Source organism: Xiphophorus maculatus, chromosome 18 (genome assembly GCF_002775205.1).
Source record: "Xiphophorus maculatus strain JP 163 A chromosome 18, X_maculatus-5.0-male, whole genome shotgun sequence".
Classification (NCBI taxonomy): domain Eukaryota; kingdom Metazoa; phylum Chordata; class Actinopteri; order Cyprinodontiformes; family Poeciliidae; genus Xiphophorus; species Xiphophorus maculatus.
The window spans coordinates 30,360,103-30,479,136 of NC_036460.1; the positions used below are offsets into that span (position 1 = coordinate 30,360,103).

Sequence of the window (119,034 nt, forward strand, 5' to 3'; positions counted from 1 at the left end):
TTGCTAAACTGCAAAGCTAGCTAACACTGAATGAGTGGACCTTTAACCCTTCAACATTCCTCAGAGGGGTTGAGTGGTGGACCCGCACGAGCTTATTACCCTGTGCGCACGTGGGGTCGCACTAACCAGTTTTCTTTCTGAAAACGTTGGTCCAAAAGAGTAAAAACTAAGCAAATATTGTTGCATCATCTTCTCAGACACACCAACTGACCCACACGGTAGGCTCTGCTGTCCAGTCTTTGTTATATATACAAATTCAGTATATTTGTTACTGAATAACACGGTATAGCTACACGGTTTAGGTTTGCGCTGGTTTTGTTCAACGCACACAATGCGCGTTGAAGTTGTGACTGTTATTGAGGTCAGGTGCAGAAATATTAATATCACCCTCCATTAATATCCTACAGGCGGCCCTGGTGAGGGAGACGGTGGGACGTTGTTGGTCAGATTTACCCGACACCCAAAAACATTTATCAACAGTTTTCACTACTTACAGTGTTTCCACACTCGACCGCAGCAGAGGACCGTCTTTGGAAATGGATTCTACTCTAACAAACCCAGCCCAGATTAAGACCTAATTAATTAAATAAGACCTGCAAATATTTTCAAATAATAAAAAAATACATATATTTTAATTTAAATTGAATAGAATAAACAATGTATACATTTGTAATCACAACATGGAAACACACTATAAGGCCACTCACTGCTCCTCCTTTTGTCCATTTCTCTAAATGTGTTTTTCGTGTTTGTATTCGTGTACTTGTTCAAGATTTAAGGTTTTATACGGTGCTACGCGCGGAGCTGCCGCTAGGGGGACGGTGACTCCGACCCCACACGCTCTCCAGCACTGGGTAACAAAAGTTAGCCTGGCTGGTGATACGGCTCACAGAAACCTGGTGGATCTTAAGTTTGTGAGCTAAGTCTTCCTGAACTGGCTCCAATGATAGGAATGTCATATTTAAGAGAGAAAAGAAAATCTCATCAGATCAAGAAACTGCAAGTAAAGAAAACAACAACAACCCTGCTTTAATATGCCCAATATGTGTGATGTTTGCAACTAAAATATGGATACATAAGAAAGAAAAAAAGCTTACTGTTGAAATAACAGATTGAATAGTTTGTGTGTGTGTTACACACAGTGTTGTCTCTGGTTCTAAGGCGCCAAAAGACCATCAGGTGGGCATTGCAAATATGTTAAAGGGGCAGTATTATGTACAATTGACTGTTTTGAGCTTTACATCATGTTATAATGTTATTCTCTCATCAAAAACATACGCAGAGTGTTACTGTGATGCTTTCATGCATGTTTGAGAAATCCTTTAATCTCCCTTGGCAACCATTCGGCTGTGCAAATCGACTGAGAGGGCAAAGCTCCTCCTCTGAGCTGCAGTTTCCATGCTTCCACCTTACAAAGCAACTCCTTCAGACTAGCCAGCAGCAATTAGCAAACACCTGGTGCAGCTGCGCTGCTTCTCAGTGCAACGCTGGTAAAAACACAGTTAAAGAGTTAATAGAGGAGCCATGTTGTGATGACTAATTTCAAAGTGTTGAATTACAAAGTAAAATTTTTAATAAATTTCTACATATACCTAGAACTGAAGGTAACGTAGCTACGTGATTATGCTATAAAATGGCACAAAGTAGCTGGAAAACACATAATACTGCCTCTCAAATAGACCAACATGTTTAGTTCAAATAAAATCACCTATTTATAACAATTGCTTTTTGAATCTGGAAGTGCCAGTAATGCATGCTTAAACAATTTTCATAAAGTCTTCTATTAATAAATCAGAAGTATTGAAGTTTAAAGAAGACAATGTCAGGCACTAGCAGAACCTTTTATTACTAACATTGTAATATGTGTTATGATACAGAAACTACCTGCTTTACAAAAACAAAATGATACAATATCACAGGTATGTACAGTGTAGTAAATATATCATCTCAAATTGTACACAAAATCTTTACAATTATCACACATACTGGATTAAAAACAAAACTCTGACTACTCAGAACATACTCAAGACAGATTTTGCATAACATTAAAAGAACATGCCACATTTGGATTTTTTTTTTTTTCATCTTTACAAAGCCATGACCCATTTAAACTTAGTGCAAGTCATCTGACTGTTTCAGAAGTTCGGCATACATAATCTGTTCTGTACTCAGTCTCACAGAGTTGCCCTCAGATTCTTTTAGGTCAAAGGTGAACATGTTGCATGTTTCAGGAAGAAAGCTGGGCGTGGCGCTTCAAGTGTGTTAGAGCAAAAACTGGGCAGTCGACGATCAGAGCCAGGTGAAGGGTGTTAGCGCTTCCTTTGCTCTCTGCTATGTTACAGCTGTTTCACCACAGCACAGCCTGTCATGAATGCTCAGGCTAGTTAGCATAGCGGATAAACAGCTTTACTGGAACGGTAAGTTGTCCAGTAACTTGTGAACACATTTAGCAGCATGTGCCACAAGGCTGACTGACAGCGCTGAGACCTTTCTGATTGGTTGTTTTTGACTGGGAGCGGTGGATTTCTGCAGATGGCAATAGCAGTTACTGGGAGGGGTGAGGGGTGGGGGGGCTGATCTTTTCACAGATTATGTCTCACAACATGGTGACGGTTTGAACAAATATGTAAAAATAAAAACATTTGGGAAAGTTACATACTGCAGCTTTGACTCGTTAATCTTCATAAAGACACTGCTGTCCTCATAAAGACACTGCTGTCCTCACGGACCCAAAGACTTACATGAACGTGTTTGGGGTTGATGGTTAGAGTTTTAAACAACCCAACATTCACAAACTAAGTCACTCAGTGTTCTTGTGTGAACACTGAGTGACTGTTTCTGTAATTCTGACATCAAACGCTCAGTGATGGGCAAAATGTAACATTATCTGTGGGTCCTAAACTCACATGCACTAATCACTGACAGCTCAGACTAAACCAGATGCACATGTTCCATGTAGAAGTAGCCAAGATCTGTGTAAATGTATAAATGAAAATGGTGGGAACTTGCTTAAACCACAGGTCTCTAATTACACTTGAGTCTCTTAACACGCGTCATGGCAGACTGACTCACACACCTCACAGGGAAACCTTTTCACCTCGTCTTTACAGGAGCTCCCTGCCCGTCTTCATGCTGACAGGGAGCAGTTTTAGAATACCATTTCAATTTTTCCAATCCAAACTCAGCCTTAATGAACATCATACTGTCATGGTGCATTTCTTTAATCTCAACTGCCTCTCTTAACTCAGGCAGGGAAATCTTTTTAGCGTGATGACAGACAGCAGCTACCAGATGCTCGTTAAAACATAAGAACTGAACTAAACCGCAAAACCTGGGTTTCAAACATTTGAGAACACTGAACAATCTGCAGTGGCGTGTTACACTCTCAGTATTATCCTGCCGCAAACCTAACAGCTTTACAGAAAAAGCAGACCAAGCTGAGAGTTTAATGAGACAGTCGTCATATTCCTGGAGACAGTGGAGTGTGAGGGGGAAGTGGTGATGGTAAACGATGGAGCACAAAGCACGGTGAATGTCTTCTATGAGAACATAGAACATGTAGATGTTCTATAAGAACATGTAGATGTTCTCATAGAACATGTAGATGTTCTATAAGAACATGTAGATGTTCTCATAGAACATGTGTGCTGTGCTGTGTTTGCCTGGCCAGTCTCCATGATTATGAATTTGTGAACTTTATTTTGTTTTGGTCATCTTTACGCGTTCTATACACAAGTCAAAAACAAACACAAAGCTGGAAAAAAAAAGAACAAAACAGAACCAACACGGAGATAGATAATAAACAATATCACTATTGTTTACTATCTATAAACAATAGATAATATTGCCTGTCGATGGCACGAAAACAAAAGCAAAGACCAAAAAAAGTTTAGGTGAAAACCAAAACGACTCCCTCCGGGGGTCGGCTGCAGAGGTGTGGGATGCGACGCCCGCAGTTCCCCGGTGAGTCGTTTGGTTTGCTCTGTTGCTAATCGAAGGGGAAAAGCATTTGGAGAGCTACAGATTATTGCCCTTTAAACAAATCTTGAATAACACGTTTTTGCTGCTAAAAATGTATCATTGGAAAAACAGGAAAGCAATGAAACCAAAAATATTTGCAGGTATTTACATGGTTGTATTTTTCATAGTGTTTTGCAATATTAATGGATAAGTGTAAAAAAAAAAAAGAAGATATTTTTGGAAAGTGTTTTGAGAACAGGAAGGTTTGTGTAGCATCATCTACTTCTATAGGAGTAAATAGTGTCAGGCATCGGGGTTAACTGTTGTTTGACCATCATCGCAGGCAGATCATGGCAGCTTGATATGAGTAGCCTGTCTTCATAATTAGTACCTGTTTATTGTGTCCAGCAAGGTTTGACTTTTACTTTACAAAGTGTACATATAGAAAAACACATACAAAGGCACACCATAGAGAAAACAGCAAATTTAGCATAAAGGACTGGATGTACATCATCAGTCTATGTCAAATATGTACAGGATAGAGAGAGCAACTGATATGTCCAAGTGGATCAAGTATGTTGGTCCCATCACACTGCGCTGCTCTCATATTGTGTATCTGACTGACTCAGACCCAGGAACTTCAACCACATGTCCCTCTGTGTCAGTGTCAACGTAACGCTGAAGTGTCCCCGTCGTCACTTCCTGCAGGTAGGAAAAGCTTCCACACAGAACATAGTGCAGATCAGAAGCATCTCTGATACCTTTTGCTGTCAAAGAATAAGAAGAGAAACACCTCCGTTCAGTTCGCACTCCTTTCACTTGTTTTGCCAATGCAGCGAGAATGAAGAACAAGGAGGAACTAGAGTGTAAACAGAGAGCGCAGCGTGAAGGCTGGCGGCTCGGGCTGGAGGGGCACTCAGACTATTTTCTTAATGCTGGGTCTCTTAAAGCTGCCGGCACTGCGCTGCTTCTGGACCTGACTGGCTGACCCGTGGCGAATGCGTCCTCCACTGGACAGAGCAGAGCTGGGGGACAGCTGGACATTCTCCTTATCCACACCTGGAGGAACAAAGAAAGGACAGATGCATTCTACTGAAAACAAAGCGTATGACTCCCACAATGCAAGCTGGATGACCTAAATATAAAACATCAGAGATTAAGTTTATGACAATTCCATCATAAGATCCTTTCATACTGTAAATGTTCAGGGTTACTTAGCCTGGCGCGCGGCTAACTTGACCTTCTGCACATAGTGAGGACAAAACTTCTTAAAATGTCTTCCTCCTGCTTTCTTGGAGTCTAAAGTGCAGCTAAATGTTATCAATTTCGGTTCTGCTGCTGATGAAATATTCCCGCTGTACTTTCACTTTCATCCACTAGAATCTAAAGCAGTGGTCTCTGACCTTAACCCTCTACCCTAACCCTAACCCTAACCCCAGGGAACACTGCCCTGAATGTCTTAGGTGTGTGTCTGTCCCAGAACGCCTGAATCAAATGACTACATGACCTCCTTGATGGACAAAGAAGAAAACATGATGACTTTTATAGTCATGCAAATAGTTTTAAGAATTTATTTTTACAACTTACAAGCTAAATTTTATGGCAAAGTTAAATTCATGAGTAAGCAAGAACTGCAATCACAGCAGCCTTACAACATAAAAGTGAATCCATGAAGCTGAAGGAAAAGGAACAAATCATCTGCTCTGCAGATAATCCCATCATCTCTGCTTTGGCAGATTGTGGAGGCGATCTGTGTTATGTATGCCATCATACCGCGCACCCCTGGAACTTTGACCCCTTTACAGTCGACTTCATAACTACTGTGATGGTTTACCATGTGTATTTGGAGCTCAATAAAACGGAAGATCCAAAAACATTCAGTTGTGAATCCAGTCAGTTGTATATTTTTCTTTATCCAACCAGAAAATAACATTTAAAGGTTAAGGAGGCCTAGACCAAAAAAATATGAAACTCTGAAGCAGGTCTGACTGAGAGTGTGTATTTGTGTTTGGGTCACACCTGGGGAGTGTTGTGATGTGGCCAGTGAGGTCATGGAATTTGACAGGTTCAGATTGGCAGTGATGCTCAGCTGGCTTTGGCTGCTGGGAGGATACGGGGATGTGGGAGTTCGTAGTTGTTCCTCTCCTCTCTCTTCATCGGCTGTGGGCAGGTAGCTGTCGATCAACGCTTCCAAAAACTTGACAATCAGCTCAGCATAGTCTGGGATCTGTGTTTGCTGCAGGGATGGGAAAAAAAAAAGAAAAAGAAGATGAGCGCTTACAATGTGGCCAGTTGGCCCAGTTTAGATTCAGAAAACTATAAAAATATACTTTCTGTTCATCAGAAATGCAGTAAACAATATAACATCAACCAGAAAAAAAAATATGATCCACTTTTAAAGCCAAACAGCACAATGGGATTTGACTCAGTCGTAAAGGAGCAGCCAGCAACAACGTTACTGTTTCTGTAACATTTCAAACCTAAAATTACGTTAGCTCAATTTTTTCTAGATCATGCAATTTATCAACACTTTGTAAGAATACAAATGTTGCTGTGTTGTTCAATCACCAGACCTAATGTTCTATGAAACTTTTGTTTGGTTACAATGATTATGTCTAAAGCTCACAGTTCATTAAAGATGTTATTACAGCCACCAAACTGGCATAAGTTGTAACATAGACGAGGACACAGTAGTCTGATGTTGTAGCTTTGGGGTTGTGGGGTAGCATAGTATCTGCTGAGATCAGCAGATATGTGTGTGTGTGTGTGTGTGTGTGTGTGTGTGTGTGTGTGTGTGTGTGTGTGTGTGTGTGTGTGTGTGTGTGTGTAGAAATGAAATCAAAGTATAGAAATGTAGCTGAACACTGTGCATTTATTACTCACTAAAATCTCCAAAGCAGAAGAGGCGGATTTGTTTTCAGCTTTAGCTGCATGTGAATTTGACAGCGTATGCACTTCCTTCTTTTATCGCTTTACCAACTTAGCCGCACAAGTACTGCATAGCTCTAAGGATGGTCCAGAACAAAACAAAGACATAACAGGAAGAGGAAACATCCATACCTTAGAAAAAGGTCCAGCAAACCTCCACAGCCCATTAAAGCCAAAGCCTGTTAAATGAAAATGAACGAGAGACAGATGACACTGGAGAGCTGACAGTGCAGACGTATCCACTACAGTTCACATGACTATAGAAGACATTCCATCTGTAAACGTGCAAAGACGACAAAATGTCATACTTTGTAAATATGAAGGCTGGTACTGAGGAGGGGATTCCTCGTGGTACACCACGCTCTGTACGATGCCGTGGACGGGGTTCAGGAGGTTGATGTCTTGGCACATGGACAGCACAGTGTTGATCTTGGAGTCCAATAAGTTATAACTGAGGAGTGTACATATAAACATGTGTTACCAATAGAAAGTTGACTATTGAAACGTGGCAAGGTCATAATTAATGCTTAAGAACTTTGTGGTAGAGTAGATGTTAATACATGAGACTGGGAGAGCGGAAAAGATCAGCTTTTTGAAAAGAGAAGTGAAACTATGAGAGGAATAACAATATTATAAATACATAGAACTTGACACAAACTACAGGTCAGACAGTGGGCAGGAACGGACATTTCACTTTGTCCATTAGTGGTTTAAAGTGCATATTGAAGGTTGTTATGAATGGTAGAAAAATATTTTCTGAGGTGAAAGTGTTAATCTGGTTGATGTTCTTCTTCTCTAATTAGCTGGCGAATGTTTCAAAGTGTTGAACCAAAAAGCTCCCTTCTAGAAAAAACCTGCAGCTTGTGTGACGTGACTGGAGGAGAACAGAGCCCAGCAGCGGTGGTCTGACCGCTGAGTTCAAGGAGGTTTTGTTCGTTCAGGTTCGTTTATGTGTGGCTGTTCAGGCCGCAATTGGTCTGGACATGGGGAGGGGAAAAACAAACAAAATTATTTTAGCCTTGGGTGAGATTCATCCAGCTGGGAAGGCAGGATTTCACCACCAACAGTATGTCAACTAACGCGGCGATCTGCAGGGCACACGTCTGCGAGGAGGCTTCCAACGAAAGTGACCTGAATGATTACTAGACGGGATCCAGAAGAATCGACAAAATCAGGCGGAAATTCAGTGCAGTACCCCAATAACCCAGCAGAGGCAGCAAGGGGAAGAAGGACAGCGACGGGGAGCAGAGACAACACAGCCAGAGTCCCAGCTCTGGAAGAAGGGCGGTGGAGAGTTATTACATTTTCCAGAGGCATGAATATTTTTGAGCCTAATTGTATGTATAATTATTATTTATCTATGTTATCTTGTTAGATATATTCTCATGAAAATATCTAAAGATCTGCAGATTTAAAGATAATTTCCAAAATTCTCTTAGCAGTTAGCATTTCCAGGTCTGTTAGCATGTTTTCCATCCCAATATATGCTCTTACGGTAGAAGAGCATATAAGAGCATTTACCTGTTTACCCAGCAACGTAGGCTATTATCATCCAATTAAAATAATGGACTGCTCCTGCAGCCAATAGCAACCCTGAACAGGACATGAGCGGTGGAAAATCGACGGATGGATAAAAACTTGTTTTAATCCATCCAAATTAAATATTTTATGTTTTATCTGCGAGCCAGATGCAATCATCAAAAGAGCCACACCTGGCTCGCGAGCCATATGTTCCCGACCCCTGGTTTAAATGATCTCTGTTCACTATGCTGTCAGTAGTTCTAGGTTCTGGCTCACCTGTGAACCTTCAGTCTTAAACATGTAGCCAGTTTAATGCTCAGGACTGGTCACCACCTCCAGGTCTTATTCAGTGTTTTTAGCCGCACTGTCCGGAACGTTCTCCTCCGTCTACGTCATTAATGGTTGTAGCTAGGGGCGCTATTTTGTAGGCGAAGCAGTAAAGCAGGCTAGATAGAGGCAGCACTAGTACCTCTTATTTTGAAAGGTAAGTTTAGAAAAAAAAGGAAAGAGAGAGAGAAAAAGCAAAAACAGAAAAAAAGACACAATAGTTTTTCTTTTTACTGTATGCAAATGAGGGTGAAAGAAAGTCTAACTTTAATGAGCTTGCACAGCGTGGAATGTGAGAAAGGAACTCAAAAACAAGCATCTCCGGTCAAAGGTCAACTTCATGACAAAGGTCATTTCAAGTGCATGAACTGATCAAGTGAGAAATACAGTATTTTGAACTTACACAACTGGAAAAACTTTAGGAAACACAACACTGGCTTCGGCTAAGTACTCGTACAAAATCCGTTGGTCAAAGTCGTCTGTGGTGTACTTAACCTGGGTTGCCTGAAGAGAAGAAGAAGAACTTGAACAGTAGAGTCACAGTTTGGAGTTGCCACACCATCTCTACAAGGACTGAGCTTGAGAACTCACCAGCACAGTGAGCAGCAGAGCCTGGATTTTCGGGTCAGTCAGCACCTCCTCATCCAGCAGAACATTAGATTCTGATACAGACACCTTTCGCAGGTGAGAATTTCCAATTCTTTGCGTCTCTTTACCAGTAACAAGGAAGATCAGAATTACAAACTGTTTGTTTAGAAAAAAAAAAGAAAACACACCAAAGGGGAATCCACATTGAAAGCAGCGTGATACGTTCTTTTATAATACTGGATGAATTTTGCTAAGACAGAACAGATCACTGCAATTCTGTCAAGTTACAGTATGACCACAAGCATCAGTGTTTGTTTTAAGAAGAGCTTCAAATAACGCTGGGCCTCCTGGGTTGAAGTGCAGGCCCCAAGTGGGTGGGTCAATAGAAAAGAAATGGAATTTTTGTCACACGTCTTACGCTGCCGATGTGTTTGGTGTGGAATTGTGTTCAGTTTATTCGTTTTGTTACCGATCTCGTAGTCGTTTTCTGCTACACGCCTCATCTTCGGGGGGGTCGTCATCCCCGCCTCCATCTCTGGCCTTTTTGGTGCTTTAGAGTCTGATATGAGATGATCAAAGCTCTTCCTAGTACCTGGAATAGACAGTGTATACATTAGACAACCCATCTGAAGAGCCACATGGATTCAATTAGATATAAGTTATATATAATATACATTTACACCAATACACATATGCATACATATGTATTTTGCATGTTTGCCACACTTCAGCGTTTCAGAAAATCAAACCAATTTAAATATTAATGAAATAAGGTAAGGTCATTTTATTTATATAGCACATTTTCAACAACCAGGCAGTTCAAAGTGCTTTACACCAGCTTTACATCGGCATATTCATGTTGGATTGTCTTGGCCCGATTATCGCAGCCTGTGGGTTTTTTTTCCCTGACTGGGAGCGAGAACGCAGCCTGCTGAATGTGACAGGTAGCCAATCAGAAAGCGCGGTGACGTAAGAGCGGAGAGAATCCCAAATAGTTGACATGGCAGCTGAGAGTCCGGTGGACATCGGAGGTGATATGTGGAAATGTTTATTACTATGTGTAAAGGTCATTTTTATATATGTTTATTATATGTGGTTATGTTTATTCAGTTAAAAATGTTAACTACGACAAACCATAACTCACCTCCAAATCATAGTGCAGCAAATAGAGCGGCTGTTCCCGCCGTCTTTTATCAAACGCCTTTTCTTTTTTATCGCTTAAAATGAGCCACAAATGATCACTACTGCTTTTACATCGTCATCCGTGTTTGATTACGGTATATATAATATGGATACTATTATGTGGAAAAGAATAAATACCGAGAAGCTTCTTTGTGTTGGCCTGTGATGGTTGGCCCATGTCCAGGCTCATTGATTTGCGCGTTCGCGGGCTTATCTGGCCCATCGTGGGGTAATGATGAGTAGAAAGGTAGCGCTCTGAAACCTGAGGTGATGTCCATGGCTGAGGCTCTTGCACAGTTCTGAAAATAAAATATTGTGAGCAGACATGCAGCATTTCATTTATTCTGCTTCGGTAGATCAAGGGAGAGAATAGAACAAAGTCCCATTTGTTAACACACCTGCATTTGGGGTTGGTGATGTGACTGGTGTAGGTCTCCATAGGCACAGGGTCCACAGACAGCTCAGAAATAAGCAGTGACTTCCTGTGTTTGAGGCTACATCGACTTCTGACTTCCTCTGACACAGTGAGCAAGGCTGCAGAAAAAGTACATGTAGTAAAAAAGGTCATCTCTGCATGACCAAAATAAGCTGAATATAAAGTGTGGTCATCTTATTTGTGTTTATTCACAGTCTAACAAACCTTATAAGGAAACCACAACAAGGCTTTCAGAACCAAGACAGCAGCAGATGATCTAACCATAGAAAACTGTTGATGCGTACCGAGCAATAACCATTTTGAGCTGCAAGTTCATAGAAGTGCACAACTTAGTGAAACTTTTTCTGTGCTCGGGCCACTTTAGTGTGGGCTTGTCCTCAGTTTTAAAAACAATATCATGTAGCAATGAAGGGGAACATCTGAAGGATGTATTGCATGTTGGTTTTTACCAGCTAAATAAGCCACGCTCTGAGTGTTGACCTCAAACTTGTCACATTTCAAATGTTTGCTTGTTAGAGCCAACAGTGTGTGCAGGATCCGCACTGTCCTCGCCACAGTGGTGGGAGACGGGTGTCTGTAGCCTGCAGGGACAAAAGCAGAACATGACAAATATAGATAACCTGACAGTAGCAAAGAAAACGCCTGTTTGCTCATGAACGACAATTATTCACAAACACTGTGGACGAACTGATCAAAAGTCAAAGCATTTACTCCTAACTTAGGATTTAACTATATTAACGGTTTTTCCAGTGACTGATAAAACGATGAAACATGAGTCAAGAGAGGGAAAATGCAAACGGCCTTACCTTTGAGTAAGTGGCCCACTAATGCAAAGTTGAAGTTAGCACTAAAATTGAGGCCCACAAAATGATCCATCTGCTTACAGTGCCATTCTAAAGGACGCCTAATTTCCATGAAAACTTCCTCTGGACTCTGAAGAAGCAAACAACAGATTTGGTTAAAATCCTCTATATCACCATGTCATCTTTATTAATAGGACTTTTCCATGAATTGTGTACAAGTAGTAAAAATATTGCATTTTAGTATTTCAGTTAATGAAAGGGATTCATGTGAAAATGAAAAAAAACAAAGTTCTGACAAGTAAATCAAAATGCTTTAAGTGTGGGAACATTTCATTTTAATGACTGCAGTAATCTCACAGTCACAACAGAGGAGGAAGAAACATTCTGCTGGCTGAAAACAAGCCAGCAGCTATTTTAAGACAGTCAGTCCTGTTGTTATTTTCATGCATCTATGCATGCAAAAGAAATATAGACAAGTTCTCTGACAATGTTCTCTGTCTTGTGACAAATTTTGACTACGAGGCATCAAAGTATACAGACATTATGACGCCGCTTCTTTCAATCCCTGTGAGCTCTACCTTGTCATTGAAGATCCGCATTGTGTCCAGAGTGTGAAGGTTCTGCTCCAAGAGGGCAGTTCCAGCAGAGTACAAGTTGACCTCATCCAGCTGCAGCACAGCTACTGCCACCCAGAACAGAGCTTTGTGCATCGGAGAGTCCTGCAAACACATCCATTCACACAGGAAGAAAATCATTTGGCAGCAACAATGACAGCACCCCATTACCAACGACTTAAAAAAAATGTCCAAGATTATCATTATCCATAATTCAAACTTCCCAAACTAGGAGGAAATTCTTAGTTTGCAACTGCTCCACTTTTCAATTCAGTTTTCACTATAGTGGAATGAAATATGGGGCAAGGTTTCCGTTGGGTGGTTGGTTCTGAATGAAAGGATATGAGGGTTTATCTTTAACCTGCAAATAGTCACCCTATCAACCTTAATGTTGGTGAGGGCAGCAAAATGTGCAGAGAAACATGGTAGCGCTGATCATTCTGAAAACCATTCGACTGCAAAGCTGTTTTAGTGTCAGCTCATGAACTGATCTTAGTAAAACTGAAGATTTTCTGCTGTGCTACTATCTGGGTGAGGAGATTTATCTGTCAATCTGACTTCTCTGAACAGATGTTGCAGTCAAATAGAACATCTGGCTTTTATACTCTAGGTAAAAATGCTCCTGTGAAACTCTCACCCCAGTGGGGAATATATCTGCCAGCTTATGGGATGGCAAATTTTAACTGTATGTATTGTTTTTGGGATATTCTATTGGTGCGTTCACACCAAAAGCGTCACACGTCAAAAACGCGTCCGACGCTTCAAGTTTGACGCGTGTGCACTTTGAATGCAGACGCTTGACGGTGTGTTAGCACCAGACGCGTTTTGAGCGTCAGGCGCATGTGGTTTACATTCAAAGTCTAAGTGGAGGCGCGTTGAGGTCGCGTCAGTATCACTATAGCCGTTGTTTTCCGTTTCCAGCCTATTTGTTGGACACACTTGATGCATCAACACTTCAAATTGCGCTGCGCTAGTAGCTCGAAACACGCTGTGAGGGGCACTCGACGCACCTCCCCATAGACTGTGAATGTAAACCAGACATGCCTGACATGTTTGGTGTGAATGCACCATAAGTCTTTGTTTAAAATGGGAAGAATATAGTTTAGAGTTCCAATTTAAATTATGACAAAATCTGACCAATGCAAGATCATGAAAACTTGTCATGATGAAATGAAAATAAAGGAAAATTGATGTGGCAGTAGAAATGGCTGAATACAGTGGCAAATGGATCAATTTCATACCTTGCTGAGTAGAGGCTGCAGCTTGGTCAGAGCAATCACAGTGGCCTCAATTAACACTTGGCTGTTGTAATTGTCGGGTCCCTTCAAACAGCTCTCAAGACCCTAAAACAGTCCACAGAAAAGAGGGAGAAACGTCCATGAGACAGAGAACTGACCACACAGGGCAGCACATAAAGTCAGACTCTTTAGGGATGTAGGAGAGACGCCAACAGTCACCATATAAAACGCTTTTAACAACATGTTACATTAAGAGTAAAATATTCTTTCGTCATGAGACTAAAAGTGTTTGGCAATAACAAATACAACATACTGTATAATATAGTATAGTATATAATACTATATATGGTATCTCCCTCACTGATTACATTCAGATATGAATCAAAAACGATAGAAGTAAACCCAGCCACAAATAAGCTTGTTGTCGGTTTTTAAATCTGATGAGGCAGAATTGAGTCATAATAGGAACAAACTGTCACCGGGATCAGAAAACCAATTGTGCAGCTACTCTTTATCTGTTAAAAAACTATCTGGTTGGATTTTCACGACATCACTGACTCTATGCTGCCAACTTGCAATGATTAACAAGCACCGTCTATCAGGTCTATCTGGGCAGCAAAGCAATCAGAAAGAAGACACCGTGACATTCCACTTAATTCTGTCACACTTAGAAAAGAAGAGAAACTAAACATGTCCTCCTCATTGACTTCAGCTCAGTGTTCAATCCAATCGTTACACAGCACCCGGCGAAAAAAATGTCCTGATGTTTTTCACCAGGTGCTGTGTAATGAACATGGTGTTGTCATGTGTTGTCTGGACTGGAGCAGAGTGACTGAGTTGTGTTTTGTAGGTTCAGCATTTCTTTGAGATAGTTGGGGGCATCGGTGTGTGAGGAGGGAAACCTTGAATTCAATCCTGGTGGAACTGGGAGGCCAGTGAAGAGAGAGGAGGATGGAAGTGATATGGTTGTTTGTGCGCTCTCATCAGGATCCTAGTTTTGGATTTACTGGAGCCTCTGCAGGTTCTTTCTAAGAATCCTAGTGAGAAGTGCTTTGCAGGAGTCCAGTAAAACACATTTCAAGGTAGCCTATGGTTTTGGTTGCCTACATTACAAAACCTAGCAAATCATTTGAAGTGGGTAGGAAAATGGACTCATTTAATGATTAAGTCAAAGTTTTAAGGATTGGTTCGTGCTGCAGTATGGTCATAACTTTTGGGTTGCTGCAGCACGGCATGATGATGGATCAGACAGCCGAATGGGACGTTACTGTGACTGATCTTACTCGGTCTATGCTGAGCAAAGGGCTGGCTTTGCTGAGGATCCGGATGATCTGCTTGATCTGGCCATGAGTCACCCTCTTGCTGATGCACCCAAAGACCACCAGGGCTCTGGGCTGAAGGGAGGGGTTGTACTGGAATGCAAATCTACAACCCAAGCACAAAGATTAGATACCTTAACTTAAGCAAAACTATATACATAAGAAAAAAGCTTAAAGAGGTACATACTTTTGAGCAAGCTCTGTCCACTGGTCTAACCACTTACAAGTTGGGATGTCTCTCATACAGGCCTGGAGTCAAAAGAGAGAAACAATGCAATAAGCATACATGTAGCTATGTGCTCTTGAAGAAAAGTTGTAAAGTATATGTAAACAAAACTATTGCTGTGGCAAACAAAAGGATAAAATGAGAATAAAAAGAAATATGGTGGTGAATATTTATTCAAAAAACATTTCCTATGAGAATCAACCACTATGACAAAGAGACAGAGTCCTGCTTAACAGATGCATAATTATCTGTCTGACCTCCATAATCTCCAGTAAGGCCTCAGTTACGGTCTCCAGAGAGGACAGAGCGAAGGTTTCCCTCTCGTAAGAACCTGGTGAGAAGGAGCGGTCCCTGTAGCTGGAGCGGAAGGCGATGACGGCGGCTGATTTGACTTTGCTGATGCCAAACAGCAGATAGAACTTTGGCAACGAAAATTCAGTCAGGCTCAGTCTCAGAACCTGCTTCGTCTCCTCTGCAATTATTTAACACAACAATACAAGTTTCTTACTTATTAGTTTGTGTATTTTGCACATTTTTTAGACTGATTTTTACTTCAGGCCTTGACTTTAGAAAAGCTTTCAATATCTAAAAAACAGCAGACAAAGATGATTGCTGCTTACCACTGAAGCTGAGCTGTGAACAGGTGCACAGGGAGTGGATGATGTTGATGACTAAACCATGGGTAGAGGCTCTAAGGGACAGCGGCCCGGTGGCTACTAGTAGCGTCACTACATGGAACAGGTATGGCAGGTGGGCTGCAACATCCAGAGAGTTGTTAAAGGACAACATGAGCATGTAGCGGGCCAGGATCGCAATGTCATCCCACATGAGGTGCTGCTCCAGCGTAGGAGTTGGTGACAGGCACGTCTTGTCTATGATCTTACACATTCGACCAATAACCTGCCAAAGAAAAGGCCAATAATTAAACCTTCAAAATCATGAACAGGAGCAGACTGCCTCATGTAGTTACTTTGACAGTTGAGAAAAAACCCAGAACCCAGAAACGTCCTGCTGTCAGGCAACTGTGGTACCAACTGTGCAGCCCAGTTAAGAATTCCATTAAATTAAATGGAAAATGCTTAAGAACAGAAACTACATAAAAATGTACATTTTTATCCACTTATAATACGCCACAATATCCTATGATTTTTTTTAAATGTATTTTTAAATGACAATCCCTAACAAAGGCCCAAATCAGCTTATCCTCAAGAAAAAGAAAAAAAAAAGGACCAGGTCTTATTTGTTGGTTGAAAACTGCTGTACAAGTCTGATGTCATTTCATGTCTTTCCATCACTTGTTATATTTGCATGTCGATACTTAGAGAAAGAGGTTATTTACGGGATAACTCAGCTCAACGTTGGGCTATATTGATAATAAATTCTCTGGAAAAAAAGTGTCAGTGAACATTATTTGTTGTATGAAGAGTTTCTTCTGTGAGAAAGAAATTAATTCACAAGTTTGATTTCCCCAATTTAACTAAAGAAACTAATTTTATTAATTACAATAAAAACAAATTATTAATTGTTATTAATGACTACATTAGTCAAATATTTGTGCAAATTTTGATTCTCAACAGTGTAAATGTATGTTCACTTCATATGTGCCATGAAGAAGCCATTTTGTCAGATTAAAAGGACCCTTTTAAAATAACCTTTAAGTAAACATTATAAGACAATCTTTTTTTTTTCAAAAAACAAAAAGGTAGCTCATACATATATAATAAATAAATAAAATACATTACATTTACGTTTAACTAAGTCAACATTCTGGTTTTAAAAATATAGATTTTTTTAATCAGTCTAATGTAATATTCCAATTTTCAATGTCATGTTTTCAAAATCATCAATAAATGATTTGTTATTACACACCTCTGTGTGTAATAATCTGTATGTGTTTCCAGGACCTTCCAGGATAAAGTTTCTGAAATAAATGGGCTTTTCAATAAGATTCTAATTTATTGAATGGGTCTGTGTTGTAAAATACTTTAAAAGAATGTTGAACTAATAAAAACAAATGTGAATACACATTAAAGACGTGCGGTAAATGATGCACATGACAATGCAACAGTTCTTCCATCTGAAGAAGAAAAAAAGAATTGATTCAAATCTTTGGTGACAAAGAGTTCAAGGCCGGCAGACAATGCTCCACTGTGCTCAGCACGTCCTCCTGGCATGACAACAAACAGTAAGCCATTAGATAACACTAGAGTAAAGCCTCATGTACAGCCCAGTGGTTACATACTGTCGGTATTATAGCCGATATATATATATTAATATATATATAGAACTTATATATATATTACTCTCTAATCTAGCTGATAGAACTTATAGTAGAAATGGGAAAATTCCTGAATCTGAAAATACAAATCAATTTAAAACCTGAACTGGGCCCATAAAATACCATTAGAATTCCATGTTTACATAAACAGGCAGTTTTTGGCTTTTTACTGTATTTTACACACACAAAAAATCATCACTATCAACCAGTACATTGACACAAAGCCACTGATCCTTTGTGCACATGCAGCCCAAGAGCTTGTGAAGAAATTTTTCCTCTAAAATATTTTAAAACATTTAATCTATCGATGCTGAAAGCATTAAATCTAATTTAATATCATTATCATTCTCAATAATTAAATGTTCAAATCCTTGATCTATGATCTGTGATCAAATTCAAGCATTTTTTTTAAGATTATAGGTTTGTGTGAGTATTTTCTATAAGGTCTTCCAATATAATTACCTAGTGATATTTTTAATTTCCTCTCACCTTCTATGTTTTTTACAAACACAGTGGGCTGCTGGCTGACTGCCACAGCGCCTCTGCCACCGGATTTAGCAAGTTTTCTTGAGGAAAACTCTGTAGAAGCGTCATAAAAAAGTTTACTTTTAAGCGTCGTCCTAGAGGAAGACGGCGTGCCCTGAAGCCGATTCCACAGCAGAGTAATCTGTTCACCGAAGTTACATCTTGCTGTGGCTTCTGTTTAACTGCGACACCTTCCCTGAGGGGGCTGGGTGGAGGTATTGCTTCCAGTTAATTAAACGTTTTACCCCGTGTTTCTGTGGCTAACCCTGTCTAGAGATGCTCCAATCCGATAATGTTGAAAAAAAGTCTAGAATGGATATTGGTGACAATGTGTCTGACCCATAAGAGCTGATCTATTCAGTCTCATTCTATGCTCTGTGCAATATAAATAAGAAAAATAAAAGCCACACACCTCCAGAATTAAGTTTTTTTCCCTTTATGTTGAAACAATTGCCTTTATTTGAACATAAAAGTTATGGGGTTTTTTTTAAATAGTGCCCCCTTGTTCCCTCTTTGTGTTCTGTTTTTGTTTTGTTATAAATAGAAATTGTAAAGAGAAGGAATTTTATAACTGATCACAGACTGGAACTGTGACCTCGACGTGGAAACAAGCTTTTCTGTAATCTTCTCAAAGTTTCAAAAATAAAGAATATAAACAAAAAGGATTATGTGTTATTGCAAAGGCAATTTCAAGTTAGGTGGTCCAGGTGTGTTTTTTGGACAGGTCAGACAGTCGTTGATCTGTTTTCACGTTGGCCAGGATTCTCTTGTAGAACGGAATCTATTTTGCTGCCTACAGGAAGTCGCATATATCTTAACTGAGCCTTAGAATTAGAGTTAATTCAAACAATTGCTGACTTATTCTAAGACCACCACAAAAAACTTGTCTGAGGAAACTGTCTACATACTGTGTATGTATTTATCGCTGTCCAGGTGGGATGGTATCAGCAACCATTGCAACAGTTTGGTGAAGCCACTTCAAACCCGCAGCAGAGCAGCAGCACAAACCAAACACTGCCTGCCATTTCTTAGGCAACAGTCTTCACAATGACCACTATTCAAAGTAGTACTGATGTGTGCCATAATAGGAGCCAGGCCCAGAATTTTCTATTGTGTCTGCCTGTGTATGTTGTGTTTGTTTATCTGGGCAGCAGGCTGAAATTGACACAAAGCACACAGATGATGGATAGTGAGTGGATGAGTTTTTCTTTTTGCTTTCTGTAAGTCACGAGGAATTGACTGCTTTGGAATTGCACTTCTACCATGTAAGTAACGATTACAATTCATGCAGACTTTTCACAACAAAACTTCCAACATTGTATGTAAGCGCTGTGTTCCGTGACGAGTTCTGTCTCCAGTCTTTTGGGATGAAAATTTTAGTTGTTTTGACATCTTAAAATAACCTTAAGTTAAACTTTGTGTGTGTTTTTAAAAAAAATCAAACTAAACAGTTCATATTATGTATGGCCGCAAAAAAAAAACATTAGCCAAAAGAATTTTTAGATAAGTCTACAAATAAAATAACTAGTAAAATAGATTGTTTCGTTTAGCCACTAAATATCTATGAACAAGACGCCTCCTGGATTTACTGTCACCAAATTAATGTTTAATTTTCTCTGAGCCAGCAGAGCAGGGATGCAAATAAATAAGAAACTAGATTGAAAGTGAAAAACTAATTGTTTCACAAACCATGAGGCTCTCTATAGACAGCACAATTCTTAGTATATTTTAGCAACCATAGAAAAGGCATGGAACATACAATATATATATATAAAAAAAAACATATGTAGGTTTTAGCAATCACCACCCATTGTAGCAATTCTGCTATGGACATTTCACAATGATTCATGAGCGTAACATGATAGTTTGAGACATTGAGAGAAGTTGCACTAAACAGCAGCAGTCTTCTTCCAATGACCTTCCATCTTTCCAGATTCTATATCCTCTGTGGTGAAGAGAGTTGAAAGTCCATCAGAATAAAGTCGAGCATCGTGCGTTTATCCTATTGGCCTAATGTTGGTATACAGAAGCTAATTCTAAAACTACTTCCACCTCTACATGTTTGCAAAAGATAAGCAATCAACTTCCACTGCACAATGTCTATTTCTTAGAAATGAGATATTTTATGACTTAATAAAGTAAACTTCAATTGTCAAACTCGGGTGGGTGAGGGGGAATCAGGGCAGCTTCTATAGAGACTCTAACATCTGATCAGCTGCTTCAAACAGCAGGTCAAGGCAACTTCTTCCAAAATTTCCATGGAAATGTTTAGAACCCCACCTGGTTTGGGGTGGATCAAGGCCTGCTGGGTTTTGTTCCAGGGAGATTTAGGACTGATTAAAACAAAGGTAAAAGAATATCCCCAGAAAATATTCATGCAGGAGGAACCGGATATTTAATTCATCCCATAACCTTCCTGAGTTTCAGTGTATAGAAAAAAAGCAACGAGTGACAAATCCAGCTAGTTTCTCTGGTTTGTTGGATACTTTGGCGATAAAATGGGGAAGCACTGTTCTAGCAAACGGTGAGAGTTGCTGTGAGCATCAGCCGATACTCAAAATCAAAGGACCTGAAAGCAAAGAAAAAACCTGGACAGAACATCCCTATTTTATTGTCATTGCACAAAGACACAAAATTGAAATTGGCAGTGAAATGTCACTGATTGGCTATATATTGTCATTGATTGATCCATAAACATTAACGTTGTTTCCACATATCAACTTGACAGTTCTCCATCTCCGATGTCCACCGGACTCTTGGTTGTACCATGTCAGCGGTTCTTTATTTGGGATTCCCCTCCATGTTTAATTCACCATGCTTTCTGATTGGCTACCTGTCACCGTCATTCACCATGCTTTCTGATTGGCTACCTGTCACCGTCATTCACCATGCTTTCTGATTGGCTACCTGTCACCGTCATTCTCGTTACCAGTTGGGGAACATCACACACTCTGCGATAATCAGCCCGAGAAAATCCCACATGTTGAATATCCCAGATTTTAGATTGGAATGGTCCCGATGTTCTACTGACTGGACCAGATCAGTCTTAACGCACAACACACAGCAGGATGATTGGTTACGATTATCCTAAGCAATAACATTAAACGTTCAAAGATTTAAATCTTTGAAACTTACTGGATGATCATTAAATGATCATTATAAGAAGCATAATTATTAGGATTATGCACACAAACACTGATCTGTGACTGTTCATTGCAAAATGTGCCACATTATTATTACTTTTTTTTAAAGAGTTACTTCTGCATTTAGTGTCAGTGTAATAATGTTACATGATGAAACTATTACAAAATTTGTTCAAGGATTTTTAATAATTGTTATGTAACATTTTCTAATTATTTGGTTAATGTAGTTTAAATTACTTTTTATTACATTTTGGAGGCCAGATTTTTATTACATTATTGAAAAATGCAGCACTACACATGACCAACACTCTTCTGATTTGTGGAGAATCTTACCTTATTGGACACCAGTTTAACATTCCCTGAAGCCAGAGCTACAGCAGTATCAGCCATGACCTCTGCCTTGATGGAGCCCAGGCCTCCTGTGGCACTAGTTTTGATAAAGCTGTCTAACACCACATCAAGCAGATCCGTTATCTAAAAATAAGAGAAATGAGTCCCAAACTGACAGAACCTTGATGGAATGAAAAGAGGTTCTCCATTTCTTGGGTTGAAACTCACTTGGCCCAGGCTGCCCCAGATCTTGGCCTGGATGGAGGGATACATCTGCTTTTCATTTATTGTCATTGTGATAAGTTTGTCCAGGATGGCTGTGACACGCTGACGTTTGGCATCGTCATTATGTTTGCAGAAGCGGACCAAGTTTAGAAGCCAGGGTGTCATGTACTCCAGGCAGAGATGCTTGAGCTCAATACCTGTAAGAAAACATTTTGAACTTCTGCTTAACGTCCACAGAAAACACAAGTATTTACTATGAAATATTAAAACCTTTCTTGACATTTTCCCCTTTTCTTGAGACTTTTGAGCCTTCCTTAAAGTCCTGCTATCCACTGTAACTACAATTGCCTTCCAAATCATATAGTTACTGCATGTAGATTTAGGGCATGTTAAGAGTTGCAAAAACTTTTACATCTAATTTTAAAAAACATAAAAGATAAAGGACACACTTGTGCATTAATTCTATAAAGTGGGGGTCTCCCTGCAAACTATTAGGTATCACTAAAGCACAAAAATGCCATGACAACCACACCACGGTTTAGCACAAACTAAGCTTCAAAGCATTGTAAGAAATACCTCTGCTATCTTTGGATGCCCTGCAGGGAGGTTCTTCATTAATTACTACTCTGATACTTTACACAACATTTACATTTACTGACAATATGGCAAACATAGGCACTTGAAGAATGAAGCAAGTGAAGCAACCAGTTTTATAAGTAGGTGAGAAGCAAATTTATGATTTTGCTTCCCCACTTTTTGACTCCCAAAAATAAGATCCCTTTTCTATCTATCTATCTATCTATCTATCTATCTATCTATCTATCTATCTATCTATCTATCTATCTATCTATCTATCTATCTATCTATCTATCTATCTATCTATCTATCTATCTATCTATTAAAAAAACTAATAAAAATAAATGCTAGAGATATTTGTAAATTTCTACCTATACTTTGAGTGTGTTCAGTCCGACACACTCACTTCAGAAATTCAGAATTTAATCTGAATAGAATTAAAATTCATTGTCAGCTTCAGTAGAACAGAGTCTTTGTGAATCCATTGCCTTGCAGCATTCACTCCTCCTGGACCAGCAAATTGCTTACATTGTGTCAAGTGTCAAATACCTACTTCAGGTAAATGTCATGCTAAGTGTGTAGTGGTCTTACTGGATTTGCTGAAGCCAGAAATGCATTCCTCCAAGAACTCCAGTGTCAGATGCGGCTCATTTGCAGCAAGGGTCTTGCTGATGGAGACAATAAAAAGTGTGTTGTTCGCTGGAATACAGAGACCGGATGTCTCCAACAGCTGTCCCTCTATCTTTAGGTTAAATGTGCAAGTCAAAGCACAGAGGAGATTGTAAGCTGCAGACCTGGATGTGGAAAGGACAATGAGTAATATCTGGTCAGGTCAAGTATTTCTATACAAAGTACAGCTGGTTTTAATTAAATTCAACATTGACTGTCTTTGTCACACAGATCTGTGCCTCCTGGTCTTTGTTCCATTAGGAACACAGTCATACATGGATCAGCCATGCTTTTGGAGCTCAATTAGTTTAATGTTGACAAGCAACTACGGCTGTTGTAAACGACTATTTTAGTAATCGAGTATTCTATCAATTACTCTGATGATTAATCAAATATCAAATAAATTGATCAAATTAAATACTGGTAAATACTACCATAATGGCAGTATTAATATCAGATATCAACATTGGCCCAAATTTTCAGATTTGAGCATCCCTAACAATTACTTTTTTGTAGTTTAGAATATAACTTGTAATAGCTCACTTTTTAAGTTAACCTGGACAAAAATTATACAAAATTCTGAAATTATATTTAATTTAATAATAAAAAGGCAGGCTCACAAAGATAATTCAAAACAAAAAAGTCTATACTCCAGTTGTTAGTTTCTGTTTTCACCTTTAGGCAATTTAATAGGTGAACTCTCACTTTGTCCAACCATTTATAGCTTTTGTGTCCATGTGAACGACTGAACTTGGCTCCTCTGTCACACACAGTAACATATCTATCAGCTATGCACTGCCACGATGCACTCTGCCACCCATTTGTTGCGACCGACATGTGTTTGTAAATTTATTTTATGTTTGTCTGTAAAGCTAATGCTACGTTAAGCATCAACTGCAGCACAGCAGCCCGGAGTGTTGTGTCTATCCGCTCCACCTGTATAAACACACCTGCTGGGTTCATCCTGGACCAGCCACTAGGCAGCAGCTCCAGGAGGAGACAGGCTATAGCATTCCATGCATCGCGCCAGTCATTTGAAGGATGCCTTTTGGCCTCCCAAAAAACGATAAAACCCCGAACATTATCAATAATCAATGAAATCCCCCGGACCGAACTTGAAAATCGGATGTTATGCTGCTAGCACTGAGCATTTGCCAACAACTCAGGCAGAAATAAGAGCGTTGCGCAACACAAATAATTACCCAGCCGAAACAAATAATAAAACGCTTTAAAAGAACTGTTTTTATTATTTATTTAAATAAATAAATAATAAAACATAATTTAAAGACGCTACGAGGCAGATAATTTCCCTTGAGGAATTTTAGTAATCGAAGAACTCGAATGATTCGAGCAATCGTTACAGCCCTACAAGCTACTGCGTTTTATGAGAAAATGATTTTTGGCTTGAAGGCCTTGAGCTACCTACCGGAGACTTGGATCAGAACTCCCCAGGTTGAGCAGAGCAATGTTGAGAAGAGTCCCGGGGACATCTTTTGGACGGATCTTTGTGTGCTGGGGAATTGAGTCAGGCTGAGACAGCTCCCAGCGAGTACGGATATGAATTATGGACTGGACAATGGCATCACACTCTTGGTGCATGAATGTGAGAGGTGTTCCCTGATTGGCCATGGTAAGAGTAAACTGACTCTCATCCACCAGGCAAATTTCCTCAATCTCTGAGGCATAATAAACATCGTTGAGAAAGACGGGCTGGCCAAGCACCCGTGTCCGCTCAGCTGAGGTTACCTGAACTGCTGTGGAACCCACCTGAGGGGTAAAATATATTCATAGTTTTCAGAAATCCTGTCCTTGCTGCGTCCTTAAGAATGACCTAATTCTTGCTAGTTGACATCAACAACATTAGAGGAAATCTAACTTTTCATTGCCACCATACCTTTATTGAAACTTTGGTGTCTTTGTGAGCCAGCTTGAGGGCATTGTGGAACACTTTGAGATCTTCTTCCAATGTCAAAGTGGCTGCTGGGAGTTTCTGTTGGTCTTGTTCAATGTGTTCTGCCAACTTGGCTGGAGAGTCAATAAACTGCAGGCGCTTGCTCCCCTTAAGACCAGTCAGAAGCCTCTCATGATACTTGGTGTACTCCCTCACCCAAGTGTTGCAGTTGTAGACATAAACTGCTGCCACATTCTCATACGCAAAGCCAGGAAAGACCACAAACCACTTGGATAGAAAGTCAGTCTTGAAGCGATTGCTTGGTCCAACATGAGTTAAGTCTACAACTATCTCATAGGGCTTAGCGTAGTAAGGTTTGAGGGTGAGGAGTACATGGTAGATGAGCAGGTCACCATTAATTTGGCCTGTTTTGAACCTGAGGAAAGACAAAAATAGATATGGTAAAATACACACTTGGGTTTTTCTGTAATAAATCATCAGACCTGTACTCTTTAGATAAAACAAACACACAAATATACAGATGACACAAAGCATGCTTTGAAACATCAAGTGTCTAAAAATACTGATGCTTTTGCTTCTTTAAGAACAGCTCTTCAGCCTCTGTAGCTCGGACCTGACACCCTGAAATAAGCTAAGCAGAGAAAAAAGCCAAGTGCAAAGGTCGAGAGGACCATTCACAGCAGTTCTCAAGTCTGCATCAGTTCATTCATCTCTCCGTTTCAACACATAGGTCTCTGGAAACTACCTTATGTAAGTATTGAACTAGAAACAATGCAAAGAATTTAAAGCAATGATAGTTGGTAAGAAGAAAATGTAAAAATGATGCAAAGATAACCAAAACAGGGTTGTAATTTTGTTCTGTATTACAACATTCTTTTTTTCAGAACATGATGAAAACCACCAGAACTCTGTGCCTGTTTCTGCTGTTCCTGCTCCACCCTGCTGAAGCAGACCCAGCTCTTTCAACTACCACCATGGATTTACCCACATCCCAAGACCAAACAGGCAGCCCAACATTTACAGCAGAGTCCCACCTCACAGCAACTTACCATGAAAACCCAGCTGTTGCAGTCAACGCCACTGGTGGCGACTGCTTAATTGACACTGAGATGGGTCTCATTGCCATTGGTTCAGCAGGAGGATTAATCCTCTGCTTACTGGTTACAACATCTGTGCTTGCATGTCAGATCTGTGTCCTTCAGCACCGGGTCTACATCCCCCGAAGTCGCCGATCTAACACGGACATAAGTGGTACTCACTACTGGGAAGCAGATCAAACAGAGATAGAAGGGCTGGTTGGCCCGTGTGATACTACTGTTATGCTAGAGGAGGTGAGAACAGACGGTACGACTGACATACAGGAGGCTAAGAAGGAAGCTTGGGCAGGACTTGATGAAGGGAAAACAACTTCTACTGAACCTGAAGAAAGAGTCTTTCAGATCCAGAGCTCCAGTTCTAAGGATTCCTGTTTGGAGGTCCCCAAGGATTTGGAAGACATGCCTCTTGTTGTATAAAATGGTAACTCACTCCTGTCTAAGCATACCAAATTTGTTATGTTGTCTTTATTCTTATTTTTTTTAGAAACTAAAGTTATTGTAAAACGTAAGGCTACTTAGATATTAAAAAATTGGGATTACCTTTAGAATTTATGATTGATTTAAATTTAAAAAGAAACCAATAAACCAACACTGAGATTATAAATTGTACAGTTTTTGAAAAAGTTTAGCTGTGTCAAAATAGTTTTTTCACTAACAGATTCAAGTTCAAATATGAAAAAAGTGTTTATACACAAAGCAAAGTTTGATGTTTGAGCTGTATGATGCTACAGAACTACTTTTGGTCACTATCAATTAAACAAATAAAGGAAAAAGAAAATACTGAAAACAAAGAAATAAGTATGTGAGATACTCATGTTCATAAAATATGAGAAATCTGAAAGAATATTTTAAGATTTCAGTTAGAACAGAGTTCATCCAGGCCAAATTAGGAAGAATTATTTTGACATCCCAATGTGTGCAATTTTAATCAAAAACTTCATGAGATTGTGGAAGAAAACAACACATTTTTCCTGTGTTCATAACAGAACATCCTGTTTGTAAAGTGACCTTTAACCTCATCTGACAGTCAATAAGTGCTTTAGAGTGTAACTCTTATTCATACTTTTTCAAACACACTTATGCAGTTCCTTGTGGAAGCATTCATGCCACTTCACAATTATGCAGTACTTTGTCTGGTTCTCAAATAAATCCTAATAAAATAAGGTTTGTGACTAAAACGTGACAAAATATCAACAGTTCAGGAGACAATAATATAACATGCATTCTCTTCAGATAGCGCTTTTTTTTTTTTGAAGTCTCCAGGGTAAAAGGGTAACGGTATGGATCAATGGAAAGTTTGGGGATCGGTACCAAATTAGAAAAACTTGAGATATGAAATAATATTGGTGAATGTCACAATAATGATATGATTTGTGATAAATAAATCATTTTTAAAAAAGCCTTGCAATCTTTTTGCTTTGAGTTCATAGCACACATAGACTCTGGATAATGTGTGGTCTTTACATCTTCTGTATGAAAAAAGAAAAACATAGCACATAAATAATTAAGAGTGCACCAATTGTAGTTTCCTGGCCAACAGCCGATTACCTATCTTTAAAAGCCCTGACCTGCCAATTCCAATTTTGGCTCATAGCAATAGTTTTCTCTGAAATGTTGCTAAATATAGCAATTCAGTCGCCGAGTTGGCAACAGTGGGGTGACTATTGTTAACTGCAAACGTCCAGACATGACCTGGTGGGCCAGTCTGTCAGTCATACCTCTAATCGGAGAGCAGAAGAGGAAAGCAGTTGATTTTTAGACATTTGTTGAGGTAGATAAGATCGGTGGATAATATCACTTCCATATTTAAGCATTGGCCAATCACTGATCTCCCAAGATTAAGGAAATCGGTGCCGATAAATAGGTGCCCCCCTATTAATAATCACACAGGTATTGCAGTCTAGCCAAGAATCAAAAAATGTTTTTTGGTCCTTGTGTGTTCACACAAAGAAATTTCAGTTGGTTATTCTCTTCACAAGTGCAGAGAATAATATGTGCCAGTCACATGTAGAACTTAGAAGCACTAATTTGAGGTGGGATGTATAGAAAAGCGCAAGTTATAGTTTTATGTCATCAACCGATGATTGTATTTGTTTCTTTCAGCTGAAATTTTTCCCACACTGGGGCAGAAAAAGTTTCAGTTCTAGGGAAAGAGCTGTCTCAAAGTCTGGTGGTGTGTGTTTTTAAGTTCCTGTACCGCTCTCCAGAAAGAAGCACAATAAACAGTATATTGCCTGGGGATCTCCAGCTATACGTCTGGCCTTCTTCTGGATCTGTTATCAACATGTCCACATGTAGGATTGGACTTACCAGAACATAAGTACTCTCTTACTAAGCTGCAGCTGTGCAACAACAAACAAAAATAAATTTTTAAAAAAATCCTAGAAATCTAATCAAGATGGGACACAGCTGATCTTATGTGCAGTCAAAGCAGTTCTTAAAATGCAGATGATGTGAAACTGATGATCTATAGAGTTATACAGATGTTCAACCAGAACTTCCAAGTAGGTACTTGTGAACAAAAGTTTTGGTACCCCTCTATCAATGACCAAAAAGCCCATAATGTTCACCAAAATAACTTGAAAATGACAAGTTTCAAATAAAAGTGTACTACCATGAAAACCAGACATTGCTTTTGAAATGTGGCTCAGCAGAATCATTAAAAAAATCAACTAATGAAACAGACCTGGACGACAATACTGATGTACATCCTCTAATTAACATTACCTTATACTTCTATAAAGGCTGAAGTCCTTAAACATCTGCAAAAAAAATGCTGCAGATGTTTTATGAGTGTATTGCTTTATTTAACTACTGTAATCAGTTATTTTAACTATTTTAATGGGGAATTCTTACATTAGTTTTGACAGAAAGTAACTGGAATAGTCTTTGACAGGAAACTAAAGAGAAGTTCAATTCTCTTCAGAATTTAGCTTCTAAATTTGAAGTTTTGTCTTAGATGAAATGACACAACTTTTGTCTTACATCAACTTTACATCTATCTAGTGTTTAGCAAAATAGTTGGAGAGCACACATGGTTGTCAGTTTGAAATGTCTCATTTCCTGTCAGTGAGGAAAGCGTTGGTTTCAACATCTCAAAAAGGTGGGGTTATTTTCTGCTCTTAGTTCCTGCTTTTTTCAGTCAACATTATATGTTAAGCCTAACAGGTTAATATTCGAACTATTAATACATCTTGACAACAAACCCGGGTTATCCTTGTAGAGTCACAGGTAAGTAAAAGTTTCTGAACCTAAAGTACTTTTTATTGTCTTAAAAATTAGGTTCATGTTCAATGGCTGTTTCTAGAGAAGATGTTCAAGATGCAATGTGATCTTATGAATACAGTAAAACTCAATTTATATACAGTTAAACCTAATTTTCATCAAGGTGTTTGCATGAGGATCAGTGATGTTTGAGAGAGTATTGATGACCTACGGTTGACTTGCATTTGCTGGAAGCCATCACTGAGGTCAAATATAACTTTAGTTTAAGAAAAAATAAGGTTGCTTTGTATACAGAGTATGATGTGCTCGAGTTCCAAATCTGTCACAATTCACCTTGGATTACTGGACATATGAAATCCAGCAAACATGTCAACGGATTTAACTTTCAAACTTGCTAAATTACAATGTCAACCAAATGATTTTAAAATCTTTAAAACAAAGGCTACAAAGATAAGTACAGCTCACATGCAGTGTGAGCTGCTTCTGTGTTTCTTTTTGTAAAACACGGAAGCAGCTTAAAGAATGTGTTAATTAAATACGTTTCCCTTCTGCTTCCGTATGCTTTGTAATGTTTTTTTGTTTGTTTTTTTTTATTTATGGAGGTTGTCTCATTGAGATCAAAGATCTCAGAAAGACCTGTTAGCACCATGTATTATATATATTAGTATATGGAAAAATGTAATACATTTTTAAAAAATTGTAATTTATCATTCTCCTAGGTAATTACTGTAAGATATGAACCTGGGATCAACAATAAGAAAAAAACTTCTTATTATGTATGAAGCATATCAAGTTACAATTCTTTGTGTTGGTTATTTATGTATGAGAAGTCATTGACAATGAATCTGGGTCTCCGTCTGTTTTAGTGTGAAGCACCAGGGGCGTGTAACAGAAGATCCGAGGCCAAAATGACCAGCTTTACCTTCATTCTTTTTCTGCCAATGGCAGCAATCAGCACAGTAAAATCTGAGCTGCAAATCATCACCACAGATGTGACAACAGGCAAAATGACCCAAAACACCCAGTTGGCAACACGACAGCCATCAACTTTAGAACAGCTGTCAGAAATCCCGTCCGTCAACACTACAACAACTACCAGTGTTGATGGGAAAACACCAGAGGACCCAAGAATCTCTACTCCTTCACTGCACACAAGTCAGATGACGCTTCCAGGAATACTTTCAGTAAATACTGAGAGAGCATCAACTCCCACCAGTTCATCAAATACACCAACTGTTAAGTCTAACGTTCAGAAATCCATAACAACGATTCTGACTAGTCAGACAAGCCAGCGAATCAACAATTCAACAGCACCCCCGATGCTAAGCAACATTACACAAAACCGCGGCACACAGAGAATATCAGCCTCACAGACCAAGTTAAATGAAGTGACCTCCTCATTTATACCTTCATCCACATTGATGGCCATTCATACGAAAACCACATCTATCAAGTCTGAAGAAAGAAAATCTAAAAGTACCAAGCGAGTTCCAGGTGGTGACACATCCCAACCCTCCACCTCAGAGACGTCAATCATTGACAAGGCAGAGAAAAAAGGTTCACAAGACAGCAAAGTTGTGGCAGCAATAATAGGTTCAATGCTGTCACTGATGATTGTGGGATTTCTGCTCATATACATCCGCAAACATAGACTTCAGAAGGAGCAGACGACTACTAGCTGGGCAGGTCCTTCGCCACTACTGGATGGGGAAGCTAACAATGGCAATGTGGTATTGGGATCATCCAACCGAATTTCCCTGACCAGTTTTCTGCCTCAAAGACTTTCAAAGACATTCTCTTTACTTCCAGAAACAAATGAGATGACAGATATTACGTCAAGCGCCACATTAGAAGAAAAACACCAAGGAAGCACCTTTGGTCAAGCTATCGATGGAAATGATGCACAGGAAAAATAGTTTGCAGCTGCTGTTCTAGAAGAGAACACTGGAAGTGAAACTGAAGAGATAGCTGTAATGTCTGCCACAGAGATCTCTTTAGTGAACCAGCAGTTGTCCTCAGACACAGTCGTTCTGGTATTTGGAGTTTTCAGCTTTCGCGGAAAAACAAAAGGTGGCCATACATGGTCATAAGGCCTCTTATTAATCTGAAAGCAGTATGCAGTTAATGTTCTGTCTGAGACTGGATTTTGGGGCACTGTGAAAGTTTGTACCGTGTTCCTTAATCAACATTAATACAGCTATTACCTGGATCATTATGATCACATCAGCACACAGAAACTAAACCTACAAAATCAAAAAATATGGCTATCAGAAATTATCTGAATCTTTTTGTCTTGGGGAATTTATTTGGATAGTACAAAATGCAACTCCGTATGTTTAGATCTATCTTGCACTTTAATGAAAAGCAGAAGGAAGTGTTGTAAGAGGAACACACAGCAAGATACAATGTTGCCGACATGCCACATGCTTGATTTGCTCTCCACACAGTAATACAGAATGCACTGTGAACAAAAGATCTTCAGAACACATTCATGAGACCATATGCAAGGAAATATAAACTCAATAAGCAGGATATCACAAACGAGTTTAGATTTTAGGACCTAGAAAACTAAATATGGAGTTTTTGAATCAGGCATTTCTTCTTTAACCACTTCAAGGTGTTTTATAATAAAGTGCAACACAAATGCTTCTTTGTCAGAGCTCTGTTTAGAGTCCGCTGTGTTTTGAAATGTTGAAATGGTTGTTCAATATGATAGATAGGTGGATGCTTTATTTGTCAATGTGGGAAAATGAATGTCCATCCATCCATTAAATCTGCTCATATACATCCGCAAACATAGACTTCAGAAGGAGCAGACGACTACTAGCTGGGCAGGTCCTTCGCCACTACTGGATGGGGAAGCTAACAATGGCAATGTGGTATTGGGATCATCCAACCGAATTTCCCTGACCAGTTTTCACGCTTAAAAAATTAGTTCAGGCATGTGTTAGTCCACTTGCTTTGATCTATTCAATTCTATGAAAAAGAGAAAGATGGATAATTTATAAGGTGGGTTATCTAGAGCACACAAACTTATTTTTTAAAAAGTGAAACCTGATCAAATTTATGGATTGTATTCAATTCAAAAATGGTCAAATTATGTATGGAGCAAAACAACAGTTGGCAGAAAATAATAACAAAAAACTTCTCCCAAAGAAGAGGCTTAGGGGAGAAGAAAATTTTAGAAAACAAGATTACATTTTGTTTAATTTAATTTTGTTTAAGGAAACAAAGCATGGACAAAAATTATAATAATTTGCAACAGTACTTTACGCTGTGTAAATTTCAATACACTTTTAAAAACGACTAGTGCAAATACATATGAATGAAAGCGTTTTAGGTGCAAAATGGGCTTCCATTGGCATGTTGTTGGGTGATTTTAAATGAGTGCATGTGTTATGTATGTATATCGCATTATAAAGAACAGAAAATAGTTTTTGGTTGTTTTGAAGTTGTACTGCCATCTCACAGGAGTATGTTGATTATGCAGATGCTGTAGACTAGAGTCTAATGAAGTATTTGTGTAAATAATTTCTTTGAAAGTGTAAAGTGAATATTTGTGACATGGAGATCAAATTGCATGAAAACATATTTATAGCTTGGGAAGTATTTGGATCCTTTATTCAAGACTGAAATGGACAAGAAACTGGATGAGTTAGTTGGAGCTAAGATTTAATAAACGTTGGTGTTTTCCTATGCCTTTTCAAACCAAGTGTTAAAGTTTAATTTCTGTATTTGGTTACTATTCCTATTTGTTTGTCATTATTTCTCTAAGTTGACATTTGTTTTTAATGTTGGAAATAAAATGACGTTATCATCGTCATCCTTTTTCTTTCTTCTTACTGTTGGAATTCTGGTCAAGAACGAAACATCGATTTGTTCTTGACCAAATTGTGCCCAAACCACAAAAAACAGCAGTAAATTACTCACTCATCTTAAATCTGCTTCACAGAAAAACAAAGAGAAGAGGACAACATTTTTCTTACTTCATACACTGGAGTTTACGGATATATTTTACCAGTACAAAAGTTATTCATTTGCCAGAAATAATCCCTTTAAGATTTGCATATCAGCACATCTTCTGGCAGCTGGAAATGAGTCTGTCAATCTGAGTGCAATAAGACTATACTGTACTTCTGAGGGGTAATTACTATAGCACATGTTTTCTGTATAATTAAACTCTTTAGTCTGATATTCAATTCACAGTTTATTTCCCTTATGTTGATTAAATTTAAGAAGCTATAAGAATTGAGGGAACATAACGTCTACTATTACAGTGATGTCAGAACTACAATACACAATACCATAATATTTGCCGTGTATTTTCTATTTTTTTTACACTTTGTATATGTACTGAATAGTTATTTTTATACTGCATCAAAAGATGCAGTCAGTCTATCTAAGAGCAACATATCTATAAGCTGTTGTGCCATCATGATCAATGTAGGCTTATGATTGTTTTTTATATTTCATTGGTTTGCAAAACCTCCAGAGAAAAACGCAATTTTAATTGTTCAACCCTAAATTATGCACAGCATAATACTGGTGGGCAACCAGAGGCTGAGCCACTCAGTCAGCAGGAAAGAACAGACAGGAGGAACAATGGGAATACAGTGGGACAAACCACCTGAGATGTAACTTCAAATTCTGGAAAGCAAAAAAGACAAACAAGTCCAGCCCGAGTTCTCTGCTCTAGCATTTACATTTCTTACCTCATTATGCTTGTCCAAATAAAGAGAGATAGATCAGTTTAGGACCATAGCAACAGAAAGGGAAGAACTTTTGACAGAGAAAAAGAATAACAGAAATCCAGCTCAACAGGTCTCTGAAATTAGTTTACAATAAATAAATAAATAAAGATCACCCTAAAGAAAACTGAAAATGCAGCGTTGTGAAAAAAAGGGTTGCTCCTATCGAGCACACAGATTGTGCTTGCCTCATCAAAGGCCGAGTGGACTGGCTCTTTGCTGCATTTCTTCTCCCTCTTTCTTTCTCTCCCTCACCACCACATATTGCACTGCAACCTGGATCTCCCTGCATAACAGTGAGCCGGGCAGAAGCCGGGACTAACACGTAGCATTTACAAAGACACATCACTACATTCACAGGAGCCCAGAAAAAATGCTTGGCTTTGTCATATTAAAATGCACAAAGGAAGACGAGTGGAGCTTGAGGAGTTAATGACCAGAGATGAGGAGAGATGGTGCTAATACTGAAATTACAAGGTGAGTGATCCTGGCATGATACCAGTAACAGACGACTCATTTTATGCATAGGATCGATGGCTCATGTTGTAAATTGCTGAACTCAGGTTAAAAACTGCAAGCAGTTTTTTTTTTAGCAAATGTCTTGATCTTGAGCAGAGAAAATGAGAAAAGTCATTTCCTGCCTGTCAAAAATGAAACTAAGATAGAATCTCTCTCTATATATATGTATATAACTATGTAGGAAGGATATATATAAAAAAATAATGTGTTAGTTTCTGAAATTACTTCTCTAAATATTTTTGTTGCACTGCAGTATTTTTAGTGGCTGAGCCGTTTCCCAGAAGCAGAATTTAAATTGCCACCACATACAAGCGACTTGACTTGTGGTAATTGGCCAAGTCTAACTTTGGTCTTATTGCATATATATAATTATGTCTTAGTTATGAGATGGGGGGAGTGAAATATACTTCCAAAAAGCTGTCAGGCGACAGGATATGATGGCAAAAAGTTATAATGTACGCTCGCTTCGTCCAAGACACTCAGGCATAACTCTCAGTTTCATAATGAAGCAGGAGAGAAGGCCAACTAAACAAATCACAATTCAAACATTTTTCTAAAATATATTGCCCAGCATAAGTATTGACATGAGGAAAATGATGAAAGCCATCAATCGTCTTTCCTCTCCCTTCAAATTATGCACTAGCTTGTGCAGGTACTGTATTTAAATCTCAATGCAATACTTCACAGTTTGTGGGAAATTTATATCCCAAACCAAAACTAAGTGATGTATACTAATAAGTGTTAAGAAAAAGGACACAAAAGAAAAACAAATGGATATGCAAAAGGATAGCCCTTTATTGAAGGACAATTTTGGTTACAGAAACTTCATAATTCATTTTATTGTTGTTGTTTTGATTATTTAATTTGAATATTTAAAATGTTTTCCAGTTCCAGTGTTTAAATGTTCATTAGAATTTAAGGTTAATTGATCTTTGAGAAAACATTCTTGCATTATTTTGCCAATACCATCATATTACTGGAAGATTACATCAAAACAACAATATCATTGTTCATCACCATAACTTCTGGGACATTTTATTATCCAGCAGAATTTGCTACAGTGATCGGCCTATGATTAGCCTCAGCAAAGGTCTGAAAATCAGCCAACTGCCTTTTGCTCTAATGTGAGTGCCAAAAATTTTTTTATATGAAATATGCATTGCTAACTAACTGATTTTTTTTGTTGTTGTTAACTATCTGTAAGCCATAATCACCACAACTATAAGAAATAATTTAGTAATATGAACATCAATGTGTCTGGGCAGAAATCAATTATTCCTTGAAGCTGTAGTTTGTGATAAAGTGTCAGAAAAAACTTTATGATGATACAAAATAAACTGCTCAAACTTTTATTTATTCTTGCAGTTATCTATCTTGTAAATGTCCACACAGACAGGAGGAAACAGTGTCAACACTACATGGCGTCTTGTTTTTATGTGCAAGTCAAACAGCCTTTTGTAGAGATAAAACACACTGAGCCTTTAACAAGGAAGCAGCTGGGCAAAAATAAAAAATAAAAATAAAAGCTAGTTTAATTGTATTTCAAACTTTATGTGAGGCTTTACAATGAGTTTGCAAGAGGAAGTGTAGATGTCTCTATCAACATTTCCTTTGGCTTAGTGCAAGTAAGATATGAGTCATAATAACAGGGAAAAAAAATGTGTTGCTCATTTTAAAGTCAATACTAAACTTAACTGTGACTGCATGGCACATATTTCTACAGTAGTCAGGTTTTAAATGTGAATCCAGCAGCAACTACATGAGGAAATGGATGGATGTACAGTTAAGAATGCTGGAATAAGCAACAAATCTTCTTTTTAAGGAGAAAAAGAACCTTAGTGGTCCAGAGTACTATTTTCAGATTAATATAAGTTCTGCATTTCATTTTGAAATCAGAAAGTGTAGAGACACAGAATCCACACTAGTAGGATATTTTTTACCTATTTGTTTAAATTTCCACTATGTCCTGATTGTAGAATATGAGGCAGATAATCTGCAAAAAGGTGAAGATTGCCAGTGTGCTGCAGTTGTGCTAACGGCAGAGAATCAACCAAACATTATTACAGGAAAACTGTTAATTCCTCAAGTTTTGAGGGGGAGGAATCATGCAGAGATGGTTTACTTCGTACTGCAGCTTTAAGTCCAGTGTAAAGTTCCCACAGTCAGTGATGGTTTGGGGAGCCATGTTGGTTCTGGTCCACTGTGTTTTCTAACATCCAAAGTCAAAGCAGCCATCTACCAGGAATTTCTAGAGCACTACATACTTCCCTCTGCTGACAAGCTGCTGATTTTGTTTCCCAGCAGGACTTGGTACCAGCCCACACTGCCAAAGGTACCAAGAGCTGGTTCAGTGGCCTTGGTGTTCCTGTTTTTGATTGGCCAGCAGACATCCCTGACCTTTAGCACCATAGAGATGCTATGAGGTGTTGTTTAGGAGAAGATGAGATACATTTTACCCAACGATGCAGATGACCTGATGGTTGCTATCAGTGCAACCTGTCCTTTGACCTCAGCAGAACCACAGGTTGATCCACTGCATGGCGGGCAGCATTGTTGCAGGGATTCATGCACAGGGCCCAAAGCAAGTGTACAGGGCATTTAAATGGACATACTTTCAGAACCCTAACCTTTCTGTTTCAAATGTTCTCTTTTATTTACCGTATGTAGTATTTACATTTTTTAGGAGACTAAATCTTGAGTTTTCAATTATCTCTAAGCCATAATCATCACAACTATAAGAAATAATAGCTTGAAATATTTCACTCAATGTGTGCTGAATCTATATGAGTACAGTGGGTACAAAAAGTATTCAGACCCCTTAGCTATTGTTCACTCTGTTTCATTGCCCATGTTTGCTAAAATAAAAATAATTCATATTATGTCTCATGAATGTTCACTCAGCATCCCACCTTGACAGATAAGACAGAAATGAGGAAATTTTTGCAAAATAAAATGTCAAATGAAGCCTTTGCTTACAAATTTGACAACTAAAATTGTAATGCAATTAAACATTTCTACACATAACTGGTTTTAAACCATTTCTTCTAATTCTTCTAAAAACTTGATAAATATGTCTAACTTTTGTTTCTTTAGAGGCCTCACCATGCTGACGTCCTCCCTGTTCCTTGTGCTGCTCTGTGGGCTTTTGGGAGGCTGGGTCTTGTCCGTCTGTCCGTCTATGTGCTCTTGTAGTGGGGGTCACCGTGACGTGGACTGTTCTTTAAAAAGCCTAACCAAGCTGCCACATGGCCTGCAGCACAACATCCGTTTTCTCAACCTCTCGTTTAACAGGTAAGTAGCTGTAATGCTACACTTCACCTCTGACACGTCTTATTTTAGATACTTTACTCAACATCTTGAGCCAGAGGTCAAGAAGCAAACGCAGAACGATTCAAATTGTATTTTTTTCGAGGAGTGCCAAGATTAAGGCTAACATGAGTTGTCAGATGGAAATCAGAGTGATAAAAAACAAGTATTGTCATTCCACAGTATACAAATAACATATTCAGAGATGATAAATTGATCTGTTTCAGTTATTGCTGAACACCTGTAGTGTTTACAAATTAATTTCGACACGAATGCTTTCAAAAGATAGCTGATTGTTTAATTTTATGTACAGGAAACTAGTTGATAAAACTAGTCTTTTCCGACAGCTTGAAGGATCTTGGTGGTCAGCTAAGCCGCTATGATCACCTGCGAACCCTGGATCTCTCCTACAACCACCTGGAAAGCCTGCCGTCTGTCTTGCCACGGTCTCTATGGGACATCAAAGCAGCGTGGAACCGTCTACGTTGGCTCGACAAGAGAGATACAGCTTACCACTGGAACCTTAAACTGCTGGATCTGTCGCATAACGAACTGGAGAGAATAGTTTTCATCAACAACACTCTCCTTAGTGTTACATCTCTCAACCTCAGTCACAACAGATTTTGGACTGTGCCCACAAACATGCCTCATAACTTGGAAATTATTGATTTGTCATTTAACTATTTGGTTCAGATTCTGCCTGGCTCTTTGGATCGGCTTCCAAAGCTGGTTAAATTGTATTTGCATGCTAACCACTTCTCAGTACTGCCTGAAGGAATATTTGATAAACTGAGAGCACTGAAAACAATCACGCTTGGAGATAATCCCTGGGCTTGTGAGAAAGAAGACAACATAACAAGAATCCTTAGATGGGCAGAGCAAACTCATGCGACTGTGCTGGGGTGTCCCTGTTACACAACACCAGTCTGTGGACAAAGCCATTTGGCAACAAAGGAGAGACACCTGGATTCTGCTCCACTCACAGAGTCAACTATGAACAATAGAGGAGAAGAATATGATGACATGTTCACTGCAAGCATTGTCATGGTGACTTCAGCTTCTGAGACAAATCCTTCCCAGCATAAGTCTGGGTTGGGGATGTGGACCTCTACAGGTTTTCACAGCATCTCCAAGCTCACAAGCACAACAGAACACCTGCTGTCTTCCACTGTAAAGCCCAAGATGGCCAACTCCCAGAGCAAAAGTCAAAAGGTATTTGCTCAGATTGAAATGGTGCTTCTAAATATTTTTGTTCTAACAATAGCACTCAGCATGTACTGAACTAAAGGCGCTTGACGCACCAAATTAGACACCACATTACCCTTATGCTTATATGTGGAGTGCCATATGATGCCTACAAATGTTAGTAATTACGTTTGCAATTCAATAGTTAGAACACAAATGCATGATCCTGTCATTCCTTGTGTGGGAAATAAACTAAGTCTATTGAGATCATTCGTTTTTGTAAGATTTCCAACAAGATTAATACAAACTGGAAGCAGAACCACAAGAATTATAGCGATATTACAATGTAACACGAGTTCTTCTTGGATTCCTTTGTCGAGTTTGGTTGCAATCATCGCTATAGTGTAATATTTGATGCATGACTAAAATTAGGGTCTATTGATGAGCCAAAAGACAAAATAAAAACAAAACAACATTTGTTTTTCTTTCATAGTGCTGTGTAAAGTTAGAAACTTTGACAATATTTTCAATGAAAAAGGTTTCAGCAGACTTATGTCTGCAATACATGATAGGATAAACCTATATTATTCCACAAGTGGGAAATTTGCATCGTCACAGCCGAAAGTGGACAATACAAAATAACAGCAGCATAAGTGAAAAGCAGAAGAATAAAAAAAAACATATAGTGTATCTAGAAATACACATAAGCAAATACAAATGCTTTTACAAAAACCTTAGGCATACCAGGTTTCCCCAGAAAACTTGCCAACATCAGTTTTAAGGAGAAAAGGGCAGCCGACCCATCCTGGTAAAATCCAGCCCCTTGTACTCTGCTGTTTGCTACATACAGATGACTTGGGCTCTCTACTACTGAGAAACGATTGTTTCCAGGAGGCGTGCACTCTATTGACCATTGAAATGTTACCCAAACGCCAATGTTGTATGTAACACGCCAGTTGGATGCTATTAAGCTTACTAGAAACTCCCTGTGTTGTAAACAACCATCCTGCACTGCGGAGAGAGAGTCTGAATTATTCTGATTCAAATGTAACAGTAATCAGTTTGGTTTCTGTCAATTTGTCAAGATGCAAGGGAGAGCAAATTAATCTTTTATAATTAAATTTTACATAATTGCTGCTGTAAAAGCCATAGTTTTACCCAACTACTTTACTTTATGAAATATTTCATCCTATTTAATACTTGTGATAAATACTGCCATGTTCTACAAATATTAGTGCAGTGTTTATCATTTATTGAACTATAAGAAATTACAGCGGCTGCAGTGTGCCACAGCAAAGGGAAAATAACACCGAAAACAGGTGAAGAACAATTCAAAACCTTAATGTTCTGCTTTTCCCCACTCTGTCGGCTTTATACTACACTCAGACGCGTTGCCATGGCAACCAACGGACAACATCTGAATGAGTCACTAGAGCAGAAATTACTTTCAAGTGTATCAGGAGGAATCAACACCAAAAACCACGAAAACATTTCCCACACAAAGTAGTAGGTAAAAAGTCCATAACAGAACATTCAGCCCAATGCTTAATCTGACCTCTAAACCTTAAAAAATTTCTTTAAAAGAAAAAATCCAAATGAGCTCAAATTTTCAGGATGCTTTCCTTGAATTATTCTCCACATTTTGTACACTCTATGTATAAACATATATTCATATCCATCACATTTTTTTGCTAGTTTGTCTTTTAACACAAATATCTGTATCTTTCACGATCCTTTGACGATCATAACTAAATTGCCCACAGTTGTATGGAACATATCAGTCCTAGTCATTCTGCAAAGTTTGTTAAGACTCTGTGCTTCTTTGTGTGAAGAACAGCAGATCGGACTTTGACACTGAGTGCTCTCGATGTGTAAAATTGTTTTATGCATTTATACTTCAACAGGACGGCATTAAAAAATTCAGCATAAATGACAAGCAAGTTTGGTTATTTGGTAAAGTTTTCTAATTTTTACTGCAAACTACAACTTTGGAATTTTTGAACATATAAAAATCCATAGAATAAAGGACAATCACATTGCCTAAATAGTGCAGTCATCCTATCTGGCCACATGATGGAGCAAAACTGAAGTAAGTACAGACATGAGACTTCTTAAAATAAAAAATGATTGGGATATAAATGAAACAGGGGTAAGGACTGATGTACGTTTAAGAAACTCAAATTCTAATTACCTTAAAGTATATTCAGATGGTTCTAAGAACACAGAAGGATGTGTGGGAATAGAAATGTTTATTCCAAAGTTTAAAATATAGTTTTCCAAACAATAATCAAACCAAAAATCTGTTTTCACAGCTGAAATGGTGGCTGTCATAATAAGCTTGCAGTTGGTAGAGGAGGTTCAACCAGACAGGATGGTGGTGTCCACACATTCCAAAGCAATAAGAGAGATTATTATGGGAAAAGGAAATGATAGCACAGTAATTCAGCAGAGTTTGTTTCGATTACACAGGGATTGATATTTGGTTTTGTTAGGTACCATCACAAGAAGGAGTAAAAGCCAATGAAAAGGCAGATGAATAAGCTAAAAAGGCTTTAGAGAAGGCAACAACACTTACTATTCCTTTTGAGAAAGGGAAATCAATTATTAAGAGTAAAGAAACAAAAATGTGGCAGAAAAATATGGAATAAAGATAAGAAAGGAAGATGTTTATATAAAATACAATTGTTAGTTGGGAGGAAAAATAGTGAATATAGTGAAGGATGTTGAGAGAAAGAAAATGTAGAATATATATTGATGGATTGTAAAATATATGAGCCTGAAAGGGAGAGACTGAGAAAAATAGTAAAGAAGACAGGGCAGGAATGGAGTCTTAAAGGAATATTGGGAACTGAAGGATACTTAGAGGATATTTATAGGTTAAGGAAAGCTATATTTATTTATCTTCATGATACAAAATAAAAAAAATAGAATTTAACGGATGTAAAGTAATGTTGCTGCACACTCATGTACAGTAGATGGCAGTATGCACCTGAAAGTTGCTTGTGATCTGCCATAATAGAGAAGAAGAACAAGAAAACCTCCACAAGGAAGCTTTTTAAGATGGCCTATGGAGCATGATGCTTTCCTCACAACCAAAACTCAAAAGTCACATTAGGTGCTACAGCACATTTTCAGGACTGTTCTGCATTTAAAACTTGTAGGGACCAAAAACCGTCCTGAAAAACTCCTGACTGTCGACTCGTGCGAGGATCCAAGTCGGGGATCTGTCGGGTCGGGCAAGGAACCCATTATAACTGCTTGCAGTTCTAGGTTAGCCCAACTTTTTCTGGGTCAGAGACTGCAGGCTGATGCTCAAGTGAGACTCTCTGTTTGGTAGTTTAGTTTATTCGTGTATATGTTGATTGCTTTGGATACTAAGAAATGTATGCTAGTTAATATGTTTACATTGAATTGCATTACAAAATTGTCTGTTGTCCTGTGTTTGCATTATTACCGTTAGTGGTCACACACAAATACTACATCACGTTAGTAGCAAGCCTTAAAAAAAAAATGATTTCCTTCTATAAAGACCAACAGTGAATGATCTTACCTGCGAGCCACATAGTAGAACACGGGGTTGCCAGTCTTAGAGGTGCCTGCTTGGTAGAATATGTTAAGTGTCTTTAAGGCTTTAAACTCCTCCTTTTCATGAACCTGGTGCCTGTGAAATAGAAAATATAGGGGTTAGGATTAGTCACTTTCTTTGCAAACTGTAGTTAAGCGTTGCTGGTTAACTGTAGTTAACCAGGCTAAGCGTTGCTTACTTTTATTTTGAAATGATTTGGATTTGAATTTAATTTTTTTTTATTATACACTAGAGACCCCGTACTGCATGTGTCTTTGCTGCACACCGCTGCGCACTTCACTGGCAGAGCAGAAACATTTCTGAAAAACTGGTTCAGAGTTGATGCAGTGAACAGGAAATGGTGGTGTTTGGTTCAGGAGCCATGAATGCTGTTCTCTACAAGAAGTCCTGAGGGAGACTGTCCAGTCAGCCTCCAATAATGTCAGTAACGTGCCACTCTAATCTGGCGCGTTACTGACCAGATAACACACAAAGTTGTTTCAATCCAGTAATCAGATTAAAATTACTTAAGACATTGTACATTAGCTATATTTTATAGCTAGATTGCTTTAGGCACATTTACTTCTCCACCAGTTTGTTCTGTGCTTGGTACATTATTTGTAGGAGTACAGATAATGTATTTAAAGTTTCATCCAATATTAAGACAGATTAGTAGAATTGAGTTTTTCTTTGTTGTTTACTTTCATTAGACCTGGCTAAACACACAGACAGGAGAATCAAACCACAGGCATGTTTTAAACATATAAAGTAATTCCTTGAAAATAGGACATGTACTCAAAGAATATAAATTACTAGAACAGAAATATTAAAAAATGTCTTGTCTCCCTTAAAATTTTATCAAAAATGTGTTGTTAATAAAGTTTTAATCAGAAGTGCCAGAAATGTTAAAGTTGATGTCTGAGACGCAGGCCCAAAACTATAGGACACGTCACCTGCTAAACTAAGGTTATTCAGTAAAACTTGGACCCTGTTCATTTTTCCGTTACAGAGTGACAATATTGCATATAGCTATTTATTTATGTCTTCCCTGTAATTTTGACTTTTCTCTTCATGAAAGTTTCAGTGTCTGTGAAGTACAACACTTCATGAACAAATAAAGATACAGTAAACACTGTAAGTTAATTACTGTACCTGGTCATGAACTCCTCAAATTTGGAGCTGGTCAGGTTGAGACTAGACCAGTGAGTGTCGGCCACAGGCTTGTGCTCCGGGGGTCCAAGGTAGGCAAGGAGGGTGGCCATCTTGTCAAAAGGTCGCCTGCCAACTGCCTTGTGGTCTCTGGAATTATTTCAAAAATGATGTCTCAGGTAAGCATCTTATTAGAACATATTTCTCATTTGAGATTACAAACAATAATGGGCTGACCCTGACCTGTTACTGGAGAGGTACTGCCCAATCCTCTCCTGGTTGTTCCACAGCAAGCGGTGGAGGGCCAACACATTACCATCACTGATGAATGACAAACTGTGGTTGACTGAGTCACTGGGTGGAGAGTCGGAGGCAATGTCCAAGAAAAACCTGCAGCAGACATTACAGCTAATCAGGCACTTTAATTCTTTAACTCAGGTTTGGTGTGTTGATGCTCACTTCAGCATCAAGTCATAATATGTAAATTGACTAATAAGTTCATAAAATCCAAATGTATTTACATCGACATTGTGTTGTTGTAGCTTAAGACTTTTTGTGAGCTTTTGATTCTTGTCATAGTTTAAATCCTTTCACACACCAGAAAGTGTCATGAATTGAAACCTTGTGACTGTAACAATTAGTAAATATAACAACACTGAAAAAAATCTGATTAAAATATCACATCACATAAAATGTTTTTCTCTGTAGCTCAATGCACAACAAATATGTGGGGGAGAACAAGGTAGAGATTTGAGTAGACTGAAGAGAGGGAAAACAAAGATGAGCAGTGATGAAAAATACTGAGTAAATCTTTCTAAAGTGCGGAGAATTTTTTATTCCCACATCAGAATTTCTGTGACTTTGGGTGAAGTTCTGCAGGTTTCTGTGTGTCCTGCAACCCTAACCCTAGAAACATTAGTTTTTGTGATTTTAGTTTAACCCCTTAATTGTTATATAGGCTCAGGTATCTTCATGGACCCATTAACTTGCAATAAGCATTTTGGGGGTGACAGTTGAGAGTTCAAACACAGTCTAATGGACAATGCTTGCTAAGTAATCAATATTTGGGTTCTGTTAGGGTAGGATTAGTAATTCTGTATTAAAAAAAAGATCTTCCAAAAATGTCTTCCTGGTTTGCTCATGCTCTGTTTAAAAGAAAGGTATAATCTCTTACCTTCTTGCTGAATCAAAGTTGCTTTTAACAAAGTCATTAAAAGGCCTCATATGTTCTTCTTTCGTAAACAGGACATGGTTTGCAATACTCTGCAGAATCTAAAAGAAAAACACAAATACATATGGAAGGACTTTAAAATGACTTGCATTATTCTATCTACTTGTACTGATTACACATAAATGCATCATCACACGGGTTGCCTTCATCCAATTCCAATGCACATTCAAAAGACTAGGTTCAAGACATTCAATCACATAGCCAACTCCCTTAAATCTAGCCTTACATTGGGAAAACTTTCAAGTCCATTTTGCCTGGGCTTAAGCAAGACGAGAGGCTGAACTTCAGCCTGAAAAATCAACCTGAAATCAGTTTTTATTCAGATACAGTCGGGGTAAATTCAAAGTTGGTACTTTCATCAGATGTGAGACACGCATCATAATTGTGCATAAGAATAAATCAGAAGCAGTAAATCTGGATGACAACCATGGCTGAAAGCTATAATTATAAAATACTTAAAGGAGTTTGTGTCAATAACGCACATCATATCACAAGTCCACCACTCCTAGTTCTGACTACAGATCCAAACAGACCAGTTGCAGCCTGTGCACCACGAAAGGCTATTGCCATTACCCTTTTTCCTCTTATTATGATCTTGTGACAACACTGTCAGTTCTGAAAGACTTTAAAAATTAATCCATAGACGATGTCATCAGTTATTAGTGCTGTAAAGTGTGTGGTGTTGTATGACGTGTTTGTTGTCCTTTTGCAGCTGTGGGTCATTTTGAGGACACGTCACAAAATGACGTGTTCACACATAAGTCTGATTGCAGTCACATTATTTAGTAGTATGAGTGATCATGTAAAAATTGAGCAGGATTACACCATAGCATAATGTTCTTGCGAATGCAGTGGTAAGACTCTCACTGTATTATTTCATTGCTTTTATGTCAGCCCCTCCAAAGAGACATCTTGCTTTCTTGGCTTACCTTGGACATGAGCTTAAGACCTCGTTCCACTCTGGGCAGCGGCTTTTTATCCAAGATGCCAGCCTCATAGGGAGACACAATAGCCGGGTTGATGAAACGTAGGAACATGGCACTACCCACTGCACCTATGCTGTTCTGTGGGAACCGCTGACTCACAACCTGAATGGATAGGGACGTGTGGAGTGGAAAGGTGAGAGGATGGGAGGAAGACAATAAAGCAGAGAGAAAACAAAGAATGTAGAATAAAGAAGAAAAACAAAAAATTTGAGATAAAGAAAGAAGTGTTAAGGCAAATTTTCAACATACTTTTAAAATGAATGATTCTGAAGAACAAAATGTAAATGTAATAGGTGACATTACAGAGCAAAGTGAGGTTTGACCTGGCTAGTAAAAGTTTAGAAAGAGAAATGGTTGGAAGACAATCGCAGTTCATTTGGGGCTGTTTTTTCTGTGACAGTCTGGATATACGTTTCACAGGGGAGCAGTTTATGCTGCTTTGAACGCACAACCACTGGACCTTGGATTGCCTGCATCATTTGGTAAGTTGTGAAAGTGCATCCGAACTCTCATGCAGACCAAACAACTGGACTTTGGTCTGCCTGAAAATGTGGGTTTTGGTTCGCTTGGAAGTATAGTACACTCAGTAGTGGTTTGCTTCCAGTGATAAAGCAAACTAAAGGGATTTCAAGTTGAAACATCCTCACTCGCAGTCTGCACATACTTTACTTTCTGTACTGCTGCGTTTGGCTCATACAGGACAACATGTCATTGACTCACTACAGATTATATAATGTTTACAAGCCTGGGAGGATCATAGAACCACATAGTCATAAATTAATTGTTCCCAGTGATGATATGCGATCTCAGTTGCTTTATTAACATTATACATACTTATGCAACTTATCAACTTTTTCCTCTGCGGTCACAAAAACTAGACATCATGCAGAGATCCAAAGAAATTCCGGAACAAATAAGAATGAAAGTAATTGAGATCTACAGTCTGGAAAGGGTTAACTACACTACTTCTAAAGATTTGGGACTCCAAAGAGATGTTATCCACACATGGTGAAAACACGGTAGCTTCCCACTAGGTTGGCCGACCAAAATTACCCAACCTCTCTGATAAGGTTGGATAATTATCCGAGAGATCACAAAAAGCTTCTCAACAACATCCAAACAACTGCAGGCCTCACTTGGCTCAGTTAAAGTCAGAGGTCATGCTTCTGCCATAAGAAAGAGACTGGGCAAAAACAGAATGCATGGCAAGAGTTCCTTAACAAAAACCACTGCTGGCCAAAAAGAAGATTAAGGATCATTTCAATTCTTCAAAAACACATTTTGATGATCCTCAAAACCTCTAGAAAAACATTCCGTGGAGTAATGAGACAAAAAGAGGAACTCTTTGGAAGGTCTGTGTCCATTACATCTGCCATAAAAGCAACTCTGCGTTGCATAAAACGAACAACAGACAATATCTAAATTGGTTTTAAAATATGGGGGTGGTGTGATGGTCTAGGGCTGTCCTGCTGCTTCAGGATCAGAAAGATGTACTGTAATAAATGAAACTATGAATCCTGCTGTCGTCCACAAATTCTGAAGAACAGCATTCCTGCAGCTAAAGAAAAGTTCAATTCAAGACTTTCCTTTTTTTTTAATGCCACTTGAAATAAATTTTTAGACTCCCTTCACAATAAATCGATCATGTTTATTTGTATAGCAAATAAACACAAATATAAAACCTCAGTAACAAACAACATTTTGTCGAGTGCCATTATCAAACACACAAATACACATCAAATATGCTGGTCAGCGTTTCAATGATTATGAGCTAATATCTAAATTGGTTTGATGTTCTGAAACTCTGCAGCATGACAAACATGCAAAAAATAGGAAATCAGGAATATGGAAAACTTTTCCACACCACTGTACATAGACATATAAAATAAAATAATGTCTGAAAGATATTTGCTTTCAGAGGAACAATGCAGTTAGACAAGGCTTCATATTTAGAGGGTTACAGTGAACTATTAACTCTTAGCGGGGATACAGAACTATGTTGTACCATGTGGTAGTAAAGTAGCAGTAGTCAGATAGAAAAAAAGTGTCTGGCTCCCTGGGTTGAACACACAAACACGCAATTTGTGTGGCTATCTTTGTGGGGACTTTCCATTGACTTCCATTCATTCCTCCAGCCTAAACCTAACCCTTACCCTTATCCTAACCCTACTCATTACATACCTAACCCGAACCCTAACCAAAACTCAATTCACACCTTAGTCCTAAATCGGACCCCTGACCCAAAAACATAATTTCCTCTTGTGGGGACCAGGCTTCACTCCCCACAAGGAGCAATAGGTCCCCACAATGTAGTAGGTATCAGGAAAATGGTCCCTACAAGGTATTACAAACAACTGCACGCACACACACCCACACCCCGTAGGGCAAAATTAGCAACAATTAAGAAAACAGTTTTTGGACTATGGGAGAAAGCAGGAGCACCCAGAACCCACCCCTGCATGTACAGGGAGAACATGCGAGCTCCATGCAGAAAACCCCTCGACTAGGATCTGAATCCATGACATTTTTGTTGCAACAGTTCAAACAAATGGACGCCAATGCAGCCTTGTAAAGAAATATGGCCTGTAAATGTGCACTTTTTTGAAATTTAGAATTGATGCCAAAAAAAATCAATTATATTCCTTTTTCTATGTGGTTAAATCAGTTTCTTTTGGCAGTACCATGTATGTATGTTAGCAGTTTTTTTTATTTATTTTCATGAAGCATTCAGTGCAGAAGACATATCTGTCATTACTTACAATCAAAGTTTTAACATTTATGCTTTAACAGATTCTTTATGATTATTTTTTCTCAAGAAATAAGTGGACTGATACAGAAGTGATACATTGACAGCAAATACATGGTTAAAGTAGCATATGGAGTTTTTTTTTTTTTTTCAATCAGTTGTATTTGCAGAGTAAAGTGTTACTCAATTGTTCTGTGTAATTTCTTCAAAACAACTGAAGCAATGACTAAATTACTGCAAATGATGCCCGAAATTCATCTATTTCCATCTCAATCCTACCACCATTCATGAACACGGACATTGCAATAATGTTGGGGACGTTTCCCCATAACATTTGAATTATATTCCTTTGGGCCGACACCAGCGTCAAGTGATCATACTCGTAAAAGCAAGACGATACTGCAAACCAAAACCACTTTTCTGCTGGATTTTCCCCTGAGCTGCTCTGCGGTGCAAATCAAAGGCTAAGCCACACTTCATACCAGGTGGTGGCAGTATACACTAATAGGTTATTTGCTGATCTTCCAAAAAATAAAAAGGAGAAGTTAGATGGCTGGAGGGGATGAAAATGTCTGTAGATTTAAGCACTTTAGACTCTTTCAATATCTGGCTTTTTGACTAATGGTGTCAAGAAACATCCTTATCATAATCTATTTTTCCACTATTCTTAAAATTATAATAATGACATGTATTTGCATTTCATTTTCTGTTTAATTAATATTCAACAACCTGAACAGATAATCCACATCATGTCATCATCAAGTTGAATACTTCAAACTTTTTCCTCTGCGGTGACAAAGTTTTGAAAGGCAGCACTTCACCAATCCCAACAATCAGAAGTTGGCAAGATTGTCTGAACGTTACCTGATCCCACAAACACTGTAGTTTAGCAGCGCCAGACGCACTCTTAAGTCTCTTGTCCATAACTCTTCAATGCGCCACAGTCAGCTCTCTAGATCAGAGATGAAACTCGGATGGAAGTTTTTCTTACATTGAGTGATTTAGTGACCTCTGCAAAGTTCTCTGTACATGAAATTGAAACTGTCTGCATGTTTCAACTAAGTGGTCAGGTGTGTGTAATCCATCAAATGTCAAATGGTTGTCAGATTTTTCTGTCACCGTTTAGAAAAAACCATCAACAAGATGGAACATTTTTGGAAACCCTTGTTGTGGAGACATTTCAAGGAAAACACAGAGGATACCAAACAAGCAGACTACGCTTTGTGCTCAGCTAATCTGTCAAGAGGATGTGGTGGAAGCGGGGTACCCAACATGATATTTGAATTAAGCTTTTACTGCTTTCATTTTTAGACCACCAATAAAGTAAGCAGCGCAAATTCTTCTCGTTTTAGCTTTTAGTAGAGCTGTGTTTATTCTTACAATCTAATGAACATCTGCACCTCAGTTTCTTTCCCTCCTCAACGGGCTAAGCTGTCTATTCTATTTAGACTAAATAGATGAACACAATTTTATCATGCACTCTCTTTTGGTTTTCTCTGTTTATTGTAGGCTTAATAATTGTACCACAGAAGCCCGACCTTAACATAAAGCAAATAATCTTGGCCTGAACTGGCAAAAATCTGAAAACAGGATATGACTTGTTTTTGTTTTTTTGGTCATGTCTATCAAAATGACAGACAACGAAAAAGTCCAGTGCAACCGCTGGGTAAGATGCCCTCTCCTTACTGGAGACATGGAACTCTGAAAAAGTTCAAAATCTTTTGCATCGCTTTTTTTATTATTTTTTATTACTGCAACGTATAACATCACAATCTAATGGATTTACACTTTGTGTGGCCTGGTTGATTTGCTTCAAACTACCTAATTGACTTTTTCTCTTCTGCAACATTTTTAAAATTCACATGATAATTGGATGGGAAAATAGCTATAATCTTCTAGGATCTGAGAAACAAACTAATTTTGCATTTTCAAGTATCTTTGTATCTTCAACAAATGACTAACACTAATTATTAGAAAATGAACAGACAACATATTTGTAAAAATCAGTATTTTTTGCAGAAGAATGTAACAATTGGTGCTTTCCAGATGAATTTAAACTTACAAAGCAGCACATACATGTATATTCAGACCCATCCTTCTTCATTCTGAGATTTTTTTAAGTCACATGTTTTCATGCTGCTACCTCAAAAAATAAGCAAAAAAAAATTCACTCACCAATCAGCATAAATGATTTGATCAAACTTGCAGTAAACACTGAAGGATCCAAGTTTTGCAAATAAATGCCCCAATCATTTGTCAGTTTTGTAAACAGTTTCATTACTCATTATTTTAGCAACACCTTAAGTCACTAACTATGTAAAGACTTCCACTAATTTCATTCCACTTCTGGTTGAAGACTGTAACTCTCTACATCCCTGACCAACTGGTCAGACTGACAGACTGGGTCTCTATCAATGCTTGGGACTGATTTCCTCTGTCAAAGTATTCAACAAAACTATTTGTAAAAAAACCCAAAAACTTGCAAATGCTCAGTATTCATCTTATATATGTACTGCATATCCATGCAGAGTTCCTAAAACGAGGAAGTGCACAGCCAGGCACTCCAATGCTGAGAGTCAGGCTGGTGTACTCAGTGGCAAAACACTGGTTTTTGGATAAAACCAAGGTATTATGTACTTACTGCAATGATGAATTATCCTTTCACTGAAGCACAACCAGTTCATAGTTGACATTTCTAATTACATTTGAAACAGTGACTTCTCTTAAACCGTCCTGAATAAAAAACCTGGAAAACTCAGATGTTTGGTTTGAGACAACGGAAAATGTACTTTAACATTTTCAGAACAATATGCATTTTTACATTTCAAGCTTACAAAGTTAACTGTGATTAGTCACAGCCCTACAGTGTGATTAATCCAATTAAATTCTTTAATCGATTGACAGCACTAATATCTGTCAGCAGAGCTTTTCCAACATGGCAGGAACATCTATGAATATGGAGATATATCTATGCATCTACACACATGCATAGTATGGATGGATTTCCTTTAAATGCCGTTTTATAAAGTGGGATTATTGCGCAGGCTTTTTTGTTGTTACTCATCTGGTAGTGACTGAAAAGCTCGCAAAGTTCACTGAAGTAAATTGAAACTGGTAAAAGTAATAAAAATGTACTTAAGATTCACCTGGGAAAATAACACGGAGGGTTAGATTAGCTAAAAGTAAAAGGTTTGTTCAGTAACTAGCAGAATATACCACATTTCATCGTTAAATAAAAGTTGACAGCTAATTCCAAATCAAACTCAAAACTGTGAAAAATATCAAACTAGTTTAACTCTGACAAAAAACAGGCCAAGTTCTATTAAAACAGAAGAGAATCAACTCGTGACACTAAGCAGCAGAACTAAAACACACTGAAATGGGATGAAATAATCACAGTTAGTAACATTTAATCCAAAAGATTTCAAATTCTGCTGGAACCACAGCACCAAGCAACTCCCAGGATTTATCTGACAATCAGGTGTTTGCCAAAATCTTACAAATATGAATGTTTATAGATCTGAGTAAGCAAACGGGGCTTCAGCTCCTACTTGAACAAAAGCACAGAAAACATCACATCAACCAGATATTAACATCATAACAGCAGCAGAAACCCAAAGAGGGCAACAAGGGCATCGCAATAAAAAAAAAGAAATATTAGCCACGTTTATCTAGAGCAGCATTAGCATTATGCTAACCAGAGCACCATAAGTATCAAAGAAATCACAGAAATGTTCATAACTGATAATCAGCAATGAATAAATGACAGCAGCTGATGAACAGAAAAAGTAAACAACAAGAAAGAGCAGAGTGATATGTCAGCTAAAAATAATAAAACACAGAGGAACAGAAGCTGTAACTTACCAGCCGTCTGGAAAATCCTCTGCGCTGTTATGCAATGTGGAGAATTCGGTCTAAGCTTTCCCTCGACTGCCATCATCGCCACTATCAACTTTATTACCATAGTGACTCAAAACTTTCAGCCATCTTCTAACATGCTGGAGGCAAGAGTCTGAGTCCCCAAAGACATTAAATTCAGCTATGCAGAGTGGCTAAATGTTTATTAGTTTTTCCCTAGCAACCACACACGATTGGCCATTTAGCTGCATTTCTAAGGTAATATCAACAGTACCCAAAAAGACAACTGACAAGAACCTGTAGGAATTCATGAGAGCTAGTTGGGGGAAATAATTTATATTCCATTTAGGGACATACTATTAAGACAATCAGGCCAATACAATTTGTTTTTAGACAATTTATAGATTTTTTTCCCCCACCTCCACCTCAGGGAGGGCAGCGCCCCCTATGAACCAGCCACCACTGGTGAATACTTGAGTCAATGTGTTTTCTTGATTTTCTATTTTAAGAGAATTTATAAGACTCTCAAAAAATTTCACATTGTCATCATTTGCATGTAATTAGAGGAAAGAGATTAATATAATATAGTGTTGCCTATATATTATGGAAAAAGACCATAATATAAAATGTGGGATGTGCATTGTTCCGATTCCACATTACAACAAAACACAAAAAACACAGACCAGAGTCATGTTTTCTAACACTGTTAGTGGTTATTGTTCACAATAACCATGTTTCAGTTTGATTTTTTTTTAAATAAAGCCACTCACAAAGTCTTTTTTTTTTTTAAATGCGGTGGTATATATAAATGAAAAATCATCATTGTCTTCATAAATGACTTCAAACAACTAAACCTTTGCAGACTGGAGCACTGAACCATATTAAAGAATCACAAACAACAGAAAGGAAGTTTTTTAAATTTCTTAGCTGATAAGAAATGATGTCTTTAAGAAAAGTTCAGTACTTTCCAGCAGGTTAAGGCATGCAGCTTTGCGAGTGAGGGTAAGATGGATACATAGTTCAGTATTCAGATGAAGCAGCATGAAAGCAATGCAGACAAAATGCATTACAATATTTCCTGGAGCACCAACAGAGACACCAGAGAGGTAACAGTGAATGCAATTTCCCAAGAATTGTTAATAGAAAGTGAACAGAATGTTAAATAAAGATTCTTAGGACAGCATTGCACATAAAGTTAAATATGGAAAAAAATAAGAGAACAAATTACAAAAAAGAAAATTGAAAACAGTATTTTAAGAATGAAGAAAAAAACAGTAAAATGCTAAAATGCTTTTCTTTTCTTTTTTTTTGCTTTAGGGGGGAAAGTGTGTAGAGGAAAGTAGATTCACCAAACTTACTGCTTTTTTGTTTTCCTTTTTTTCTTTTAGTGTTGCCTTATTCAGTAGAGAGTGGCAAGTAGCCTACAGAACAGAGATGAGCACAATCATGGTCACAGCACCAGATACAAACAACAATCTCAACAATCTATAACAAAAGCTACACTCCTTCATTAAAGGACCTAAAGCAGAGTTACATATGCACAAAAATGCTCGTCAGTCAGTTGTAGAGCCTTTTGAAAGCACTGGCATTTATATATATGATCGTCAATTAAAAAAAAAAAAAACTTGAGATATTTTAATGGAAGCTGTCACAAAAGTCCTGGAAGTTAGAAAGATATGCTAATGATAAACAAAGAGACTTGTTTGTATGTTTCGTCATGGTTTTCCTCCCCCGAGGTGAGACTGTGATGGTTGAAGGAGGGATGTATGGCAATTCAAAAGTAACATTATTCAAAGAAAATGGTCATTCTAGAATCAATATAACGTTACAATTATAGTGTATACATTCCACACTGTTTGTAATTACAACACCTAATCTACTGCTAGATTTAAGTAGAGGCATTATGACATGTCTTCTGTTTGTCAGACAACCCCAGAGGAACATAAAAGTAAGATAGCATACATTTACTTTTATATCATAAAAATACATTAATATGGGCACTAGATTAACATGCTTTAGAGACTGGGTTCCTTACGGAGCAGCTGGTCCCCACAATGCTGTATGTGTTAGAAAAATGGTCATTGCAATGTATCAACTATAAGGCCACACACACCCACACACACACACCCTTGTACTCCTACACAAACCGACGACTTTGAATTGACTTTCATTCATCTTAGTGACTGCATTCAGACCTAACCAGGATATTTTCCTGGTTAGGTGCATAGACATGCACCAATCTGAAATTAATATCTATTTTGGTCTGGAATTTGGAAAAAAATCTAGGTTGGGTATCGGTGACGATGTGCCCAATCAATAAGGGCTGATCTATTCAATCTAATTCTATGCTTTGAGCACTAGATTTTAAAAAAAGTCCTAATTTACGTCAATTACGTTTTTTTCATATTAAAACAATTGTTATGGATATATCGTTCTGTGTCTTTCCTCTATTTCTCTATCTGCTCACATGCAGACTGCTGCATGTTTACCTAACCATAACGTACAAGACTGGCGACAGTCACACACAAACAAAAGCTGATTAAGGCAGGACAACACCCCATAGAGAAGGTGCAGAATGAGGAGAAGATAAAACCAGACCTGGCATTACAACCTTTGCTTCACTAGGCGTCATTCCTGAGGTGAGCTGAGAGGAGCCCTCAGCTCACTCATTTGTCATTTGGCCGCTAGACGGTGTTTGTTACGGTGGCCGACAGGTGCAAACATGCAGCAAACTGCAAAACGAGCCGCTAACAGGTGTGTAACGCGAAAACAAACACAAACAAAAACTGCTGCAGTCACAAATAAATGCTGCAAACACAAATAAATGCTGTAATCACAAACAAAATGCTGCAATCACATGAAAAAGGATCAAGGGGGAGAAACTGTGCAAATAGCAAAAACAACAAAAAGGAAGTGCTGCAGACCACTAGAGGGAGAGAGCAGTTCTCATAGCTTCATCTATCCATTTAGTTCATCCAAAATGCGACTTCTTTGAAATGTGCTGAGCTGGCGGTTGGAGAGCGTCTTCCACTCTAACCGCGGCCTGATCTCGACATGTCACTCTGTCGTTTCCCGCTGCCTGTTGTCTGTTCGTAGCGGCTCAAAGTGTGATATGAAGCTTTTCATACGTTTGTAACACAGTTACAAACATATTAATGGCGTTACAAACATTTGATATGTTTGATACAGAACAATTATAATATACATCTCTGGAGATTTCGATACTTCTGAAGTTATTAGAATTTATTGAACCTTCCCACAGTCTTTTCTTCCCTTACAAATTATATTTCTTTCCTTGGACTTTTTTGTATGGAAATTCATAGTAAGAAAAATATTTTAAGATGGTACCCCTTGAAGATCAAACAGAACACTTTCACTTCTGCTTTTGTGTGTGTGCGTGTGTGGGCGTGTGCGTGTGTGGGCGTGTGCGTGTGTGGGCGTGTGCGTGTGTGGGCGTGTGCGTGTGTGGGCGTGTGCATGTGTGATACACATTTCCATGGTTTTTAAGTGCAGAGTGAACTTTTTTAGTTTAGCTCCAGGTTTGGATGCAGCTTCCCAGAATGTCCCAGTGATCCTCTTACTCCTCCTGACCTGCAGCCATTTTGTTTGCATTTGTTTTGTTGATTGAAGGTTTTTGCCTCCATTTCTATTTTTGCAGCATTTTTTTGGTTTGCATCTGTTTTTCTGTTGCATTTCTTTTGTTTTTTACATGTGTTTACAGCTCATGTCCCTTGTTTGCAGCGTGTTTGCCCCTGTCGGCCACTGTAGTTTGTCACTCTGCATCTGTCCATTTGCATGACTTTGAACACTTGATCATTTTCGACATTAAAACCTGGTTTATACTTAACCAAATCTCATTATTTCTCAGCTTAATGACTTGAGGGGGTTTTGATCGGGTCCCAGAACTGGTAAACAGGCCTGGGTTTTGCACAAAAGAGAAAAAGGTGGAGCACAACCTAATGTAAAGAATATAAGATGTACAATACCCTTATTTGCATGCTTATACTAGCCATAATCAGTTTGAAATTAATTTAAATATCATGAAACATTACATTTTACTTCATATTGAAAGACCAAGACAGCCGACATAACACGGCTCCTGCCTGCCCAGCTGTACCGTTTCAAGGGTTGCATGAACAAATATTAATTCTCCTCCACTCATCATCTCCAGAAGGTCCACAGTCATCCCCAGAACAAAACCAGCCTTCTTTCAGGTTGTTTAGTCTTTTTAGGTCCCTGATTCTGATGCCATTTCCCAAACGGATAACGGCAGAAGAGATGACGCTCTCAACAACAGACTGATAGAAGATCTGCAGCATCTTAGCTTCCTCAAGAAGTACAGTCTGCTCTGTCCTTTGCTGCCTCTGCAGCTTCAACAGGACTTTGACTAACAAGATGATCCTTTTGAGAAAACACTCTGCTCGCTGCAAAAACAACCAAGACCAGTGTACAAGAGGGCCGAGACAGGCCAGTGTAAAAAGGCCTCTACACCGTGTTCCAAATTATTATGCAAGTGATATTTTCTCAGATTTTCTTAAATGGTCAATGCAAATGATGGTCAGTATAATTTTCAAGTCATGAACTATTACAGTATAAATCAAATTTTACTGAACAAAGCTCCATATGAGAACAGTATTTTTTTCAAAAATAAAAAACTCAAAATGCAAAATGTTCCAAATTATTATGCACAGCAAATTTTCTAAACATTTTATGGATTATAAAGAACTGCAAACGGTCATTCTTTGAATGTGCAGCATTAAGTGTTCACATGTACTAAAATCAAAAGCTATTTCAATCAAAAACATCTTAACAGACCAAGTTACATGTTAACATTGGACCTTCTTTGATATCACAGCACAATTCTTGATCCATTGAACTTGTGAGTTTGTGGAAAGTTTCTGCTGAATTTCTCTGCAGGATGTCAGAAAACCTTCCCAGAGCTGCTGGTTGGATATGAACTGCATTCAGATCTTCTGCTGGAGGAAACTCCAAAGGTTCTCAATGGGGTTGAGGTCAGAGGTCAGAGGAGGATGGCGACCACACACTGAGTTTCTCCTCTTTTATGCCCATAGCAGCCAATGACACAGTGGTATTCCTTACAGCATGAGATGGTGCATTGTCATGCAGGAAGATGATTTTGCTACAGAAGGTTCGGCTCTTCTTTTTGAACCATGAAAGAAAGTGATCAGTTAGAAAGTCCATATACTTTGCTGAGGACATTTTCACACCTTCAGGGACTATGAAGGGGCCGACCAGCTCTCTCCTCAAAAAATGACTCCACCACCTCCTTGCTGACGTCACAGCTGTGTTGGGACGTGGTGGCCATCCACCACCAATCCACTACTGCGTCCATCTGGACCATCCAGGGTTGCACAGCAGCCATCAGTGAACAAGTCTGTTTGAAAATTAATCTTCATGTATGGCTGGGCCCACTGCGACCGTTCCTGCTTGTGAGCTCTGGTTAGGGCCCCAATAGTAGCTTCATGCACCGCAAGCCTCTGGAGGATCCTCCACCTTGAGGTTCCAGAGGCTCCAGCAGCTTCAAATAACTGTTTGCTGCTTTGTAAGGACATTTTAACAGCTGCTCTCTTAATCCGATGAATTTGTCTAACAGAAACCTTCCTCATTCTGCCTTTATCTGTACAAACCATCTTTGTTCTGAATCTGCCACAAATCTCTTCACAGCATGATGACGCTTCAGTTTTCATTAAATATCTAATGTTTTCATATCTTGTCATACGGCACTACAATATCTGATGATTTTCATCAGCAGAGATCCTTTCTCTTTCCCATATTACTTGAAACCTGTGGCCTGATTAATAATGTGGAACATCCTTCTTTCCTTTAATTGAGCTCACCAGACAAACTAATCAACCCAGTTCTCTGAAATTAATTATAGTGATTCAAAGGGCCCTGACACACAATACTATCTATAAATTTAATAGCACAACAAAAACTTTTAGCTTTATGACACTTAAATCCAATTTGCATAATAATTTGGAACACAATGTAATCAAGCCAAACAAAATGAATTCAGTTGGAGTATCATCTCTGATCTGAATGCTCTCTGAGAGCTGATGGCGGCGCGTTGAAGAGTTATGGACAAGAGACTTTAGAGCGCTTCTAGAGCAGCTGAACTACTGGATAATTCTTCCACTGAATGTTCAGAGAGTCATGGCGACTTCTGATCACTTCAATCGGTGAATGTTACGTTTCAAAACTTTTGTCACTGCTGAAAATTTTTTTTATGTATTCAGCTTGATGATGGCATAATGTGGCTTATCTGTTCAGCTTGTTGAATTTTAAACAGAATGAAAATGAAATGCAATTACATGTGATTTTAAAAATTGATGGGAAATAGCATATTGGTGTATTATCACCACCACCTGGGATGAAGTGTGGTTTAGTCTTTGAGTTGCACCGCAAAGCAGCTCAGAAGAAAAATCCAGCAGAAAAGTGGTTTGAGTTTGGAGTATTGACTTGCTTTTATGAGTATGAGTGCTTGATACTGGTATCGGGATACCACTAAACAGTAAAAATAATAATAATAATAATAATAATAATACATTTAATTTAAATTAGCATAGAGCAGAGTAAGCAGTAGAAACTAAACTGAAGTATTTAACTCTGCAACTCCTCTCATCTTTGTAACATTTTGGAAATAAGGGGTATTACGTACTTGACCCAAACATTGCAAACCAAGGTAAGGCCATAATAATTTATTATTACCTTTTAGACACAACAACACCTCGCAATCTGTTTAAAGTTTAGTAAATCTCATTGCGGTGGAAAGTCGTATTTGTCTATATTAATCCTTCCAATATTTTGCAATTTCTGATGATCAGAATATGTCTTGGATATTCATGAAGGCAGACGTAATAAATGTATTGCTCCAGATTTGCTACGCGATTCTGTGTGCGTGTTGTTTGTAGATCAGGTTTGTGCATGACATCCATTTTGTACCTGTTTTTATATATGTAACCCTTTAGAAGATCAGCCCTAAGTGTGCATAAGCAGACATAGGATGAGACTGAATGATCAGTAATGGGACAATGAGAAGACAAGAGGCAAAAATAAAGGGAATACCTGGTAGAGGCAATGGCAGACACTGCGAAGTTGAGGGGGGAAGTCGCTGGATGAGCCGATTATGGCCTGGAAGAAGCGCTCAGTGATCTGAAGCAGGTTCCTCTGGTTCTCCTCTAGATTTTCACCATGTTCCAATCTGATGAGACAACAACCAACAAGTACCTGTGTGACTCATGGTGCCCTTTAGTTTGAAAATTGTCACTAGTTTGGCTACTTATTAAAGTGTAATTAATCCTTCTGTAAAAGCAAACCCCGCTCCTGGCACATTTGTAAAATTCCAGCAAAGTGGGCGGAGCCAAGAGACACGACTGAGTGTGGGGATAACGGGATTGTTGTCAACATAGTCACTTTGTTGCTGTATTTATGGAGTTTTCAGGCTCCTTTAGTGACTGTTTTAAAACCAGCAACCGGTGATATTTCTAGCGACTCTTTTTCTGTGTTGTTGGAGACTTTTGTGGCGACAACGCTCTGCAGCTCAGCTGGAGCCTGTTTGTTCTGGGTGAGCAGCAAGAGCAGCAATTAGCCTCTCCCACTTCTTAAACACTGCAGTTGGTCTCACATTGACTCCTGATTCACCACCAGGCAGTGGGACTGTGGGGGCTGTGAGGGTCTATGCTTGTACACCTGAACGCCAGGCTGTGACAAAGTTGTACCAAGCTGTATCGCTGCAACCAACAGGGATTTTCCACTTCCTCAGAATCGTTAGATGGAAGGAGGCCATACTGGTAACGGGACACAGTGCATTTAAACTGAACTGGCTCTAATACAAATCTCTTGTTCTTATCCCATTAGCTTATTGTTGTCTTGCTCTAAAAATACAACCATTTGTGATTTTAGAACTCGAGAGCAAGTCTGCTGAAATTAACAACCAAATGTACACAAAGACCAAAATAATGATCTCCTTCAAACTAACATTTCCATATTAAGAAAAAAAAATTCCTCAGGATGGAAATTGAAGCTTTTGTAGTTTCTTTCTGTGATTTGTTTTGAAGCAGTGAAAGGTAAAAGCTTTTGGTTGGTTAGGAAATCTTGTTCAAAACAAATGCCCATGTGCAACATTAAGATGGGTAAGTAAGTAGAATTTAAATAACATGTAATGATATCCAAAGTTAGATGCAACCTAGCTCTATTAGCTGGTTATTGGTAGCAAGATCATAGTTGGTATATCAACATAAATGGAAGATCATATTAAAGTGGCCAACAACTGCCTTCTGAAAAATTTAACTTGACTTGTTTTAAGAAGGTTTTGACCCAAACTGTGTTTTAGTGATACACTGGTGAACTGTGAGAGGTGCAGAAATAAAATGACTTGCCTAGTAGGGTCCACTTCAAAGCTGATGTGTTCAGGGGTTGAAATAACTCCCCTTAACAAGGGCTCCAATAACTTCTGCAAGTATGCTGCTCCATATACCTGTTATAACAACAAAAGGTTAACCTGTCGTGTTTGATCTAAATTAGGTCAACAATATGTTTAATGTGAGTAATGACCTGGAACCAGTTACAATGTAAAGACTCTATATTTGTGGGCTTAAATAGCATTTCACTGACAATGTCTTCATGTTGCATATAATTACCCAGTAATATTTTTACATTTCCTGTGGACTTAGCATCTATGAATACAAAAACACAGTAGACAGCCGGTGGAGAGCCATTGGACAGCCAGTGGACCACCTCAGCGATCCTATCAAAGATTTAAGGACAAAGCTCAAAAAGCAGCCGGCTCTGTTACACCCGTTCTGTCAGTTGGAACAGGCCAAAATTCCTCCCAACTATTGAGAGAAGCTTCTGGAAGGAGATACAAAACGTCTGACCCTAGTCATAATAATGAAGTGTATGTAAGCTTTTGACTTTAAAGAAAGCAACAACAAAATTGCCTTGAAAAAAATCTCTCCCTCAACACTCTGGCATTTAAACATAGAACAAATGTTGGCAATTCTAACTGACCTAAAACAGGAAAAATGTGTGAAAGAAATGCATGTGTGTATTTTTATAATGTGTGCAAACTTCTGGTTTCAACTGTATATGTCTGGCACTAAACTCAATATTTGCCTGTGTCCTCAGATGAAGCACATGTCTAAAGTCTCTCCATAAACCCAGAGTAAAACAATTAGTCAATAATAAACTAATCAACTTAGTTCTCTTAATCATAGAATGACAATGTTCTGATCTTTTACCACATATCAGTGATATCAGTATGTTGTACAGTTCAGTCAGAAATATCAAAGCTTGCCTTGAAATATTTACAGTGACTCTTTCTCAAATTTATGAGTCATGTAAGAGTGAAATTTGAGCATGCGGTGCTAATCCTGATTCTTGTGACCAAAGCATTTTTAGAACCTCTACTTTGCTCTAACTGTGTTGTTTGTTTTCACCTTGAAACAGAAGGTCATTATTTTGCTGGCGAGGCTGTTCCCTCTGAAGAGCGTCTGCATGGAGTCGGCCAGTTCCACCTCTTTAGAGAACATGTTCCACAACAGCTGGTAGAGTAAGTGGCGGGAGTCGAAAAGGGTCACCAGAACTCGAGCTAACTCATCCTGGAAATCAGAGATGAGACGGGTCGTGACCACAAACACACTTTGTGCAAAGGCTGACCGTTCCAGAAACTAATACTCTTAATAAACAATAACCATCAACCAAAATAACTGATATTATTAGTTCTGATCCAGCAAACAACAGAAAGAATTCACAAGGGTAAGTAAACATGACAACTGACATTGTGCTGGGATTTTAAAAAAACATTTGCATTTAGACCTGGTCACATTTATTTCACAAAATCCCACCAACGCAGCACGGAAACATTATTTTATGCAATGTGGTGATGTTAATGAATGTAGCATAAACACACGTTGTTCTTGTGCAAAGGTGACTTAGTGGACATTTAATACTGATTTAAATAATGCATTTATTTAAACCATAATAGCTGAAGTGTGCTTTGATGGAGAATTATTCAGATTTAACTGTAAATAAAAACACCAAGAAACATTCAGAAGTTCAACAATTATAACAGCCTCGCTACAGAACTACATAACTGTGTTGCTTGGAACACATTGGTAATAATACCTTGGTACCAAGCCAAAAGTCAAAAACACAAACGCATCCAAATGCAAATTTCTTCTTCTGAAAAGCTAGTACAGTCTGCAGAATACGAGTATCTATGCAAATATTTTAACTGATCATACAAAAAAGCTGGACTACATACCCACTGAGAGCCAGGAACAACATTAGCCAATGCCATAGCAATGGGCAGCTCTCCTTGGTCTCCCATCATGGTAACGAGCTCCACCAGCCTCTCAAAGCGGTCAGCTAGGACTGTCTCTGCCAACGTGTCGAATTCTGTTCCCTGTTGCAAAATCTTGGTCAGCACCTCCATGAAAGTGGCTCGAGTCTGCAGATCCTTGTGATAGCCTAAGCCTGAAAAAAAAAGATCAAACATGATACACACTGCTTCCACTTGGCAGATCTTAACAAAAAATTTAAAAAACAAAAAGAAAAGTCAAATAAAGTCTCAACATTCTGGCAAAACCCATAGCAGAATACTGACCAATGGAATGCATGAGGCCACTGTCCACATTAGCATTGAGCAGGTTGGACATGGCCAAGATGGTACAATGGCGAAGGGACGCCAGGCGCCGGGACATTCCTCGTTTCCTGCCCCCCACTGTCTGACCCTCATCTTCAACCTCGCTGCAGTCATTCAACAGGTTCATGAACAGGGTGAAATACCTGCACACAGCCACAAAGCACAAGGTCTAACATTTCACCCCCGACTGAACACACCATCATCATATTTTAGATTTTCTTCACCATAAGTTAGATTTAATTTCACCGGACGACATAATGGGGGAGGGTGATACATTATATGTGTATTGTAGACATAGTGACACTTGAAATATGTGACAAACACATTTATGTAGAAGTTACGTACTGCACCTTTAAGTGTTTCAGATATTTTCTTTTCATCTTTTATTTGGAAAACTAATTGTTCAGTGCTTATAAAAGCCTAAAATTATTAAGACATCGTCCCTTAACTATATGAAAAATAATGTCACTAGTAGTGTTCTTTCTGGATTTTGCCTTACTTGAGGAAGAGCTGAGACTTTGCCTCCATCAGTTCGACACCATCACCCTCCTCTGGCTGTAGGGGCAAACCTGCCAAAAGGGAGACAACTGCCTCCATACTAGCCTGGTCCAAGTCTCTGCAGATTACATGCAAGGAAAATGTTGAGAGGGAGGTGTGCGCCGTGTCTGGATTTATTTTGTAAGTAAACAAACTTTAAATAGCACCTTTCACTGGTCAGAAATCACAAAGTGCCTTAAAGCAAAAACTAGCATTGAAAACTAAAAATAGAAAACCATAAAAGAGTCCAAGGAGCTGCACCTTGTCAGACACTTGATGTCATCATCAGCAGCCTGGTTAGAGGTTCCCATTACCCAGTCTGTCAAGTACTCCACCATCTTGTTCCTTTAAAGAGGGAGAGGCAAGAAATGTTCAACACATATAAAAATAATAATGAGTTTATTTTTGCAGAAATCTCAAGTCTAGTCAGCCTAAAACACTGACCTGAACTTCATCTCCTGGCAGAAGGACAGGTCATCCCGTCTCTCCATCATCACCTCAACCAGCTGGCAGAGCTTGGTTTTGACCTGAATTGCATGCACCACATTGGTCAGGCCACGCACATACCTGAAAGACGTAAAACAGATCAGAAGACCTAAAACTGGGGGGGTTTTCTCAATATTTCCTTTCCATATTTTTTAAAATGTGTAACAGCTGGAACACACTGAGAGACATGGATGATGCAAATCAACACTGTCCTGTGTATGCTAGTATAAAAAGTGTTTGTTTTAAAACCATAAAACATAATGCGGTTTCATTGCTGCTTAATGAAACCGTTATTTCTAAATTACAGCATATTATTTGACTCTGACATGCTATTACTATAAGTACTGATTTTTATCACGCTCCAAATCACACTCGGAACTTAACTTACAAACATATGGTTCTTTTTAAGCTTGAGCAATGGTAGAAAGCCATTGAATATCAGTATAGAAAAGAACTCAAAGAACACAACCAAATTCTTTGCAAAAATAATATGTTGATCTTCTTCACTCAGTGCATCAAAAAAAGCAAAGTTTCCATCTGCTTACAGATCGCTCTTACCCTACCAGCAAAGTTGTGGGACCAAGGTGATGGGGGGACATAACCATTACCATACAAAGGCACTTTCCTCTATGCCAAGCCATATGTTCATATGTTCACTCCCCCAACTCAGCTCACAGACTTGTGTTCCTCTTGGCCAAGGATCCCAACTCATCAAGCATAACAACCAAAGGAGAATAACTGCTTACATTGTCTAATCAGCAGCAGGATTGTTTCCAGAGTACCAAGAGTTTCCTTTTTGTACATCTAGACTTACAAGAGCACATGGACACTGACCTCTCTTACATCAGTCACTGCACAGACGCTGCACCACTAACTAATTTGATACGCTTCTTGGCTTACAATTATCAGCTAAAGACCAATTCTCCCTTATTAAAGGTAAACTATGTAGACGGCTTCAACTCCTTCCAAGAAGTTGGATTTCCACAGGAGAAAGACTCTGCTACTAGAGATCCAGTTAAGTTAAATGTACCAAAGCTTGAAATCTGTCTGTACATGTCTACCTTTGATCACTCTAGTCCACCTTTTCTTTAATGGCCTGCTTTAGCATGTTTTAAGCAAGAGGAATTCCATCAGTAGAATAAAGTTCCTGCCAGAGAACTGAACCTCTTTGCTACAACAAGTAAGGAAGGGAAACCAATTACTTTTGGAAGTAATCTGGAATTAATAAGGATCATTAACACGGATCATGTTGTTATAAAAAAATGTTTGCTGCATACAACTAACTCCAGATGTCAGCTCGTTCAAAATGAAAGAAAAATAAAAAATCATTTTGTTTTTGGGCCCTACCTGACCAAGTTGAGCATCATGGTTTCAATGCTGGCCTGTCCCAGGTGTTCAGAGCTGCCCTCTGTGTGGTTATCCAACAGGTTTTTCATGATGGCTATAGTCTGCTCCACAAACTGGGTGTTCGCATCAGTAATGGGTACCTGAAAACAATTTTAGAGGGACTGATTATACATCATCACATCAATCAAAAAACTAAGTAAATCAACTTTGTGCTGTTTTCACTAGTTGGTGAATCCTTCAACCTTAACTCAGACTAATTATAAAAACTAGTTTACAAATGACACACAAGGTAACAGAGTTCAGAGTCAGGTTGGAACCAATTCAATCTTGAATGTTTTGGACCTAAACCACAGAGGACAATCTAATCGAACAATTTAAATAATAACTACAAAGGTCCCTGTTTGTAATAACTACGAACAGAGACTGCTTCCCAGTTTTATTGTGCTTACAGATACTTCGCTACCTTTTTTATGGTTGATATGTAGAATTCCTAATAACAGATAATACAATAGCTAAACATACCTGTCCCTGAGCGTCAGAGAACTTTCCGATGCTGTTTTTCAGTTTGTTGAAGAGCATGGGATAGAGTGCAGGACTCAGTTCCAGTCCCAGTAGGTCCTTGACATTGGTGCGGACATGAAGGCCCACCCTGTCATGGCCACACACCAACAGAGACAGCAGTCGGTCCAGGAAGCGGCTGACGGGCGTCTCGATGGAGGTAGATGAAGGGCAGGAAGAGGGAGCCGAATTGGTCATGTCACCGGGCCCCACTGAGATCATGGAGGGTTTGCGGTCACTCAGTGGGCCCATAGGTGGGCTGTAAGTGGCGAGTCCTGGAGTGTTGCGCTGCTGAAGACATACACCTCCCAGTGCACAGAGGAAGCCTGTCATATTTATCCACTCCTGCTGTGGGGACACAGAGAAATTCTGTGATGATCTATTCAAATCTTCAGTACTAAATAAAGTCTGCTTTGAAGTAATGACTCCACTCCATTTAATTTCTAACCACAGACAGGTGAGACAGAAAACACAGAGCTCAACTGTAACAGACTGTTCACACAGTGACATTCATAAATATTTTTATGGACAGTGACAGAAACTCAATTTTACCATTTCTGATACTCTGGCAACATTTATTGTTCTTTCAGCTAAAGAAAGCTCTAACCAATGGCAGTGTGATAGCATATTTCTGTATTAGGTCTATTTTAGTATGCTTTTTTTTGTTTGTATGTTTTAAAGTTCAGCAGATTAATTTTGTTAAATGCAGTGAATATGTAAATGGAATCACTCTTCAACCAAACCATTTCCCTGAGTCAGAAGCTTCAGTCTGAAGCCAACTTCGTATTAAAATATTTATGAGGTTCCAAGAGGCTTCACCGCCGTTTGGGTACAAGAACAGTAAAAAAAAAAAAAAGGTTACATACAGTTTTAATTTATGCATCTTTTGTTGGAATGTTTTGGTAATTTGATGACTGCATGTCCTAAGTACGGCCAGACGTTCTGAACAGCCACACCGGGCCACATGGTCCTGAACATCCGGCATGGGGTATTCCTGGTTTCTAATGCTGAATTCGCCCCCTGCTGTATGGGGACAGGTACTACCCACACAACACAAATTCTTTTGCTCCACCTTCAGCGTGACAAATGGGCCTTTTCCACCAATGTGGCTTATAAAGCTGGATTTGTGATTCAATTTCAGCAGGTTTGTGTAGTTACATTCACTGACTTGTGTATGTTAAGGAAAAAATATTATAAAAGAAATACATCAGTGTGAAGATGTTAAGCAGGTTCTTGAATAAGTTTTGCTCCAAATGTTCTGAACAGAAAAGTTCAGAATTTTATGACATGTAGCATGAAATCTGTGATTCACACTGAGGAACCTGTCAAGATCTAACAGTAGTTTTGTGTCTGTGAGTAATAAAGAAATATTCACAGTTTAGTTTGTTCCAACAGGTTTTAAATAAAATGTACTATTATTATAATTATTATTAAAACTACTCTACTAAAACCAGGATCTGTTGCCATGGTTATTTGACAGCCTTCTGGGTATCTGTGCTAATTTACATAATGCATTTGTGGGTGGAGACAGGGCAGCACCTGCAGCTGTGCTCGATTCCTCGCAAATTGGGATGTATGAAGGAAAGATGTGCAGCTACATGGGTGCACACAATTTTGTACATCAAAAAAAATTGTGTGCTGCACTGTTCAAAGTTTGTCCCTGCACCAATTTTTATTGTGAAAACTGTGGACTCTTTAATGCATGAGGCCTCTGGTCTGGCATGCTGTTTGGATGTGGTGCCTTCTTGGAGGAGAGCATTGGCTGACATGCTGCTGCCAAAAATTCAACATTGTCCCTCTCCTGTTATTAACTCTTTACTGTTCATTAACATAGAAATTAGTCCTATATCAGTTCATTTGTTTCTTTTTTGTGCAACTGCTCTGGCCACCTGCCGTGACCCCAATCAGTAATGGCAAATGTTTGTGCTGGCTATGTTTATTTGAAAAATTTGATTTGGTATACTGTTACTCTAAGATGGATTGGATTTTAATTCTGTCTCTGCTGAAGAGGTGACCACATGTCTTCTCTCCTCAGAGACAAAACATTAACATCTGTATCGCTGACAGTTGTGAAGATTTACATTTTCAATTATAGATTTTCATAAAGTTTGTATTTAGGTAGTAAAGTTCAATTGCTTTGACAAAATAATCAGGTATAGATTGACTAACAACCTGCTTACCTGTCCATCATCAGCCTTATTTTTAGGAAAGTTGAGTATCTGTTTTGTGCTCTGGTCCCATTTGGCATAGGTGTCCTCCCAAGCCTACATGAAGCAGCATGAGAAAACAAAGTGAGTAATAGTAACAAATCCAAAACAACTGACAGGTAACAGGTACCTAAAGCTTAATATTTAGACAGTAAAGCATATCTGCTCCTCAATGAAGTAAAATGTTGAAAAAAGATAGTTAGCTGCCCCTTGTTCTTTATTTTAAAAAAGCATACACAGAGGGTTTTAAAAGCCTGATAAATACAGTTCATAAAACCTTAAAACTGCAACTAACTTTAAACCAAACTGAAAGCTATTACTAAAAAGCAAACATTCAATGGAAGCATGTGAGAGTGGAACACTAATACCTCAATGTTTCCTGGTGTAGGGTGCTCTATTCTTCTCAATAAGGCCATCACTCTTTTTTGTAAGGTGGAGCGGCCTGTGGGGGGGGAAAAAACATGTTGCTAAGGAACAACTGTGGAAATCTGAAAAAAATTGGTTTATCTTCTGAATGTCACAGGGCTATGATACATTTACAGTGGATGTAAGTTTAAATCCCAGGTTTATGGAATCTGAAAAATTTGCCAATTTAACTCATTTCAAAAACTTTCTACATTTGGTGTGACTCTGTGTTTGATTACAGTACACCCCTGGCTGACCCATGACAGGCTAATTAGACCTAAGTGAGTGTTATACTGGAGACTCCATGACCAGCCCAAACTGTTTCCTTCCTCTTCAGCCACAGTTGCTTCTTAGGGCGGGGACCTTCAAACTGCTTGATGGCTCTCCACTAAGTGTCCCCTGATTCCAACCGGTGCTCTTCCACTAGATCGCCTCCAACAGGTACAGTTCCAGTCCAACCCGGCCAGATTCATTTTAAATTAGCAGATCCAGCGTGGCTCTGCCCGGCTGTGCTCAGATTGTCGTACCTACTAGCTACAACAAGTCAAGTACAGTGCGGAAGCTGTGTGACTGACAGCTGACCCCATTCATTGATTGGCTCGTGATTTATGCCACTGAAAACTCCAAACAATATTTCTCAGTGGTCCGTCAGCTATGAGAGAGCTGCTCAGTATGGAGGAGCATAATCATGTGTTTAATCACGAGCAGCGATAGGGGCACATACATTCGTTAATATTAGGATCAAAATGGCCGCCGCAGTGCTGTAGCAGCTCGTCTCTGAAGAACGGGCAGCGATGAAGAAGAGTGAAGCGGTGCAGCATGTGGTCAGCGTTCTGTCAGGGCTGCAGTTTTGCGCTCAGGGTGTAAAACACCAGAAATAGATCACATTAGTTTGGTGTGATATGAATTTTGTTTTATTAGCGCTGTCAATCATCCTAGGGATCATGCTGCTAAATTCGAGTCCTTTACTCCCTGATTTTATATTGGTTGTTTAACCAGGTAAAAAAAAAAGATTATAGAAGCAGGCAAACATAGGCCTGTCGCAATAAGTCAATTAATTGCATGATAAATTAAAATGAACTCAATAATTTCCATTGGCATAATTTACTGTTTCTCTCTTTCTACCAAAAACTGGATGATAAAGTTTTCAGCTTGCTGCTTTGGTCTCTACTAGCCTTTTTTGAAGGACAGTTTTGTTTCCAGAGACTTTATAATTCATTTCATTTGATGTTTTGCTTTTGTTTTTTTATTTTGTATATTTAAAGAGTCTTAAAGTGTCCGTGTTAAATGTTTATTAAAATTTAAAGTTTATTGATCTTTGAGAATATCTTCTTACATTGTTATTATTATGCCATTACTTTCACATTACTTGAAAATGATCTCAAAACAACAATATTATTGTTTATCGCAATAACTTCTGGGACAATTTATCGTCCAGCAAAGTTTGTTATCGTGACACGCCTATGCAAATACAATGAACTGCTGACAGCAAAGCAACACCATTAATATCAAATAGATGACTCAGTAAACTGATCAATATGGCAAGATAGTGGCATATTGGTCATGTGCCCATATAACCAATATTCTTACAATAATGATAAGGATGTAAATAAGGTGTGATCAAACATGGTTATGCTGTCTAGAAATGTAACAAATTTTTTATTTAATCTGGTCTAAATTATATGATCGGTAAATTTAGATCAACTGATTACTCAGAACAAATTTTTTTTATTTTTTTTTTTTCATGAATCAGCCAATCAAAAAAATCTAATTACCAGGGCAGAGGCTAATTTAATGAAATGCAAACCAAAAGTACAGACCTGTTCCTATCATGGTGCTCACAGAAGCCAGTTCACTGAAAGTGGCATAGTTGGGGAGAATAGTCTGGACGGGCACCTCATCCGCTGCACTGCGGATGTCTGCCTCTTCACATAGATGACGGAAACATGACATGGCCACCAGCACCGCCTCCGTGTCTGGGCTCCACAGGAACAGGTAGAGACAGACCTCAAGTTTAGTCTGCGCCTGCCGACAGATGGGAATGCCACCCCCCATAGTGGCACACTCCTGGGATAATCAGGACAAACACATTGTTACGCATAATTAACGACATGCACGCCGTTGCAGCTTTCAGAGAAGCATTGTGCCACTAATAAGAAAACAGACGGCACCTTGTTCTTGAGCAAAAACTTGTTCCTGCAGATAAGGATCTCTCTCAGCCATTTCAAAACCTCTGTTCTGTTCACCATTTGTTGGCTAATTAATTTTCGGCAGATTAGGAAAAGCACCTGCGAACTGAAAGCAGAACAAACATAAAATATATACATTGATGGATTGGTCCACAAAGGATGTATATTAAAAGGCTATAGCAGGGACAGTCATGTCTGCTGGCAGTAAGATAGTAAATATAATGATGAACGTATCCATATGTTAAAAACCATTCTAATATATACACCTTTTCTTCTAAAAAAAATAAATAATAAATTAGATTGCACTGAACTACAAAATGTGTGATTAATTATAATTGATAGAATTAATTAATTGATAGAATATCAATAAAGTATATACTATTTTATTCTATTCTATTACCAGAGGCCAGGGGAGTGTTTAGTACCTGATGTCCCAAAATGTTTCAATGGGGGCATCAGGATTCCACAGCTCTATGGTCTCTGGCTGGTGCAGAACTAACAGAGCCTGAAAATTAAACAAAGAGAAGAGAGGGAAGGAAAAACAAAACTCTCTACATTAGTGAATTACTGCCACGACATAAAACATTTAAGAGTAACTATAGTAAAATCATTACTTCATGTAAAATTTTGTTGGAGTTCTCGTGTGTTCAGGTCTCTTCTATAGAGATGGAAAGATTAACTGATTTCAACTGATTCACAGACATAAGTGTACAATGTGTCAGGAGAGCAGTCACCTTTGGATCAAATCTATATTAATAATAATATAAGCACTGGTACGCTAATGACTAACTATTGTGACTTATTTTTAATAGACTCATTTTTGTTGAATCCCACAAAGCTTCCATAGTTTTAACTCATCAACTGTTACATGTTACACTGAGGTCCATCACATTCCATTAACAGATCATTTTTCATTCGCATCTTAGAAATCAATTAAGCGATTGACCGCAGTGTAACCACGTATATGAATAGATACAAATGATTTAAAGGGTATACACCAGAGTCAAGTCCACAATGTTAATGGGCAGGAGATGGAGTGATTTAGGTATAGCATGGCAGTGAGAAAATGACAGTCTGACCTCCATGGCTTCTTGTGACAGCTGAGTAGTGGTGTTCAGAGGAACCAGTTGCACCAAGCCAGTGATGAGTTCTGCTGTACTGCTTTGGATCTCTGAAGCTTGCTTCACTGGATTCTATCACATAAACAAAGTGGAAATCAAGCTAAAGTAATTCTGACTTAAATAAATGTTGCTGCTGTAACCTCACAATTAGCTGAATTCCATTTAAATCAACATAAGACTATTAAAACAAACAAAAAAAATCAGTCAGAGCAAAAGAATTGCATTAATAGCAGTTATTTTTATCCAAGCCACCAGGTTAGGTTTACTTACGTGCAACATCAGCTTTGGGTCTGCATGGATGAGCTTGACCAGAGCGAGAAGAAGGCACTTATAACTTCGAGTGTCTTGCTCTGTGGCTTTCTCTTTAAACTTAAGGCTTGTGGTCTTCTTTCCAATGAATGTCAGACTCTATAGTGAGACAAAGGGCACAGTGGTGACAATTACTGCAACTACAAGTAGCATTTCCAAGTGTGTTATCTTGCAATGGTCCTTCAGTAAAGGCTTGCCAGTAAATACTTATAGTAACTATTGCAATATGTCAGCTGTACGGCTTGCAGTCATCAGCTCACCGGTGTCATGCGTAGTGGAGCATGAGTGCCAGTGCTCTGCACCACTCTGTTCAGGGTGTCTGAGAACATAAAGCGAAGCTCTCCAGAGTAATGGTACACTGCGTCGATCTTTGGCCACCAGTCTAGGTGAGACTGAAAGTAGGCGACACAACAAAAGTAACGTCAAAATTTTTTAAAATAAAGCAAGTGAGTAAGGAATCAGAAAATGTGTTCTATACACTTACATTGGTAATGATTCTGTGCAATGAGTTGACTAAGACAAAGTGGAAGGTTGAGGGGGAGGAGGAGGCCAAACAGACCTAAAGAGCAAAGAGGAAAAATGAAGTCAAAGGCAGCACATTCATCACAAGCAGTGTGTCTATACAATGAGTTCTACATCCTGTCAATCTACCTTAAAGTGCTGGTTGTTGTGAGGATTGATGCGGAAACATGAAACAAAGCAATCCACCATGAGTTCCACGTCAGCGTTCTGACTGCTGGTCCCCCTCCAGAACGGTTTGGTTGGGTTAAACAGCAAAGTCTGGAGGAACAAGAAAACCTCACTCAAAACTTAACAGCCTAGATCCAAACATCCCAACTTAAATGGTATTTGATGTAAATGACCCCTGACTTTTATACGGATGGACATTTTGTCGTTATTTTGACAAAGGGAAAAATAAGAGAGAGAAGTCAAACCTTGAGATCCATGACAATAGACTGGACCAGAAGGAAAATGGTTGAATGATCCTCCCAGTTGATGTAAGTAGAAGCTTTGCAAAGCTTGACACAGGCAATCGCAGCACTCTCCATCAGCTGTTTGCCCCCGCCCTGGCCGGCTAGAGCTTTCCGCAAATTATCCAAAAAGAGTTTCTGCAGACACAAAACAGAAGTGAAGTGACTGATGACACCAATGACCTGTTTCAATGTGATTGTTTGGAGAGTTCCTTCAGTCCACCTTGTTGGCCTTGCTCTCTTCCACTGTGTCTTTAGAGATTGTATGAGTAATCTCTGGACAAAGTATCAGTAGAATGATCAGGAGCGGCCATACAGCTGCCTTCCTCTTGGCACTCTCTGCAAAACTGTCTACCAGGTCAAACAGCTTCTCTGCCGCTTCTGTGAACGAGACGAAACGACGTACGTTAGTTCAAATTCACAACAATTTCCTCCTCAATGCACTTCACAGGAGAACCAGATCCAATTCATTTTATGAGCAACACAGGATTTAATGACACAAAATCTAATTGAATCCTAAACAGAAAACAGTCTAATTCATACTATAACGCACAAGATTCCTTACATTGCTCCCAGACATCAGAGCCTCTGACGTTTCTGGTTAAATGTGATTTTTCTCAGGAATGTACCCACATCAGTGGTTATCAAGAAAGACTTTGTCTGACTGAGGCGTCAGTTCCTTCTCTCTACTGAAAGCAGGTACACAGCAAAATAATAATCTCCAAATAAAGCTAAAATGAGAGCAAAGCTTATTTTAGACATGAATATCATGATAGTGACGTCCTGGTCATTGGTTTGATGGGAGCATTGAGCCTTCTGCTTGTAATAGCCCCGTGTGCTAGCTTTTAGCTGCCTCCTTGAGGATATAATGTTTTGAATATAACTATTTTACTTTGCTTCGCAATTTTTGTCTTGGGAAACAAATGACCCAAATGCATTCGGTGACGTTATTGAAATCATCAACTCCATAATTATGCCCAAACTTTGCTTATTTTATTCATATCATGCCAACATTAATATTTTTATAGATATCTGGCATACATGGACACCATAGTTAAACTACGCTCCATATTGTAGGTAGTTGGTGTGGATGGTGAGGTGTAAATCAATCAAATCAATCAAATTTTATTTGTATAGCACATTTCAGCAGCAAGGCATTTCAAAATGCTTTACATAATATCAAACACATAAACACAATGCAACTTAGAATCAACAATCAAAACACGACATTAAGTCAAGTTCCATCAATAAATTTGTACCACCACCTCTGTGATGCATTCATTTGAAGACGTGGCTCTGGCGGTTTGTTGTCTTCATTCTGGGTCAGACTGTGGCTCCACGTTTTTGTACCTTGATGCAGATTGCGTGCGCCTCCAATCTCGCAAACTGGACAATTTGGGAGGTGCTCTTGCAGAGAAGGTTCCCTTGCACTGACATTTAGATAAACGCTCTATGATGGCTCATTTCATAAATATGACTCCGACATACTCATTAACTATACATGACATAGCGCTGTCTTGGTTTAACTAACCCCCCTCTGAAGGCCAAACCCCTGTGTGTCTTCTTCAGAATGACAGTCTGGTTCAAAGTTAACAAAACTTTAATCTATACATACCTGCCATATCTGTCTGAGGGCGTTGGTACAGCATCGTAAATTCATCAGGATAATTTTCTACCCAGTTCCAAAATGCCTGCAGAGAAAAACCAGGATCATTTAATCATATTCTGGTTCCATGAAGTAAATGAAATGATGGTTTTATTCTTTATTATAGTGGGAAAACACCTTCTCTAAACTGTTGATGACAGCAAGCTGTGCTGCTTTCTTGAGAGCCCGGAACTTTAACACGGTTTCTAATGAAAAGAAGAAAAAAACATCATGCACAACTAAATCTCCTGATGTGTCTGGAGAATACATGGGGTGACTTTCAAACTGAAACACACGTACAGGCGTAGTATGTATACATATGTTTTCTTATTTTTTTTATTTCCTTCATTTAACCAGGTAAAACCACATTGAGATCAAGATCTCGTATAAAAAGTATATAATAAGTATTCGGCTCCTTGGATGATTTACCATACTACAATCTTGATCAACAATATTTAGCTTCTTTTGACAATTAAAAAAAATCCTTTAAAAAAGTTAAATAACTTCTATAAAAAAAAACATCACAATAAAAATACCTAACATAAAATAAATGATTACAGAATGTTCATTCCCATTCAAAGTGACATCGCCCTTCAGGTGCAAGTATTCAATACTTCTAAAGTTGTCAGGCAGTTTTTTTTTTTGTTTTGTTTTTTTAAAACCAACAATATTAAATAAGCAAATTCCAACCTTGCAGAAGCCTCTTCAATTTGCAACAGTCCACATTGATGTACTGCATGAGCTCGATGTCATGAACATCCACATTATCTTCTGAGCACACCGTCAACTCCTGCAGCCTGCGACAGAAAAGCTTTCATTTACCTGGTTGGATGTAAAATGGTCTTTGAGAACTGATCAAATTAATATTGTTTATTTGAATAATGAACATGGTTCATTAATAAATAGTTTTAAACTATATTCAATATTTATTTTGGGGGTTGTGAGCAAGACACTTTCTCGACAGGTACAGAAGCTCCAGAGATGTCTTCAGCGGTTACTCGATACCACAATTTCTTCCCGGGCAAAAAGAAAAATCAAAGCATGAATATGTCCTTTAAAAAGTGCTCACACCTGGGGAACCATGTAGCTCAGTCATAGAGCTGGGGCATCGTACGCAGAGGCGACAGTTCTCAACACAGCTGTCCCCGGTTCAACCGAGGAGTTTGAGAGAATTCAAAGGGAATTTAAACTGGGGCTGAGGAGGAGTTAAGAGGAGTAATGAGGTGTGTAGGGGGAAGCTGTAGGACTCTCTTCAGCAAAAACAACATCAGAGATATGTGAGCGGGCAGGAGGAAGATCACTGGCTTCAACAACAGAGACTGGCAGGAGCAGGACACCAACCGAGTTGAATAACTTCAAAAGATTCTAAATATCTGCCAAAGTTCCAGCAGATAGTCAAAATCAAATGACTCTGACTCGAGTCAGAATAACTCCAACTATACTTGAATTTGTTAAAGCTGCAATATGCAACTTTTATTAAAAATAACTGTGTTTTAGTTTTTACACATCTGTCCAAACTGACGTTATGTCGTGGCAGTACAGAATGAGATACATCATCTGCAAAAAAAAAAGTGAAGCTCCTCTGCCTCTCCCTGTGCTCCTACTGCTATCTGCAGAAATACACAGAACTAATGAGGAGGGTCAGTCAGTCATCCTCATATAAGTGCTTGTCATACTCTCCCCCTTTCTCTCTGCTTCGCAGCAGCGAGTTCCCACTAGAACGCCAGAGAGTCTGGCATGAAGACTCAGGCTAGTAAGCATGGCCGCCAACGACGGGATGTAAACAGTTTTCCTATAACGAAAAGTTATTTCTCTGCTTTTAGCACATTGAGCAGCACATACACGAGTGTCTCGTGTTATACTGTCATGACATATAGTTACAATTTTAACAGATATGTTAAAAAAAACCCATTGTTTATAAAGCTACAACTGCAGCTTTAATATAGTATTTTGATAGCGTTACAAGTAGCAATTCTACAATTTTTATGCATAATAAAAACATTTTATTACCATAAACATGGTGATTACTATGTATTTACTGATCTAACATCTACTTTTTCATTATTCCTGGTTTTAGAAGCATTTAAAACAACAGTGCACTGGGTAAATGCCTTGCCTGGTGGAGATGCGGCTGAAAACGGCATTGAAGTTGTTGCAGCTCAAAGAGAACAGGACGGCTGAGGCGGAGGCACGCAGCTCTGCCGCGTGCTGGTGGGCCTCACGATACGTGTGGATGAAATGGCATATCTCTGGCAGCAACTGCTTCACCAACATGGTCTCATCCAGACGCAAGCAGTCTTTAGATTGCTGCAGAGACAGGGGAGAGAAGAAAAGAATGTGAGCAGCTTAATTTGATTGTCCAGTTTGAAATAGTGGATTAGCTATGAGTCAGCAACTGCTAAAAAAAAAGAAGAAAAAAAAAAAAGTACCGTAATCACATTCTCAGTTCAAGTTCAAGATGAGGCAGGAGATGTAAAACTTATATATTTCTATTTCTACAAATTGGGTTACTGGTGAGGTTTCCATTTTTCTGTTTGCATAATAGTTCTACAAACATTTTAAATATAGTACCATGAAGGAAATTTGTCAAAGAAATCTGAGGAATAACTCACCCCTGCCAGGCACTTCTCCAGTGTGTCAAGGATGATGAGCTGAGAAAGATAAAGATTCTTCTCGGAGGCTTCTCCAAATATCCGCTGTTGGAAAAATAAACCCATCAATGTAATGTGTTGGAGCAGTTAGAGATAAATACATGAAAATGCACACACACATTACATACATATATACACACACTCATGTATGTACAGTATATATCCATCGATTACACTGGTCAACAGCCAAAAAGTTGTCTGGGGTTTTTCATCTGATTTAGAGAAATTTGATCTTCTGACTAAATTGATGACATTTTTGTGACATTATCAGTTCATTTCCGTTAATATTTCTCATCCAAAAATGTTTTTAGGAGAAAAAAATAGCTTTTTATTAGAGTGCATTAATTAAATGTTACAAACTTGGATTTATATAAATTGAATAATAAACACTGATAAGGGTAAGTAAATGTGAATTGAACACCATGTCTCCGTCTCTTTCCTGTCCTGATGGAATCTCTCCTCCTGCTCATCACTCATTGATCTCAGATTCTCAGGAAACCGATCCAGATGTGAGAACAAGTCCTGCATTTTGACACTCATGTTGCTCTATAGTTCAGAAAGTTGACCTGATTGAGCAAAACCAATGTGATTTTTGGATTCAGCTCATCAACATGACCCTAAAACAGATTAGAATAAAAACCTGAGCTGATTGAGAAAAATGGATGTGATTTTTTGATTCAGTGTTGCAAAATAGTCCTAATTCAGTTGAAAAAACATAGACAACTTCTAAAAAATATTTTTTTTGTAATCTGGTGTTATCCAACACGCTTATCCCTTGCATAGGTATTAAAACTTTCACTATGTCCTAATATGAAGCAGATGATTTGTATGTGGGGGGGGACTATTAGCCATGCTCTCTGGCAGCTTTGAGTTAGTAACTTACGATATGCTCATCCTACATTTCCCAAGAACTTAAAACACTTTTTTTCTTGACCAAGCTAAGCTTTTGTATTGAGCTTGTTAGAAATATGACAAGACTATACTAAGACTTTTATTTCTTGTTCCAATTAAAAATGTGTACACTAAAATTCTTCATTGAGTTATTTTAAACAAGTCCAGTCTGCATGTGACTACCAAGGACAATCAAGTTCACTATGCTGTCAGTTGGAAACAGAAGAACAGTCATTGTGACAGTAGTGAAAGAAAATCTGTTGTTGCCAATACTGGCTTTTTCCACAAACAATTACTATGATTACTGCAACACTTACCATGTTGTTGACATTTTTGAGTATAGTGGTGAGGCCGCTGATAACAAGGGAGAACTTGTACTTTGAGATGTTGATCAAGCATTCTTTGTTGTGGTCTGTGCTGACTTTGCTGTGTGTGTTCTGATGTCCAACCTTAATAGGAAGCTGGAGGAAAACAAGAACACAATGTCAATGTCGTGACAGTATAAGACAGATCTGTGAAAAATATGGAGCTGCTCATCCTCCCTGTAGACCCGCTGTCATCTGAAGAAATTTACTGCTTCGTCGGAAGCAACCAATTAGAGCTAGGAGGAGCATCTGAGCGCTGTCAATCACCTAGGTGAACATGCTGCTCACTGTCTTCAACTTTCTCTCGCGCTACAGCTGGTTCACCACAACAGAGGCTGCCATGAATGCTCACGCTAGTAACCATGGCCACCAGTGACGGCGGATGATCATCTTCGTCGATGCAGAAAGAGAACAAGTTGGGTAGATAAATCTGGAGAGGCTCTTCATCCTACTTAATAGACTCTTACCATATGAATATTGTTCCAGATATTCACCACATCAGACACCGATTTATTCTTGTCATCACTACTCCCAAGTATTTCAAATCTTCTTGTACTTTTATGTTAAATAGTGGAAGTGGATGGTCTTCAGGGAAAACAGCTCAGCTATGCTTTAAGCTTAGTTGAAGTTCAGAGGCCTTAGAAAACAAGTTCATGGTTTAAAGAGCCAAGAGGATTTGATCTTCACATTTCAAGAAAAGGGTCGTATCATCCTACAACGGACTTATTACTGCCTGGCCCATTACATCAATTCCAGCCATCCCACTGTTTTTAATTGGAACGGACAGCATCTCTGCAGGCATTATACATAATTATGGCAAACTTCCACAACTTTGAAGTTGAATGCTGAATATGTTACCTGTTGCGTGACTTAGGGCTACAGAGCTGTAAGTATGTAGCATATATGATAATAAAATTACAGAATTTTTCTCCAAATCCTAAATGAGTTTTAAAGACAAATGTAACAGGATGGAATGCTTTGTAAAATTCTAAGAAAAGCATAAACCCATTTTCATCAATTTCAATTTTTCATCTGTTGTGTTTTAGTCTGCATAACCCCGAAATCTGATTCCAGGTGAGGCCAGAAATGGTTTAACCCCACAGTTCATCAGAAAGTATACAACGATCAAGTGTTGTTTACTTGTTTACATGTTAAAAATCATGCATATTTGAGCTGGATTGCTTTCCATAAAGGCATGTGTTAATGGAGCAGGCATGACAGTATGAGGCAGACAATCTGTTAGAAGCCTTGCAAGTGGGCCCATACTATGTGACTCGAGGAACTGGCTCCTCAGTTTGCTTGTGAATCGAAATAAAGGAGGGCAAAAAAAGTTGCCTTCCTCCCTTTTCACATTTTTTGGTATAAAGATTTTATTGCATGTGTGTTTGCAATTTATTTGAGAGCCTTTTTTTGCGATGGACCAAAATTTCCCATGTGTGGCAACATTTTGATCTCTCCTCATAAAATGCTCAGCACTTAGTAATAATAAACTCATTTATAATAATGTCAAAAACCCAACACAGCGGCTCCTGTGGTCTAATTTCTTTCTCCTAATTTCTGATGTTTTAAAGGGTGAAGTGTCTGTTGTGTTTAAATGAACTTTAAAGACATGAAAAAGACCTCATCTTTGCTGAGGCATTATAGAGCCCTGCATAAAGGCAAGAATACTAATACTGGAGCAAGATGCCTACGCTCGGCTTAGTCGATTTAAGATGCAAAAATAAGACAGCATATAAACATACAGCAACACTCTGCAACTGCAGAATCCTAAATATTGGGGAGGACAGAAAATTTTAATTTCTATAAAACTGCGGGTGCATTTCTGAGTACACAAGCACAGAATGCAGATGAAGCGCTTCATCTGCTCGCTATATCGGACGAAATCATCTCAAAACAGAGAAACTGTCCGAAGCCAAGCATAGCACGAAAAAAAAAAATTTTAAAGCAGAAAAATGTTTGTTCCCAGTTTTCTTTTCGATCCAGTCATTGCAACATAAACAGATTATGACAATATTCAGACCATATTCAGAATTGATGTGCTGGCCTCACAAACACCATTCGATTATTCACATTAAAGCTTCATTCTCATGTTGCCTGTTACACATATATTGTCCACATGATGGCGCAGTAGAGCAAATGAAGCACCAAGGCTGGGCAGATCATGAGTGGAGCAATTTGATGGAAAGCCTCAATGCATCATGAAGCTTTATCTAACATCACTACAATTGAACAAGAAATGATAAAGTGCCTGAAATTATATAGTGCTTTATCAAAGGACTCCAAACACTAAATCCAGTAATTAAACCTTCATGTACAAATTCACAGAAATGTAGATGAAGTGAAGACGAATGATGGAAGACTGATCCTGCAAAAAATAGTAATAAAAATAGAAATAAGTAAATGACTGGCCAGAGTAAATGTGCAAAGATTGCAAGCAATACAAAGAACTTCACAAACGTATTTGATTTTACAGAGACAAAATATTTTTGTATAATTTTCAACAGTAAAATTGTCTCCTATTGGTCAACATCAAGTTCTTATTTTTTTTTATGCAATATTTGCCACATTAACTACTTTTACTAAGCCACTTAGTAAAAGACGGCTGAACTACGAGAAACATGAGAGCTGGGAAGAAACAACGTTAGCAGCATTTGATATATATTTTTATTGTCGATTTCTGCAGCATCAGTCCTCCAAACCAACAAAGGACATTCTGAAAATTGGCTAATTTACTGCAGAATCAGTTAATTTGGAACTGATTCTGGTGAGAACAAACAGGCAAGAGATAGAGGCACTAAAAGGAAAAATGTTCTCCAAAATGCACCACATAAAGTTGGGGAAAGAGGCAACAAATCAAAAAGTGTAAATAGTTTAGATGCCAGCTCAGCAAAGACAAAGGTTAAACTACTTCATTTGAACAAACTTGTTGCTATGGAGAGAGATGCAGCAGAGAAGGATGAGAACAGGAAAAGGAGTAGAGAGGGTCACAAATTCAGCTATGATAAACAAAAGGTAATTAATTAAACAGAAAGGCAATAAATGTTCCAACTAAAGTAAGAATGTGACATGATCTCTAATTGATCTCTCAAGTAGCACTATTTTCATCCGGAGTAGTATTCCAAGCTTAAAGATATGTTCTTTCTTTCTTTAAGCCCTGAGTTATTAAGTAGAAGAGCTGAAGCAGAAAAAGCCAAACAGGAGCAGCTAAATGACTACTAGGAAAGTAAAAAGGAGGGGTGCACCGATTGCAGTTTTCTAGTCGATCATCAATTACCAATTTTTCAAAAGCCTAACCTCCTGATTCCAATTTTGGCTGATATCGCTTTTTTATTGTCTGAAATGTCGCTAAATATAGCTTAAAAGTCTCTGAGTTGGCAACGATGGGGCGACTATTAACTGAAAACGTGCAGACATGATGGGCCCGTGTATCAGTCAATTTCTCTCACAGGAGAGCAGAAGAGGACAGTGGTTGATTTTTAGACCTTTGCTGTGGAAGATAAGATTGGTGGATAAGATCGACTTCACATGTAAGTATCTGCTGATCTCCAAAATTAAGGAAATCGGCTGCCCAATAAATCGGTCCATAGACAACAGAGACACAGAGACAACAAGATAGAGCTGTGTATTAGAAAATATAAGGTAAGATCCACAGTCAAACTCAAGCACATAAGTACCACCCCCCCCCCCCACACACACACACACACACTAAAAAAAGACCTACATTTTGCCAACTTCACAACAAAAAAGCTTTAAGAAAATAAAACTGTTCAGGTCACAAATAATGTCACCAAGATTAACCAAAATATCAGAAAGGCTTTAGTTGGAGTTCAGGGTAGCAATAACTCTTAACTGCCGTAATCCGAGTTGATCTGGTAAATCTGAGTAACAAGCCATAATTTATGCCAATTAACACTTAAAAAAAAACTCTAAGCGGCTTTGAAAACAAAGACATTAATAAGTGATTAGAACACCGACGTCAGCACTCTCTGATTTTACGACTGCCATTTTTCCAAGTGTTTTCCAGAAGCAATGCCAAGAACACGTCAAAAAAACGGCTTCTTTAAAAAGAGGCAAAGACCTTTGTTGTTTCACCTGCTAACAGGAAGCATTAAGCTTCACGTTGCCCCACATATCTGAACATTAAACTGCTCAGATATGAGGAGGAAGCAAAACTGGCTCGGACTCCACAGCAGGAACTTTAGCAGGGCATTTGTTTACGACCGGCTGGTACATTTGGCCTGCTACTGTTAGCTTGCTATCCGGGATCAAATTAAATTAGCCAAGTAGCTCCACTCTGCTCAATCATCTTTAAAACTTCCGTAACGATGTTTTACTGTACATCTTTCTAAGTCTGACCGCTTTTCCCCCCAAGACGGCTGAACTGCGAGAAACATGAGAGCTGGGAAGAAACGACGTTAGCAGCACCGAGCTCATCTGTAGTGTTTTAAACAGGTTGATTTCTTTAGTCGGCTGGAAAACCGCTTCCTAACTCAATGTGCGTGTAACATCTGTTTAAAGACTGAACCTCTGTGCTGCTACAACAAAGCCGCTGAATTAGCCCACCTCAATTAGCCCATTTTACCTGCTCATCAAATCGGGTAATCACGGCCTGGACCCATTCCACTGGTTTGTGAGCCGCCATGGCCGGCCGTGGGGACACACAGCTCTGTTGGGAAGTCCGAGGTTTAAAGTCGGTGTGGACAGACGTATTTCCCCATGAAAATATGACTTGGGTGGCTTAGAAAGGACAAAGCGGGCGAATATTTTCCCCTTTCTATTGGATTCACCATGGATCCACCGCCATGACAAGCCACCGGAAGTCTTCTTCGGTCAACTGAAGGGAGGCGTTGGATCAAGTTAGCTGAAACTAATGGCTTCCAGGCAAATACTTGACCCTGCTGTTTACGGGATTTTGGTGCTCGAATACATTTATTATTTTTGAAATGATTATACTGCATCTTAAGCAGAACAGAAGCCACTCCAATTCTGTACTAATTTCTTCAGATTTGCCCCCCCATTATGTTTCTCATGAAATATTTTTTTGTATGTGACGGATATTAAAGGATATGGCTGAAAAGACCAAACTTATTCAGTTACAGTGAAAAAGGACATTATTAATAACACTGGCGTTAGCTATTATTAAAAACGCAACTGTGATTCATGTTAGTATTTCTCTTAATTTACTTTGAAGGAGCGCTACTTTGGTCTACTTCCGCAGTTGGTTTAGGAACTAAATGCTCGTTTCTCGTCGGGATATTTTCAGTAATTAAATGCCAGATATCGGTTCTATAAGAACACCGTTGCTCAGAAAGAGGGCGGTAGCTTGCGTCTCCTTCTTCTTCTTTTATTGGCGGATAGTAAACTAATTGAAGCGCATTACCGCCGCCAATAGACTGGAAGGTAGATCTGAAGGAGGAAAGGACAGGAAATGAAGCTTGATGCGTCACTGCTGGCCCCTTTATCACAAATCAGTGTGAAGTAATTACAATATTCTCACTGATTTATGAAGTTAGCTTAAGTTACGCTCACTAAAATTGCACAAGTCAATGTTACTAAATTATTTACAACTTGCAAATACCTAAATTTTTAAGTTTTGAAAACTATTTCTTAAGCAAGTTTGCATATTTTCTTTTGAGTAAAGTCCTTATTTCGTTTTATTGTAGTATAATATGTCTGTTTGTATTGGGTTAAGGTAACTTAAACAGTTTTAGGCATTCAGTTTCCTCAAATGAATTGAGTACCTGGAAGTTGTGACAACTAGAATGTTATAACTATATCAGAACAATGAGGCTGAATAACTTTGCTGAATTGGATCTTCTTTAAATCAAATTTACCATCTAAGTAACTGATTCAGTGATGAGTACAATCAACACGTTTTAAGTAATTTAAACTCAATTTAATAATTAATTAAACTCGTAATTACATTATGAGTGTAGGACACTTATAGTTCACTTTCCATAATAAACTGGCACTATAACTCTCCCTTCTCCTTACTGCTCACAGAAAATATGAGTTAAATGTACTTACATTTAATATTTTTGAAACTCAATTGTTTAGTTCAATAAACCTAAACTGAGGCAATCAGTTTCCTCAAATTGTTTGAGCTCAAGTAGCTTGTTTAACATTGTAGTTGTTGAAAGATATTTTCTCACAAGATCCTGATCGAGTAATTATGAGATTATGCCTTTTTTTGTTTTTCCTCTGCTGAATGCAGTGCGTTTCTGTACATTCCAACTGACATCAACTGTTAACTTCTTTTCTTTCTAGATGTACATCAGGCTTACCTCAGAAGATGGTCCGAGTTCCTCACTGTGGACGTGAGCGCACAGCAGCTGGCACTCAGCAACGGAGAACCTGGAGGTTGAAGTTCTGTTGGAGTTAACTGAACCCACATATTTCATTTTATCTTATAGAAACTCATTGCTGGCCTAAACATAATGATAAAGATTCAGTTTATTATTCCTCTATACATATGTAATTACATTCTGGCACTTTTTTTTAATGTGCAACCTTTTGTATTTAGGCAATGCAATAGCTACACATGAACTTTATTTTTTATATCTTAAATCCAAAGGAACAATAAAATTAACATCACAAGGTAATATTATGTATTTCTGGTGTTTCACACTGTGGGATAAAACTGCAGCTCCATCAGAAAGCTGACCACAGCTTCACCGTTCCTCTCCTCTTTATTGCTGTCTGTTCTTCAAAGTGACCAGCTGCTAAATCACGTAATCCACAGCAAAGCTACTATTTGCTATTGAATTAACTTTTGAGTCACCTTGGCTGCCCAAAATGAGACATCCTGCTTTACTGCTTTTTTGATTCTCAATATCTCAGTCAGAATAATTGTTAATACTATGAATCTTGGCCAGGACTTTTTATTTATTTATTTTTTTATGTCTTTGTCCCTTTCAATGTAAGGTATGTAGAACAAAAGATATGCACTTTGTACACACTTAACACCTTCTGTCCCATTGACTCACATTATTACCACATATTTTTGATAGCGCTTTTAAATAACTTTCCCATGAAAACCAAACTAATCTAAGCTTCTGCCTTCAAAGTACAAGAAACAGTTAATAGGTGTGGTGATATTACCACAAGCCCCTTCATTTCATCAAGTTTCAATACCGACATAGTTCTATTGCCTTCCAAAATGCATGTGTAACATCCATCCATCCATCCATTTTCCTTGTCCCTAGTGGGGTTGGGAGAAGCTGGTGCCTGTCTCCAGCTAACGTCCGGGTGAGAGACGGGGTACATCCTGGACGGGTCGCCAGTCTGTCGCACATGTGCAACATATATTACATATATGAATATTCATTTGGAATATTATTTATATGAATTGGTTAATAATGAGGCTAGATCAGAAGACTCTTGGATTGGCTACTTGAGGGAAGTGGAACTTTGTAAACACACACAGACAACCACATGGCGCAAAATATAGAGAAATGTATTACATAATATTTACAAAAAATAGTTTTTGTAAATACAAGTCCTTGAAATATTGAACTCCATAAAATCCCCGCAAGTGTTTTTCCCCCTCACTCAGGGAAACGGTTCAACCCCTTGACGGCAGTAAGGTGGATGGTGGAAAGGGGTGAAGTTAAGTCTGGAGTGAAAATGGAAACCTGGTTGTGATTGTAGGTTTGAACACCTCCTACCACACTGGAAGGAGTGGTGGGGATCTGACAGATTTCCTGGTTTGGTCCAAGGCTAGTCTAGGGTCAGCTGTGGCCCAAGACCAGGGTCAGGTTTGGGTTAGGGTCAGGAATGAGGAACCTGGCCAGTTCCCACTTTCAAAATGTGCGACCAGCTGAACGTGTCTGCGGCAGCGACAGATAGCATCTCCCACGTAGTCCGGTGAGCAGCAGCTGCTTAATGAGACACTGAAGTACTACTATGAGCCAATGAAATCACGCGTGAACGTCTTATAAAACTGTAATTTTTATTACAGTTTTGTAAGATGTACCATTTTGGGTCACCAAGGCTAAATGCATCAGTTTTTACTTTTAATTCTTGTTGCGCTAAAAAAAAAAATGCATAAAAATCTGTGCTGTTATTAATTTTCAACTTGGTCAAGGCTAACACACCCATATATAAAGTACTCCACTTTAGAGTTTATTTTTGGAAAATATTTTAAATGTTTTTTGCTTTTTTTCTTTAAAATGACCTCTCTTTTTTTGGCCAAAACAGGCATAAAACATAGAAAAGATTTAGATTTTAAAAATATGAAAAATCCTATATCTATGGATAGGTCTAAAGCTGTTGAAAACATTTAATGCAGTGAAAGTGGAAATAAAATATATAAATGTAGATTTTTTTTAGTACAGTTTGAGAAGATGTACCGTTTTGTCTCACAAAGGATAAAAGTGTCAGTTTTTACTTTGAAACTTTCATTGCTCCAAAAATAATAACACATAAAAATGTATCTTAACTTTCAACTTAATCAAGGCCAAAAACACCCACATTTTACCCATATAATATTTTAGAACATCTAAAATATTCTACTTTAGATGTTTTTTGTGTGGGGGAAATATTGCATAATGCAGATTTTTCTTTAAAAAAAAAAATCTGTTTTTTTTTGACAAAATATAAAAAACTATATAACTTTTAATAGGTGTGAACCTGTCGAAAATATCTAATGCAGTAAAAGTGTTAAGTCTTTAATCAATTTTAAGGTTCCCCAAGTTAATCAAGATGTTTTTAGGTATATTTTAAATATCAGAATTAGGCATGTAATGAAATCAGTTTTTATTATAATAGAAGGAAGCTACCAGTATAAGCAGCATTAGTTTGTAATCACTCCAGAGTCACAGCCTTGTGGGAGCAACACTTTCACACAACGTTCATTTTTGTGCATGCTGTGTTGTGTGTAAAATATTGTGCTGCAGGTTTTTGGTGCAAGCGCAACATTTATCCTGATCTCACAGCATAATGGAATACTGAAATTTCCAGCAAACAACATTTGATCACGTTTTAAAACAAATCTGTAAAATCCACAATTACACCTTTAACAAACTTTCAAAGAAAATATAACGCTGTGCACAACGGTGAAGTTAAGAAATTTTATTTTCAGTCATTTCAGTTGAAAACATTCGTAAAAATTAGAGAAGATCTTATGACACTGAAAGCCTTTGCATTATTTGAGAAGATCTAAATAATGAGCTGTACTTCTAAGTCCAACTCTCAGAAAGTGTTTAAAATGTGTCAAGTTTAATGTTGATCAAGCATTGATCAGAACTACTTGAAAAAAGACATTGAATTCTCAAAGTAATACATGATTAGGATCCTGTGTCAAATACAGAGCTAACAGATTAAAGTTGTATCCAGAATTATCCTAACTGTAACAAGAAAAGGGCATCAAGAAGTGGAAGGTATTCACCGCTGACAGCCGACAGATCCGTCACTTCATCTGTTGACTTTGTCTATCCAGACACTTGGGAGAACTAAATAAGAAGGAAAACAAAATATCTCATTAGGATGTTTGAGAATGGAGAATGCTGAGTTTTGCTATTGGAGTTGTAAATTCCTAGGACGTAACTAAAACAAACACTTTCAGCAACAGACAAAGAAAATAGGACAGAAAATCACAAGAAACTAAGAGGTCACAATCTCACAAGTTGACTTACAGACGTTTAAATCAACACAGCAGTGGGGATAAAGTTTTTAGCTCTGTGTAGGTAAATATTACTGGTTTTCAATATGATAGGTCACACTTTTTTTGCCATCATTGATATGTAGTCTTTATAACTACACAAAGTTAATTTTTCAAAAACATTGGATAAAAAAGTGTATTACCATCATATTGGCTTGTCAAGTTGTTTGTCTTCCTGAAGGATACCTCTTCTTGGCTTACCATCTTCCTCTGAACAAACATAAAAGCAACAAAAATGTTTCACATCTACTTATAGTGAACGTTTCAAGTCTTTTTTTTTTTTTTTTGAAGAGCTGTGCATAAGACTGACATGACATTGTCATAAACATGATATAACACCCGTTATGAACATGAAGGAGTTTTATGAATGTTTGTGAGTGTTGTCATGAATTGTCATTAGGTAAATAATGACACTTTTACTGCGAAGTTGCATTAAAAGTCCATTAAAAGTGCCATCATTGCACTAAAGTGTCATTATTTACTAAAAGATCCAAAGTTGGCACTTTTAATGAAACTTTGCATTAAAAGTGTTATTATTCACCAAATGACACGTCATAATAACAGTCAAACATTCATAAAGACTCCTTCATGTTCATAACAGGTCTTATGTCGTATTTAGGACAGTGTCATGTTAGTCTTACACACACCACTTCAGATAAAATGTAACTTTTTTTTTTACTTGATCATTGTTTTCTGTGGACTGTGACAAAGGGCCCACAATTGGACAGGAGTTGTCCAAAGGACACAGTTCATGCTAAATTGATGTACCATACCATAGCACTTTATTTCTAAAGCACTTTAAAGAAATGTATAACACCTGATAAAAATGCTGTAAATGTAGAACAGAAAGATGGAGAAAAGTTTTAGGTTTGATCCTTTCATTTTAACCTGAGATATCCGCCTAAGTTAAGGTAGACCACCAGCAACGTACAAAGACAAAACTCAAGATTGGTAATGCTCACCACTGGGGTTTGCCTCGATATCTTCAAGGAGATTTGCTGTAGAGTCGGCTGTGCCCAATCTGAACACAAGCTTAGTTAAAAAAAACAAAACTTAAAAAAACAAAGAAACGTGAAAACAAAACTAACTGAAACTATTTACAATTAGGCACAGGTCGCTTGTCTTCGCCTGGTATCTGGTGCAGATGTCGGAGGTTTTATTTTCCATACAGCGTCTCTTCGTCTCACTCTGAGCCGTTTCCTCCTCAGTTATCCGCTCACCTGCATGCAGCGCGTTTGGGTCTTTATGACGTTTCCCTTTCACTAATGTTCATTCGGTAGCATAACTTATTTTTACTATGCTGTGATAATAAGTTGGAGTATGCTGACAGCATGCTACTTAATGTTAGAACAAAATCACCACGGTGGGTAACCACAGCAACCAGCGAGTCTAAGGATGGCTCTCTCTGCAGTCAAGTTGTGCGCTGCGTATACAAACAAGTATTGCCTCTGTATTTTCAATCGACACTTTAATAAATCTATGTTGTATTATGATGTTACTTAAGACTTTGATCTTTTGGGAAGGAGAACAGACTTATGTGTTCACTGGCATAATTAAGAAAAACAAACAGCCTGCTAACATGGCGGCATACTGGATATTACCCTCGTTACATCACGTCCTGTAAAGGAGTCGTCCAGCTAGCTCATCACAGGGCTAAGTTTAAAAACATATCTGCATTCAATCAGCATTTTATTTCTAAAAACTTAATTGTAAGTGAATGATGTAGCATAAACTTAAACAATTGACAATTAAAGCATCCCTCCCACATCATGTCAGCGACACTTTAATAAATCTATGTTGACTATTTTCCCTCAGATTCCCACCACAGAATAAAACCACCAACTTTATATTAGAACCATGTGACGTCACAGGAAGGATATAAGTGTGTGAGAGTCTTTCTTTTAGACTTTCTCCTCTTTGTCCTTTCAGAAAATGTTCTGGCAATTTCAAAGAGCTTCTTTCTTGTTGCTGAAGTTGCAAAAGGTAGAACATCATAAACACAAACAAATGCTTCCATGGCCAACACAGTTGTTTAACAGTTGTAAGTCGAACTTACATTTACCCATGTGCTTGAGTTTGTCTCTGAATAGTGCGTCATCTGAGGGAGGGTCCTGTGAATCTGCTGAGTACCTCTCCCCTGCACACAAAGGACCCATACTGTAATGTGGAACTACAGACATACATGTGAAATAGTTCACATTTGTTCACAGTATGATGTTTGTACAAAACTCTATATTAGTGTTAATACATGAGCATATATGGAACCAGGAATGAACAACTTTGGTCCATTCCTGTTTAAGTACACAAGTGATCTGTACACTGACTGACTGCTACCTGTGGAAGTGTCCAGGCTTGATAAATGCCTGGACTTTGATCCATACTTCAACCCATCTGAAATAAAGAGAGACAGAGAGGAGACAATTAATGTACTGAATACCTTCATATGATGAATATATATTGATTCAACTTCCAAATAAAGTCGTACTGAGGAAAATGCCCTTGTGTTACAACTTTCACTGTTAACTGTAGTGAAAAATCCACCACCTTTACAGGCCAGCCCTATATACCATGCTCATTTTGCTGTGCACTTTTACATTAATAATAAAAGACATTACCGAAACCAGAGGCATTTAAAACTCCTTTCAGGTTAGCTTTTCAAAAATACAAACACTTAAGGAAGATTTTCTCAATCATAAACAACAGTAAGTGATACCTCTCTCTAAGGCAACGAGGAACTCATGGTTACGCTTCAGCTCTTTCAAAAACTCCTCATTCTGCAGAAACAGGGCTATGCGCTCGTCTTCCAAATACTGCATCAGTGTGTTCTCTTGCAATCCCGTTGTCATATCAGGACCCTCAGCAGTCAAAGTCGCTCCAAACACAGAACCGGCCTGAGCTGTTCTTTGATTTGTTGAGGACACAGACACTGAGGAGGTTGAAGAGGCCTGAGATGGACTGCTTTGCGAGTGCTGCTGAAATAAAGACAAGTTTATCCGGCATAATGTGTCAGCAATACCAGTTCAGTTTGAATGATAGAGCAACTTTAGCAACGTTTTCCAAAAAGAAAAGAGTTTGGTGAGACTAAAAGGTAACATTTTATTTGCAGAGGTGTGCATAAGACTGGCACAACACCGTCATAAACATCATATAACACCTGTTATGAACATGAATGGTCTTCATGAATGTTTATGACTGTTGTCATCATTCAGCAAATAATTACACTTTTAATGCAAAGTTGACACTTTTATTGGACTTTCAATGCAAGTTTTAATAGAACTTTTCATTTAAAATGTCATTATTTACAGAACAATGCTAAGTTGACACTTTTATTAGGCATTTAATGCAACTTTTAGTGCGACTTTACATTAAAAGTCATAATTGACCGAATGACACTTCATGACAGCAGTCAAACATTAACCACAGTGTTGTTTCAGTCTTATACACACCCCTTCAAATAAAGTGCTACCGACTAAAATTAAAACCATTATTTTGAGTAATGTTTTCTACCATGTGTATTGATTTGAAGTCACCCAGGAGACATAAAAATAGTAAAATTTTAGAGAAACTTCTAAATCCATTCTTCAATTCTGACTAAGCAACAATACATTTAAAACTACATCAGCAAAATAACTAGATTGGTTCAAAGTGCAGTCAGACTTTAAAGAGGACATATAATGCAAAATTCGCTTTTTAAAGAAATGTTTTTGTGTACTTTGAGTGTCTAGTAGTTCAAAAAATGTAATTTACTCTCCCCTAATGCTGCGTAGATATCTTTATATTCTTTTCGGGTTATATCTTTCAGTCTTTTCAATTTTCTCTATCCGCCATCACGTTTTTCTTGTCTATGACGCATTTACTAAACAAGGTCATGACTTCTGGCTAATCACTTTTGTGAATCTGCCTTTTCTTTCCCTCGTCCAAGAAGTTCTACTTTATATAGACTATAAGTGAGAGACTCACATGTGAAAAGGAAGGATTTAAAAGCATGATATATCCACTTTAAAGTAAAGTCATTAAAATGTTGCTAAAAATGTTCATTTAATGTACATTTCAGGAGAAAAGATGTGTACGAGCCGAAAGGGTAAAAATACCCAAAACAAAAGAACAACAGAAAACATTATACATCACTTTTGCAAAACATTTTTCATTCATCAAAAGTTTTAATTGTTTGTAAGTAATTTCTGAACAAAATAATACAGTACCTTCACACTGTTTGATTGCCGAGGCCAAATCCTCAAAAAGTCCTCTGGAAGATTTCCGAGCAGCGGGGGGTTCCAGTTCCTGTAGATTCGAACTTGCTGGTCGTCTGCTGGCACATGGCTCTCCGATCTAGGATAGCCCACCAACAAATCATTAGCATACATCATCGGCTTCTCCTCTTTTGTGTTACAATTAAAACTTGACAAAGTTCAGGTTGTGAATTGAAAAGTAAATGTCTTCGAGGCTGCCAGACTCGCTCATAATAATCTTTTAAGGAGGATTTCATAAATCACTCTCTGAACTTTTGGGGGTGGTTTTTGGATGAAGACTTATTTACTTTCTAATCCTGAGCCTCCCTGAGAATATAGACTGCTTGCTTTGCAGCAGGTTGCCATGACTGTCTCAAAAACAACAAAAAAATCAATGCTAAATGAGCGCAAGTGTTAAAATGATGTCATTCCATTTCTTAAGAATCAACTCCGGCACAGACAACAATACCCCAGCAATTTTGCTTGATAGTGAAGGGGAAAGAAAAGTTATCTTCAAAAGTTGGAGAAAGTGTGGAGCCTTAACCTTTCCAATTTTTTAAATGGTCTCTAAACCTTTTTTGTAACTGGAATTCAGCTGTACATATGTAACTACATGATGCTAGACTCTCTCAGTTCATCCACGAACTGTTTTCCCTGCACAGCCTCTGAGCCCAGACACATTCATGTACAGACAAAGGCAACATATCCAAAACTTTCATCCACACCATGGTCTCCAGGATGGCTCCTAATAAAAACGGCAACAGAATTCAGAACATATGAGTATTTGTATACCAAATAGTGGCTTATTCAGAATTCTGCTGAAGGAATCTGCGAATTGTAGATTCCCCAAGGTTGCCATTGACGAACCGACGCTCACTGCCAGGCAGTATAGAGACAATAAATTCATTCATTCATTCATGTGAAGTGGCAAAATCGCTTCCCATTGATGTAGACGCATGACGACAGTTGTGGCATTTTGTTCGCTTAGAGCCATCGGGTTGCCGACCTGGACAGCAGGCCCTGGTCGAACTATTTGAAGGTACTAATGAAAGTTTAAAGGTCAAAAGGTCAAACAGACTCCCCCCTTTTATCCCAAATCTAACAAAATTGGTGTCATTGTTTGTGTTAGGATTGTGCTGTTATGTGCAGGAAAATACTAATAAAAAAAGTTTCCAGAGGTCATAAGAAATCAACCACAGCTGCTCACAGTTCAAAAATCTAACACAATTGGTGTCAATCAACTCAGCTACATTTGTGCTGGTTTGTCCAGCAATAATTTTCATTCACACTGCTTTTGCTTTGAATGACCTCTGGAAATTCTTTTAGTAATATATTTAAAATCATAGCAGCACAAGTAAAAATTCTTACTGCACAAACATTTGACACCAATTTTGTTAGATTTGAAGAAGGTGGGGCGTCTTTGAATTTCTAGTTATTGGTTTTATAGTCTGTAAGGTTTCCAGATTTCTTTTTACACATCTCTTGAAATACAAGTAGTGAATAAAAAAGAAAGTACAAAAAATCTCATTTTTGTTTTCTTATTTGGCCTTCTTCCACATTAGTGCAAATCTGTTTTTATATATCGAGTCCCTGTGTTCTGTAGAACACATATTGATCCTAGTTTTATAGTGTATTCTGCACAGGTGCAGAAGCAGTCCCAACTTCTTACTGTGGAGGAGACACTTTGTGTGTCTCTGGGTGCTTCCAGTCAGAGTACATGTTGGATTTTGGAGGAGAGTAAACTGGAGGTGGTTCTTCATCTGAGCTGTCGGGTTCCTGGGTCTGCTCCAGAATCTGAAAAACAAATACAAGGCCAACTTTCTAATCTTAAAAAATTATTTTATCAAACAAATAAAAACAAATGAACAATGCCATTAAGGACACTACTTTTATTTTCACTTTTCTGCAATCTACTTCTGTTCGTCCCTTGAGCAGAACGTAGACAAATATTATTGACAGTGCCTAGGTAGTTTTCCTGGCTCTGGTTGTTCTTGACTGGGAGCGATGCATTTTTCATTTTTATTTTTTACAGATTATCTGTCTCATACAATACCGTCACAACATGGTGAAAGTTTTAAGATTTACGGAAAAAAAGCATTTCTGTAAAAGCGACATGCTGCAGCTATAATGCTGTTCAAATGGACCCAAACCCTCCATGAAATCATAAATTCACTGTGATAAAACTATATTGTTTAGATAGTTGAGCTCAGGTTCTTAAGTCAAAACCCATGCAAGATTAATACTGGAATATGCATGAATAAATTATACTAAACTGATCCTAAGGAAGCTAATGCCAAGACAAGATGCCTGCAGTTATTAGCGGATTATGAGGAGAACTAATGGACAAATTTGGCAACAACAGCAAAGTTGCACATGAATAAAGTTCAACAGCTGAAAACTGCACTGGGTAAGACAGAATCCAAAACAGAAAACGGAACTGGAAACTACAATCAGGGCTCATTCAGACTCTGTCCATGCTGTGGAGGCAGACATCTTGGCAGACCTGGCTTTAAAGGACCTGGAACCTACATGTTCACAGTGCTATCTAAATTTAGATTTGATTTGATGAGTATTTCATCACTTGGATTAGAGTTTTGTACAAACAACCAATGGCATCAGTAACTGCCCTTCTGCTTATAGAGAGGCAGACATCAAGGAGATCCTATTTCTCCTTTTATTTTTGTCCTGGCTCTAGAATCTGTAGCTGCCCATAAACGACGAGTTGTTGATATATTACCAATAACACATCAAGGTATTCCTAACAAACTTTTAGCATATGGTGATGATGTCGTTTTATTCATTTCGAAACCAAAGACCTCATTCGTCTCTTTACTCCAGCTGATAAATTAATTTGGTGCCTTCGCAGGATGTCAGGTAAACTGAAATTTTGCCGCCATCGGAGGATGTAGATCTGAACTACCAGCAAAAACCCCATTTAGATTAACATTATATAAATTTGAGTGTCTTGGTAATGTGGTCACACGCAAACTATCACAACCTTTAAAGCAAAACTGGGACAAGAAAGTTATCCCAGTTATCCCAGCATAACATATATTTGCCTTTGTGTTGGCTGGATTAGGGAGATTTAGACCTCAGAACAGTTTCCTGACCTCTGCTGGGATGCTGTCATCTGAGTCCGAGGTATCGTCTGAGTGATGTCCTTCAATGCTCATTTGAAGCAGCTGGTCGATAGTGGCGTCCACAGCTCCTTTGTTGGAACGCAGAACACACTCAATCACCTCGTAGTCCATGGAGGGAAACATGGTCTTGAAGTCTTCCATGGCCTGATTGAACTCCAGGTGCCTGACCGACCGGTTCGGCCTGCTGTTGTTGAGCTGCCCACTAGTAGTGCCGCCCCCATCTCTACCTCCACTGCTTTCAGAGCCTTTGTTGCTGTTGCTCCGCCTGAACAGGCTGGTCATCCTTTGAGATTGGCTGTCTCGGGTGCTGCCAACCCAATTGGAATCAGAGTAGACTTTATTGATCCCCAAGGGGAAGTGGCTTAAAAAGAAAATTATTTAATTATGACTTAAAAGTTTAAATTTACAAGAAAAAAGAAAATTGATAGGTTGCATTTAATCTTCCATGATTTTTCCAGCATTCCTTATCAGTTTCCACTAAAAGACTGTGACGGTCATTTCGCTCTTCGGGAAAAATTAAATGTCCATCTTAGTACTTTTAAAGAGGCAGTTAGTGTTGTGCTGCAGATTTCAAGGACTGGGAGAGAAGAGAGTCATCACCTAAAGAGACAGAGAGAAATGAAGCTCATTACACAGACACTTCACAAAGATCATTTTCTCCAACAGAGGCAATGCATACTACTCTACTAGTACTTTTATGAAAATACATACTCATACTTTTGGTAAGCTGAAGCCAGCACATAAATAATTTTCATTGGACAAAAGATTTACCACCGATACACTGACAGGCCATCTGATATTGAAATAAAATAAATAATGAAATAAAAAGTTAAATGTCCGTCAGAGCACTCTTAACAGCTGTTGCTTGAATAAACATTTTCTCAGGCAAGTTACTGCAACCAGAAACTTCACTGTATTTTATTGAAAATGTATACGATGAAAATTGTTTCGCAAATCGAAGTCTAAAATGTGCAAATTCATTTGTATTTATTTATTTATCTATGACCTAAAGGCTTCTTTATTCCCTTAGGATACCCGCTCCTGTCCAGGTTAAATTTGGTGTGTTTTTACTTAAATGTTAAGAAATTGGGAAAATTCATGTTAATGGTAAGTGGCTCGAGGTTTCAAACTTTTCTTCACAAAACGAAACAGTGGAAGATGATGTTCCAACAAGACAAAACGTGAAATATTCGACATCGATCCCTCCGCACAACATTAGCTGCCAGCAGCCGTTCAACAGTCAAGGCTTTCAGCAATCACACCTTAGCTCCAGCAGCTAACTTGTGTCTGTGGGTCCGATCCGTCGGTACTAAGTTGTTGCATAGCGAGGCCAAAGCTGTTGGCATAATCATACACGACAATGAAAATGACTCCTTGTGGTTTTATGTTTTTAAAAGCAACAAATCACCGCTATCAAATAAATATTCAGTGCTAGCGGTCGTTACTAAGTTATTTGGATTACTCACTGATTATTGAGCCAAGACAGGGACACTGGCACGCGACGTACGGAAGAGCCTCAGTGGGTCTAGTTGTGATGTCAAATAATAAATCCTTTAATTCCAACACCACTGTAATGTCTATAGCATGAACCCTTTCAGGTGTTATGGCAGTTCTTCTATTTTTCTTCTTCTTCTTCTTTTTCTTTCTTCTGTCCTATTATGGCGGATCGCAAACAATTTCAAGGTGCTTACCGCCACCTACTGCACGCGAGTGTTCTGTACTCTGTATTCTAATAAGCAGACTACAGTATACTGTATATCTGCTTATATATACAGTATACTGTATATCTGCTTATATATACAGTATACAGTATATCTGCTTATATATACAGTATATCTGCTTATATATACAGTATACTGTATATCTGCTTATATATACAGTATACTGTATATCTGCTTATATATACAGTATACTGTATACTATATCTGCTCCATAAGCAGAACTGAAACTGAGCTGGTAAAATGAGACTTGAGTTAAATTGTAGCGTTTCTTCCCGGTTTTGTTTCTCTGAGCATGTTGCTGTGAAACATGAGGGTTTTTTAAAATTATTTTTTATCTTGATTTTGGTACAATTTTAATCCAAACTATTTTAATGTATTATTCTTTTTTATTTTGTAGTATGAAGACAAATAAATAGTGCGTTCCTTGACGTATAAATATCCTCTTCTCTTCCCAGTATTCCTTAAGACATCATTCCTGTCCTGTTCTTACTGTTTTTCCTCAGTCTTTCCGTTTCAGGCTCATAACTTTCACAATCCATCAATAAATGTTCTACATTTTCTTTCCCTCCACGTGTTTCACATTAATTATTTTTTCCTCCCAGTTAAACCTAAAATGCCATTTAGATTATAAGTATGACTTACCCTTAATATCATGATCATTATTTCTTCCCTTCTGTTTCTCTCACTAATATTTTCAACACTGACTTTTGTATTTTATATAAACACCATTTATCTTCATTCCACCTTTTGTTGCCATATTTCTACTTCTCATCTCCTCATCACTGATTCTGATGAACAATATTCCATGTTCTTTTTTGCATACTTAAGTTTTATGAGTCACTGCTCTTTTCCTTTTATATTCAACATGGTTTTCAGTTGTCATATATTCCGTAATATTTTAAATGTCTTGTTAGGTTCTTTAACTGCTCTACTACATTAATCATTCCACCAAGGAAGAACTTTTTTCTCACCTTTTCCTTCTTTACAGCATTTAAAACATGTTCTGTTACCAGATTTCTTATATGTTGCTTTTTAACGTGGCTGGTTTTCTCAGTTTATTTGGACATTTTCTTTCAAATGTCTTTTTAATGAAGACATTGGTGCAAATTCAAGATGGGCGACTCTCGATCCTCGCCTGTATGGAGAGGTTTGCTTGTATCCACCTCAGCCAATCACAGATCAAGAATCCCTTCAAGAGGCTCTTCATCCATGGATCCACCTGCTTCCCAGCCATGCTCCTACCCAAATCCACCCAATCTACACCTTACCTCCTTCTTCCACCGCCAGTATTCGGGCAGCGGGGTAAGAAGACCCTAATCCTCCCCACAAGCACTGTATTCAAGCCGATGGCGATTCCCCGTTTTCTGCCGAGCGCCAACGAAATCTACTTTCAGGTCAAATAAAACTCTCCAATTGCTGCTTTTCTCTGTGTGAGTCTCTCCAGATTGAATTGATTATCAAGCCATGTATTGATAAATATGGTACAAAATATAGTATTAACATTTTAGCAGATTCTAACTCACAAAGAAATCCCCAGATTGCAGACACAACTGCACAAAACTAAACTGAGGTAACAAAAATATTTGCACAAGGTAGAAAAGAAAATACCACAAATAGTCATTGGAGACAACCCTGACAAAATATATCATGCACAAATATGAAGAGGATTAAAAAAATACAATTAAAATATATGTATATAAAAAATGGGAAATAATGGAGGAAGGAAGCATTACTTAGAGACAATAGTCAAAGATTTCTCATAATTAGGAAAGGTGCCAGGCTTTATAGAATCTATTTTAAGAACCTCAGACAATAAATGATGTCTTTTCTAAGTCCATTCAAAATATGATATCCTTTATCTAGAGTGAATGTGAAGGTTAGTTGGTCTTTCCACCTCAACAGGACAGCACTCTGGGCAATTGATGATGGAAATGAGAGCATTCTCTGTTTGATGCGTGGCAGGTCCAGCTCTGGGGCGACTCTGGAGAAGTTTGACTCAAGCTCACAGTGTAAATCTTCAGAAAGGGCAGAAGACTGATTTCCAGAAATTAACTAGACGGGCCGGACGAAAACATAAGGATTCATTTTTACCAGTTAGCTTCATTAAAGAACCGTCTTGAAATCTTTTTGTCTGTTTTAACCGTCATTAATTATTGTACTCACTGAATAGTGATGTAATGTAAACTCCCCGTTAACATCCCATTTACATGAACGTACAAGACAATCATATATTAATGTAATATTAAGACATGAAACTCTACCTTTATGTACATTTACTCTTGCACCTTGTCCCCTATTAAGGCAAACTAGTGACCTTTCATCCACCATTTCTTCAAATATAATACCATTGTGGTCTGTCTTCCTGCTTCCCCAAAGTCTGTCAAGGGACTGGTCCCAATACTCTCACTTCCACCCTTGTTCTCCCCCTTTGTCCTTCAAATGCTGAAGGATTTGAATGCATGGTGAGCCCCAATTCTTCACATCCATCTTTCGCTCTGTCCCTTTTGGGTCCCATTTCAAACACTACGCACTCAAAGCCTTCGACCTGAACGAGGATTTGAAGGACACAAGAGCAGAACAAGGGTGGAAGTGAGAGCATTGGGACCAGGCTTTCTGCTCTTCTGCTAAGCATGTATATAGTAATCCAAGGGCCAGACAATTTTTGGGTCCAATTAAGAGTAGCAAAGCCTAACCATATTTTTTGAAAGCATACATGTCTCTAGCTAATATTTTGGTATGACAGCCCTTTGAAAGTGGTAGTTCAGTCATAGTTATCAGTTCATAAAGTTAACAACCCCCATGGACAATTGTCAAGACTTCATCCCTGCCAGTCTGTTTTCTTTTCCTCATGCTGAGATCGAGGGGCTGGGCTGAAAAGTATTTTTCCTCCAAGGATAAATTTTGCCTAAAAAGTGTGAAAAGCAAACTTCAGCATTCTTCTATTTCTGATTTAATATTTCAGCCTTTTGCTATGATGTCAGCCTTCAGCTTCTATTCTATGACAAACTTTTTTATGTCTTTTTAGCCTTCAGCTTTATTCTGCTGTTTCTGATTTTAGGCAGGAAGTATCTCTTGCAGCTCTCTAGATTATTTCTTAAAATTAATACTTTGACTAAAGACTTAAGAAATACCTGTTTAAACTCTATTGTGCACACATCTCGGTAAAGTGAGTTTCTGAAATAAATGAACCTTCATCAACATTATTTAACATGACTATTTCTAAGCAAACAGAGTTTAAGTGCGTCTTGTCGGGTAACAGCAGACTTTCAAAAATAATCCCGTTACATTGCTGGCAAAATGTCCCATCAGTAATACTCTTAATACTACAGCACCAATATGAAAACAGAACCCAATAATCACAACAACCATTAAAAAAAAAGATAAAGTACCTTAAACACTTCATATCTTTATTTTTCCCTTTTAGAACTGTACAGTTAAATTAAATTTAAAGCGTCTCTAACAAAGTCAGATATGTACATGTTATCTAAATGCTTTCAGGTATAGCTGTTTGACACCCACTTAAATGATCAAATCAGAGCTTGTGTAGTTGTGAAATCCACTCTCTTTGAAAATGGTGAATGAGGGAAGGGCAGAATGACTCAAACCCACCTGCGCCCCACCACACACACACACACACACCTAACTTCCCAGTGTCGCAGAAAATTACAAATCTTATTTACAGAGAAATGGACAAAACTCAAATGAAATTCTTAAGGGGTATTGAATTAACTACTCAACTGGTCATTTCAGACATTGTCAGACAAGAACACAAGCAACTGAGAAATGTCCTGACTGAATGGAGCCCAGTCTGAGGAGACGTTTCTCAACAGGTTGTGTATGTCTAACCTGATCCAATGACTGGATTTTCTTTCTCCTCAAATTTTACTTGGGCATGCTTAAGGTTATTAATTGGTATAAAAAAACAAACAAAAAAAACCAAAGTATGAGAATTGTATCAGAACAATTAGCTTTTACACGTCTATTGGAAAAACAAGTCTATGACGAAACCCATTCTGCCTCTCTTGGGTAAAAACAAAGCTTCTTTACAGGCAGGAAATCAGTTTCAATTCTTTTAACGTCATTGTATTAAAAATGAAGCACACTGACACCATGTATACTAAATAATTTACTACTGTAAGTGCTTATCTGAGAACAAATATTTTTCACTGGGAAGAATATGTTGATTGTTTTGTTAAAGTGACAGAGCAGTGGTTCTTACTGGCTTAAATAATACAGCAATCACATTTTCCTTTTAAGTTTGGTGTTCTTCAGTCAGATAAGTTCAGACACATCTGTGTCTGTCACAGAAGCTGGATCTGTGCCACGACCCAAATTGGGAGTTTTGCTCCTCTGCAAACTGAAATAATATTTCAGCACGTCCTAATAAACTCTCCTCTTTGGAACTTTATGCTGCATTTTTCGCATTACTACTCAGCTGCCTAAACTGCCTTTTTGATTTTGTAAGCAATCAGGAGCAGGTCAACTCTGCGGTAACAGACTTAATGCCACATCACCGGCTGGAATGATACAACGGGAACAATTCTCTGAAATATGGCTTCTTCAGAATATCAAACGTAAATGTGGTAACTGACTACGCTTCCTGTTTTTGTTGCGTTTCTTACAATAATGTTTCAACTGGTGTCACAACATACATCTAAATCTAATGTTTGTATAAGTTCACATAATGTCCCAGCAAACTGAGTTTTATGATATAACATTCATTTTGGGTGACAGTCGGGTATCAGACCGGCCAGCAAAATTGCATCTTGCCTGGTCTGATATTCATATTCAAATGAGAGAACTCAATTTGGAAATGATTGCTCACCAAGTACAGGAGTTCTTGACTGGTTTGACATTACCACAAACTGAATTTAGTGAAATGTGATGGCAGCTCCAAATTACACAGCAGCATTAAAAAATAAAAAATAAAAATAAAACCTGATTCCATGTAGTGTTTCTCTTATGTGCCATGTGTAATTCAACCCCAGACTGCTCCACAAACCTCAAGGATTTGTGGAACACAACAAACCCCACATCAAGAAAAAAAAAGAAATAAATTAAAAAAAGATCTCTGTTCCACCTCACACTTGCAACTTCTTTAGATTTACTGTTAACCCAAAGGACATAAATTTGACTTCAACTTCTGGGACACAGCAACAGCAGCAGAAGTCACAAGACGATTTCCAACCGTCACAAGGGTTAAGATGAAGGCAAACAGAAAACTTGCTGCTCACACATTTAAAACTTCTGTACTTGTAGGATGTTGGGGCGGGGGCGTCTTGAAATTGGAAGACACTATAAAATAAAGTCAATGTGGATGTTTTGTCAGACAAATACAACCTGCTGTAGTTCACATGATGGCAATGGTATACCTCCTAAAAAGAGGTCAGCAAAATGCATCTTCTATAATAAGTGAGATTTTAATCAACACATCTTTCATTAAAGAAAAACAGTTGGAGTGCTTTTTTTTTTTTTAAAGTCAGGAATCGTAATATTCTCTAAGAACATGCAGTCCGGATGTGGGAATAGAAAGAGCAGAGGGAAGTTACCCTCCTGTCTCACTCTGAGACAGGAATGGTCCATCTAAAGCTGCCTCATCTGTCACCCAACATCCCCACCACACAGTCCAACTGAAAATAAACAGACCTACCAAAAAAAATAACAAAAATACAGTCAGGACTCCGTGCATGCGTCTGCCCTCATATGCGGCATAACAAGCCACAGTCTGTGGAGCCAGGGGGTTTTGGGTAGAATGGGAGCTGATATATAATTTGAGCCTTTATTGTTACAATACATTCACTTTTTTAAAAAAAAAAATTACATGTTCTTTATGTATTTCCTGGAAAAAAAAAAACAGAAGTCCGTGTTAAGAGAGCTGCTGTTTCCCTGTGGACTATGTCTGAGAATAACGTCTCTGCTGTCAGTTGAATTAAAGAGTGGAAGAGCCGATTTGAGAAAAGAGGGGAACGGGGGAACAAAACACACACACACACACAAAAAAAAACCAAAATAACCCAACACCAATCTTTTCAGTCACGTGCCTGGTACAGTTGGGATCCCTAGGATGAGCTGGGTCAGCTACTGCTGACCACAAGGAACTTCAGTTTCCTTCAGTTTCTCTGTGGGTGAGTTTGTTAGACTCTATGGTAATCAGGGAATTCAGAATCCATCCACCCAAACCGTCAGGCTCCTCTCTGCCAGAGTGCGGTTCACTGAAATGACCTGCGAAAAAAAGACAAAGTAAAAAAAAAACAAAGAGCCTAGAGTCACCACCCAGAAATCAGTCAGTCTCTTCACTGTCACCCTTGTGCTACCCAATGCAGAAACATTCGACATCTGTACTATCGTGAGGTTTTCTACTTAAAGCTGCAGTATGTAACTTTTACAAAAATATGTTTTTTACATATTTGTTCAAACTGTGAAAAGATCAAGCTCCTCCACCTCATCCTGGTGTTTTGCCACAGACAACAACAACCAGAACCAGGAGGAAGGTCTTGGCGCCATCAATCATCAATGTATACGCGCTGCTACATGTCCTAATGGTGGAAACAACTTTCCATCTCAAGGAAACTGTTTATCTGCCGACATCGGTTGCGAGGAAGCAGCAGAGAAAAAGGGGGAGGGACTGAGCAGCACATATATGAGGGTGATTGACAGCGCCAAGACCCTCCTCCTGGCTCTGATTGGATGTTTCTGAAGGGCATTTCTATAGATGACTAGAGGAGAAGCTTGACTTTTTCACAGATCGTCTCATCTTATACTGTCACGACAGTTTTAATAAATGTTAAAAAAAAACATTTTTTAAAATAAGATTTAAAATGCAGATAAATACCCATCATAAATAGTGATTTTATTCAAATAAAATGAACTTTACTCAAATAAGTACCAGAGAAAGTGGATTTAAATATAAAGCACAACAAGTAATTATTTTCTTTCCTCTTTTGGTTTTGAGACAAAACAAAGTAACATCATGAATGTTGATGCACAGAACTGTGTGCAGCCTTTACTGCAGTGGCAGCCACCACATGTATTGGGATTATTTTACTTATCTTAAGTAAAATAAGAACTTAAACATATTTTAAGTTCTTAAAATATGATTAAGAACTTAATCATATTTTGCAAATCTTAATACCAGAAGTTGAACAGCTGTAGTATTTCTTATCGCAAATATTGCTGGTTAAAATCCAGGGTAGAGTATTTGTGTATTGTCCTAAAGAAATTGCTGTCTATTACATTTTTTTCCTTTTGATAATTTAAATAATTTAGTGATGGAGACATTTAATGTGGGCACTGATTTGGCATTTTCTTTCAACATATTTTCATTTACTTAAACGATTAGGAGAACATGAGGAAACGACAGATTCAATAATCGTTTTAATTAATGAAACAATGATATCAATTATCATCAAAGGGATTCTGATTCATAATTTAAAACGGAAAACATTGACAATGTTTGACAACTGCCAAAACCGACATCATGATTGGAATGGTTACTTTTTTGACTGAACTATTTTATGCGTTGTTTGTTCCATAAGATCTCAATTAATATTTAAAAATATAGTTTAATTAAATTAATGTGTAAATTCTGGCTGTATTTGATGGAAATATAGCTAAAATACAGCTGAATTTCATGGGAACTGTCTGAACAGAGACGGATGCAATTTCAAAATAATTCATTTCAAAATGTGTCACTTTTATGAAACAAAAGCTACAAACGTGATAAGTTTAAAAAACAAAAATCCATATGTCCAGCTCTAGTAGCAACCAGGTAAGATCATGTTTGTAACAAACCTCATCTCCAACAAGGTTCCACAGGTGGACAAGTGGGAGGCCTGTGTTGTCGTCATAGTTTGAGACCTTTAGAGAAAGAAAACATCAGCCAGCGGTCACTCAGTCTGTTACTCTTAAAACAGTGGTTCCCAAAGGGTGGTGCATGCAGTGCCATTGCGGGGGGGAGAGAATCAGTATGGATGATTGAAAAAAAATTAAAAATAGTTACACAAAAGTGTTTCACTGTGTTTTGTTGCAACTTGAAGACTGAAATAAACTTCAGTGGAGTTTGAAAACAAAATGTGTATATAGGTTTTATGTCTGGTTGAACAATGTGTGTGCCCAGTTGATTTTTTTTTTTTCTTCTTTGGGGGGTTTTTATTGGAATCCATATGGGGGCCCAGAACATCTTTGGGAACCACTTGGGGGGCCCAGAAGAAAGTCTTTGGGAACCACTGCTCCAGAAGGAGTTGGTCCTAATGGTAGACCCACCTGTGCTAGCAAGGCGACACCTCGGGTCATTTCTTCCAATGTGGTCGTAGCATCCGTTGAGAAACAATCCTCCCCTGTTAAATGAATGACAATTCACTGAGCTAAAATCACAGTAACTGGTTGTGCCACATAAAAATTACAAAATGTCAGGCAAGTTTTTAGGGCCTTTTGTTTGTCCACAAATTCTCTAAATATTCCTAAAAAGAAGCATGTGACAAATACTACTTAATATTTTTGAAAAAGTTAATTCCCATTTTAAAAGTGAACACAGGGGGGCGCCGTGTGGCTCAGTGGCTAGAGCAACCCCCCATACAGACCCCATTGCAGAATGAAGTCAGTGCACAAGATCCCCTTTCCTTCCCAATATTAAATATGTGCATGATATATGAAAGAATAAGTGATGCAGAGCTTTGCTACTAATCATCAACACTGCAACAAGATAACAAGGTCAGGAAAAAGTTTTAATTAAATAGCAGGGAGAGAAAAGTAGGTCAGTTTGACAGTTTGACTTTGACAACCAGAAGATGTAGATGTGGAATTGTGTTTGTTTTGGTTAAAAGAAAAAGGCGATCCACACACACCTGACAGATCATCAGTACAGCAGGTGTTTAAATGATCTGATCAACCACTGCTGTGTCAGATTAGCTAATAGCAGCAGTAGATAATCTACCACAGATAACACTGGTCACTTAATAATCGCAAAATAAACATCAAGCCTAAAAAACGCAAAACTATAACAGACTGAATGTTCTGTTCTTTGTGTGGGAAATGTTTGAGTGTTTTTTTGTTGTTGAATCCTGATCCATTAGTGGTTTTGAATTGTTCTTTAATAGTTTTTCTGTTAAAGAATAATCTCTCCCTTTGCACTTCCGCACTGCACTAAATTAATAATACCTAAATCTCCAGGTTTCATTAAGTTAATGATGCCACGGCAGCATGGCTATGGACAGCAGAAAGAATATCCTTTTTGCCCTCCACCATTCTGTGCATGTGCAAAATGTCCAGATGTAAACAGTAGCATGAGGTCCATACAGAGGCTACAGAACTCAATGCAGCTGCCCAAAGTTCAACTCCCATCCTGTTCCTTTGCTGCATGCCCCCCCCTTCTCTCTGCTCCTTCCCTGTCAGATTACTGTCAAATAAAGGCCACTAATGCCAAATAAACCTTAAAAAAAGAACACAGCATTTAATCAATTTTAGAAATTTCTTAAATGTAAATTCTGTGTTAAAAAATTCTGTTCTCAAGTCTGCCACAGACACCCGACAACTACAGAGTCTCCTGGAAACATCTGCAGCTGAAAGGACCAAGTTGAAGTAAAGTCTGGAAAAAAAATACAACATTGGATCCACCTGTAGTGGTCCTGGTCTGCTGTCTACCTGCTCTGTGTTTAAATTTTGTCTGTTTGATAACTGCAACATAAATGCAGAGTATTGAGAAGACATTTTGGAGTCTCCTTCAGTTTCCTACTAAGTCAACAGAAGCTGGTGTGTTTAAAATGCACTGTAAAAATCAAAACATCTTAAAAGTGCTGCCTGCTTTGCATAGCTTACGAATGGCTTTTTATAGCATCTGGGACTTCAACAACATCGATGAGCAAACCGGACGCATTCGTCTATGGATGCATTCACACCAGCCCTGTTTAGTTTGCTTCAAGCCAACACTTGTTCATTTGTCTAGAAAGTCTGGTTCAGTTGAGAACCAGACTTTAGAGTAATTGAACTCTAATGCAAACCAAAAAAGTGGTTGAAGCGATTTGGTTGAAGGGAACTCTGGCGCAGTTTGAATGCAGCGTTAATGCAAGTGAACTGGAGACCGCTCCGAAAGCAGGGAGCTATAGAAAGCCTCCTGCGACACACACACACTTTTGCACAGTTATTAATGGTCAAACACTTAGAATACGATCACCACAAACCTGGAAGTGGAGCAACGTTGTCAAGCAGTACTTCTGCACTTTGAAAGGGTAGTGTCACAAAATCCGATCTGGAAAGAAGGACCCAAATATTAAAACATATAAATGCATAGAATTCATGAGCAGAAATCACCTACCTACACACTGACAGTATCATGATAAATTGTGATTAAAAAATATAGTCTGTTTGCTTTAAATAGTTTCAGATCAGCATTGCTTGTTGTACTGTCCAATCATTTATTGGAAGCTTAACTTTATAGTGTCATGTCCTATTTATACCTCTTGCAGATTTAAAGTACATATTTTAAAGGGACAATATTATGTAAAATCAACCTTTTTGAGCTTTACGTCATGTGATGTTATTCCTTATTCTCTATTTATGATTTGTTAACAGTCAGAGGTTAAAAAAAGAAGAGTCACTCTGTTCTAAATAAAAAAACAACCATTTTTAAAAGTTATTGTATGAACTATAAATAACTTAACTACTCTGTATCAGTACTCTGATTTGACAAGTATCTAAACTCAAGTTCTTTTACTCTGGAAAAAAACGGTATTAATTCATTCTAAACTCAAGACTTGATGCTCATTGCTAAAGATGAATGTTCAAAAATAACAGTGCAGTCATGCTGAAAGCTATCCAACATAAAAAAGAGCATTTAATATTGTCAAATTCCTAAAGGCCTTTCCATAAGGGGTGAAGTTGATTCAGCAGAGTTTTCTCAGTGGGGTTTGGACTCCCCAGTCCTGTTTGTGATATTCATGGACAAGATCTCTGGTAGAAGTTTGGAATGGCTGATGTCTGGTTTGGGAATGTTGGAGGCTCCTTGCTTTTTGCAGGTGACGTGCTTCTATTGGATTGTTCAGGCCATGTCCTTCATTTTTGTGTTCATGCTTCGGTTTACCTTCTGCTTATTAGAATGATCCATCACTCATGAAAACAACCCCCCACCTCCAAGATGAGTAACCACACGAAACCCTTCCAGATACAGAGGTAGCTTCTTCATTACTTACGTCATTGATTAAAGATTATTTTTTTTATATTTTGAAGTTCAAACTCATCAGGCCGCTTCCACATATGAACAAATAGGCATTTTAAATAACCGTTTTATTTATTAAGTTCAGTGATACAAATAAGACATGCGACTTGCCTGATTTGTCGGAGTGTATCAAGTTTCACTTTGTCATAACCCCCGTAGTCGACATATCTAATCTCCACCTCATCAGTTTCCTTATAGAAGCTGATGACCTGAGCTCTCCACCAGGCCCCGTCCACTGCTGGGGCTGCACAAATAACACCCACTGAAACACAAAGCACAAAACTAAAACCTTACTTTCAGTTGAGCAGATGTTCATCCATTTATTACAGTAGCTGTGACAATCAATTGTAGATTAAAAAAAAAACTTGCTTATTTGTTCTACAAAATATTTCTAGAAACACATCAGAGCTGTATCTTCAAGTTCAAACATTTGAAATGAACACATGTAAAAAGCCAAAAAGCCATATATACAATATATATATATTTTTTTTTTTGGAAGGATTACTTTCAGCGGGTGAGGGCAGAGCTGGAGTTCCCGGCTGGGAATAGCAAAGGAACATCTGCTGGTCGAGACTCCGCAGAGCGTGGTAGGTGGGATGGGTGTGCTGCTGGACAAAGACGTGGCCAGCTGACACAATGTTGACCACAATCACTTCAACCGTCACTCCACTAGGCAGAAGGAGCTGAGGAAAAACGTCGTGGTAAAAAGGGAAGTAAATGTCAATTCATCCACACCGACTCCCAATGTTTTCAATTCCTTTGAGTATTCCAAAAACAGCAGCAGTAAGGAACCTCTGTCTTACCCAAGAGGTTATGGGAAGTGATGGCAATGTGAGTGGAGGTGCATACAGATTTCTCAAGTCCAGATCTTTAAATTTCTTGCCAATAAACGACAGTGCCTTATCAACCTGCTGCTGCAAACCTGGAGAGAAATTAAGCACAATTACCATTAAAGCAGACAACCCGGCAGCAGAATGATAGCCAAGTTAGTAATATTTACTTCATTTGACAAACTTAAATATTCCCACTTTATGACAAAAGTGGACCTTCAGTCCTCATTCTGCCTAAAAAGATTAAGGAAATTTTCCCCACACTCACCTTCAATGTGGCAGATTTGGAAATCCTGTGTGTAAGGCAAAGTGGAAATGTAGATTTTTGCACCAGAGTTCTGCTTCAGGAAACTGACATATCTCCCTTGTTTCCCAATCAATCGTCCTACTAGATGCTGACACAAGAAAGCAAATGGGACAAGAGGACATCTTAGATAGTGAGGGGGGGAAAAACCATCAGGACCCACCTATGGAGTGTCATTTAGATTGGTTAAATGACACTCCATAGGGGTGTTGTACAGGGGGAAAAGGGCTGCGTCTGTATGAAACGGTTTGTTGTGTTTAGTATGCCTCACAAACAAACTGGACTTTCTAGGCAAACAGACTAGAGTTCGATTAAAGCAGACTAAACAGGGCTGGTGTGAAAATATTTACCAAGATGTTCCTAAATGTAACTTGCCCCTGCTCCTTTTACCACATGTAACAGATGAGTCAGTCACCCAACACATTTATAAAATCTTTCCTCATGTTTCTAACATACCTGCTAGAAGTGAGTTCATTATTTATGACAAAGGTTTCTTGTTCTCATTGATGTATATTTGACATTCAAACTAAATATTCCTATAGTTAAAAAGCTCAGATAAGGTCATTTTGATCCAAATATAAAAATAAAGTGTATTTGTAAGTGCATTTGAGTAGCAGACATCAATAAATTCTGTATTCAGAGAGAAAAATACTACACAAGTGCACAAAAAAATTAGGTCATGCACACACACACACATCAAGGCAGCATCAATGAAAACAGAAGAGGTCGTGTGTTTTAGGCATCACTGGTTGTTTTGACTAACCTTTGGGACCTCAATCTCCCAGACGACGAGTTCTGAGGTAGATGATGTAGAGTTGTTGCCCTGGTTCTCACAAATACTCATAGTGCAGCCGCTGTCCACAGAATCCATGCTGTTCACATCAGAACCTACAGACAGACAGACAGACACACACGGCCATCACTTTTCAGGCAAGGACATATTTCCAGAAACATCAAGAGCAGGATGGAATGTTGAGCTTTTGCTAATATAGATGCATGCATAACCAACCCTATCATTATGAATGCCATCAATATTTAGGATGACACAGTGCCAGGAATAAACTTTTGTAACTACAGTAGGTCTTATATAATCAGCTTTGCTTAAAGGAGTTAAGGACATATGATTTCAAGAACGGAATAAACGTGGACAGAATTTGACTACTGAAAGGGAATTCACTGCATAATATCAAACCTTACTTATCTTTTTAATTTGATTATTTGGTTTCAAGACCAGCCAGCAGTTTTTTCACCTTTTTCACAGACCTTAACATCGAAAATAAGTAGGGATGCACAATATATCTGCGCAGAGTAATGTCAGTCCATTTCATTGATTTTTAAACCTAATTAGTAACTTTGACCTTAATTATCATTGTATTAAGAGGCAGGTTTTCAGGTCTAGACATACAGTAGCTGTTCACATATTGTAAACATAACCATAATTCTTTACTAAAAAAATACATCTCTGCAGGTTTCAGAGTCTAGAGAAAATGTACATTTAAAAACAAGCCATGACAGATTGCAATATGTATTTGAAGCAGAGAGTCTTGGACGGTATTCAATGTCTCTTCGCTGTGATGGTACAACGTGCTGCTGTGTTCTATTTGTAAAACTACCTGGAATCACCTGGTGATCCCTTTTTATCATCAATTTGATTCTGTTCATACATAAAATGCATGTTTAAGAAAACAGAAGTTTTCACAAAAATGTTCAGAAGTAATAATGTGCAAATAAAACAATAAGTATGAATAATCATGTCTCACCTCCAGACTGATCTGTGTCCAACTCACATGTCCCATGAGCTCCGTTCCTCAGGTCGTCCCCGTTAACTTTCTTTATGCCACACACAGCATCAGAATTTCCTCCAGCTTCCTTTGCGGAGCTCCCAGCTGCAGACTGAAGTGGTACAGTTTCATTTGCTGATGAGTCTGTAATCTTTAAAACACCTGCTGGATTCCCCAGCATGCTGCTCTGCAGGTCCTCGCTGCTGTTCCCTTCCTCAGAGTGGTATGTGCTGTAGGCCGAGTCTTCAGTCAGCACTGAAGCATCGTCAGATCTATTAAGTAGCGTTTCCCTTTGGTGTGGTAGTGTTGGCCAGGCTGCATTCTGTGCGCTCTTGGTTTTCAGAATCCTGGTTTCGACATTTCCCCACCCTGGAGTCACTGAGAAACCTTTTGGCACTGCTTGGACTTCCTTCTCTGCAGCCTCTGAATGCTCATGGTTTCCCTGGGAGGGAACATCAGCAGGAAAGTCTTCCATTATTGGATCAAGTAGTGAAGATCGAGTGCCACCGGCCAGAGTAACACTCATGTTGGAGGGTTTAGTGTTTGCTGAAACCTCACAGCTGCTGGTCCCAAGAACTTCTTGTGTGGCTGCAGAGAGGACCTCAGTAATGAGTCCAGCTGCCAGTAGCTCCAGATCGCTCATTTCTTGAGGGTTTTCCTTAAAATGCACGTCCACTGAGGTATCTAATGAGGTGGATGTACCCTGGACTTCGGAGGAAAGGATGGTAGGTGTGCTGGTCAGGATGCATTTGTGTAAATCCTGTACTGAAAGGGCATTTTCCAGAGAGTCTCCGTCTGACGACGCCATCCTGTGTGTTTCAGCTGATGTGAATAAGCAGACGGCCTCCTCTTGTGAAGTTACAGCGCTGTGATGCGTTGCAACTTCACCCTCTGGCTCTGGCCGCTCCGCATCCGAAAGATTTATTGCCATGGGGGAAAATCTGGTGTCTTTGGAGTCATTGGATAACAAAGCAACTTCCTCTACCAAGTCTTCTGGAAGAAGATCCAACTCTGTGGCTGGGCATTTCTCCAACTCACCAATAAAGTCAGGGGTCGAGTCACATTCAGGGCCTTTGAGGGGTTTCATTGATTCCTCTACCAAATCACTGTCTCTAAATGTTGGTGTAATTATATTTGATGGTCGGTCAGCTTCCTCATGCATCGTTCTGCCGCAAAAATGAACATCATTGCACGCTTGTTCCAGTAAAGATATTGCTTCAGGATCTTGGGGAGGCGTCGGGGAAATAATTTCATTCTCTGTGTTCTCGTTGCTGTGATTTGTGAAGGCTGGGCTTTCCTCTTCATATAGCAAACCGTTGTTGCACTCTTGATGAGAGTCTTTAAAGCTCACAGAAGTCGAAGGGACCTCGGGGCTTTTCGGTCCGACGGGTCGCTCTTTCTTCCTCGAGGTGTACCACCACCAGCCAATGAGCACAAGCACTCCAGGCATCGTGTAGGAAACAACAGACCGAAACCGAACTGGCATTTCGACGAGACACCAAACGTTACGCCTGAAATGAACACACAAACGTTTGACCGGTATTAGCAACGTTTTTGAAATTATTTGCTTTTTAACTAAGAATCAAAGAAAGAAAAAAAAAAAAAACCTCCCAGTTCATGTGGTGGGTAAAGGCATCAAAAAGCAGGACGTTTAACGCAACAACAGCAAAACAAACCAAAATAAGGGATATTTGCTTTGACATAAGGAAGGGAATAATCTTAACAGTTCATGATGAGTTGCCAATGTCGACAAATTCAGGGCTTCAATACTGATATCTCAGTATGACACCGTTTATTTTGCACAGCTAATTTTGACTTTTTTTGTAACTTCTACCAGAAAGCAGGGTACACTCTGGAGATGCATATCTGAACAGCATGTCTATTGTTAATAAAATAATTTACTAGTGTGTGTGTGCATAACTGTCCCCTGGATGTATTGCTAGTTATTTTAACAATTTAATTCATGTTAAAAGTTCTATACTTTTCCAGACTCAACTTTTCAGAGTTTCAAATCTCTTGTCATAAACAAAATATAAATAACTAAAGTTCACGGGAAATTAATGGCAAACACTTCTACAGAAGACAGGCTTCAAATATGTCTTCTGCAAAAACTAGAAACAAGGACCAGAGAAGAAATAAAAAGAACGATGACATCAAGAGGAAAGTTAGGGAATTTCAGAAAGAAGAATGGAAGCAATAAAGGAATAAATCTTACTAGTAGAAGACAGAAAAGGGATGGGAGGGAAAAAATGAAAGAAAACAAAAGAGAGAGATCGGAGACACCTACAGGTAAAAAATAAATAAATCAAATACACAAGGAAGGGAAGGAGCAAATTACAAGGGCAGAGAGGTCACAAACAGAGGAAAGAATAGTCTGGAAATACAAATACTTTACAGTTTTACTGGCTTTTTCCATACCTGAAAATTGTAAAATCAAATTTCATCCTTTTCCGGACTTTATTGCACACTGATTACAATTTGCAGGTGTAAAATAAATACGTGTGAAGGGCACCAAAACTAGTACAACACAGAGGGTCCGACCCCCCCAGAACCGCGTGTTATCATCCACTCTGATACAACCGCAATAAAACACAGCTTAAATAACTTAATTAATTGAAGGAAGACGTGGTTTAGTCTCGACTGGTGTATGCCTGATTGCTAGTGGGCTTTTAAATATTCCACCAGCGTAAGCCCTTACTGTAGAAGGAGATCCTGTTCATAGAGGCAGGACAAAGTAGCCCATTTGGAGGCCACTGTCCTGCTCTGGTACAGTCACACTGCAATGAGTAGCACCGCACCGTGTCCGTTAAGGGAACAAGCAATTCTTATTCATTCAAAATTAGCCTGTACGATTTGACCTTCCCACCGTACAACCAGACGACACATCCCACAAGTTGAGCTAAGCAAAGGGCACGTGTGTGCTGCACGCGGGTTAGCGACTGTCCCGAACAGGCCTCATAGCCGCCAGTTAGCTCCTAGCTAACTAGCGCGATAGCAGACGGCGTCCAGCGGCTGCCTCTGACAATTAGTACGTCGTCAGATGGAGCCACCGCGAATATTACTAAGATATGCCTGAAGTGATGCCTGAAGTGCACAGCACAATGTCAGGTTGTTTAACTTTCGTAACAGGGACGCAGCTAAAGCGAACTGCTGACAACCAAGGGAAACGTGGAAGTTGGTTGTTCAATGACATAATATCATTGCTCTTATTCCACTACAGAGTTTACTTTGGGTAGCTTGCAGGACTCCCAGGGAATATCAGAGGACATTTTTTTATGTTAGCATTCTCTGCTTTCAAAGCAATAACAATGTCAAATGCACAGAAGGTACAAAGATCCGTCCAAAACTGTACCTGTCTCCTTTACTTACAGTATTTTAAGGTCCCCAATGCTGCCACGCTAGGAACAATGCAGTTTGAATGTTTTCAATCGCTTTACTGATCTCCTCCCCACGTGTTTAACCGATCTGCCTCAATCTGTAAAAACAGTGCAAACAGCTGTTCAAATCGCGCGATACTCGATTATGTACTCTCGCGTCAAGCGAGACCGCATTTTCCACTGAAATTATACTTTATTTTAAAAATGATTCATTTTGGAAAAGGGATATGGGACAAAAATTCTAAATAACATATAACCCTTTGTCTGGTTTATTATTATTATTATTATTATTATTATTATTATTATTATTATTATTATTGAATGATATGGACTACTTTTTGTCTGGAATAAGACTTGTTGACGTTATTCTCAACAAGTGATAACAAAACACATTTGAACAGTCGAATATATCAATAAAAAGTTGCTGTTTAGCAGCCCGCAATGAAGTGTGTACTCAAAGAACCAGAACTTATTTATTTATTTATTTAGCGACAGACACAGTTTGCTCTGTAACTATAGTAAAATTTTCATGATGGCCATTTTTTAAATTGTTTCATTATTTGTCAAAAAACAAATACGCATTTAATTAAATGTAACAGTCTTAATGGAAATTCCTCCTGCAATTCGGCTAATTAAAGACGTAATTACACATTCAACTGTGACTCAAAAAATGATTATGAATGGCTGTGACTTTATAGAAAAAAAATGTAACAAAAAATTCAGAAGGAATTATTTGACCAATGTTTGTCGTACAGTAGGGATAGAAACAAAAATAATAATTAAAAAAAGGAAAAATAATTAAAAGAATGAATGGTATAAAAAAAAGGATTTATATATAAAAATAGGTAACACTAGATACCTATAGGTAAATATAATAAAAGATGATGAGAAAGTTGAAATATTAGCAAGAACATTTAATAAAATTCATGGTTCAAATATTAGTAAAGAGAAAAGAAAAGAGGAAATATAAAACTTAAATACAAAGATTTGTCGCAGAGTGACGAAGAAACAATTTGTCAAATGTAGAGTTTACAAAAGAGTAGAAATGGGAGGAATGCCTTTAGATTTGAGAAGGACAAAATTAAATAAGTTATTGGTTAAATGTATAAATCAATAAGCTGGGTCGTCCAACATGGGGAATTTTAAATCCATGCAGGGAAAAATAAAATAAAGAAATGAGAAGTTTTGGATGAATAATTCAATTCAATTCAAAAATACTTTACTGACCCCAAAGGGAAATTAAATGTTGTTGTAACTCAGTAACTCAGATTCTTCAGAGTTATTGTATATAATGATGGCTGTTGGCAGGAAAGATCTCTTGTAGCAGTCTGTGTTACAGCAAACCTGAAGACACCTCTGACTGAATACACTTTGTTTACCCAAGACTCAAAGAGGGTTGTTCATTTTTCTTGGTTTTAAGAATCCTTCTTTTAATTATCTTTTAATTATCATCTTCAAAGATTAAAAAGAAAATGAAAGATTTTCAAATTAATTGTTTAGAAATGAGTCAAACTATATTACTATAGTTCTATATTCAGTGCAACTATATGTAAACTATTATTGTCAATATATTCACATCTATATAGATGCATCAAAAACGATTGAAAAAACAGTAGCAGAATTTAATTTAAAAGTAGGGAAACGAATCACAGATGGATTATCAGTATATATAGGAGAGATATTGGCAATATTATTAGCTTTACAATAGATAGAAGACATAAAACCATTAAAAGCAATAATTTGTTCATATTCAAACTCTGCATTAGGTTTAAAATATAATCAATCAGATATTAGGACAGACATCTTATTAGAAATATTACATACATTATTTAGAATGCAAAAAATGGGTTTAACAGAAAGATTCTTGTGGATACAAACACACGTTGGGGTTAAAGGGAATGAGATTGCAGATAAAATGGCAAAGAGGGCTATTCAAAATCTTATTAGTTTCATAATAAAAACAAGTAAATCTGAGGGAAAGAGTATTGTTAAACAAAAACCGAGGAAAGAATGAAGAAAAAACAAGAAGATTTTACAAGATTCAAAAGATAGTAGGAGAAAGAAGAATTGGAAGCCGAAATAGAAAGGAGGAAAACGTGATGGCAAGAGTGAGATTTAGACATATGGGATTTAATTTGTAAATGTGATCACTGTGAAAAATATGAAACAATAGAGCATGTTATACTAGAATGTCATAACTATGAAAAAGAGAGAAGATATGTGAGGAGAGAGTTTGAAAATATTAAGGAAAACGTTAGTTTAGTATTGAAGAAGAATTTAGTAGTAAGAATATGCAAGTTATTATTCGATTTTTAAATAAAACTGAATTGTTTCATAAGAGCTGACCATATGTAGATAGATAGATAGATAGATAGATAGATAGATAGATAGATAGATAGATAGATAGATAGATAGATAGATAGATAGATAGATAGATAGATAGATAGATAGATAGATAGATAGATAGATAGATAGATAGATAGATAGATAGATAGATAGATAGATAGATAGATAGATTATCCTCCATACCAGTAGGTGGCAGTAATGCTACTTCACGTTTTTTGCCAACCGCCAATAAAAAGCAAGAAGAAAAAGAAGGAACAGAAAAAGAAAAAGAAGAAGAAGAAAACGACGAAATCCAACGCTATGTATATAGACAGAGCACAAGTAAATAAATAAAAGGTGGCAGTATTTTTTTTATATAGAAAAAGCATATGATATGATATGATGTGGGTTGAGGGATTATTAATTAAATTACACACGTTGGGCATTAAAGGAAAAATATTCAAATGGATTAAAGACTTTTTAACAAATTGAAAAATACAAGTTAGAATTGGTGAAGTGATCTCAGGAAAATATATAGTAGAAAATGGAACTCCACAAGGGAGTATTATAAGTCCGTTACTGTTCTCAATTATGATAAATGATGTATTTAAATATTTTGGAAAAAGAAATGGGATGTTCACTTTTTGCAGATGATGGAGCTGCTTGGACAAGAGGGAAAAATGTAGATTTCCATGTAAAAAAATTACAAGAGGTTATTATTGAAATAGAGAAATGGGCGTTGCAATGGGGATTTAAGTTTTCAGTTGAAAAAACAAAAGTAATGATATTTAATCAGAAAAGAATAAACAATAAAATAAAATGAAAATTATATAACCTAGAATTTGAGCAAGTAAAATGTATAAAATTTTTAGGACTATGGTTTGATGAAAAACTAAAATGGAATATACATATTCAAAATGTTGCTGATAAATGTAAGAAAATCTTAAATATTTTGAGATGCTTGGCTGGCAGTGACTGGAGAGCAGACAGACAATCAGTAAAACAGATTTACACTGGGATGATAAGATCTAACATAGACTTTGGTTGTATAGTTTAAGGTTCAGCAGCTAAAAAACATCTGATTAAATTAGACAATATCCAACATCAGGCATTAAGATTATGTACCAGAACATTTAAAGCCACACCAACAGCAGCATTAGAAGTAGAAATAGCAGAAATGCTGTTAGACTTAAGAACAAAACTAGAAATAAACTATTGGTTAAATTTACAAGGCAATAACTTTGATCATCCAACTTGGGAAATTTTAAATCCTTGTTGGGAAAAAGAAAAGAAAGAAATGAGGACTTTTGGATGGACAATTGAAAAGAAAATAAAAGAATTTAAAATGACTGATTTAGAAATTAGTCAAACACCAATATCAATTATACCACCATGGATTCTACCAGAAGCAACAGTAGATATGTCAACAATGGAAAAGAACCAAGATAAATCTAACAGCGTAGATAGTTATTCAGTACAGTTACATGTAAACAATTATTATCAATATATTCAAATTCATACAGATGCATCAAAAATAACTGGAAAAATAGGAATAGCTTTTGTAGTACCAGAATTCAATATAAAAATAGGAAAACGAATCATAGACGTATTATCAGTTTACACAGGAGAAATGTTGGCAATATTATTAGCTTTACAATGGGTAGAAGGCATAAAACCATTAAAAACAGTCATTT

At 38.2% G+C, this 119,034-nt stretch overlaps 5 protein-coding genes and 1 long non-coding RNA gene across 13 annotated transcripts; 3 read left to right on the plus strand and 3 right to left on the minus strand.

Moving 5' to 3' along the window:
- Positions 1-1,825: 1,825 nt before the first annotated feature.
- On the minus strand, positions 1,826-83,604 carry nf1 (neurofibromin 1). Of its 3 annotated transcripts, none has more exons than XM_023351450.1 (57): positions 83,346-83,604; positions 78,716-78,859; positions 77,469-77,552; positions 76,973-77,163; positions 75,547-75,653; positions 74,995-75,062; positions 74,827-74,902; positions 73,435-73,592; positions 73,176-73,349; positions 72,892-73,020; positions 72,725-72,799; positions 72,501-72,632; positions 72,202-72,339; positions 71,890-72,003; positions 71,236-71,315; positions 70,793-70,916; positions 70,442-70,688; positions 68,585-68,658; positions 68,190-68,273; positions 65,974-66,354; positions 65,452-65,591; positions 64,063-64,185; positions 63,880-63,963; positions 63,581-63,697; positions 63,043-63,224; positions 62,701-62,912; positions 61,874-62,035; positions 60,815-60,912; positions 59,502-59,637; positions 53,774-53,836; positions 45,755-45,913; positions 44,769-44,866; positions 43,838-43,984; positions 43,598-43,744; positions 42,431-42,541; positions 24,783-25,215; positions 24,315-24,655; positions 22,811-23,013; positions 21,647-21,840; positions 21,422-21,562; positions 15,763-16,042; positions 15,400-15,614; positions 15,104-15,165; positions 14,881-15,022; positions 13,601-13,702; positions 12,324-12,464; positions 11,749-11,875; positions 11,392-11,523; positions 10,905-11,040; positions 10,645-10,805; positions 9,794-9,916; positions 9,328-9,446; positions 9,140-9,240; positions 7,197-7,339; positions 7,021-7,067; positions 5,980-6,196; positions 1,826-5,019 (listed from the first exon to the last, which is right to left on the minus strand). In XM_023351450.1, exons 1-57 carry the CDS (start codon positions 83,403-83,405, stop codon positions 4,877-4,879), a joined length of 8,322 nt encoding a protein of 2,773 aa, XP_023207218.1. In that variant the 5' UTR covers positions 83,406-83,604; the 3' UTR covers positions 1,826-4,876. The 3 variants fall into 3 exon arrangements, with proteins under 3 accessions (XP_023207218.1, XP_023207217.1, XP_023207219.1); XM_023351449.1 differs by having other exon boundaries at positions 65,974-66,357; XM_023351451.1 differs by lacking the exon at positions 53,774-53,836 and having other exon boundaries at positions 65,974-66,357.
- Positions 16,904-25,949, plus strand: LOC102232046. 4 transcript variants are annotated; one of them, XR_002754353.1, is made up of 4 exons: positions 16,904-19,210; positions 21,777-21,842; positions 25,385-25,550; positions 25,685-25,949. It is a non-coding gene; the product is annotated as an uncharacterized LOC102232046 (long non-coding RNA). The 4 variants fall into 4 exon arrangements; XR_002754354.1 differs by having other exon boundaries at positions 25,390-25,550; XR_312792.2 differs by lacking the exon at positions 21,777-21,842 and having other exon boundaries at positions 17,810-19,210; positions 25,390-25,550.
- On the plus strand, positions 28,821-32,996 carry evi2b (ecotropic viral integration site 2B). The gene is made up of 2 exons (XM_023351452.1): positions 28,821-29,128; positions 29,989-32,996. The coding sequence occupies exon 2, from the start codon at positions 30,031-30,033 to the stop codon at positions 31,036-31,038; it is 1,008 nt and encodes a 335-aa protein (XP_023207220.1). The 5' UTR covers positions 28,821-29,128; positions 29,989-30,030; the 3' UTR covers positions 31,039-32,996.
- Positions 34,236-39,203, plus strand: omg (oligodendrocyte myelin glycoprotein). The gene is made up of 3 exons (XM_005807484.2): positions 34,236-34,347; positions 37,483-37,680; positions 38,043-39,203. Exons 1-3 carry the CDS (start codon positions 34,313-34,315, stop codon positions 38,974-38,976), a joined length of 1,167 nt encoding a protein of 388 aa, XP_005807541.1. The 5' UTR covers positions 34,236-34,312; the 3' UTR covers positions 38,977-39,203.
- A 4,216-nt stretch (positions 83,605-87,820) lies between the features above and the next one.
- Positions 87,821-97,430, minus strand: cuedc1 (CUE domain containing 1). Of its 3 annotated transcripts, none has more exons than XR_002754372.1 (11): positions 97,260-97,430; positions 95,764-96,393; positions 94,323-94,447; positions 92,627-92,753; positions 91,138-91,396; positions 90,759-90,815; positions 90,481-90,561; positions 89,526-90,392; positions 89,387-89,445; positions 88,568-88,634; positions 87,821-88,215 (listed from the first exon to the last, which is right to left on the minus strand). XR_002754372.1 is itself a non-coding variant. In XM_023351860.1 (11 exons), exons 2-10 carry the CDS (start codon positions 96,073-96,075, stop codon positions 88,570-88,572), a joined length of 1,170 nt encoding a protein of 389 aa, XP_023207628.1. In that variant the 5' UTR covers positions 96,076-96,393; positions 97,260-97,430; the 3' UTR covers positions 87,821-88,215; positions 88,568-88,569. The 3 variants fall into 3 exon arrangements, 2 of the variants coding, with proteins under 2 accessions (XP_023207628.1, XP_023207627.1); XM_023351860.1 differs by having other exon boundaries at positions 90,305-90,392; positions 91,138-91,393; XM_023351859.1 differs by having other exon boundaries at positions 90,305-90,392.
- A 4,202-nt stretch (positions 97,431-101,632) lies between these two features.
- Positions 101,633-115,142, minus strand: akap1 (A-kinase anchoring protein 1). The gene is made up of 11 exons (XM_014471895.2): positions 115,008-115,142; positions 111,618-113,149; positions 110,621-110,745; positions 109,822-109,948; positions 109,527-109,645; positions 109,229-109,406; positions 108,835-108,985; positions 107,690-107,757; positions 105,777-105,850; positions 105,306-105,371; positions 101,633-103,736 (listed from the first exon to the last, which is right to left on the minus strand). Exons 2-11 carry the CDS (start codon positions 113,122-113,124, stop codon positions 103,674-103,676), a joined length of 2,478 nt encoding a protein of 825 aa, XP_014327381.1. The 5' UTR covers positions 113,125-113,149; positions 115,008-115,142; the 3' UTR covers positions 101,633-103,673.
- Positions 115,143-119,034: the final 3,892 nt, after the last annotated feature.

Coding starts and splice junctions, on each gene's coding strand:
- evi2b (XM_023351452.1), top strand. CDS start 30,031: ATGACCAGCTTTACCTTCATTCTTTTTCTGCCAATGGCAGCAATCAGC.
- cuedc1 (XM_023351859.1), bottom strand. CDS start 96,075: ATGACCAGCCTGTTCAGGCGGAGCAACAGCAACAAAGGCTCTGAAAGC. Junction 90,562..90,758: donor AAGCCTGGACACTTCCACAG/GTAGCAGTCAGT, acceptor CTTTGTGTGCAG/GGGAGAGGTACTCAGCAGAT. Junction 89,446..90,304: donor AGAAAGACTCTCACACACTT/ATATCCTTCCTG, acceptor GCTTGTGTTCAG/ATTGGGCACAGCCGACTCTA.
- akap1 (XM_014471895.2), bottom strand. CDS start 113,124: ATGCCAGTTCGGTTTCGGTCTGTTGTTTCCTACACGATGCCTGGAGTG. Junction 109,407..109,526: donor CACTTCCCATAACCTCTTGG/GTAAGACAGAGG, acceptor GTTTTTCCTCAG/CTCCTTCTGCCTAGTGGAGT. Junction 103,737..105,305: donor GGAACCTTGTTGGAGATGAG/GTTTGTTACAAA, acceptor TTTTTTTCGCAG/GTCATTTCAGTGAACCGCAC.
- nf1 (XM_023351449.1), bottom strand. CDS start 83,405: ATGGCGGCTCACAAACCAGTGGAATGGGTCCAGGCCGTGATTACCCGA. Junction 72,004..72,201: donor ACCCAAAGCTGATGTTGCAC/GTAAGTAAACCT, acceptor TTTATGTGATAG/AATCCAGTGAAGCAAGCTTC. Junction 64,186..65,451: donor ATGATGCTCAACTTGGTCAG/GTAGGGCCCAAA, acceptor TACGTCTTTCAG/GTATGTGCGTGGCCTGACCA.
- omg (XM_005807484.2), top strand. CDS start 34,313: ATGAGGAGAGATGGTGCTAATACTGAAATTACAAG. Junction 34,348..37,482: donor GCTAATACTGAAATTACAAG/GTGAGTGATCCT, acceptor TTGTTTCTTTAG/AGGCCTCACCATGCTGACGT. Junction 37,681..38,042: donor CTCAACCTCTCGTTTAACAG/GTAAGTAGCTGT, acceptor CTTTTCCGACAG/CTTGAAGGATCTTGGTGGTC.